We start from the raw sequence: 142,605 nt of genomic DNA on the forward strand, positions 1-142,605 counted from the left end.
CACAGGATGGAGGATGTATGTGGGATCTAAACAAATCATTTTTTTAATAAAATATGTAAGTTATCCACTGTGTTTTCCTGGAGAAAATAAGTTGATATTTTCCAGATGCAAGTCGCATTTGCCGGAGATAATGAATAAAATATTTTTTCCTCACAGTATTCCGTTGCTCTGTTTGACACGCATTTTAACCTGCATATATAGAAAGAGCCGGCATTTTCATAATGTCTAAATAACATATTCCTTGGCATTAAACCTAGCCCACACACTCTTAGCCTGTGGCGCTATCTGACCTGCCTTGTGTAACTGCTCAAACGATTCAACTGAGTATGAGCAACGACACATTTCAGATTTGACCTTCAGGTATTTCCTCAGGGCATGTGTTCAACTGACATCCGGAAAAACAAGGTTAATTAGTTAATTGTCAGTTATTTCAAATCTCACTGAAGAGAAATCAATGCTGCTCTTTAAGAAAACAAAAGTACAGCAGGTTTGAGTTAATAAATAATATAGAGTGATTCTGGAGCTCATGGTACCATGTAAACAACTACTTTTTAACACCTCTCTCTTCAGAGGTAAAGGGATTTGTAAAACCACTCTATTTTTCATCAGCACATGTCAGAAGCACCATCAATATTTATGATGGGAGAGATACACACAGTAGATGCTAGTACAGCTATCCTTTTGAAAGATCAAATAAAAGTGATATCTATATAGTAATGATGCGCCACACAGAAATAAATATATTATACATAATGAATATATATTTTCACACACACGGACATGTGCATGCACACGCTCAGAAACATACGCTCTTCATTTTAAACCTCAACATGGAAACATTTATTTAGTTAGTGATGATGATGATGATGATGATGATGATGATGATGATATGCAAATATTGAACAGTCTTCTCTCTCAATAGGTGATATCAAGATGCAAAAGACAAGAAGGTTCTGCCACGTTAAGCGTAATGTACCATCTTACGTACTTACACAGTGCTAGAGCAAACACAACAAAACCTCTCGACATTGTTTTCCTCCAAAAGTAGCAAACATGGTCTGTGTTTGCTTTGTCTGGCTTCTCTTCGCTTCATTCTCCCTCTGATCAATGGGCCTCAGATGGGAAAACATTGATTACCCACCAGTAAGAGAAAGAGTAAGAGCTATTGTGTCCAGCGTAAGAGTGTGGCAACAGTGAAATATACTGTTTTCAGACAGTGCCAAGAGAGCATGGAAGCCCGCAGTTGCTGTCAAAGCCAGAGAGGAATTACACCGTCGACTGTCACCATGGCATCTCCAGCTGATAGTTGTGATGGCAACAGAATGAAATGAATTGAATGAAAAAAAGATAACCATGGGAGTTTAAAGTCACCAACGGTTTTTAATCAGCTATCATCAGGGGGGTTTGTTTAATGTAAGACGAGCACAAGTACTGTCAGATCATTACGCCTTGCTCCTAACAAAGACATGCATGTATAAGCTTAGTGGAGGTAATGTCATATTGTATGTAAAGATTCAGTGTTTTAACCTTATTTTTATATGAAAAGTGCATGGAGAGTCATGCGGTCACAAGTTATGTGAGTTAGAACTGTATTCAGGATCCATTTTGAAAGAGGGTTTTTTTTTTTTTTTTCGTTCTTTTTGCATGTGTTTTTACATAAACCAGTCTACATGAACCAACATCTTCACTAAGATCAGGATTTTACTGGATAAACAATGTAACCATATTGCAGAACAAAGCAGTGGAGTTCGAAGGAACCACAAACTGGAGTGGGAGAAAGTGTAAACCACCAGTGACACCTACAGGTTTCAGTGCGATCCACACGTTCTCGAAGAAGAAAATTCTAGATCATGATGCAAGGAGTTTGCCTGCATGGTAATTGGTCAGGAAAATTAGTTTAATCCCACAGCAAAAGGTTCATTACTGCAGGGAAAAGACTGAAAAAAAGTGTTACTGCATCCATAATATGAATTTATTAAGCCAAATCTGTTCATCAGCATTCCTTCCGGAAACATTGGTCATAATCACACATAAACAGCTAAATCTAATTTTGTCTATGACTAAATCATTGCTGAATTCACTGATCTGTGCCAAGTGTACCATTTCATGCTAAATTGCAATGCTTTCCATAACTATTTCATTATTTAATTGTAGGTCTTCCGCATTTGGCACACAAACTGCATTAAAAAAAGATAATAAAAAGCTTTGCAAACCACATCAGTGTTCCTTTAATACCATTTTATGATACAAAGCATTCATGTACTAAAATGTAAAATGATTCTTGTCATTTTACAAAAAAATAAACAGCGGCCATTTACATATCCAATTGGCTGAACATGACAGTTACAAAAAGCTGATTTACTCATTCATTTGCACACTCACACACAGAACTAAAAAACAAAACAAAACAAATGTAATGTAAATGTACAACAGACAAGCTCTATTTCTAGCATAGTGAGTTACATTATAAATGCAGTAGTTTATGAGATAGTTCAGTCTAAAAGCAACACACCTGGCATTTGGTACATGAACTGGAGTGTAGTACAGGATTAGTTTTGAGGCCATGAAGGAGAGGCGCTAAAATTCAGTGTATTAGAAAATGCATGCATGTGTGAGGTCAGAACACACATGCACAAAACAAATTCAAATCTCTCTTGTAATCGTAATTCATAAATAGGGACTGATTAGAAAGAGGAATTTTTAACACAAGGAACTTTCAACAAGTAGTGAATAATTTTTTTCCCCTTGAATGTCTCAAATCCCCTTAAATTTCAATCAGCCCTTGAGAACCCCTCCCAACTAATCACTGAGCTTGTAATTATCAAAAAAGTGGAGTAGGACATGTTCTGAGACAAGAAACACTCTCCCAATGAACAGCACAGATAATATTATTTCAAATTATTGCTGAGTCAGCATCTGACTTGCAAGTGAAGTTAAGTTCATATATAAAGTGGATTCAACCCAAATTCAGTAAGCAGATCCTTGTACTCCTGATGAATGGTAGTGCTCTCATCTTCCCATTTCAGCCGAGCCTCTGCCAGATGGGACAGGAAACTGTCCAAACAGCTCTGAAAAAATTGGAAGATTCCAAAAGGACATTATGTAAATGGGACAGGTTTAGCAGCTGAATACACAGGACTCAGGTTTTACATATCTGTATGGATTAGTTTATAAGATATGAATCTTTTTTTTCTGTATCTGGTACAGGCTTTACAGAGGATAACAGTTATGAAACTTATACCAAATGAGATTATGGATAATAAAATGGACAGATAAAATCGAAATATATCATGATTTCATTATTATGTGAATACAGAACACTGCAAAATGAAACAAATTACTTGTCTGCTCATAAATTCGATATGTGAAGCATCTTTATGGTTTGAATGGGTATTCTGAAAAAAAGTTGTGGAGAACCAATTTCATCTTCAATCCAACTGAAACATGATCTGATACACTACCTGTTGGTATTTGGGTAATACAGGTTCTCATAAGGATTCTCCTCTCTGACTTATTTTATACTGATAAATATAGAAACCATTACAAGTAAGCACTGAATTACAAGTAAACACTCACATGAAAAATCTTTTCATACCCAATCTCCATATTATCCAGCCTGCTTTGCAAGTCTTTGATAATGGCATTTTTCCCCCTTTCCATCTGCTCATGCGTTTCTTTCTCCATTTTTAATTCATTCTGACAGTGCGCTGATCAAACACAAACACAGTTATGCAAACAGCCATTTGAGATCATACATTTTCTTTAAATATATCTAACACTGGTTGAACAGGAAGTTCTAAATGTGGTTATAATGTCAGTTATACCAAGCTCCTCCTGTAGCCTGCACACCTCAGTCTCCAAATGTTTCACTTTAGCCTCCATGGTAGTTTGCATGGTTTTATACTGACGACTGAGATCTGTCCACGAAAGACCAACGACAGAAGGAGACTGATATTACTGTGTAATGAGTTTTCTGTTATCATTCGTTGTGAGAAAATGTGAGATTAATATCAACAGAAATGCATGAGGCCACAATTTGTATGGATGGTATGGTTTTGATGACCCGTTACAACTGTGCCAACCTGCGGTAATATCCTTCATGTCTAATCTCTCCTGGCAGAGCTCTTGCTCCAAGTCTCTTATCCGGCATCTCAAATCATCTCTAAGAGTCTGGGCCCGGCGTGCGACATCCGTCCTCAGAGCTAGATAATCGATTGGATATTTCAGCGAAAAAAAATAAATGGGGAGGAAGAACATGTACGAGAAACTTTCTTTTAACGATTTGAACACAACATTATGTCACCAGAGGCAGACATGGGTAGTATAAGGGCAATAGAAATGAGCTGATGTATTCATTTGTAGGCTAGTGTAAGTGATGAGAGTGTCTCTCTTACCAAGATGCTCTTTCAGAGTGGCTACGTCTAGGACACATCGCCGGTATTTCTCCACTAAATCATCGCCTGTAACTTCACAGAGAAACATAAGTGATTTTTTCAGGATAGAGATTTCAAAACTGCAGAATATCCAACACTAAATCACAAAACTCTCAAACACGCGAGGTAGACCATACGAATCAGCTTTATATAACGGAAAAACTTCGAGCGCATTCTGATGTAGGAGACAGACCTCATGTGTTACACATGGTTAAGACTGGTGCCAGTTTGCACAAAATCTACACAAGAATATAAATACCGTCAAAGACGAACCTTGATCTGGCTGGCTCTTTTTGGGCTGTTTAACCTTTCCTTTCACTTTCTTTTTTGGTGGCATTTTATAGAGCGGTGTGCATCCCTTAAACGCCTCAGACAGAAAGTTCCCAGATATATCTTCATGGTACACTTTATAATGTTTGGAAACTCGGGACCTGAGTTGCGCGGTAACGGTCAATAGAAAGTATATGAACCTATCGCCTTGCGAAAAGCGCAGTATCACAGATTCAACTCAACTAGACTTGGTGATATTATTGGAGGTGCAAGTCAGAGGTGTGGCCAGCTGTTGCTTAGCATTGCTCTTTGTTTTGAGAATGGAGACACGGCTTTCAGTAATTCATTTGACAATGTTAAATTCACTTGACCTCTCGACTATGTAAAATATGAATTTTACATTGTGAAGAGATTGCATTTACAGGTCCTAACAGAGAATTTTTGTGTGCTAAACTAGGCCTAATTCTTCCTGTAACAGAACGTACTTTCACCTACTTTTCTGCATGTCCTCTTTGCATGAGGTGAATCGAAAACTATCAGTGTCTTTGTAGACCTATAAGTTTAAAAAATTAAATCTCCAAACTATTTGTTACTATTTGCAATCGGATTTGTTTCCGTAATATTCTGTCAAGTTCATACGTATGATTATACGTATGAACTTGACGTATTTGATTGTAATAATCCGTTTACTTATCCACAAGCAACAGCAACAACTAGACAGACTTTAAAAACTTTTTTAGGAGCACAAAGGCACCTGAATTTTTTTTTTTTGTCCGCATCCTCGTGGATCACCGAGAGGGCGTGGATAGGGGCGGGGGCCACTAGCGGTGGGTGGTGGTTCTGAGCAAGGGGTGAGGGCGAGGTTTAGAAGCGGAAGGGGATGAACAGGAAGAAAAGGGCCACGATAACGGGAGGGGGAGACAGAAGGCGGTGTTTATTTTCCTTAATTTATTTATTTATCTCATTTCCCCGTTGTCTATCTTTAACAAATCTTTTCATTTTATGCAGCGAGCGACATTTCGCGTTGCCTTACAAGCCTCACAAGCTGTTGTCCCTCTACCTCCTCATTGGCTTGTTAGCTAGCTTGCAAGCTTTTCCTTCTTGGCTCTCTTTCACAGCCTCACACTGAACTTCCCGTCACAGCGGAGCGTAGACGACGAGTGTGAGCTGTAGGAAAGCGGACTACCGTGCATGGCTCTGTCGTTGAAAAGGCAGATATTTCTGAACGAAGAAACTGTGAAACTCGGCATATATCAAACCATCAAGTCGATTTAAACGTTGTTTGCTTACTTGTCCCTTGTAGCCAATTGCTTGTGGTTCCGGCAAGTATTTGTGACAAGACGGTTTACTACTGGAACGGCGATTTAATGGGACGCTTGCCTCGATAGGGCTTCTCTTTCCCCCCGACGGACCCTCGCTCGAATTTGACTCGGGCGCTGTCCTCACCGGGGGGTTTTTAATCGAAGCATTGCTTTGACTGGGGGAGAAGGGAGGCCCCCAGCTCCGACAGTCGCTCTGGCCGACTATTGTAAAGCCGTAACATGGCAGGAAATTTGAAGAAAGGCGGGGGGCTCATTGGTATGATGAAGGACGCTTTCCAGCCCCACCATCACCTCCACCACTCCCATCATCAGCCTGGAGCCGTGGACAAGAAGACGGTGGAGAAATGCTGGAAACTTATGGACAAGGTCGGTAACTTTACCTTGCACAACAATCTTATGGCCACCCCTGGCTTAACTATCCACCGTATAGTAGAAAGCTGGCTAGCTCTATCTGCTAGCCTAGCCGGATGGCCTTCAGCATGAAAGGAGCATTGATGCAATACCCTATCCTATCTCTCGACCGGTGCAATTAAGTTAGCGGGATTTCTGTCGAGGAAGACAGTTAGTTTCCTAAAATGGGGGGACAATTTCTAGAGCAAACATTATCACTGCAGCCCCGAATAATTCTAGCTAACATTCCAACTTATTTTAAAGAAACGAAGTTCGTGTTGGCCTAAGCTAGTCAGCAAGTTAGCTACTTGTGCTTGCTGCTAAAATGCCTGTCGTGAGAAATGAAGACAGACTTTTTAGCTAGACCCACAGTCTTTAACATGTGCATAATACAGCACAATAAAATTCCATTTGTAGTTGAAGACACAACGCATCATTTATCTAAACTGTTACTGAGCCATTAAGAGACGTTGGACTTTAACTATGGCATTTAAACAGGTCCTGACAACGCAGGCGCGGATAGCTGGCTAGCTGGAGAGCTCATATAATTCTCTCCAGTCTTGATTGCACATATTCCAGTTTTCCCCGTTTTGCATGTGAGTTCAGGTTGTGTTGGAGGACTGGGTTAGGTAAAGGTAGCTGTACAATTTTCATATAACGTGCGCTCTGGATTAAGATTTAAATGTGAGCAGAGAGCTGTTCCACCTCTCTGCGAATTTGGATCTATGTCGAACATACCAGAAGAACATATCTTGAACCACTTAAAGCATCTGTTAATTCAGTGTAAAACTATATAGTGTAAATGTAGAACAACCTTTGAGAGCTCCTCTGCATATTGTCTTGGGAATAGTAGTAGAGCTCCCATCACGACCTTAACTATAACTGCAATGCAGTTCAGTTATTTGGCCTGTGGAACAAAGATTATCTATCAGAATATGAAAGTTATTAACAGGATTTCATAGGATATCAGGGTTTTTTTTATGAGTGTCACATCTGTTGTCTGAAGTAAAGCCCGAGAACTTCATGGAAAAAAGATGCGGTTAGATACTAGCCTCACATTTCCTGTGTGATTAACACTGATACATGTAGAAAGAAAACAAGACAACTTGTGATTTTGGTTGGTCAGTAAGTTGTTTTTTTGTTTTGTTTTTTTTAAACTCTATAATAGCAGATCCAGAAGCTTATGCCTTATCAGCGATTTGGTCGATTCTTTCTTGCAAACTTTGCCCCCCAGAGAGAAGTACATCTTTTTCTGTAAACCAGAGAACTTCTTTATTTTCAAGAAAAGCAGAAGTGTCCCCTTTTTTTGTTCAAATGTGTCCCTCTCATGGTTGCTCATTTGCTTGACGAATTAAAAGGGCTTTTTGTCTGTGTGCCAAATAAGTTACTTATGAGATTTTCAACTGGATTTTTTCCCCCTCGCAATTTAGAGTGGAAGAGAAACTCACAAAGTTCACTCTGTGTTACCAAACCATCCAATGAGAGAAAGAATCTTTTATAGACCTCTGTAAACTGTAATTAGTTAGCAGATTGTTTCGGCGAAGCATTTTCTTTCAATTTGACTTGGAAGCCCAGTTAAATAAACAGGGAAGACTATGGGAACTCATCAGTGAATACATTCATCTTCTCTCTTTTTATAGAAATACACACCATTGGTTTATCTCAACCCCTTTCTTCCTTTTCAGTTTGTGCATCTTTGTTCTAACGACCAGTAAATTGCGAAGGGCTGTAAATTTCCAAACATTTAACTGAACTGCTGTTATTAGATATTTTATTCTAAACATCCATGTAGTAAAAGTTGTTCTCTATGTCTAGAACACTCTATTTATACACTTAAGTTAGATGGCCTACATTATTGGTTGGGCAGAATACACTTTACCTTATGCGTTCATTGTAAAATATTTTGACTAAGTCTTGATGCATTACAGTAGGTGTAGTTAACGGTGAATAGGTACTTCTACAAATATTAATTTTTCCAGCATGCACTTTCATCTATGACCAGAATATACTGTATCTTAACCTTAATGTCTATGAATCCAGTCAGTAATTTCTCTGCCCTGGTTTTGGTCGTCTATTTGTGTAAAGGACTCTTTTGTTTCAGTTGCGCTTTGGAAGACCACAGAGATTGATATCAGTAATCAACTGTGTTGATTACACTCCTTTCTCTGTGCGAACTGTCGTAACATTTCTTGTTTGGAAGCTTGTTAATTATTACACACTGTTTTCCTCATAAGACTTAGTCATTGTCAGTAAGTCACTTTCATTTCCCTCATGCTCTTTGCATAAATTCTACATGTACATACATCAGTTCATGTGAATCATCCAGGGCCATTTAATATGTGACAGTAGAAAAGTGGACATCAGCAGATTCCCTAAAAAAAAAAAAAAAAAGCGAAGAGGCTATCATTATATCATAAAATGGTTTTAGCTACGCTGATCCAGAGCACTGGGAGATTGAGCCGAGGGGGTCAGGGCTTAACTCCGAGGGTTCTGAGGGGAGTGGTTTTGGCTCTGTCCCCATCTCTAGTCTTGATGTTGGAGAGGGAAGAGCAAGGGCGTGCAGAGCGTGGCTGAGCAAAGGAACAATCCTCTCTGCCTTTCTGTTTGCCTCAATTTAGACCCGGAAGGCCTGGCCAAATTGTGTTTTTGTATTTGTGTGTGTGTGTGTGTGTGTGTGCGTGTGTGTGTGTGTGTTTGAGTGAGCAAGCATGAGTGAGCAAAACATTTGTATTTAGGTTTACATGTGTGTGTTTGGGTGAGCAAGCATGAGTTTGTATTTAGGTTTACGTATTTGTGTGTATGCGTGTGTGTGTGTGTGTGTGTGAGTGAGAGACTGCGTGGAGCTGTATGTGTGCTCACTGATAATTCCAGGGTGTCCCATACCAGCAGTCTTATCTCCAGGCTGACAGCGGTGTCACGGTCTCACGGCTGAAGGCACAGATTGGGTGGAGGTGTATGAGGAGGAAACCGTGCATGGGTTTACTCTGGCCCAGCTATGATGTCACCAGGACTCTCCTCCTCCTCCTCCTCCTCCCTAATCACAGCTGGTTTCAGACTGCACAAGCAGCGTGTACCGCCGCCGTCACTTTCTCTCAGTGTTCACGGCAGATAAGAGCAGCCACAAGCCCACTAAGCAGCTGCAAACAGCACCAGTTTCCCGTTCTGGGGTCACGTCTTGCAGCGTAGCACTTTTGCATATTGCTCAGTATGTGACATTCGAGCAGAGATCTGCTTCCTCCAATGTCCCACCCCCCATCTCCCTCGTCTTAATCAATAGTTCAGGAGCCAAACGTGAACGCATTCAGTTAAACGGAAAGAATCCCCTTTTAACCCGTTAGGTCATGTTAGCATTTTGGAATTTGTATTAGGGTATTTATAATATTTCAGTACTAATATATGCAGCCAGTATCTGTGTGATACTTTACAGCCTCCTACTGAAAATGAAAAAGAGAGAGAGAGAAGAAATGATGGCACGTAAAGGGGTCGTATGATGCTACAGCTCTCATTTCAAGACGCTGCGCACAAGGGAGATAACAGGAAGTGATGTGTTTTCACTTTGTCTAGCATTTAGTTTTCTGGTACACAAACAAAAGAAATTTCAAAATCGAAGAAAAACCTCTGTATCACCCTACATTGCTTTGTTCTCAAACATCTGTACAAGAAGAAACAGGCTTCTGGAGGGGAGTGTAGAAAATAGGATTGAGTAGTGGTGAACAATGACCCATCCACAGTAGTAGTAGTTTTTATATTCACTCTACTCTGAATGGCATTAGAACAATAAACGCACTGTCATTAATATGGTGTTGGGTGTGTAGTCTAGCACGTGTCCTCCTCTCTTCTGGAATGCTGTTTCACCTTCATTTCTTGAGTTTTGTCAGAGTGAGATTTATGCATACAAGAACTAAAATAAGGAAGTGAAGTCTTAGCTAATCGTGCAGTTGTACTTAGTTCTATAGCCTGCTATTTTTCTCGCCTGTATATTTTGCTCGGAAGAACGACTGCGGTGTCTCTGTGGCTATTAGAGACTTCAAGAATGAAGGGGGTTGAAGTGCTATCTTAACAGATTGATTTAATTGACTGTGGAATTCCTCTTCCCCTGAAGAGCTGGGTTTAATTAAAATGAAGTTGTTTGAAGCAATGAGTCTCTGGAGCTTATGAGCCTCTTCTGTTGACTGACCAACAGGAAATCTATGGACAGGGATATGGTATTTGGTTGTGATCCCTTGTTCAGTGCCTTAAAATAGACTCAGAGATGTTCTGAGTCATGATCTCAACTCAGTTCCCTCTCTTCTAAAGTCTGTCCCTCAGCTGAAGCCCCCCCATGCTAATCAGAGCCATCTTGCTACGTGTAGCTCTAAACAGAGGATTTAGGAGAGCAAAGTTTAATACTCTCTCTGTGATTCATTTACTGCAATATTTAATGTACCATGTCAAGTTTGTGACTTAAAGATCTTCTTCTACTTCACCTTTAATCTGAATGTTGCTACTGTAATTTTTTTTTTTTTTTAAAAAATGATGCGTCGCTTGTGTGTGTCATCCGCAGTTGTTGAGACTTGCCAGTCTAACCTGTGGCTGTCCCCGTCTGATTTTTATGCAGGTGGTGCGGTTATGCCAGAACCCAAAGCTGGCGCTGAAGAACAGTCCGCCGTATATCCTGGACCTGTTACCAGACACCTATCAGCACCTCCGCACTATCCTGTCCCGCTACGAGGGCAAGATGGAGACGCTGGGCGAGAACGAGTACTTCCGCGTCTTCATGGAGAACCTGACAAAGAAGACAAAGCAAACCATCAGCCTCTTCAAGGAGGGCAAGGAGCGGATGTATGAGGAGAACTCCCAGCCCAGGTAAGCCGAGCCATGCGTTACTCCTTTACCCCTCCCCGTTACTCCTGCTCCCTCAGCCGTAGTCACAGTCACCACACAAGATCAAATTCATAATAACCCAAGGTGGGTCCGGAAGTCCAAAGGATTTACCCAACCTCTGGTCAGCTTTTATGGGTACGTGTTCGGTTTTAGTTTAGACACACAGAGAGCAGATGGTCATCAAAGATGTCTTCACAGAAAAAAAAGAAACCCTACATTTTCCAAGGCAAGTTCTTTTTTTTTTTTTTATTCCCAGGGAGAAAAGAAAAACGTTTGACCTGTGGTGCTGTCTTTTGACAGACTCAAGTTTAGAAATGTATTAAAGCCCTTGCCTGCCTCTCCACACCCTACTTTAAATGCTCTCACCAATGTGTGAATAGTTAAAAATGCCAATGGTTTTAGCACTTGTGGTCCTCTGTGGCAAGAAATGTCCTGAGGATGCGTCTGCACGTTAGCCTGTTGACTTAGAGCTGGCTTTGGTGAAACAGCTTGCTAGCTTGAGTGTGTGGGCGTTAAAAGCAGAAGTTCTGTTCTGCATTGAAACTGTGTGTTTGCTCAGCTTTTAAATAATGAGGACGTTTTCTGAAAATGTTTCAGAGTATTTGCAAAAAAAAAATATATATATATCTTTTTCACCATATTACTTGCGTCACATGATCAGGCATGGTGTGTGCTACTAAAGTTCAAACTGGGGAGATAGAGAGAGAGAACACGATTGATTTGAAAGATGCAAATATCTTCAACCCTGTTATTCTTCCAGCCTGTGCTGATTTTGCTGCTTTATGAGATTATATCAGAGCTGTCTGCATTACATTTCCACATAGCAACACTGTGCTGCTTGTGTTAGTGGACACAGAGCAGTGCTCAATGCAAATAGAGATAATCAGTTAGAGGAAGTGGTCTAACAGTGACAGGAGCTGCCATGTTTTTTTGTGTGTGTGTGTGTGTGTGGAGGGGAGAGGAGGGGGGGGGGCATTCCAAGTTAAGAAGTCTAAAGTGTGAATTTCCATTCTCTAATGGGCTTTCTTAGGCCACAGTGCGTGTCTCTTGTGGTAGCTAATTGCTTCATCATGACAGTGAAGAGCTGCTGTAGAAACATGTGAAAGAGAACTCCCTTGTCATACCTTTTTTTTTTTTTTTTTTATTCTTTTTCTTTTTTTTTGTCAGACTTGAATTCAATTTAGGTCACCAGGACCATTACAAAACTATTTTAGACATCTCTCTGGAGCATGCTGTCATTTCATGTTCATTATGAAGCTCATCTCATTCAGCGTTTGAACACAGAGGCGTGTTGGCATTTCCCATGTCAAATTAGTGTTGCCCTGGTACATTTAATTTTAATTGTCTATCAAATTTTAATTGACTTACAAAAAGACTAACAACAATGTCAACCCTATGCATATGGGTATATGGGTGCTTTTAGGATAATCAGTGCTACTTTAGAGTCAATACTGTATGAAGATTTCTATCATAACTTTCTTCATTCATCTTTACTGAACCTTGAGCATTATCACAGTTATCAACAGTATCAGTAACATTATCTCTAGTTTGTGTCGACCCATTAATGCCGTTGGCTGGGTGTTTCTGTATGTGTTGGCATCATCATAATCAAAGCCCTTCTGAAGCTTTCTATTGTGTGGCATATCTGTCAGTGAGTTGTGAGAGAGAAGCTGAGGGGGCGAAGTGTTTCTTGCTGGTGAGACCAACCTAATGATTAACACTGACACACCAGTCACACTACAACACCACCGCACAGACAGTCTTCTTCCTGTCAGCGTGCGCACTTCCTGTTCCTGTTTCTCACAGACCAGCCAGTGAGTGTTACTTCTACAGCGTGGCCCTAAAAGATCACGCCGGGATAGCGGGTCACCAAAGGCCGCCCCAAATCCTGTTTTAGAGTCGTCATTTCATGCACAAACCAGGCCACTGGTATCCATTAAATGAACGTTGCTGTCACCCTCTTGCTTTTAACCCCTTTGGTTTAGCCTAGCCAAAGGGTGTCGTTTCGACGAGCGATGATACAGTGGGAAGAAGAGGCTTCTGTTTAATGGCTTCTCTTAAGTTTGTTTGCTATACTGTCCATCATGTAATATGTCTGTCAGTGTATTCTACAGTGTTATCCCCCACCATTAGAATCTAATCTTTACAGTCACCTCTAGTGCCAAATGTATGGGCTAAGCATTTAGTATTAGACATATATACGAAGCTTTAAGTACTAGATGTATAAACTAAACATTTGGTGCTAGACATGTACACTAAACATGTAGTTCTAGACCTGCCTAAAAAATGGTGGCAGACTTCTCTAGGACCTTCCTCGCGGTACTAAGGAGCCCACAGATTCTGTGAGGCATTGTTTGAGCAGAGACGCTCAAGAGACAAGAGTGACAGCTTTTGTCTTGCCATCTCCAGCTGTCTCTCTTTCACTTAGTTTCTCACTTCGTTTATGAAAACTGGTAAAGGCACACTGAGTGCAACTGCCTTCAGGTCTTAGTCAAATTTTAAAGGAAGGTTGTCCAAACTGGCTGAACTATCCACGTACAGTCAGTGTTTTGTATGCCTGCTTATTTCCTGTCATTCTCAAAGTGGTCTTTTTTGTTTAGTCTGCTAGCCATCAGTCATCTGATAACGAACCGACACCTTTTAGAAGCCTTGTTGGGAATGTTAAACAGCATCCTTTTTTGGGCAATTAATACAAACCTAACTTAAACTCATAAATATTCAGTAGCTTCAACTGTTATTACTGTTTTGCAATGTAAATTGGGTTTAGTGTTTTATGGGTACGGTCCTGCCTCTATAGCGTGATTTCTTTTCTTTCTTTTTTTTTTTTATACATCCTCATTTTATACACCCACACCTCCCCGTGAGTGTATGAAAAGGGCCGTTGTGCAGGTTGCTAATTTTGGATCCCAAACCTCTCGCCCATTCCTGACTTCCTATTCCTTGTAAATGTACTAGTGTTGTCGGTCACTAACAATTGTCTCTCTCAGGAGTGGTTCTGTTAAGTTTGCCTATCTTCTCTCATTATCTCTTGTGGGAACGGCCCACTTGCATCGATCATTTATAGCAATAGGAAAATACTCGTTTGATAAATACGTCAGCACGTGTATGGTAGGTTTTCTCTCTTCCGAGATACTTAACAGTTGTGTGGCTTAACTGCCTCTTTGTTCCATTTTTGTTTCTGGTTAAGAACGTTCGCCTCCTCCTTCACTCAAGGTTCTAGCATCATTGTCTCAAATGGGTTTGTTTTGTTGTGGTCAAAGGGCCTTCTTTTTTTTCTTTTTTGCATCCGTAGATTTGACATCCTGCAGCGTGCTACGTTCTGTGAATTCACAGCTGTGAATTCACAGAAAAAGGAGTTTCACCCTCATCACAGATAACATTGGGGGCTTAGGCTTATTTTGATGTGACTTGCTCTCACAGTCGAAAACTGGCAAGCTTTAGTCATTCGAAAATCGACTCGTTTTCTAAAACATCACAGCTTCACGCTTAGCGGGTTGTGACAGGATAAAGAAGCTGAACTCAAATGGCCAGAGCTCATGTTAGCTGGTAAAAATTTTGAGACATTCTTGGTATATACACTCATTAACAAATGATGCTACTCCGCCATTAATTCTGGTTGCCCCCTCCCCACCCCGAAGCACTAATAATACCAGAGGAGGCAAAAGAGTTTTGTGTTCTGTTTGCTCAAATCAAATCTTTGAAATTCCTTAAAGGCATGGAGCAAAAACGGAGAGCAGTAACAGAAAGCTATTATGGCTTTTTCTCTTTTCGGACTAATGAAGATCAGTGATATGAGTAACTTGTGCAGTGGCTCTGTTTTCTGTCAGTCATCTCAAAGTGAACCAACCGGTTGAATTGCAATAGATGCTTGGTATGCCATATCCTTTTTTTTTTTTCTATTTTGCCCTGCATCTGACCTTCGGTGAAATGCATTTCCGTACCGCCAAATCGGGTTAAAGTCCGCGAATGTGAAGCAGTTTCGCCTTGAGGTGACCTTAAATTACCTGCTTAGATTGGTTTAGTAATCTTTAAGTAACACACTTCATTGTTCTCTGTCTTTCATTCACTGTTTTGGTTGAAAGCTCACTTGTTGGTGGAGGAATGTGCCAAAAAAAGGCATGTACCGGCTCTTATTCTGCACCGCTGAATGATTTTGTCACACAGGCACGGCAACTATTGGGTTTGACTTCTCTGCAATTTGTGGAAAGTGGAAATTTGGGCCTTTTACCCACAATGCCACATGCTGTGAATGTCAGACTTTGGGCCTTTGGGCTTGGAACTGCAGTTAGCACTGAAGACGCTTCCATCTTAGACCATGTTTCACCACCATGTGTGTCACCTCAGGGTTATGACCCTACTCAACCATACACAGCAAGCATCATATGTATTAATGTCCTGTCAAAAACATTTACAAAGTTCTCAAGTTAACAAGCTTCTCACTTGGACCAATGAGCCTTAGTTTAAGTAGAAAATTGTGTTATAACATCTCTTGTTTGACTCTTGTGATGTTGAGTTTGGCTTCATGGTGCGAGTGGAATTATGCATCTGAAGAAATCCTGTGTAAAAAAAAAAAATAAATAAAAATTAATCCACATATGGGACTGAAATTCCCATGAGTTAAACAAACAAGGTGGCCTGGCATTTCAGAAATTTAAATGTTATATAAAAAGAACTGTGTGGGTTTGCGATTTGCCTGTGTGCGCATACACGCGCGCGTGTCTCTGTTCAAGCGCGGGTGTGCGCGCTCGCGTATGTGGGTGGGTGTGCATTAGCCAGGGTATGCATGTCTGCTGTCACTGCTGTTTCCTGACAGAGATCCGGTGCATAGCCAGTTCCGGAGAGTTAAATTTATAAAACGATGACTACATTGAAAAGGAAACTCAGAATTTTCTCGCTCACAGTCTGGGGGTCCATTGTCGCAGGTCGTGCTGGTATAACTATGACTTTCTACGACACGTCAGCAGTGCCTCTAACATTTTAGCAAGACACTCTCCCTATAGCCTAGATATAGTCCCTTTGACTCTGTCCTCCTCACGCTCACGTCCTCACACTGTTATGAATGGACAGCCATTTAGGGAAGACCTCTAGAGGGAAGTGTGAAAAGACTGTTCCGATCTGTCCGGTTGTGCAACAAGCAAAATGCACACAATTGACAAATTGTTTCCTAGCCTGTGAAAATGTGTGTGTATGTATATTTATATGTATGTATGTTGCGTAGTGATTTAAGAAGTGGCCTGGTTTGCACATTTTCCGGAGTCATACTGACATATGTTGAGCGTGCGATTATCTACCGCGGGCACATGGTCACGGCTTTCACTTTCTCTCGTTTGGCCCTGCCGTTTTATCATGGAAAACAGGAAACAGGAAGGGAGCAGCCAGCTGCATGTCAAAGGTCAGGCCAGAAGAGGAGAGAAGCTGACAAAAAAGCTCAGTATCTGGGGAGGGTTTGCCCTGTTTCTGTGGCAACAGCTAGCCGAGGCCGGTGAGTCTGGGGACTTGAGAAAGCGAGAGAGAGGCGGGACAGATGAAAATTGTTATTAATAGATGAAAGCGTGAAGACACACCACACGCCCCACTTGCCCAGTCTGCAGGAATTTGAAAGTTATCACCAACTCTTTTGTCCAGCTGAAACAGGGGGAAAAAAAAATCTTTTGTCTAATACTGAGGTGTTTCTAGACTCCTAATGCTAGGTTCTTAATGATAATGCAGTGGTCTTTGTTTTAGCCAGTTTACTGTGTGGCAGATTCCAGTAATTGCTAAAAGAAAAGGGCCTAACAGTCAGACTGTGTAGAAGGACAGGATGGGGCGGGGGGGGGGTTCAGGCAGTGAAAAGGGGTCTCTTTCAGTTTGCCCTGCAGCTGGTCGTCCTCTCTGTGCAAAACTATCCTCCCGTTGAGGCTGAGATGAAGCTGTAAGCTCCCTCACACACATTCTCACCCCGCAGACCAGAGCACTCTCCAAACACAGAGCGCTGGCTAACATGCCGGGCCTTCAGGCTCTGGGCCCTGTTACTGCATCTGTGCCTTGCTTTGTTTGGATGGCCATTCCTAGCCTCTGTCTCTCTCTCTCTGTCTCTCTCTCTCTGTCTCTCTGTCTCTCTCTCTCTGTCTCTCTCTCTGTCTCTCTCTCTGTCTCTGTGTGTGTTTAAATCTGCATAAATACACAGAGCATTGCATTTGCTAAGGGTCCATTTCCTGCATCCCCCTGGCACTGCAGATGCAGCAGACTTGGAGCCGTGCCTGCGCAAGGGACAGAGCCTCTTTGTGACAGCCAGGCCCCATCTTAGCAGACACACGCACACACACACACACACGCTCCCTCACTCAGAGGGTGAGCGTAAAAAAGCGTATGGAACATGATCATTGGCGTGTCGTCACTCTGTCACATTCTAACGTCTGCTACTTGCGCGGGACAGACCCTGGTTACAGCCGCAGTTGATTGGAAGCACAGCACAGCACAGCACAGCTGCGCTCCACAGAGGGCATATTGCCACCTTTTCCTGAGCAGAGCACTCACAAACAACAAATGTGAGCGGAGCAAAACGAGCTCCTTAGCCTCCACTCCCTTCGCCGTCGGAAATAATACCGCTCCACCCCTGGCCCCAAATGTCACACTTCAACCAAAGTTCCAACGTTAATATTGATCCTCCGACACCGGCAGGTTCTACGCGCCCGGTGAATGTAGAGTGAAAGTGCATATTTGGAGATGGATTAGTGGTTTCTAGGAAAGGCGCGGGGTGATAGGAAGATGAGAAGACGATGGAATGCTCCCAGAGTAGAGAATCGCAGATGGCTCGCTTTAAGAGTTGTCTACCAATTCCCTTCACAGAGAAAGCCAATGGCTTGCAAAAGCAGCAGTTGGAAAAATAACTTGATATTTAGATATTTAGGCCGTTGAGTGTAATTTCGCCTTTTTTTTTTTTTTTTTGGAAACTGTAATCTGACTTAATCTCTCAATCTAAAAGCTGCACTTTTATGTATTCCTCGCGTGGGTCTCCGTTGCTCTCTCTCTCTCTCTCTCAGCCGCTCACTGTAACTCTCTCTCACTCTCTCTCTCTCTCTCTCTCTGAAGAAGAGTGTGGTAAGAGGCAGCTGCAGCGCTGTCACACTCTTGCACTCTCTTGTGCATGTCAATTCTCTTGCTCAGAGATCTTGCACAATCCCCCACTGTGCTGCTCTGTAAATCATGGCTTTCTTCGCCCTTCCTCCCCCCGCCGCGCTCGCTTGCCTTCTCTCCCTGCTCATGTGCCCAGGGCCAGTGGAATCAGAAAAATGCACCAGGCGCGCTAAAGCCCTCACCTCCCACCCCTGCTCTCACAGGCTCGGCCTGCTTTCTCCCGATGGGCCCCCTAACCACCACCCCCCCACCCCCCTTACCCTGAGTGTCCTTTACCATAGCCGTGATACCAGCTATATCTGCAATGTCCGCTCACCCCTGATCGAGAGAATTTAACACGGACTAGGCTGTGTGTTCACACACACGCAGTAGTATTGCATTCTAGATCAAGTCTCTTTGGCTGAATACTAAATACATCTGACGCAGTTTCTAGGAATAGGGCTTCAAAATGTATTTGTTTATTGTCATTGGTTTAATGCCTAAACATTGCTTCAGAAAGAAGAAAAAATTGTTCTTTTTGTTTTCAGGATCTGAAGATAATAGTATGGTTCTATATTTATCTGATTGTTCTCTCCCTTCTCTCTCTCTCTTTTTTTTTTTCTCTAGACGTAACCTGACCAAACTATCACTGATATTCAGTCACATGTTGGCAGAGCTCAAAGCCATTTTTCCCAATGGCTTGTTTCAAGGGGATAACTTCAGGATTACTAAGGCAGACGCTGCCGAGTTCTGGAGAAGATCATTCGGAGACAAGTGAGTTTCACAACACCTTCAGCAGGAGCCGCTTTGAAACATTCAGTTTGGCAAGGAAAATCATTCACAGTTTACATACACAGTTTAGGTTTAATAGAAGTTTTAAGTTAAAAACAGATTAATACTGTTTCTGTGGCTCATTCTCTAAGCTTCGTCTAACAACACGTCACATTCACATGTGTTGTATCCTTCCACCTCCCCTCATGTGCTCAGGACTATAGTTCCCTGGAAGGTGTTCCGGCAGGCACTGCATGAATTCCATCCAATCAGCTCTGGCCTGGAAGCCATGGCGCTCAAGTCCACCATCGACCTCACCTGCAACGACTACATCTCCGTGTTTGAGTTCGACATCTTCACCAGGCTCTTCCAGGTGCGGCGTGTGACGCTGTAGCCACTTCTGCCTCACACACACAGACCGTATTGTCTTATCAACAGTGTTTGGGAAGGTCTGACAATGGCTATTGTTGAGTGCATGTCTGCACGTGTGCTGTGGGTTGTGTGTGACCCCAGTATCTCTCTTCTGCTAGTTATGTTTAAACACATCCGTGTCCCTGACTCTGGGCTACGCTGAATGGCCTCTTACTGTCTGGTAGTAGTTGGCAGTGGTTATGCATTGCAGCGTGAAGAGAAATTCTCTTAGTCAAGAGACTGAAGTGAAGTCAAGTTCATTTTTTTTTTTTTGTGTGTGTGTGTGTGTAACGGCTCTGAACCTGTGAACTGTGCAGAAAATAGAAATCAGGAAGAGGTTTCTCTGTATTATCTATCTTTTTTTTTATCACACTTGTACGTCCTCTGCAGCATGCAGACAACCTAAAGAAAAAACACCATACTGATAAAGCAGTTTAGATCATTACCTTACAGAATACATCCATATCCATTTAAAACAGTTTATTCACTGGTTGAGTTCCCTGCTGCGAACTATAATCTACCATAACTAACAGACAATGAGACAGGTACTGAGTCATCTCTATGGCTCCTCTACACTGTTGCCAAGCGATTTTGCTGTCAGTCATACGAGTCCATTAGGTGATGCTGCAGTATCCTCTATTGTTCCCTCTCAATGGGTGGCACCTTTCCACTATTCTTCCATTGCTTTTAATGTATCAGAGTGAATGTTTAAAGATGAACATTTGGCAGCACAGGTTCCTGTCTAAGTAATTGCCTCATTACACTGAGTGCTCTAATGCAGACATCACAAGCAGAGCATTCATGTTCTTACACTCAGAGCAACAGTAGGTAGAATACTTGTCTTTTTTTGTTGTTGTTGTTGTTCCCCGTTTTTCCCTCTCTGTTTTGCTAATTTTCCACTTCCTTTAAATTTGCTTCACGGAGCTCGTGGCTGGGGCCAGCACGTGCAGAAGGGGTGAATTATCAGAGTTAAAAAAAAATAAAGTAGCGTGGTGTTATTCATGATATTTATTCTGTGTTCTGTGCTCTGGTCCAAGCCCAAGTCCTGCTCGCTTTTCGAACGGGAAACGATAAAATGGAGCCTCTTGATAAACAATGTGACCGTTAGTGTGAGGTCCCATGTTGTGAAGTAAACAGCGTGTGTGTGTGTGTGTGTTTGTGGCTGGCGTGGAGTTGTGCTGGACCAGAGTTGTGCTACACAGAACAGCACACACACTCTCTCTATCTCTCCCTCTCTCTCCTTCTCTCTCTCTCTCTCTCTTGTTTTCTTGCACTCTTCTCTCTCTGGCCTCTAAATCAGCCAGAAATAGACAGTGTGTTTACAGAGAGCCTGGGTGCTCTTTTGATGAGGCTCAATACAGCAAGGTCGTGCTGCTCATCTGCATTTGAATGACCCTGCGACGGAGAAGGAGACAGAGAGAGAGAGAGAGAAGGAGAAGGAGAAGTTTGGCCGCTTTTCTGCATAGCTTACACTTTTTCATGATATTGACATGTTCCCCAAAGACCAGAGGAGACCACCCCTCACGTTTTCAACTTCAGCAAAACAGACGATTCCAGACATGTTGCACTGATCATTGGTGTCATTTTCGTTGGCATTTAAAAACAGTCCACAGAGATTATGACAAATCTGGTGTGAGAACACGCAGCCCGTGAGGCTGGGGAGGTCCCTCGGCAGTGTGTCTAGTGGCCTGTGTCTGCTGGTGTGTCTTCACACGATTGGTGTCACACTAAAGTTACCTTAGCTGAGCAAGCAAGGACTCGGCTTCACTTTGTTTGAGCAGAACTCTTGTCATTTGTATGCTGTGCACATAATATGCATGGCAGAACACCATACAGGTTATGTAGACATTTAGTCATGTGTATTTATCTGGCAGAAGGTTTCTAGGGTGACTGTACCTGTTAGCCTATTTGTGTTTATTTACCTGTAGGTTACAATGCACTTAGCTGTCAAACAGCTTGTTGAAGTGAAGTGAACTCCGTGCTGCAATGACCATTCTCAGCGAAGAAAAGGTAGTTGTTGTAAGGCACAACTTTTCAAAATGGAGCATGACGACAGAAAGACCCACCCAAAGTGAGAGTAACGTAGTTTTTAAATAGGGTGGAGGAACCCAGAGACTTTCCGGATCTCATGCTCAGAGAGTTTAGCAGAGCCATCTCAGTTCTACACAGTGTAGGCACAGTGTAGGTGTAGGCTTTTATTTAACTACTTTCTACTTTCTGAAAAAAAAAAAGAAAAAAAAAGAAAAAGGGGAACAAAGTACAAACTATATTCTCAGAACTGTGTACAAAAGCAGCGGCACAAGAGGAAGTGCTGAATATCATCATGTGGATGTGACATGTTGACACAACGCAAAGCACATAGAATCCAACAAAAAAAAAAAGTATGTATGTGTGTGTGTGTGTGTATATATATGTGTGTATATATATGTGTGTATATATGTGTGTGTGTGTGTGTGTGTGTGTATATATATATATATATATATATATATATATGTATGTATCTCTGTATGTATGTATGGATATGTGTGTGTGTGTGCACGCACACGTGTATATAGGCTATACATATATGTGTGTGTGTGTATCTATATCTATATATAAATCTATATATGTGTTTCTGTGTGTGTATGTTTGTATGTGTCTCTTGTTTTATTTGCTGCTTTTCTGAACTTGTCTTTCTGGTATGTGAGTATCAGTGAAGCTAGTAGTCGATATGAGACATAGTGAAGACAGAGCTGACATGCCCTGGCTATTCAGTGTTGTTTCATGCGTGAATGAAAGATCTGACTTGAGATGAAACCCTCTCCACCACCTGTGCACTTTATCTGCCGTCACATCTGGTGCATTCTCACACAGGCAGACTTACACATATGTAGTGCTTTTCTTCTTATTGTTACGGGTGGCGGGGTAGGAGTGTCTGTCTGTGTGTGTCTGCGTTTTGGGGGAGGATGGCAGGATGCTTTTCTTTTTTTTTTTTCATTAACTTAACACTGAACATCCTTTTTGTTATGTATCTTTGCTTGCCCTGTCTCTCACCTGTGGCTCGACATTTGGGTTAGATGCAGAATGCCTTCGGTTGCCTAATGAGTATGTTCCAGTTGTCAGCTTCTGTTAGGCCACGTGTGTGTAATCACACAAGCCATCAGTGTCTGCTAGGTCAGCTTGGCTGCGGCTCAGAGTGACTCACGCTGTCTGTGGTGACACAAACGGGCCACAGGGACAGGTATGATATAGCTATCAGAGATCCAGCCAGGAGAAATCAGCAGCACCACAGGCAGATTATATTTCAATTTGTCTCATATGCATGGCTTGCTCATTTAACATTCAGATAATGCAAAGTACTGACTTGTGCACTCTCTCTCTCTCTCTCTCTCTCTCTCTCTTTTCCTCCCACCTCTGCGTTCTTGCATGTGTACATGTTTTTTATTTTTTTTTTTTCCATTTGTTACACAGCCATGGTCCTCGTTGCTGCGGAACTGGAACAGTTTGGCGGTGACTCACCCCGGCTACATGGCCTTCCTCACCTACGACGAGGTCAAGGCACGACTGCAGAAGTTTATCCATAAACCTGGCAGGTAACTCCATCCACACAACCACCCACGATCTCGCACAATTACTGCTCGACACACTCCTCAGGCTTTTGGCTTTGCTCCAGCTGCCTTCCCACACACACACACACACACACACACACACACACACACACACCCCGTTCTGAGGTTTACTGTCTTCCACCGTTATCCAAATCTCCATTTGTGAGCCTGCTCTCATATGCCGCGAGCACACTAACAATCTCAGAAGTGCACAGGAAGAATCCACTGTCACTCGGGGGCTCCGTGCTCCCAGTGGATCACAGAACGGAATGGTACCCCTCATCAATAGACGTATTGTCGCCACGCGATGATGTCACGGCCATTTTCACCGCAAAGAATAGCGGGCACGAGACAATTCATAATGGCTGTAAACACCATCACAAGTTTTGTTAATGGGATCCGCACTAGGCCAGCATATGCTTGGTTTTTTTTTAATATCATTGTTTACTTATGGGCATTTAATGACCGCGAATGAAATGTTGACTCGAGAATGAAATGATTGTGAATGGTCATGCGTCTGTCAGGGCAGCTGACGTAGCGTAGTGAAAAGCCTGGCCTGATGGTAATGGTGTTGTTTCGTACTCTTTGATACAGCTACATCTTCAGACTCAGTTGCACACGACTAGGCCAGTGGGCCATTGGCTACGTCACCGCCGACGGGAACATCCTGCAGACCATTCCTCACAACAAACCTCTCTTCCAGGCCCTTATCGACGGATTTCGGGAAGGATTGTGAGTGCAGGGGGCCGTCATCCATTAATAATGCTCTTTTCATGTGTCATCAGAAGTATATTTTAGTATTATGTAACCGTGGCCTGGCCAGCCTTTCTCAAATATCCCCTTGTCTGTATGTTTGTCTTGATGGAGTTGTTAAGATATTTTTGATTTTCATTAGCGAGAAACTCCCAGTGGAAGTCACTGGAAGCTACTCACCCAATTAAATTTGATTCATTTTTTTTTTTTTTTTTTTTGTAGGTATGTGTGCTCTGGTTCTTGGTTTTTGAGCTCTGATTTGGCTTTCTTTTCCCTTTTCATAGTTTCAGAGAAGGGTAGCGTTGAGTGAATATCAGATGTGTTAAAGTACTTAAAATTAAAGTAACGCCAAATGAAACATAAAGCAATGCCAAGTTAAAATGAGCGTGTGAGCGTAACCTTTTTTTGGGCTGTAAAGAAAAAAAAATGCAGAAGAGCTGTCAGGTTGTTTTTTTTCATCAAGGCTCAGCTTTACAGAAGCCTCTCTGTTCTCCCCAGTTACCTGTTTCCTGACGGCCGCACGCAGAACCCAGACCTCACGGGCCTTTGTGAGCCCTCTCCACAAGACCATATCAAAGTTACACAGGCCAGTCTCTCTCTCTTTCTCTCTCTCTTTCTCTTTGGCATGCTTTGACAGTCAGAGTCTTGGTAAGGCATCTTTCTCAATTATTGACTCTCTCTTTCTCTCTCTTTCCCCCTACAGGAGCAATATGAACTGTACTGTGAGATGGGCTCCACCTTCCAGCTGTGTAAGATCTGCGCTGAGAATGACAAAGACGTGAAGATTGAGCCGTGCGGCCACCTCATGTGTACTTCTTGCCTTACGGCCTGGCAGGTAGGACCAGGGCCAGCGGGGACATTAGCTGTCAACCACCTGCTTCTGATTTATGTTATGGTGCGTCTGACCTTGAGTCCAACCTTTTGTCACTCTTGCTCATTCAATATCTCGCTCTTCTCTCTCCTTCCCCCTTCTCCACTCTCTACGCCACGCAGGAGTCTGAAGGCCAAGGCTGCCCATTCTGCCGCTGTGAGATTAAGGGCACAGAGCCCATAGTGGTAGATCCCTTTGACCCCAAGGACAACAGCGGGGGCTCGTCCGGGGGCTGCAGAGGAACGATGGGGGCGGAGGGAGCCCCGTCGCCCAGTTACGACGATGACGACGACGATCGCCTGGAAGACCCCCACCTCATGATGAGCAATCTGGCCGGAGCCAAAGTAAGTGCTGGGGGGGGGGAAGCCTCGTCCTGCGGCCGTATCCTCTCCCCCCCTACCTCCAGCCTCAGGGGATCACCTTCATCTGTCACAGTGGCAAAGTTCAAACAGCTTGTCAGGCAGCCTTTCTCTCTACATGAGTGAGAAGCACTGGATGCCTCCGCTGCTCCATCTCTCTCTCTCTCTCTCTCTCTGATTTTGTGAGACATGTTGCTTTTGGCTTTCATCTCTTCCTTTCAAAGTCAGGATTTGTTTTTTGTTTTTTTTTGTCTTGACGTGTTTGATGATTGGGTCTCTTGAATTGAACTTAGTTTTTCATGTTTGTTTTTTCACTCATCAAAAGTCACAGCTGTCTTGATATTCTGTGTGGGTTTTGTGTAGCATGTGACAGTGGAGGTACATATCATTGGTTTTGTACTGAGTGTGGTTATATGACTTCCTGCAGGTGGAGAGGCCTCCTTCTCCTATGTCCATGCCTCCTCAATCATCCCTGCCTCCTGTACCTCCTCGCCTTGACCTCCTTCAGCACAGAGCACCCAACCCTCCAGGGGCATCCAGCCCAGGAGCTACATCCAAGGTGAACCCTATCTCAGTAAACATGGGCGTGATATTCTGCTCGACTAGTGTCTGCAGTAGGCCTCAACATATTGTCCAAAATTCTGAAGTCTGGCTTTTAGTTTCATCTAGTTGCATCAAGTTTAGTCAGAAATGGTTATGGAATTTCTAATGTCTGTCTGCAGTACCTTTAGTAGAGTCGAGCTAGGGGCAGATTATAATCTCCAATCTCAGATTATAATCTACAGGTTCGGGCGGGGGATGATTGTGGATTCTGACTTTGTCGTGCCTTACCTGTCCTCAGGCTCCCTCTCATCATAAGGACAAGCCCTTGCCGCTCCCCCCAGCCCTGAGGGATCTCCCACCCCCACCACCTCCAGACCGCCCCCACTCCGCGGGCCCCGATGGCCGCCTGCAGAGACGGCCCCTGCCCAGCACTCCAGGAGAGCCGCCGCGGGACAAACCGCCCCCGGCCCCGCCCAACCGCGGCATGGTCGACTGGAACCCTCGGCCCGTGCCTAAAGCGCCCTCCCAGTCGCCGGGCACGGGCGACCAGCGGGGCGTACGAGAGCTGTCCAACCGCCACTCCTTACCCCTCGCTCTGCCCTCTTCACTTGACGCCCGGGCAGACGGTCCAAGGAACAACAGCACACTCAGCCTGGACCATCAGGCGGTGAGAGTCACTCCTCTTAACTATAATCTCTTAACTCTGTCTCTCCCGTAGGGAAAAGAGCCTCTCCTGCCTTAAGACAGGAGCGACACTGTCATTGAATGCCTTTTTTCTCTTTCAGAGTTTTGGAGCGTCTGCCTCTGTTGGGTCAGAGTACGACAACCCTAAAGTGAAGCCCTCTGCCTCAGCTAACGCCATATATTCTCTGGCGGTCAGGTATGTGAATCAGGCCTCCATTAACACACACACACACTCGTAGCTTCCCTGCTCTAGAGAGATAACGAGACTGTGTGTGTGTGTGTGTGTGTGTGTGTGTGTGTGGGGGGGGGGTGTATTTGGTGGCAGGCCTCTCCCTGCGGTGAAGCAGCTGACAGGAGAAGATGGCTGTGAATCTGATGAAGAGTCTGAATACATGACCCCGTCATCTCGGCCTGTTCTGACTGCCACCGGCTCCGTTCACGGGGAAACCGTGCCTAGACCTCCCCAGCCTGTCCCTCTCGGCTCCAGGTAAAAACAGCAGCTAGTTATTTTCAATCATAGATCTTGTTAAACTACACATTTGAAAAATCACTTGCCGCTTCAATATACATTAAAGCTGACACCAAACAGGCCATGTCTGAGATATATATTTACTATAATTATTATACTATATGTACTATAATTATATTTTTATACATCCAAAGATACATACACATATGTACACACATGTTAAAAGGTTTTTCGTGTCTGTGCTTTGTAAATGTAACTACACTGAAGCAACTTGAATGTAAATGTTAAAAGGTAAATGCAAATACTAATGCTAGGGCGATGTTGGTACATGCAAACCTCTCCATCAGGAGTGTCTCAGCACTTTGCCTGAAATCACCCTAGATACGTAATAAATTTTCAGAACATCCAAACACTAATTAAAAAGGAAAAAAAAAAAAACCTGACGAGAGCCTGTTTCCTGCTGTTTCCTGTGTTATGCAGGCCGATTCTGAGTGATGTGGAGTCAGAGGGTACTCAGATGTATGAGGCCATGTACAACATTCAGGCTCAAGCTCTCTCTCCCTCACTATCTCACCATGCCAGAGACTCAGGTAACGGAGTTCTTTTTCACCGCACGGTCTGCTTTCGCACCGCGTCACACCTTATTAAACCTTATTAAAGTGACCTTAAAACACCACCCATGACGTCCTACCACCTCAGTCTCACACCACCCATGTCATCAGATCACTTTGCTCTCATTAAACACTAATCACATGCTTGAGTCACGGTTACATAGGACACAGATATGGTTTGTGCTTGTCGCCACATCTGCATTTTCTCTCTCCAGATTATTCGGAGCTGCCTCCGCTGGCGAGCACTAACGGACCGCGGGATCCTGCGTCGGAGGAAGAAGAGAACGGCTACGATTTCCCCAAACCGCCGCTGCCCGTGGCACCTGCGCGGCGCACGCTCTCAGACATAGGCACCCCCTCCGCCACCTTCAGCCGCATCTCTCTGGACAGTGACCTGGGAGCAGCAGCCTGTGAGTACTGACACGTGCCTCTCGTTCTGCTGGCCGTCCTGCTAGCTATTCAAAACAATGCCCATAACTTAACTCTAATGATCTAACATATGTCCGAAAGTTTAAAATTCTACTTAATACCAGACTTCTGCACTCTTCGCTCAACCTGACTGCACTGAACTTTGCGATACGGGCATTTCATTGTATTCCCGCATTGTAAAACTGATAAGCACAGACGCGGTTCGGTCGAACCGAATTGTTGAACAAAGAACGTTGTCAGGGCAGGAAAACAACTCTGCTCTCCCCTCTGAATTGTTTTCCCAGCTTTCACTCCTGACTGTGAAGCCCCCGAGCGCCCCCCCAAGCCCCTGCCTCGTCGCATTAACTCGGAACGCCGGCCCAGCCCCGTGCCTCCGGCGGCGGCCACGACCTCAGCCAGCGCGGTGATCAACCCTCACATCACCAGCGAGATCGAGCTCCTGATGAGTCAAGGTTACTCGTACCAGGACATCCAGAAAGCTCTGATGATTGCACAGAACAATATCGAGATGGCCAAGAACATCCTCCGCGAGTTTGTGTCCATTCCCTCCACGGCTCACATCCTAACATAACGGCCCGTCTGCCCACCCACCCCTGTCTACCCCCCAAACCCCAAACCCCTCCCCGCCCCCCGCACACCCGCACGCTCTCCCGGCCGCGAGCCGGCGACACGACCGTGTTTCGTAGGGGTTCCTGAGGAGACTGCGTCCTCGTTCTCTCATCTGCCTCTAGCTCTGGAGCGAAGGAGGAGGCGGAGAGACTGTCTGTTCGTCCTTCCTCCTGTGAGCAGCAGAGCCCCCCTGACAGGCAGGCACCGACAGGCGTACTATTTTGCCAGAAGCATCGCTGACCTTGACATTGGTCTCACGGCATAGCATGTCCCCTGAGGCTTTTACAATGAAACTTAAGAAAAAAAAAAACAAAACAAAACAAAAACAAACATGTATGTGTGTTTATATGATAATTTAATATATAAAAGCGATATATTAAATATAGTTAATATATACACATGTATATTGGAGAGCGAGTCCACATTGGGAGTTGTGTGTGCTTGGCTCTAGCCAAGAGGAGTCACTGAACTTAGGGTGGAGGTGAGTTGGGGTGGGGTGGGAGTGTGGGGATAAGAGGAGTGTTTTTTCTTTTTTTTCTTTCTATCTTTTTCTGGCACCACACAGAGTTTGAGTGGCCCTGGTTTGGATACGGGCCTCACCGTAAGGATGGGATAAGGGACAGACTCTGAGTTCATGGCTTCCTGAACAACCACAGTCTGGTGTTCTCACATTCACAAGGAAATTAGTTTTGAAGGACTGCCGCTGAGCGTTCGCTGATGTCAAAATGGCCTTTAAATAGTGTCGCTTTAGTACCTTTTCTTTTTTCCTTTCTTCTACTTCTTCCTTTTTTTTTTTCTTTTTTTTTTTTTGGAGTTGATGTCTTTATGACTTTTTGTTTTCTTTCCCTGTGGAGTAGCATGGCATATGAAGCTCAGGCCCAGCAGTGGAGTCTGCCTTTGGAGAGTCCCAAAGCTGAGGTGCCGATCCACATCTCAGACTCATCCGCTCCAAATTAGCATTCAGATTAAGCTCAGTGATAAATACCACCGAGTGTGTTTTTTTTTTTTTTTTTTTTCGTTTTTAATTCAGTGGCTTAGTGTAATAATTGGCAGTTTAATCTCAGCACACGATGACTGCTAAGAGCTTGAGCGAAGATTGGGGCGGGGGGGGGGGGATCTCCCTTGTTTCTTCACCCGACATTGACTCTCATCACGCGTGTCATCTGTAGCATTACTAAACACTTTTTATTTTTCCTCATTTCGCCCCCAAAACGTTGTGGATCTGAAGAACACAGGCTGTGTGAGGTTGTGTCAGGCAGACACAGTGCCTGTGCGACCGTTGAGCTTCTCTGTCAGTCCCGCGATGGATTTGAGCGTTGCATGTTTCTTTAAAACGAGAGTGGGCTCTTAACACCTCACGCCACTGTCTGATCTGAACCAGGTTTAGACCAGAGGGCTCTGCCCCCCACCTCCTATCCCCATCTCTCTCTCTCTCTCGCTCTCTCTCTCTCTCTCGCTCTCACTCTCTCTCTTTTCTAATCTTCATCTTCTACAGCCGAATGTGTCATTAATATAGTGTTGTGTGACAGACTGTTTTTGTAACTGTAATGCTTTTTGTTTTTCTGAACTTAAGTATTCTCTAACAGGTGTAAAGTGCTCGGGGGGGAGGGGGTATATTGAGATGTGATTGGTTGGTGAGAAGGAAGTATTTTACTGGTGAAGGCCCTTGTTGTGGCCATGTTTTTGCCTCTCTGTATTAAATCTGGACTGAATATGCTCAGATCTTTTTGGGGGGGAGGGAGGGGGGGGGGGCGCTTTGACATTGTGTCTGAAGCTTGTTCATCCAAGTGAAAAACATGTCATTGATCACTTTAATATATTGTTATTATTGTTATTGTTGTTTTTTTTATTATTGTAATTAATTCAGAAGTGCTTTACTGCTGCTACTATTGTTAGTGCTAAACAATTAAGCCTTAAATGTAAATTTGTGAATATTGTGTTTAATCTGTTTTAAAGTGACAGTATCTATTGTTGTTGTTGTTTTTTTTTTTTTTTTAGTTGGTATTAATGTAGCATACTTGAAAGCATGAAGCAGCTTGCACAGATACGAACCAAGCTGACTTTACGAATTTTGGAATCGTGCGTGTTTTGGACAACCTTGGAGTTAAAAGAAAAAAAAAAATCCAACGTCTAGCATGGTACTGTCAGAACGTTGTGTGAAATTGAAGTACATCAGGTTGACATTAGGACGACGACAATGGCATTGAACTTGCATTCAGTGGCAGTTGTTTGGATGGCCTTATCGGTGTTTAACTCCCGAAATGTGTCCCAGTTTAACCCCTGAAAGTTGCCATCCTTCAGCGTAAACGTTGACTGACCCCATGGTTTAGTCTTCTACACACACCCAGGTGTGCATATGTATATAGAAGTATTGAAGGCAGTCGTCATAAGCCAGACCGGGGTTGAATTAGAGGAATGTTTGTGCCGTGGTCATTGCCTTTAGAATCTTCCCTGGTCTTCATCTGCACTCAGGAATATCTACCCATTCAAACCTGTGAGACCTTCCTCCTGTCTTTGTTTCTCTTGGCTTTTCTTTCACAGTTCCACACAGACTGTTTTGAGCGAGGTGTGAAATCACGAACCAGTGCGTACATCCTCAGTTTCATGTCAAGTCCTGATCACCATAAGTACAGTTTGTCCAGAGACGTCCCATCCTTATTGAGATATAGCCTAATTATAATGAGATAAGTCAAGTGGCTTTCTGTGTATTTGTGTGTTGGTGTGTATGTTTGCATGTGTGTGTCTGTGTGTGTGTGTGCGCGTGCGCGTGTTTGTGGCTAGGTGTGAGTGTGTCTGTATGTGAGCTTTGTTTTGTTTTTACACTCCAGGTACTGCCATTGTGAAAAAGCCTTGAGGTACATTACGTTAACCCTTCAGTGTGAAGGACTGGTCAACACAGAGCAGTTGAAGTTATTTAGAACTGCTCTGAATTACCTTTTGGTTTTCTAACTCCTAATTTATACCATTGTGACTGACCTGTTTTGTGAGCATTTTGGCTCTATTTTTCCTCTCCAATTTGCCTAGGATGTTTTGTTGAATATTTTGACTGCACCATGTGAAGTTAGGATGGTTTGGCTTCAGATTGGAACTGTTTGTCTTTTCATTTTCATTACTGTTCTAGTTCTTGTCAATGTTGTATATCTAGTGGACATTAATATATGTGCACTATATTTCGCACAGTATACCAATTTGTGCTATGATACTGTCACTTTAAAATCAAGTGTATAAGGTTACTTATACACACATTTTATATATATATATATATATATATATATATATATATATATATATATATATATATATATATATATATATAGAATAGAATATGTGGAAATGGCAAATGTTTTATTTCATTATTTGCATTCCTGTATATGTCAGAAATTATTTTTTTTTCAAGTTTTTTTTTTTTTGTTGTTTGTTTGTTTGTTTACCGATGTGAATAATACTGTGAGCAGTGCCATATGTTTTAGAAGTGTAGCTTATTTTGTCCTCCCCAGAATAAGGCCTTGTTCCTGTCAAGAGTGAATGATATTCTCCCTTAGCCTCCTCCCCTATACTGTCTCAAACAGACCCCTGTTTAAACATACGCTGCCCCAAATTTCGCCAGTGACGTTCAGTCCTATTGCAGTCGATTGGAATGTTTTTATTTTCGCCACAAGAGGGAGCTTTTGCCATCAAAATTTGCATCTGTGTCTGCCATCTCTCTCTCTCAAATTTTTTTTTTTTTTTTTTTTTTTATTATTCATATCAGGTCTGAAGTATGCACATCGCTATACTGTTAATTAAATGATTAGAAAAAAAACAACACAATGTTCTCAGTCTCTGTGTAAAGGTACTTGTTTGTCAGTTTGATTCAAAACGTGGTCCACAGGCCGGTACAGTAGTGCTCCCAAATGCTATTTGATTCTCTCTTTCTCTCTGACAACAACGCGTTGTCCTGTCTCACTTTGTAGTCTTCATTCAAACTGGTAAAGGTTCAAAAGCTATTAACAGATACCAGGACGTTACCAGAGCGTAGCATTAGAATAGTGTATGTATCGTTACTCCATGTATGCATGTAATGTCTAGTCTAACAAATGTAACGGATTATCCGTGAATGTTTCTCATTGCTCTTCAATAGTAGCCTTAATCGGGTACAAACATGGCTTTGTGCAGGTTGGAAACGGAGGCTGTATAGCCTATGAGATTTTGCATAGCAAGTGCATCCTTGCCCTGCCAGTGTGGCAACACTGAGATTCTCAATGCTTTTGCCTTACTGCTTCTCTCAAATCACACCCCCCCCATCCAGGCTGTCCACCAGTGCCATGGTCCTCTCCTGCACTTTCTCATGTGCATTGTCATTTTCACACTTAGAGTAGCGTGTGTGTGTGTGTGTGTGTGTACTATTTTTGAAAGTCTTTCAGTAAAACCTCTCTGTGAAACCCATTAGATACAGGTCTCCACTGACTTATTGTTCATTGACCACCACATTAGTTATCTGTTTTATTACACGATGCACTAGTCTATTACTATTATTATCATTATCATCATCATTATTATTATTATTATTATTATTACTATTACTACTACTACTATGATTATTACTTTAAATAGTATTATGTAGGGTGAAGCCAAAGAAAAGGGAATTTGGATCTGAGGAAAGCCCCATTAGGTTTATCTCTGGAGAGAGCTTGGACATCTGGACAGGAAGCCCAGCTTTGAAATGATTGCTTTTGTAACTAAACTACTGTAACATTAACCAGTCTCACACACCACCAGTAGAATTAACAGTGCAGGGGTTTCACAGAGCAGGTCCGGTAATGCTTTTTTATCACCATCCAACAGTTTGTTAAAAACTGGAAATTGACACGTAGTATGGAGTGGGGAGGGGCATATTTGTGTGCTTTGTTGTTATATATTTGTTTGCATTTGTCAGGAAAAAAAAAACTAATGTTATTTATTAATTGCTGATGTTCTCCAACCTATGCCCCCTCTTTTGCCCCCCTACCCTCACCCCTTTTCATGAAATGATTTTAATTTTGGCGTTTATACATGTTATTAAAGCCATTTTCAATAAATGTACAATAATTTGTTGAACTTTCATTTCTTTGCAGAAGTTGCATCTTTGTTTTTGCATGAGAGCATGAGACAGTCTCTCACTGTCACGTGTGTCAATCCATGAACAATGAAACAATGCCATATTCCCTGTCTGAAAGTAAGTCCCATAGGGATTGGCAGGAGTGCTTTGAATTCTATTTCTTTAACAAATCTTAATTTTTACCTGCCATGAAGGCATCTTTTATAGACTGAACATATTTCATATTATCAGATACTCATGTACAGGAGAAAATATCTTAATCTCTGAGCTCTGTCATTTTGTGTGTGTGTGTTTTTTTTTTTCTTTTTGTATTTGAAGACTAAAGTGTCTATAACTGAATTTGAGCATTTTTAAATGTGGGTTTTTTTTTGGGGGGGGGGGGACGTTTGGATGAGGGGGCAATGAAAAAAACTGAAAATTTGGCAAGTAATTTTTTTATTCAGCTTCAAAAAAAGCATCAGAAACAATTTTTTTTTTAAACAAACTAAAAGTCAGTTGTGAGGAACAGTGATAAGTAAATAAAGCATTAAAGAAACCTGAAGAGAACCAACAAAACACATAAATGCATAGCCCACTATTTGAAATAATACACAGTAAATGTTAACATGAATGCAGTTTTGCTTTTCATTGTGTGCAATATCTGTGCATATGGGAGGAGCTTGTCATATTGGTGAATGTGATTGGCTGAGCAGGCTGAATGGAGTAAAGTTGCGTCAACAGCACCGAAACCTTCATCTCATTCTTCATTGGGACTCTTAAAACTTTTTTTAATAGCTGTAACATATTTAATCAAATGTTAATTAAAGAAAGAATACAATCCTTTTACTTAATGTCTTTGGATACAATCAAAAGTCCTGGGAGTGAATCCGCTTTTGAAGTGGAAGCGTCTTCGTGCCAAGTATCTGACACTATGAGAAGTTAACTCACATGTTCTTTGGTTTAAAAAAAACCACAACACAAAAGTATACAAAAAGATGATACTTTCTCTTTCAGAGTAGCCTAGTTTCTATGAAAAGGTTAAAAACTGTCAAAAGGAAAAGACTATCATATGTTTCTTTTCATGAACTCTGGCAATTTAAAACGTGCTTTTCCAGCTTTTGTGTGTCATAAAACACACTGAATGGTTTAATTCCTGGTATCTTTTTTTTGTTCATTGTATGATTGGAGGAAGACTGGCTTTCTTGAGGACTCCCTAAAACCCATAGCCAAAAAAAAAAAAAAAAAGATCAAAACCCTAAAAGCTAGAGACTAAGGTTGAATTACATATTCATGTTTACGTACAGTGCAAGAAACAGACAGCAGGTCATAAAATCCTAGGTGAAAAAACAACTTTTGCTTCAGTGTCAGATGACCACCCAATCAGGACCTTAAATAGAGTAAAGTTTTCTTCAGACAAAGCACTGGCACTCATTCATTCACGTCTACAAATCATCATTACTATTCTCTCAGCAGACCTAAGACCTTAGAACAAACATGACTTAGTTTTTACTCTGGATAATGTCGAGTAATTAAACTTGAAAATAAAATTACATCTTTACAAGAAAAAAAAAAACCTCCAACAGTTTTGATTAACCAGTGGAAGTAAACAGTAGAAGCCCTCCTCAGCCCTGGGTAGAGGGGAAAATTAGGTGTTTGCCTGTACTTGTTTCTGAGGAGTTGTGACAGAGGTTGTACGAGGCTAACTCGTGTGTTTCAGTGGTTCAGTGCACAAACTATGACAAAGCACAGGTGAGAACAGTTTTATACACAACAGCTATAGCAGTAGACCTATCATTCAGGCATTTGTCAAATGCCCTTCAACAGAAGGCTCTCCTCAAACATAATCTTGGTGAGTCATCAAAAAAAAGAACACTTCAAAATTCAAACACAAGAACATTTCAATTGTTTTATCCAAGGTATTTAAATATCCTAATATATACACTATATATATAATATACATAAAATAAAGACCCAAAGTAGGTTGTTCTTCATGAAGCTTGGTGCCAGACATAGCATTTGGGTTATAGTAACATACTAAAATAAAATAAAAATTTCTTCCAAAAATCTAGTCCTTCAATAGGATCTTTGGATAAATAAGATTGTAGCCTGGCTGAAGGTGAAGGGGAAAGAGGGGGTGTAATATGATAGTCCTGGGTAGTAGTAGCTAAAAGCCCCCCCCCCAACCACCACCACCACCCCCCTTTTGGAGGGTCCCATCCTGAGTGAGTGTGGCAGGACAGAGACTGTAGCAGACGCTCTGCATCTGTCTCCTGTCCATTTTCCATATACCCACAGCTCTCATGTTTCACTCCAGAGGACAAACACACACACACACACACACAAAGAGCAAAGGGGAAAAAAAGATGAATATCCACAATCTAGTTCATTATGATTAAAATTGTTCAAATCATTTAAGAATTTTTTTCATTTTTATTTATTTATTTTTTTTCTTTCTAATTGATTGACATCTCTGTTCACTGGCTATTTTGAAATGATTTTAGGAATCACCTGGTCATTGGAGAGCTTTTTATCGCCGTTGATTCCCTGTAAAAGCACTGTTTCCTCTGACTTGTCAGTCTTCATCTCCCCAACCATGTCATCCTTACCCGGCTTTACCTTAGTGCTGAAAAACAAAAGCGACAACAACACATTCTTACCAGCATCATGACTGACCATGTCATCCTTACCCGGCTTTTCTTAGTGCTGAAAACAGCAACAACAACAACAACAACACATTCTTATCACCATCATGATTGTCGTGCACTCAAAACAAAACAAAGCAAAAAAGTATTCAAGTGAAAAAAAAACAAAAAAAAAAAAACACCAACGACTGGTTAAATTTTCCTAAATACCAGTTATGTTGTTTTGTTTATCTTAACATTAATTTGAATGCTTACTATGTTAATAAGATTATAATAGTTTCAGACAACAGTGCTTTGTTTCATATATATATATACACATATACACTGTATATCTGTGTATATATTTGTGTGATTTTTGATTCCCAACAGAGAACATACACCCAGACACGTACAGGTCTTGCTTCCCAGATCGTCCACACGAAATTTTGCCCGTCTTGTAGAGGAAGTAGAGAACACTGCCCAGAACAGCCAGCAGTAGAATACATATGATAATGACTGCAATGATCACTCCACTGCCCCCTAGTGATAGATAAGGACAAGCATCGCCACAAATTACAACTTGAGATAAACCACAGCAAGTATTAAAAAATAAAAAAAAAATTTAAAAGGCTTAAAGAAGCATAGCGAGAATCTTTTTTTTCAAGATTTTCCAGATCACTACAGATTGATTTAAGCATTCCATGGGATAGGCATATGTTTGCAATGCATTGACAGACACGCCTGCCAATAACATTACAACTGCATTCAGTGCAGAAAATGTTCTGTGTTGTGCAGGAAAGATTATGGTTCAAAAGGAAATGGAACAGTCTGTAAGCTCTGAAACAGGCAGCAAACCCGTGTTTCACTACATAAATCAGACGGATCATTGCATGTGTAAGGGAGATCCTGCATTTCTCTATCCCCCCCTGGGGGTGGCGCTGCTGTTACAGAGGACAGAGTAGAGCAAAGAGAGAAGCTGCTGTGCATAAGAAACCATTCATTTAATGGACTGTACAGGAAAAGGTTTAAATATATCCATTCAGACGGGAAACACTTGAAACAAATTAAACGAAAAATCAAATAGCACAAGCAACCATTTAATTACTGCGATTGCGGATACAAAACGACTAATGGCTCAATTTTCATAAATTCCAATTAAGTTGTTCCATGTTAATCTGAACGCTAATTTGAATGCTAACTATATTTATCTGAGTACTAATTTGAATGCACTCTGTGCACAGAATGTTTTACATATGTAACACAACAGTGGCTTACACCTCATGAATACAAAATGAAATGTTTACGTGCTGAAAAAAGTGAAAAAGCAAAGGTGGGCAGGAACAGAGAAGGGAGAGAAACGAGATGATGCAGTGATGGTGGGCATGCTAGTGTCGGATTCCAACGTCTGCTCAAGGCAGAGGAGATTCAGGAAGTACAAACCTCTCTTGCCCTTCTGTTTGGGGGAAGAAGGAGATCCTGCCGCTGAGACAACAAACCACATTGACACAGTTACCCAGGCGAACTGGCCTTCTCAGTGAGAGAACTACAAAGCTGTTATATTCTACACGACCTGTAAAACATTACGTTCTTCACAAAATTCTAAGCTTTTGCCAGCATCTATCAGAGGGAAAAAAAAACCCTCCTCAATAGAAAGAGACCAGAAAAAATACGAGGAATCGTTTCCTGGACCTGCAGCGTCTGGTCAATCTCATTTCACTGGTGCAAAGCTGCAGCAAACAGCAAATAAACCCAAGCTCTCATAGTTTGATGCAGGAATCTGTAAACTTATGGAAAACTATGGAAAAACGGTTTCAGCACAATCTACCTTATGCTGTTTGAAACCAACTCCTCTCTGTGCAAACATATGTTTTTTGAAGTGTAGCCCCTGACAATGGATCATTGAAAAGAAAATATGACTTAAGATGGAGTTAAGTTACATATGCCTGTATATGACAAAACATTTTTGCTGCAGTGAACGGTATACACGGTCAATTCTGTGCCAACCCTTACCACTTAAATTTGAAATCTGACAATCAAAATATGTTGAAAGAAAATGTACCTTTTGTCCATGTGGAAGTTGAAGTTGTTACAGGTGTTGTTATCTGAGCTGCAAAATGAAAAGAAAAAAAAGCCCTTTAATTTTACTCAAACTTTATTAAGTACAGGTTATCAACAACTGAATAGTGATTCAGTATCAAATATACAACAAAGTACAGAATGCACTATCCCTGAGCAGAAAAACAGGAGAAAGAAATTGAGAACCTATGTGCCAAATGAAGAGCAATACACAGGATTCTAGGGCCTGGAGTGTTAAGGGCCAAATTTACCTATACACATGACAATGCAGAACATATATTCTTGATGGATAACAAGGAACTGCAACAAACAGACTAGAACAGAGTTTCTCATTCAAGATGATATGCTGATGGCTAAAACACAGCCAGTATGAGGGGCATGAATGTAAAGTGAGGTCAGAGGGTGGAAAACTCACTGGCTGAAACACTGTAGGACATGGAAATGGTGCCATATGAATTGAAGGCAATGCAGGAAACATTGACGTCTGAGATGGCTTTTACTGTCACCACACTGTAAACGTTCGTTTCTGTCAATGTCTCTGACACCGCCTGGAAACTCTATAGAACACACACATACATATAAACAAAAAAAATATAGTGCACTTCAAGACAGCTCCTTGACAGCTATCACATCAAAACCAGTCAGCGTTCAGAGAACACAAAGAACCGGTCTTCAGTCTGAGGGACAATTGTTTATCATCCTGGTTACACCATGTCCTGAGCCCTTCTCTTCATCTTTTCACAACAAGAAAAACACTTATTAAATTTATTTAGGATGAACTATGCAGGCAGACACATATTACAATACATGTCAGAACTACTGAATCCTTCACTGTGTGCATTCAAGTTTAATGTATCCAATGTATCAATTTTGCCTGCATTGCTTAACCAATGAAAAAGTCCAAAAAAAATTTCTAACAATAAATATTTACCGACCCATTATTGGTTGTGTCACTGGTCATCTAACTACTTCTGCCCTTGTTTTACTCAATCAGATCCTATGAACATGGTTCATTAGGCGGTGTATCGCTGGCGTACCTCTGGGTTTGAGAAGGTCCAGTTGATGAATGGGACAGGGAAGCCTCTAGCATAGCAACTGAGGTTCACTGACCTCTCAGCATTGTCCTCTGAAATCACCATCACTGGCTGGACCATATCTGGACTCCCTGAGGTTTCAATGACATTTACATATATGAAGAGATTAGCGAGATTCCAGAACCAACGAACACACTCTGTAGTTTTCGGAATATCCAAAAAGACACATGGACTCACCATGCACATCTATTTGTATAGAGTCCTGTTCCTGTAGCTCAGGCAGAGAGGGCACTGTCACTTTACACACGTACGTGCCAGCCATTTCATAGGTGCCATTTTCCATCAACAGTTTATCCCCCTCCCCTATTTGTTTCCCATCCTACCCAGGGAAAGAAACAGATAAAACATAGTGAAGACACTGAACTTTTCGGCTATCTCAGGACTTCCCTTGTTTTGGAAATCCAAGTTCGTTCATGCTAATGTTGAAAGATGAATCATTGATTAACTCCTCTTATGTTCCAGTAGCTTAATGTATCTCCATTTTCTGAAGAACCTTGATTTATGTTCATTTGTTACTAGGTATCTGTGAGAGTACCAGCAGAGCTCACCTTACTCCACACAGTACGAGTAGGCAACGTGGAAAATGCTGTGCAGATCAGTTCTAAGTCTTCTCCCAGAAGCAGGACCGAGGAGTGATCGTCAGATATTCTTCTGACCTCAGCAGGTTGAAGAACTAAGGAGAAAAAAAAGAGGTTGTAGTCCAAGTGTAGTAGTCAGCAATAACTGCTGTCGCTGTGTGCTGTCTATACTCACAGTTCACGACAAGTTCCATGGAATCTTCAAATTCTTCATATGTGTCCACGTCCAGAGACTTGCACTGGTACGTGCCATTATTTAACTGGGTTACATTAGCCAGGATCAGCATATCCAGTTCTGCCTCTATGTCCTCCTGCAGCAAAAGGTGAGATCTTTTTTTTTCCAATTTTCTCCTTTACTCATGATTTGTGTTGGATTGCTTTTTTAGTGTAAGGGGCATAGACTGCGACCGGTGGTGTTGAGTTTCTTACTCCTTTAAATGTGAAAGTAAATGGCGGCTGAGGGTTTCCATCCCCCCGGCAGCGGAGTGTGACATTGTCCCCTTCTTTGACAAGGCCCTTGGGATACTCCTTCTCCAACGTCACCTTTGTGGACGCGTCTGCAACGATTGGATTGAACAGATAAAATGTGCACAAAAATCTAGCCCTAGTTTTAAGATGTTTCATATACATTCAGGACTTGAAAACACAAACGGAAACCAAAAAAAAAAAAAGAAAAAAGAAAAGCAAGAGGCATTTTTCCAGAATGGAGAGGAAAAGCTAGTTTATTGTGGTCTACATTGCATTTTCAATTAATATTATTGTAGTAGAATTAAAATGATAACTGACTACTGATTGATCATTTCTTATGATACTGCTGTAAGCTCAGATGTTGCTGGCTACAGTCGAATAGACAGTTCAAGCACAATGCAGAAAGTAAGAGGCGTGCTTGTCATCAGAAAGTAATGCAATTGTAAGACACAGAACTTTTCTATAGCTTCAGCATTTAGTAAAAAAAAAGAAAAAAGAAGAAGAATTGACCAAGAAAACGCTTTTTATATTGCTTTACCAGCTAAGGAATGTTATACTGTCATTGGGCCTCAAGAACATAAACGTTAAAGTGGCGATTCTCCTCAGAACAAACCCATACAGCAAAAATGTCATTTTCAAGCCCTTTTGATACTACGTGTTGAAGATGAACAAAAGAAATCCATGAAAAGAAACCCATGCATTCTTTATGTAGGTGAAATGAAGCGTGTCTAGGATAGCAATTCAGATTGGTCTCTGTGTCCTTGGTCAAATCATGTCACAAAAGAATACATTTGTTTTAAGATTCACAATGGACTCACAGTGGACTGTAATATTGATGCGGTCAGACTCAGTCATCTTCAGTCCCGCAGGGACAAAGTAGCTGACCTCACAGTAGAATTTGGAATCCTTGTATTCCTTAATCACTCTGAGATGCAGATCACTCTCTACAGAGATCAGGCCACTGGGGTGTATAGTTTCTCTTTCCATAACTTTCACATCTAAGATCGAAACAGAGACAAAAAGATTTAATGTCCTCATTTCATCTAGTAATATTAAATATGAGTCACATTTCATCTGCTGCTATGAGTCACTGACTATTGGGGATGTTTACGCTTGACTTTAACTGGATTCTAGCGCTTCCAAAGAATTCTGGATTCTAAAAAGAAATTCTAGGGCATCGCTATGACATTGCTGCACATAACACACATATTTTTTGGGTGGAGCAGGAACAGGAACAGGAATATTTAGAGAACCAGTGCTTATCCCCATACTCACTCTCATCTTCTTGTTGAAGTGGAGTCCTGTCCCTGTACCATGTGATGTTAGGATGAGGATAGCCATTATTCACTTTGCAGGTTGCAATCTGGAGCACAGGAAAAGATACAATAAGACATGAAGCTCACTGCAACTCTCAAATAGGACTGGACTTCCATTTTGGGATGGTCTACCTTCGAATGGCCAAGATTGCTGACAGGGATTCCACCATACACTGGCTCAATGCTGGGAACCTCAGGTGACTCTAAAAAAGAAAGAAAGACAGACAGACAGACAGACAGACAGACAGACAGAAAGAAAGAAAGAAAGAAAGAAAGAAAGAAAGAAAGAAAGAAAGAAAGAAAGAAAGAAAGGATACTGTTATCAGAAGTTACTAAAAAAAGATGTCCAGAAAGATAAAACCAGTACAGTTCATAAACAAAAAGAAACACCCTTATAAGTCTTTGGCTTTCTTTCTCTCCTCTCAGACTTACTGAACACCAAGAGTCGAGTGTGTCCCTCTGCACTCCCCAAATCTGAGGCCTTAATAGAGCAGTAGAACGTCCTCTCGTCACTCAGCTGTACCTCAGGTATGGACAAAATTGATGTTCCCTTCTTACCCACCAGATGGTGAGTGACATTGATTCGTCCATGGAAGCTAGTGTCCGGTTCCACAGTCTCCGTGTGGTCATCACCATAAAAGATCTGCTTTTTGTTCCCAGTGTGCTTCTGCATGAAGTTAGAACAAAGGAGGCATGGATGTGTCAGAAGTGCATGTTTAAGATAAACTGAGGAGTACTATTGTAAAAAATACTCACCACAAACCACTGGACAACCACATCATTGGATTTCTGACTTAGTGTGTACATGCACGGGATGTCGACCATGTCACCTTGGTACACCTCCACCCTGTCTTCCATGCTCACTTCCACCTTCGCCCATGCTGCATTTTGCAACACACATACACACACACACACACACACACACACACACACACACACACAAAGACAGAAAGAGAAAGAGAAAGAGAGTCATAATCACTCTCCTTCACACAGGACCATAAGGACATTTTCAAAACGTCATTTACACTTTTACTATGACAGTGGCGCACAAGTGCATTAGCACAGTTCCTCACTCAGGCCACACACACGGGCCTGGTGTCAGAATGCCTGATATGGTGGGAGCTGAGGAGAAGCGTACGGTTAGACAGGGAGAGAGAGAGAGAAAGAGAGAGAGAGAAAGAGAGAGAGAGAGAGAGAGAGAGAGAGGGTGCTATGAGAGGAATTCTGAAAGCCCACCCATGTCCACATTTATGTGCTGCATTCCAGTGTTGTCACCCCTCAGGACCATGAAAGGCTCAATTTATAGACAGAATAGTGCCCCTGTGTTTGCTCATCCAAAAAAAGTGCTCTTTTTTCCTTAAAGCATTGTATAGTGGTTTTCTTGTGTTGTGGAAAGACCCTACTCTGATAGAATGCTATATCAAATATATCTATTCAGCGTAGTAGTATGCGGGTTTCAGTTGAAGAATTACACTTGAAGATTCTTGGGAAAATATTAAACAGATTAGCTCATTCTCCTCTCACACTGAGAGAAAATGAGAGAGAGAGAGAGAGAGAGAGTATGCCATGAAAGCACTTCTACATCGGTTTGCATAACAGCTCTTGGGTATCCAGTACCTTTCAAGTTTACTGTCAACAATAACAACGCACTCCCCACCAATCCATGTGCTTCTGCTGGACTTACATACAGCTAATTGACTATGAAGGATGCTTCCCCATTACAGAAATCCAATTTGTTTTTCCCAACAAAGGCATTTCCTGTGCATTAGTGATGTCAGCCTTGTGTTGCTGACTCACTTTGAAGAGGCAATCATTGCCAAAGAGCATAACAACAATGGGATCACTGCAGACTGTATACTTACTGTATACAGGACGGTCTATAGGATGCCAGTGTTCTATGGATTTTAAGCCTTTATGTTTAGAGAAGAGCCTTGAAGGCATTACGACATGTACTTTAAAAAATACAAAAAAAATACAGTTCTGTAATTCTTTGATGTGTTATAGTGCTGTGGCTGTACCATGCCAGAGGATACATAAGGCACAGAAAAAAAATGGACAGCATGCTCCCAGGGGTCCTCACAGTAGACAGTCATGTCTAGTAATAGTGAGGGTAGTGAGCAGTCTAACTAAAGCCTGTATTAGAAGTAGCCAGTAAGTATCACTGGTCCTTTTGATAGCTGAGGCCTAAAATATTACAGATGCCATTTGTTAGTGCCAAAATGCTCCACTGCACTGACCCAACTGCAAGACCCTGCAACTGCAAGTGTCCTGCAGCCCAAAACACTCTTCACACTGACGGAATTGTTTCTAAAAGCCCAAGAGAAACTGTGTGAGGTTTAAGACACTGAACATGAGAATGAGAGAGAGAGAGAGAGAGAGAGAGCGAGAGAGAGAGCGAGAGAGAGGGAAGGAGGCTTAATTAGAAACAGCTGGTAATGTGGATGTGACGACTTGCCGGGTGGTTGGAGTATGTGGTCATTAGTGAGTCCCAACATGGTTGCCAAGGGAGCAGTATAAAGCTGAGGTTTGGTGAATGCGTTATTTCAGGCTGCTAGTCACCAAGGAGCTGATGTGGTGTTTACCACTTCACCATTATATCCCCACAGAAAGCCTCTACAGTAATCTGGCTCACTAAATGTCAACACGTTAACTGATTGGAGAATTATAACTGTACAGAAAAAAACAGGGGGTAAATATGTTAATGTCTCCTTCGTGATCACTGGTTTTCATCTCACAACTTAAAGGGGAAGAGAAGATTTTGAAGATGTTGAAAAACGTTGAAATTAGCAAGTCGGTGTAAACACTGGTTGAGTTTGTGTATACACTGGTTGATCAAAAAGCACACTAAAGATGGGGGTAAAAAAAAAAAAAAAAAAGAGGTCGGGTATATTTAAACCATTACCTTAGTGACAGAATTAGGCCATGCGAAAAGCTGCCAACATGTCTGAACTCCTCCCATGCTGAACGTCATAATGAGCTGTAATTACTATTTAAGACTTGCATATACACTCCAAGAAGTCAGACAGCTGCCTCTAGATATCTAAATGTGTTGAAAAGCGCAATGACAGGGCTGTACACACTCAGCTGGCATGATTACTGTAAAACCAAGGATCTGTCGATGGTTTAAATCATGACTGGAGGTGTCAACAAGTGTAAACAAAGTCTGTTGATGTTTTTTTTTCTTTTCTTAGATCCAGCATTATTGTGGAAAGCACCAAAGCAGGTTGTGTTTAATGAGCCAGACTAACAGTTACAATCCAAAAGTTTCTTTAGTCCTTTGAAAAGGATTTGAGTATACACTTTCACCCACTTTTTGAGTGTCTTCAAAGAAGACTTTGATCTACGAACGAGAAGACACAACAAATGTCTCCTGACTTCATGGCAAAAGCTACCAGACTGCTTTCTACACCTCCAGCTGAGCCCAATTCAAGTAGCAGCTGCTTTGTATCTTCTATAACTCCACAAAGGTAAGTTTACAAGAGAAGACAGAGAGACAACCCCTGGAAAGGTAGTTGAGATATGACTCCACGTTCTTAAGCAGTGGAATGTGTTTTGACTGAGACGATGGAGGACACTTTGCACCCACTGTTCAACCTGCTTCCCACTGATAACGACACTACAGCAGCTGTCAAGAGGTCACAGGTGCAAGCGTTTCCTCCTGACAAGGGGGCCTCTCAAAGGCCTCCATTCTCCATGTTCCTTTGTTCCCTACCTTTCATTCAGTCCAGCTTTCCTGATGTTCAGAGTGGAGTCTACTGGCCCTCCTTGTGATGCCTTTGTTAAAAACGGCATGTTTGCTCATTTTGTAAAACCTCACATTTCACGAAACAAACTGAATGTTAAGCAATGGGTTCGTCTCATTCCAAAAACTGCTGAGAACCTTGTTTCTGTGAAGAACTGTGAAGGAATGTACACTTTGGTTAACCTGCAGTGAGGTGTTTATAACAGATAGTCTGTGCTGTCTGGGTCCTCTAAACTCATTAACTGAACCTCATTAGTCTAGACTCTGAAGGGTGAGTCCCTCATCCTGCACATGCTGGGCTTTGGACTGGGAAACGGCATACATTCCCTCTAGGCCAATGTCAGCAGGAGTAAAGGACAGCCCTGTTCCAAAAAAATGCAGCCTGCCCCCCCCCCCCCATATCTCTCCCCTAAAGGCTCATTAACTTGACCTCAAGACTTGACTCCTTCAATAAGCAGATTACATGGCTCTACAAATGCTCCAGCGCTAGGACAAGCAGCAGTTCTGTGTGTAACATCCTTAGAGGGACACACAAACATCCATTGTCAATGAGAACGACACCTGTTTTCGTGACTGTCCATTGTTCTGACCTACTAAGTCTAAAAATACAGCTGCAGATGCACTGCTTTTTGTGTCTTTGTTCTTTAGCACCAGTGGTAGAGTCCATTTCCATTTCATTCAATATGAGATTCAACTCTGCTATACTGTACAGAGACACCGTGACAGCACCACAGGATGAATAAGGAGCAGACTTTTCTTTAAGCAAACTGCCTGAAAATAGCTGAGAAAAATAAGACTCCTTTACAATCACATAGCACTCTCATACAATCACACAAGATGTTTATTTAATCCTCTACCTTCTTTTTTTTTTTTTTTTTTTTTAATTGGTCACCACTCTCCAACAGATCCATAGTTTTCATCCATTCCAATCAGCCTGTTTAGATTCTTCATCCACGGGAGCTGACTCATGTTTTAAAACAAAATACACTATATAACGCATCTTTGCCATCAGCAGATACATTATACCATATTTTGTCGAAACAATATTAATTAGGTGCAGCAAAAGATATAAAAGGAGCAGATGTAAACAAACAATTAATCTCAACTTGAGACTATTCTTGCACAGAGTAGCCATACACTGTTGCCCAAGATAAAGCTTTGCCGACGTGTCTTACTCTGTCACATCTAAGAATAACACCACTCTATCAAGTGTGTCTGACATTAATATGAAAAGGTTATGTGCAGAGGCAGATATGTTGCATGCAATGTCAGAAGTACAATGTATGAATCCCAAACCCCCTTACTTGCAAGCTATTTATAACAGCAATCATCAGAGCAGTGCAACAGAGCAGAACAGAGTTAACTTACAGCCTGTTTTTCTAACAGCACATAATGCTGACTGTTGGATATGAGAAAAACTGCTGTCAGAGTAAATGATAGATGTAGCAAATTAGGCAAGCATTTGACAATTACAGCCAAATAATAAAGTTGAAAAGAATTCAATAAAGTTGAAAAAGAGTCAGCTCCTACATAATCCACTGGCCTGTACCATGGAGTCTGGAGTGCACAAATGAAAACTATGGGGGTTTCTGGCCACCTCTGATGCTTTTAAGGTGCGGAACAGTCAACATATTGTATCACTCCAAATGAAAGATGCAGACCATGACCCCATGAGAAGCGCAATATGAAAGTCTAGTTCAGAAACACCAAGGTCAAAGACACAGGAACACAGTTTGTGTTTTCTGTTGAACTGGCATAATTTCAGATCAGATCAAATCCCCTCAAATTAATGAACAGTGGTAAAGGAACAGTGGTGGTTTTCTAAACACCCTGTCGATGCCGTGACCTCTGCACAGGCTCCTGTTGTGGCTGAATGTTATCGTGGCTGTGTGTCAAGTGTTAGCAATGGAGTGTTTGGGATTCAGGCCATGTTCAACGACGGAGAATACTGACTACCGGGCTTCCACGGAGGATGCCAGCCAGCCAGAATAATCTGTAGTGGTATGCTCTCTCTCCGTCAGACTGATCAGCGAGAAAGATTTATGGGCAGGAACAGTGAGAAAATACAGTATGGAGATGTAGGTCACACATAGAGGACCATACATTAGATTAACCGATTGGCAAGCCTACAGTCAGCATTGTGTGTGTGTGTGTGTGTGTGTGTATGTTTGTTTGTGACCAGCTATGCTGCTGTTTAATTGTTGTGTTATCATACAGCTTTTCAGTTTATTAAGCTATCTCTGACCTCAGTGATGGGAGTTTAAAAAGGGGATCTGTGTTTTACAGCATGTGAAAGAAGTCGAGGACCAAAAGGATGGAACACTCAGTTCACTGTACCCTCTATTTTGTTTGGGCCCCTTTTGATAAAAATACATTTCCTTGTAAGCAATTTTCTGACAGTATATGGGATGTGTCAAGCATCTAGCATTCAGATTAACGAACACAAACCATTAAAGTTAAGAAGAAAAGTCACAAAACTGTGACAAAATGGCTAAGAATCTCATGAGTACACTTCAAAAGTGCTCTCTGAGGGTTTCTGCCCCTTCATTTCCCCTGAATGCCTTTCCCACGTTGTTAAAAAAAAAAAAAAACAACTCCCCAGGACACTAACATCAGGAAAAGCAAAAATAACACAGCAGTTAGTAGTATGGGAAAGGCCAGCAAAGACAGCTCTTGTTTTCATGCTGCACTGATTGTGATGTCAGAGCTGCTCTCATGTCTCTGCCCTTAGAAGTATGGGATGCAAGATGCTTATTTCTCATTGGCAGGAAAGTCAATGCTCTAAAGATATCCCCTCCTCTGGAAGCTAGTGCCCCCATGCCAACGTGACAAAACATTCAAGAGCGGCCCCGCTCCTTTTTTGGTGCACTAGCAACCAGTGTGATTCAGCACTGTGTATCTAAGTGTTTGAGTATGCATGAGGAACTGCAGTATGTCTGTGGAATATAATGACATATTAGGATAGCTTCTGAGAGCTTTGGAAATCTAGGAATGGAAAGAATAAAGATTTTTGGAAGACAGAATTTTTATCCACCTCACTGGCATGCTCTGAAAAAAAATTGAAATCACCTGGAACTGCAGTTCAGTATAACCTTATGAGGGCACAACTGAACGAACTCAGCTCCCTTGAGAGAACACTTGGAAACTATTCTGATCTTTCACCCCTTAACAAACTATGTGTTGATCAAACAACATAACCAGTAACAATATCGACTTCATCTAAGAAAAATGAAAAAAAAAAAAAATCTTGAGAGATCCATTAATATCCAAGAAAGCTTATGCATTAAAAAGTACCTTGTAAGCTACTATCTATATTTACAAAACTGCACCTTGATCTTGCTCATAAATATAATCACAACTGATTTATAAGATGAATGAGTGCATTGGCTAATTTAAGCGTGTGTATTACCTTAACCACATATATTGTGTGGGTTCTCCAGCGGAGACACTTACTTCACAACTGAAGGTAAATACAGTGCCACACTGTGTCCTATCATCTAAAACCAGGGCTCCATTCGTCTCAGATGTCCTGCCAAGTAGCTCTCAGCAGTTCAGTGTTCTGTCAGCATGTTAAAGCCTCTGCTGCTTTCTGGCATAACTTCAGATGATGTCTACAAAATAAAAGAACTAATTCTCCAACGACGTCTCACACAGTCTGTAAGGGCCACAGCAGAGACATGTTTTTATGAACTGACATAAGATTTGCCTTCAGAAATTTCATACAGAGGACAATTGTACCAAAAGAGTAATTTGTCTGCTCTGTTTGAACCTTAACAGTCCATATCATACTTCAGGACATTCCAACAGTGTATCTTTAATTTCAGGCCTCAAGATCTAACCAACCATATCCTGATCATGCTCACTCCATGATGTTCCTTTCTCACACACAGCACACACACACACACACACACACATACTCATCCGTCCTCGTCACCCTCTGGCTCTTTGCTGATACGTCTGGCTGTGCTGAAGCCATTTAGGAAAATCTCTGAGGAACACATTAGCATAAAAGGTTCCTAATATTCCTGAGATCAGCATAGGCTGGTGTTTCAGAAAACAGCATCAATTATTAAGATGCACATAACGATGGCTAGAGAGAAAAGTCTCTACTCTTGTCAAAGAACTAAGAGACACTCCACCCACTGCCCCATTATTTCACTAACATCATCAGCTCCCCAAGGAACTGTCTATCTCCCGCTCAGTTCCTAAAAGCTGCTGGCTTTGAAGGTTTGTGAGAGACTTGTGTCTTGCCCTCTGAAGTTCTTAAGGAACGGAAATGGACTCCATAGAACTCAAGGAATAATTCCCAAAAGTGTGACCAGCACTTTTTTTCAGTGATTCAGACTTCCAGAACCAATAAACATTCTGTACTTGATCAAACCGTGGATGAAAGAAACTGAACAATGTTCAGAAAAGATACTGTACCCCTCTGTGCCCTTAGGCTTGATGCAAATGTTGGATGATATTCTGTCATAAAAGACCACCTCTAAGTTTGTTCATAATCTGAGACACATAAACTCTGATGAATGATGTTCTTTTATTTTGATTCCAAATTAATACAGCTGCTGAACAATACTTCTGGAAAAGACTTTCTGCAAAGTGCTTGAGAGGCAACATCTCCCCTGGAGAGGTATAGAGATAAAATACAAAGGAAAAAGTACACTGTGCTAATGATGCAAAAAGTTGTTCTCAGAGTCAGTAACATTCAGCTATTTAATTTGTTCATTTTACTCTTCAGTCACAAGTTTGCATTTTTTTTAAATATGTACAAATAAATTCAATGAGAGATCATTTGAGTGCCAACTATGGTGCCTACATTCAGATGGAATTTTTACATTCCTGTAAAAAAGGTCTGTAGATAGCTTAGTCGCTGAGTGTTTATACAGCCATTCTTAGGCATCTGCAAGTGTATTCAATGCCTGTCATGACTGCATAGCAGGGTTTCCGATGAAGAGGCAGAGGAGACCCGCTGCGGTAGTGTCAGAAGAGAATTTGGAAAAGGGGGACATAGAGTCAGAGCGAGAAATCTCTGAGGAATGCTTGGCATCCTGACCTGATGTGATAGCTGGGATAAGATGACCATTATCGAGGAGTCTACAAATCCACAAGCATAAGGCTGGTCGACAATTCAAGCCCTTGTCCCCAGACACCATCGGTCTGTCAAGGTCTATCCATTTCTCTTGACAGAGAGATAGGCAATACTGGGCTTCCAGAAATTAGCCACGCTGTGGGTGAGAGAGCAGAGGATGTGGAGGAGAGGGTCTCAAACTGACGGCGACAAAACCCTTTCTCAGGTCATTAATCCTGCCTAGAGTGAACAGACAAGGGTCTCTGTGAAAGTGTGACCTGAGAGCAAAAGTCTAAGAGGTTAAGAACGATATAAATCATGCCTTGATGCTCAGCAACAACTGAAATGCCCTCAAGCTATAAAATCTGCAAGTGGCCTGTGTCATTTAAAAGTTATTTTACATTACGTATAGGATCCAGATGTTCTGTCAGTGAAGTATGAAGTGCAAATACCTATGAGCCTCTTGACATGATGAAACCACAATTTAAAGTGTAGCTAAACAATTTTGCTGTCCTCTGTTGTGGTTAAATAGAGACAGACAACTTTCATTTAGTTTTAGGAAATAGTCACATCACAACTAAAACTACCATGTAAGTTGTCAATAACATAATTTATACTCTGGACTCCAAATGGCACTGCACTACTCCCTGTCATTTTTATTCATTTCTGTAAGGCATTTCATGTCAACCACTAGATTTTATTGCAGAGACTAGGTGACATGGATAGGTCACAAAATCCTCTTGGCTGAATGTATTGAGCAGCTCCAGACTAGTTTCTATCAACTAAAGGGGTACCACAAGGTTGAATTCTTGGTTCACTGTAGTTCATTGTTGTGTCAGGTTTCTGTAATAGTATTGTTGTTGCAAATATACACTGATGATGATACCATTATCTCATTATATCCTATAGAAGAGTTTTGAGTGCAACTAAGGCTCTGTCCCTTTCAAAAACACAATTTGATATTGTGTACCAAAAACTCACTTATTATGAATCGGCTATAAATCCACAGAAAACAAAGCAGAACTACTGTTGCACTCTAGATCAAAGAACCAGTCTCCCAATTTCTCACACTTAAGAGCATTACCAGGTTAAAGAGAGGAGGTGACATATTTAGATATCTTTAAGGTTTTCACCTGATCAAAATCTTTCTTTTAACCTTGATACTGAAAAAAGGAACAATTCTACCTAAAATGGGTTTTAATCTCAGCAAAAAAAAAAGTGTCTGCAGGCTTTTTAGATTGTGCTGATATCCTACATACAAGCACTCCTTAGCTAGTTGTAAAGACATCCTGTGCAATTCAACATATTACCATGTGCTTTGTCACAATTGTCAAAACACTTACAGACCACAGTGCCTTGTATCCTAGCAGAATAACAGTGATAAAGTGATTCCTGGATAGTTTCCATCATATCTGTGTTTTCTCACTCATGTCACAGTATGTATACATATAGATATATTTTTAATTTTCCTCAGATTTTTCAGAATTCCTGTGACTCCAACTCTAACAAATAGCACTGAAAGACATATTATAGACTTTAGAGAGTCTATCTTTTGCTATAACTTTGGGGAGACTCCCTAAAATCTATAAGCTGTAATTACATGGGGACTTGCTATAAATTAGATGGCATAAAACATCTCTCTCTCACTACAGCCAGCGAGAGATGAGAATACATTAAGGTGTGAGGTCTTCAATGAGGTTCTGCAAGGTGTTCAGTTTTAGTAATGCATTCACAACTTAAAGTGATATCTGGAATGTCTGGCACAGAGAGAGAGAGAGAAATAGAGCCAACAGATTAAAGTCACCTCACTCTTATAAACCCACAGCACATCCATACCAGAGCATTACAATCACTGCTTTGATGTGAGAACAGGAGCTCATGAGTAAACAGAAAAAAGGGCATTTTTTTACATTCACAGAGGCACAAAATGGCCTTCTATTTCTGTGAATCTGGTCATGAGCTCACAACTTAGATATGGTTTCCAGACAACACAAATCATGTGATGTGTGAGCAAACTGTCCATAAGCAATTATAAGCACAACATCGCTTTCTTTTTCCTAAAAGACAAAATTATGCTCTCCAATTAAAAAAAAAGCATGTTTTCCACTGTGTTCCTCATTTAATTAATGGGTATTTTGATATGCACAAAACAGATATTTAATATGTGAGGTTTAATTTTGTGAAATGAATTTGTTTCATTACATCAAAACAAAGTCAGTCAAGTAATTCAGTTTGTTGCTGTTGTTGTTCTTGTTTTTGTTGTTGCTCTTGTTGCTGTTTTTCTTGTTTTGCTTTTGTTCTTGTTTTGTTTTGCAGCGTGATATTAATAAGGCTCATTTATGTCAGTTTAATTATGAAAAAAAAATAAGATAATCCAACATCAATAGAATGACAGTGGTACACACGGTATCATAAATTCCTTTCCCCACAGAATAATTTGCTGTGTGTCTAGTGAATTTGATACTATTCTTAAATGCCAATCAACAGAGGAGGAGACCACATGTAATGAAACATGTACTTATTACTGTGTCAGGTTTCAGTGGGAAATGTTGTTTGAGCAGCTGGTGTGGAACCTCAGAGAGTATGTCAACCCAAACTCCTACCTATAAGTCTCAGCCTGGTTTCAGGAGAAATGTATTATACACTTACACCACGAGGGACCACGAATAATCCTCCCTATAATGAGACTGCTGGACCAGGGTCCTTGAATGCCTCCTAAGGCATTGTGTATGGTGAAATTCAAACCTAATAAAATCTGGCTCCAGCAATTACCACATTATAATGTTATTACAGCATGAGACAGCAAAGACGAGATGACATAACCAACCGTTATATTTAGCGGTATATTTGGCACCAACAGTGGGAGGACTGTGCTCATAAATTCACAACTCTTACCACTGTCAAAGAGAGCACTTGTTTGTTGATGACTGTCATCTTTGCAGTGTTCAAACTCAAACATTTATGCAGTCACAACGGTGATTGTGTGCAGTCTTGAAATGCTACGGTTTGACTTGACTACTGTTTCCTGCTATGCTGTCGAGCAATGCACAAATCAAAATTTCACACTTTAAGAGTGTAATGCCTGTCTAAAATATCGGTTTTGCTTAACTTCCAGAGACACATCAATTTGACATAATGATAGTTACTGTAGATGCAGAGTATCATCCTCCATGATTAAAAAGAAAAGAGTTATCAGTGCAAACAGCACTTTAAGTGCATGCCCAAACATTGAGCTCTTCTATACAATGTCCTGCTGAACCCTTTCAAGGGCCAGACCACCTATCTTACTTACTTATGTGGTACACATTGATGCTACAATACAGCTGCTCCTGATCTACAATGGAAAGTTAAAATAATGATACAATGCAGTACCCACAGCCTCCAAAAGTTTCAGATAGTTCTAAAACACAGGGACGTATTGCCAACGATGGTTTTTCAGCTGGTACCTTAAAAATAGAGACAACTGATAAAATGAAGAGCACCTTTACAACTCACGGTTCCCTAAAAGTTTAGTGTGTCCCTGAAACTTCAGGTTGTATAAATATGCTATTGTACAGTCTGTAAGGTAAAACAGAGTGAGAGGATCACAGTCTGGCACTGCGACAACGAACAGGAAACACTTCTTTTAAAAGCTCCGACTCCCCTCTGGGCTTTTCTAGAACAAGAGCGGCATTCAGCCTCACATTAGCTCCCTCAGAAATGGGCCCTCTAACTAAGTCCTGCTTTACTGCAGAGGAATAGTTCTTCTTTTTTCTCACCATCTGACTCTTACCCAACATCCCAGCACACCTCAGTCTAAAGAGTTAAGTAAATATGATGGAGGAGAAAGCTACCCTCGCCACCCGAGCTGGGATGGCTCCCAGCAGTAAATGTTGTTCTCGTCAAGACTGGGCATCTGTACCCAACACAGTGATCCCTGGTGCCATGTTGGCTTGGACAGCTCACAAGGACACCTCACATCTTTCACAGAATCTTAAACTCATCTGTTAATCCAAATGCTCCTATGTAATTCACTGAGATTTTTGTTGTTGTTGTCTTATTATTCATGCATTATGTGTGTGTGTGTGTGTGTGTGTGTGTTTGTGTATTCATGTGCTGCCAAAAAGAAATAAGGCTCATTTAGGCAAATTTGTGATGGTGATACAAGCATTACTTCAGCGTAAAAAAAATGTAGAATATTCATGCAATTTCATCAATATTTGTCCAGAGGAAGCCAACATGCTCACAAACACACAGTCATTTCCCAGTAACACATAACAACCCTCTATCATGTCCTTATATAGTTGTAGAGAAACATCTTTAACAGTTCAGGGCTGATTTGAAGTTGAAAAGAATGTTAATTTTTTTACAGCTGGTTAAACTAAAAAAAAACTACAAGTATTTCTAATAAAAGGAAACTTTGGTTATATGCAAAAACAAAAAACCAGCAATTTGTTTCCACTGTGGCCTAGAAATAGGTAACTAGACAGCACTGAAGTATTGTAAATGCATAATTTTACTTAGCTTTCCAGTGATGATTTTAGTCAGTAGACTGCCCGAACTCAGAAGCTGACCTTCTAACCCATATATACACTACAGATTCAAGTCTGAATATGTCTCAAAAGGCAGTTTTCAAGGATGCAGAATTTAAGAGAATCATTGTAAAAGACATCTTCCTTACACTGCTTACAGTACAATCTATTTCCAAAGGCATTTCAGCTTATGAAACATAAGGCAACGTAACTGAGCGCTTTCATCCCAAATGCCTCATACTTGCACACTGAGAAACACAAACAAGTCCATAACATTCTGTTCGTATCAACCAAATTCTATTATTCACTTTGTTAAACCAGTTGAGGGCATTGAAGGGGAAACTTAAACTTTGCAAAAAACATAATCATTTCCTTGACCAAATCAAAGGATTAATCTACTTCAGATTTGTCTTACAAACAGATCTGGTACTGGAATGGAAGAGAAAAGCTTTGGACGTAGAAAGCGAAACAACATGGATGAGTGGGCAGTAGCTGAGACATGGCTAGAGAAAAGAAGAGCAGAGACGAAAGGGTCTACTTGTTGATGAGGAGATTTCTGAAACCTGAACTGTGCCTAGGCCTTCTGTGATTAGTTAGAAGCCAGGTGTGTGCAGCTGTCTGGCCGATCTGCTCTGAAGAGGGAATATGGGTACGGTAAAAAAAAGAGAGAGCGAGAGAGAGAGAAATTGGTGTGGAGTTACCAAACCAGTTGTGAGTGATGTCTAATAGCTGGAGATCCAAAGGAGCAGATGATGGTAAAGAATTTATAAAACACCCACCAAGGTGATAGACCTTAAGTCAGTCAGCAGTACATCTGCCAACTTCCAACAGTCAACATCTCTAACAGACTGTGCGTCATAAGTGTCACAGATGGGCCATCGCTAATGGAACATCAGTCTAAGCCTAAGGAAAGGATGTATCAACGGTAACAAATCAAGTCTAAACGCTTTCCAAATTTTCATGATTTCAGTAAAAACAACAGAGCGTGCCTGGAACATGCACAAACGTGAAAGGATCTGCACCATTTGTCTGATCCAAAAAAAAAAAAAGAACAAAGAAAAGAAAAAAAAAAAAAGAACTCAGGTCCCTGGCAATTCTCTTCTTAAGAGTCCAACCCAATACTTTCACAGTTTTTTTTTTTTCATAGCACAGTACTGATTTACTGACTGCACTTAAGGATGTTAGCTCGGCTAAAATAGCTCTGCACGCTGTACTTACTATAGCTGTAACCCACTGGCATCCTTCCACTGCCATTTCACTGAGTATCTATTGTTAAGCATGTGCAGTGATGAACTCCCCAGATGTGAGCAAATATCCAGGTCTTGTTCTCAAATCTATCAGTATAGAACTGCAGGAGTAAGAAAGCCTGTCTGCAGAGAATTCATTCACATTGCCAATGTATTCAACAACTTCCCTGTGACACCAACCATTAAAGTTAACAGCACAGGGAATGGACTTTTTTTTCATGACTGGACACATTTGGGAGGCACCTTCCCTTCTCCTTGAAACAATTAAATACCAAAAAGAGCCACACTCTGCAACATAGCTCTAATACCCTACATGCCACAAGTCAAGTCAGGTACAGACGTAAACTCTGCCAAAAAACTATAATAGTGTTTAAAAAGGTCTAACTACCTTTTCAAAACTTAAAACACATTTTTAAAAGGCAGTAAGGCTTTTCATGCGTTACCTTTCCTTGGTCTGAGCTGAAGATTAATGAACCTGACTTCAGTCACGAAGTATTTTATATGGCATGGCCAAGCTTATAAACACTCTCTGACAGGGAATAGATATTCTTCAGGATACAAAAGCCTGACAAAATATGCCCTCACTTTCTCTGCTAACTGAACCAAATCTACCTCAGAGGAGCTCTCACTCTTATTCTTTATCCAGTTCCAGTTCTGGCAAACCCTAGAATGAGAATTTAAGCAAAGCTTAATATGTCTGTAGCCCCAGCTTTCATCAGTTTGTTTGTGTGTTGAGTAAATAAAAAGAAAGGTCAGGTCCAATCTCATAGTATGCCTGGGAAACAGAACTGAGTACTTAAATGTACTGATAGTTGATTTTCTGCAGTGTTATATTGACAGTAGAGTTTCTTCAATGGATATTTTGAGGAATATTATAGTGGACAATGGGATATGGCCTATTATATACTAATGGTTCCTGTATCCTGTTAGAGATACACTGAGTTGAAAATGAAAAGATACCACAAAATCCCTACAGGCTCCAGGTCTGGTAACAAACATGAAGCCAACATAGCAATTATTTAATCAGAAAATACCATTCTAGGGCTTTCTTCCCACTCACACTGAACAGAGGTCTGGCTCCTGTCAGCCCTGTCCTAACAACAGTGTGTTATCCAGGCATATATTTATACAGCCCCAATAGAAGTGGTATCAAAATAAAAGGACGGTTTCTTTATCCCTGTCATGCAGACACGAAAAGAGGCCAAATTATAGGGGGAGGGGTTGCAATGTATGGGAAGTCTGCCCGGAAACAAAAGGCCAGGTCATTGGGAGCATGTTTGGTACAGGACAGAAAGGTATACAGGAAAAATCAGTAGAGAGCCAAGCACGAACATTGCACTGTAATGGGAGGTCAGCTGCTATCCATCACTCAAACTAATTCAGTTCACTGGCCCCTCAGTGCATCTCATACAGAAGGCACGGTGTGGACAAACAGTATGCCTAAAGTGTGACTGGTAGACTGGAAAAGAACATGCATTTAACTCTTCCCCTTTCGAGAATGTCCACCCTACTTCCCGGGCTTCTGAGTTCATTACTATTCAATTTGGGCTGTTATATTTGTTGGGCTCTTTTTATTAGAAAGATAGTGTAGAAACATCCCATACCCACCGCGAAGGCTAATCCCTGAAAGACATACACCAAAACTTGGAATGCAACTATAACGTGTTATTATTAATGCACACCATTCCATACATTGACATTTTGCCCCTTAAAGAGCTCACATATAACTTTATTGTTTAAAAAACTGTCATTCTGAACACTTAACGTTTGACACTAAGGACGTACAACACCAAATCAGCGAGTGGGAGTAATCAGACTTTCTGTATATAGGGGACCACATGTAAAATTTTCTGTAGCGAGATGACATTCAATAACATTCATGAAATGGGGAGGCCAGGCCTACTGATATAGGCAAGCTGGAAACTAATGTCTGCGTAGGCTTCAATCTAAACACTGCGAGAGAACTTAACATAAACAGGATGACGAATGCAAACTGTTCATCTAAATGTAACTGCTCGCCTTCATATGAAGATCATCTAGCTTCAGGTTTTTTACAGCATACAATCTCAAATGTGCTTGGAGGCCCGATATGTGACATTCCAGATCCTTTTTACCCTGCCAGAGCAAAGAATTTTAAGACCTCTGTTTCAAGTGCAGCACTGCTGATACATTGCCCAGATCCTCACTTCATTATCTCTGGCTCGCAAGATTAGACACAAAGCCTTTTATTGTTACAACTCAGGACTTTGCAAGACTCCACTGTGATGGGACACGGGAGGCGTAACATTTTGGGGTTGAGGGACAGCCATTTAACCCCTAATTGGACAGTGTCAGGGAAAGCACATTTTCTTTTTATCAAAGAAACTGCTGGAATCTTTTCTAACATTGCTCCTTTGAAGATCCAGAGAAGGAGGGGAAACAATTCCTTGCGTTCTCTAACATAATGACAGGTCCAGTCAGACAAGCTGTGTTCTGTACTCAGAATGGACCACAGAGTGGGCAGTGGTGAGAACATGCAGCACTCATTCACATGAGCTTTCTTGTTCAGTATCAGGAGAAGTACGAATCCCTATAAGGTCGGTCGATGGTAAATAAAAAATTCTGCAGTTTAAGCAGCACCATTACAGTAGAGTAGAGCAAAGATTTACATAGTGCACTCACTTGCACTCACCTCCTATATCTCTCACACTGAGACTTCAAGATGATAAACAAAACCAAAAGGCACATACTACACAAATTTCTTTAGACAAATCAATAAATTCAGTTAAACAGGCTACGATCAAATTCATATTCTAAGCAGTTCGACAAAGGTCTAGGCTATTCAGTCCTTGAGTGTTTTATTATAAAAGATTGAAAGACTTTTACAAAGACTGAACACCACACACAGCCAGATCACCTAAAAGGTGGCAACTGTAAAAAAAAAAAAAAAAAACACACACACACAAGTTATGAGATGTTCTGGTATAGATACATGGTAGTTCTGAAATGTGTTTTCAGTTAAGGAGAGCAAAGGTATCACACAGCTGTCGGTAATAACGCAGGGACTCCCGGTCAGTCTGTCACAGGAATCATTCAGGCTCTTTGAATGATTTCCAAATGCAGAAATAATCAGAGTTAGCTTGCACATCTTTCAAAGGGGCTTTCACTCAGGAAAAGATACATAGGATACACATGAAAGCATTCTTAAGAAAAGAAAAAAAAAAGATCTTTGCACCAACCCTCCTCAAAGACTTCCATATTGAGTATAATGATACAGAGAAATATTATCCTCTTTTGTTGCTTTCCAACAATAAATAACAGCCAACAGATCAAACGCTGATAAAAATTCATTTATGTTCAGCAAGGCTGTGTATCTGCCTCACTAAATCCTCAACTACATTACAGCAGGTATTCCATTATCATAAAGCAAGCTTCCCTAACAAACGGGGGGGGGGGGGGGGGGGGGGGGGGGGGGTTACTAGGAGGAAGATAAGAATCATTACAGGGAGCCAGAGAGGAAAGGGACCACTTGAGGAACCAAGCCTAACAGATGTTGAGAAAGTAAGGACAGGGAACAAAGTCCGTTAAAGACAGGAGATGAGGACAATGAGGAAAAGCTGTCTGGAGGGGGGTCAGCAGGGTGGACAAAGAATAGCCACGGATGCTGAGGGTTATATTGTTAAGTAAAATGAGACAAAAGAAAATGGGGTTAAAAGGAAACCGTGCCACCTTGACCACATCTGTCTAAACAAACACGATATGACAAACACTTCAAAATAACCTTCGGAATGAGCGGCGAAAAAAAATGTGTTTATGAAGAAACTGAGAAAACACACCCAGCCCATCCTCGACTTGAGACTCCTGCTATGCGGATGTGTTGTTGTCTGTGACCATCTCGTAAAACCCATGCAGAAAATGAAAATAAACAAATAAATGAACTCACTTGAAATCAGTTTATTACGGTAATGATCTGAGTTTAAATAATAAACAGACACTTGCGTATTCTGTTTAAACATTTACTTGTTTTTCTTTCTTCCTTTCTTTTCGGATCCTTGGTAAATTCTCTTACATAAAAGTCTGTGTGGTTTATGAAAGCAGACATAGTGCACTCATAACCAAGCGATCATTTAGCTCCAGTCTCGTGGTCTGTGTGGTTGAAAGCACAGATATGCCACTGTTTCCTCAGTACCAGAAAAACACATCTACCACTATTAAAGTGTGTGTGCAGTAATTATGAGTACAGCAAATTCTTACATCCCCCTATACATTTTTTTTATAAGAATGTGTCATTTTTATGACAAATATCACATTCTAGTGTTGTACTCCTGTCCTGATCCTTCAGTAAATATAATGTAACTGGTATATTGACCACAGAACCTTAGTTAGTTCGTTCGTTTAGAAATCGTGGTCTCCACAACTTTGAGCAGATGTTATATTAGGGTTAGATGCTAAGACTTTATACGGACTTGTTATAACATCAGTCATTTTTGTTACATCAGAATTTCAGCCCCTGGTTCCTTCTTTTACGGCATCACACGTTTTGACCATTTAAAAAGGTGTTTACAAATTCATTTAATTTCGACAAATATTTAAATAGGACATCGTAGTACGTCTTCACTAAAACAATTTTTTCAGATTGTTTAGCAGTATTTTTGATTCATCTCAAGTTGATTCATCAGCAAGCTGTTTTAACTTCATTTTTGAAGCTATCTTCAAATTCTCGTACTGCCTTGAGTTTATTGTTTTGTTTCCCCAGGTGCTTATAGTTAAGCATTCAACTTGTAATCATGTTGGTAATGCAGCTGGGTGCTTACAACAGAGGTACGAGGTGGGCTGCATACAATTCAGCCACAAGAATACATCCCTCTCTCACCGACTACCATGCAAACAGACGGTTAAGTCGCACCCTACACGAAAGCATCACATGCACTCTCTTATGTGAGAGATCAGTGAAGCCCATTCAGAACCATGATACAGTGTGTAAAGTCTGAAAACTTTTCTGTAAACACTGAAGTCAACATGCCGTGCATGCAGAAACGCGCATGATATTTTCCATGCAGTTTACCTTGCCAAGAAAGGATGTGAAACACCGCGAGCACGACCAGATTCTTTCGGAGTGTCATGACCACCAAATCTCTCTCCTTTCCGAGAGTGCAGCTGTCGCCAAGTGTGCGCTGAGAGCGAGAGCGATACACTAACCCCACGTCAAACCACGAGAAGCAGGCAGAGATTTGCATACAGCGCGCGTAAAAACCCATAGAGCGAGTAGGAGGGACAAGAAAGCCCAGTAACCAATGACGTGAGTGCAGGTACACACCTTTTCTGTGAGTCTTCATCACATTAAAATTTTGCAAATCTATCTAACAAGGGAAAGAAAATGTATTAATATCCGCTGATAGTCAAACTAGACCGTCTCAGCCGCTTAATCTTAAACACTTTTATTTTCATAGCCACAACTCATATACATGATTTAGAGGTATTCCTACAATAAGTTATAATTTCACTAAAAATAGATGACAGTTATGTGATGGAATTAAAGGTTTGGGTTCATCAGCACATATCGCAGGCTATCCAACAGCAGCTGCAGCGGGACTCCTCCCGGGGACTGCGACAGGTTCTGTTCTCAGATCAGTTATGCATAACTTTTAGTTTATATTGGAGGCAATAAATCAAGAGAGAGTAGGAATTATGCTGCGAACATAAATAATGCTACAATACAACCTGACATACTTGACCTGTACTTGTCATAGTATTCGCTCTATCGAAGCAACGTTGTTAGCTCTGTCTACCATATATGGGCACCGTTAGTGTTGTCATCCACCAGTGGATGAAAAACAGAATTGGCTAGAAGCAGTTGGTAACTGGATCATATATTATTGTGGGTAGTGCATGGACCTCAATGAGAAGCTAAGCATAGGGAATACAACTTTATTTGGATATACAGTAAGCATCCAACTGCCCAGGGAATGTAAGAGACCAAAATACATTTCCTACCAATGCAATCAATCTAAAATGATTTACCATCTCTCACTCCTGAATTGTCATTGTGCTTTCACAGTAGAAAGGCCCAAAGGAGTGAATCTGAACATTGGTCTGATACGTTCTGCGCATGGCTGTAGTGCATAGCACTATATTGGTCAAAACCATCATAATGTCTAGTTGACATCATTTCTCATGCAGGCTATATGCAATAGTCATGATAATATAGTCCCACAACCACAAAACATGTGAACATATTACAGTTTGTTTGTTTTGGGGTTTTGTATGTCGGTCATTTGTAGTAAGTCACCCCTCCCCCATATGACAGTGAAAGTTTCATCCATTCCTGTAATGTTCCCTGTATTATATACGTCGACAAAATCTTTAAACCAATAAAATTTTAATTGACTTTTTTTTTTTTTTTAAATTAAATTACTCCCTTGTTTCTAAGTGCAGGAAATTTATTGGAAATTCAGACAGGGCAGCTATAACACATGTCCCATCCACTCTTGATGTTTGTACAGCATAAGCAGAACACAGTCATGACAGGACGTCAACCGTATCTGATGAAAATGATTGGTTCTGAATAGCGTGTGTGCTGATGTTACAAAGAGCTATGACACTAGCCACTGTGTGTTTGCTCACCTGGAGGAGGAAATGCATGTGGCAGTGTACTGCTGAACAATAAAACATAAAAATCCACAGGGATAAATAGATCATGTGTGATATGTTAAAAACCTATTCTTACACTGTTTGTCAGCCTTTTTATTACTGATATTTCGATTATGATACAAATAACGTTGCGGTGTTTGTTGCTGCTCTGCGTGTGCTTTCAACATGACCAACAGTAAAATAGTAAACGTTTTAAATGTGCTAACTTCTACTGATCCCAGAGGTTAAAATGAGACTTTTAAAAAATATTTTTTAAAAACAAGCTTTATAGCACAGAGACTTTCAGAGACAGCCCTGGTTTTATGCAGTGACACCAAATGGGACAGATACTAAAATAGTGGTGGATAAGAGAATATCTTTCGAGGTTATCACTGTCTTTCCTCTTGATTCCAGCTGAAAAACATCTAGTTTCTGTTGGGGTGGTGACACAGGCTCTGACAGGAGCTGAGCTGGGCTAAGGAACAGGTCTTCCCATGCTTACGAACATACTTCAGCCTTTTCTCTTCATGTAGAGCCTTGACATCAGTCCATCAGTGGAAACTATAAATGAATTCTAGTACTCTACGCAAAGATATCAGATCTCTCGCAGCGTCCGTGACTTTGGGAATTTGTATATGAAAAGGAGACATGAAGAGGGGGAAAGGACAATGACAAAAAAAAAACCACACACACACATTTTTCTCTATGAGTTTGTTTCCCAGGGACAGCAGAGGCATAGAGTGGACCTTACAGACAAAGAGACAGAAACAAGGAGCAGGAGAAAAATGAGTTTTCACAGGCAAGGAGAAAAACAGGAACTAAAACATACTTCCTAAATTGGAATGGCTTCAAGCTAGCAGTTTCCTCAGCGTTTGACTCTCTGATATGGTTCAGTTTTCAAGAAAATAGTCAGATAGTTTAGTTTGTTCCAGTCGCTATGACTGTAATCATTTGGATCAACAAGTATAACCTTTTAAGCCACATTACAAATTCTTTTCTGGAATTCCAGTTTTTGCATTGACTGCACTACAACACCCAGGAAATTATCACATGAACCCATACACAAAGAAACACACACACACACAAGCACACAGAAACTCACACACACACACACACACACTTGCACTCCTTGCAGGGAGCATGAAAAATACAACTGAAAAATAAAAAAAGGAAGAAACCACATCAACAGGTCTGTTTTGTTTGTATGTTTATACCAGTGTTTCATATTATCTTGTTTTTCACCATGTATAAAGGCAAGAGAGAGTAGGAAACATCTGAAAAACAACTGAAGCCGCAAAGAGCCGGAAAGACAGTTGCTGAGGAGCTTGTGAGTTCAATAAGACCATTTTTAGTTGCCAGAAAATGACCAACAAACCAAATGTCCTTTGCTTTACATGTTAATTGAAGAGCTGAGATACCATTTAACAATAACCCAGACAGACAACAAGGGATAATTTTGGATTAAATTGATGATAAAGCCAAAGAGACAATTCTCCCTAATGACAGAGGGTTTGGACACTCCCAAACCAAATGGTGGGTGTACAGAACACATCAAGCAGCTGGGGCTCACCGTGTTTATCATTCGCATCATTTTAAAGAATTTACAGTGTATTCAGTATAGCCTAATTATGAAATTAAATTTAGGCCAAAGCATGTTCCAGTTAATAGACATAACAGAAATAACTAGAGCTTTGCTCCACACCCTATTAGTGAACATGGTCTATATGATGATTTAAGTCAAGAGGGAATATAAATATAGAGGTTAAGCCTTTTGTACTGAATTAGAAATTATTCCTGTAAAACAGAAAATAATTCTCGATGGAAATCAAGGCTAGTGTTCAGCTCAGTACCAGGACATCTCAGACAATGGTTTTTATTAAATATTGCTTTGGTTTAATGGCGGAGAGGACAGATGAAAGCTTAAGGTGGAGTAAGCATGAAACTGATCCCTCAGTGTTTAGGAGAGTTGGGACGTGTTCGACATGCTTTACATATGCACACACTCTGGTTGTGTATTGTGTATCCACATCCACAGGAGCCAGAGACATGCAAGCGCTGACTGACAGCTCTGAGCATCTGTTCGTAACAATTCCTCTGATCTGCCATAATTAACACTGGACTGGAAAATTCTGCCCTTTCCCAATCCCTCAGGCAAGACATACCGTAAAACAATTGTGTGTTTCCAGGCATGAAAATGAAAAAAAAAAATCTGATATGATATCAAATTCTGACAAAACGACTTTATTTTCCATAATAATTTTTATTTTACATAATCTCCCATGCTGTTGTGATCCTTTGTGTTGTTTTTTTCTCTGGTTCACATGTGAAAAGCAGTTTATCCTCCTTTTGTTCCCCTTCAATTCTTTTATTATCCTTCTTTTATCTCTGTGGTGATTACCAGATGTTTAAAACATCTACATGTTTCTTAGTAATAATATATGCACCTCGCCACGCTATGGTAATAAACGTACGTTTACGCCAGCTACTATGTAGAACTCTATCAATAATCTCCCAGAGTTATCAACTTTGATTGGATCACTGTCACACCCCACAGACCTTGATCAGGCAACTGAATCTTTAGAGTCAACATTCCGCAACACCTTAGATAATGTGGCCCCACTTAAAAGGAAAATAATCAGAGAGAAAAAACTAGCTCCCTGGTATAATGAGCACACATGCACCTTAGAACTCACCACTCGAAAATTAGAAAGTAAATGGCACCAAACTAAATTGGTAGTATTCCAGTTAGCATGGAAGGAGAGCCTCCTGAGCTATAGAAAAGCTCTTAGTGCCGCTAGATCAATGTATCTTTCCACCCTAATAGAAGACAACAAAAATAATCCTAGATTTTTATTTAATATTGTATCAAAACAAACTGGGAATAAGAGCACCTCGGAAACAGGCACACCGTCAATATACAGTGGCGACGCCTTCATGAATTTTTTCAATAGCAAAATTGAAAATATCAGGCAAGCAATTCAGACTATAAATTTAAAACCAGATAATTTGAAAACTAACACTGTAGATAACAATATAACTATATCAGATCAGCGATTAGAATGTTTTACTCCCCTTCAAGTGACCGAATTAACCTCACTAATTTCTTCATCAAAATCACCAACTTGTGTATTAGATCCCTTACCTACACGTTTCCTCAAGCACATACTACCAGTAATCATCGAACCTCTTCTAAAAATAATCAATTCCTCCTTTAGCACTGGCTACGTACCTAAATCTTTTAAACTAGCAGTTATCAAACCCCTAATTAAAAAACCTGACCTTTGTTCATGCTCCAAGTTGCTTGCAATTGTAACTGCCCACTGGGTCGGCACCTATTGCACACCTGTCTGGCCAAGGAGGGGTCTCCTCTCTCTGTGGTCCTTCTCAAGATTTCTCCCATTTTCCCATTTCCTTTTTGGGTTTTTGGGGAGTTTTTCCCCCGCCATGAGGATTAAGTCAGGGGGTGCCGTCCTGTTTTGATTTTGACTGTTGTGGCCTGTAAAGCCCTTTGAGACTGTAAACAGTGATACTGGGCTCTAAATAAACTTGAAACTTGAAACACACCCCTCACAAAGAAACATGATTTACACTGATATGAACAAAAAACCATCTTCAATCATCCGTACTTTCCTGTGCAACCTACCTCCTCAGCCGTCAGGGATAATGACTGATGTACGATGACCACACTTGTTTGTTATCTTGTGACTTTTAATGGTGGAAAGACCCCTTACTTGCGTTCTAAGGACAGCCTTGAGGAAGGAAATAGGAAAGAAGTCATTTTTTCCATTAGAGAGCTAGGAGCATGTTGTTTTGGAGTTGTCTGCATTCAATGAGAGGGGGCCATTGTCCGTCCTACGCGAGGGAGGCAGCTCAGAGTGCCTGTTTTGTAGTGAGGGGGCTTTAGTTCGGCTAGACAAGGACATTCAGGGTCCCATTTGGACAAAAAAAACCTCCTCACAAAAACACACACATTGTACCAAAGACACAGAGACATCAAAACTCTGCAGGAGGCAGTTTCTATGGCAACGAATGAATTTATCAATAATATGAACTTCTCTGACGTGTTAAGGTGTGGCTGAATGTGCACTGAGACAATTAATAGAACTGTTAGCGAAATGTGAGGCTGATTACACAACTCTTAAAAGCACAAAATGTTAGATATTATGCAGATGTGATTAACATAATATTATAAAGGACTAACAGTTTAGTCTTGACAGCCAAAAACGTGACATTTTTGTCTCCATTTTGCATCCAATAATTGAGAATAATCAAGGAGTGTGAGAATTCAAACTAATCTTCAACCAGCTGCATTCTGTCTCTATGGGGCATGGGCCAGGAGTGAATTATGCTGACACAGGAAGACCACCAAGAGCCACGCAGAGAAAGATGCCGTTGGGAAGGGAAACTTTCACAGACCAAGAATATCAGCCCAAGGGACTGGCCAATTCAACATATCAATATTTTCTCTTTCTCTCGCTCTCTTTCCATTCCTCCCTTTTTTAAGCTCACATATGTTGGACTTGGCTGGAGTTCACGGGTCGCTGTGGTATGTGAGGTCGCAGCTTGGGTTGTGACCAGACTGCACACCAGTGGTTTCTTCTGTCGAGAGATTGTGTTTTCCCATAGAAGCTTCTGGATCACTGATTAACCCCCTCCAAACTGCTCTATCACCACCGCATCTCTCAGTGTGTGAATATTAATAGCACTCTCCAGATTGCTTTGGCCAGCTTCCAATGTCAACATAAGTTCAGCTGGATGCTTCAGTAAGAAGGCTTAAATGCAACCACAGCAACACAGCATTTAAATTAATAGCTCGTTACAATAATCCCAAAAATCAAACACAGCTCAAATGGAAATAAAGAGGGCCAAGAGAATGAATGAAAAAAGAAAAACACAACAACACAAATACTAGATTGGCTTGATACACAAGACATTTTCAAAAATAAATAAGATAATTAAATTATTCACAGAGCCACAAACATATAGCACTCACTGTGAGAGTTTATCAGTCTCCAAAATATTGTAGTAGTTATAGATAAATCTGTTTACACATTTCTGTTGTTCAGAAACAGTAAATGACACTGTCATTAAAAATATTAAAACACAGAGCAAACATTACCACTCATCCATTCCTGTACATCCATTCTTTTTCTTCTCCGATGAGGTCATACAGCAGCATTTCTGGAGCAGTACAGAGGCCCTGTACCTCATGACATGGAAATGACCTGCAAGTCAGACTTAAAAACATTAGGCCTAGGTGGTGTTCTCCTGAAGAAGGAATCACGTCAGCAGGTTTGCGTGTTTTGTGGTGGAATCCATTCTCAGAGGCCAATCTGAGGACGGGGTTCAGTGTAGTTAGTTTATACTCCCATGAGACTCTTAACAGAATGTTTTCAAGTTGATTTAAGGTTGAGATTAAAAGATTGCGAAAGCCTGTTGTCACCAACTATTGTTCAACATGAAAACAATCTCATCAGAAGAAGAGTGTGTGTGTGTGTGTGTGTGTGTGTGTGTGTGTGTGAGAGGGGGGAGAGAGAGAAAAAGAGAGACAGAGAGAGTAGAGGGGGGGGGGCAAAATGTATTATTATATTAATAATTAAAGTAATAGATTTCAAAAAAATCTTTAAAAAATAACAATTTCCATGAAGGGCATAAAAGCAAACAAAAATTGCATAAATTCATAAATAGATGGTTAAATGGCCTTTAACCATCTAAATGCCCCAGGACAATACACTAAGAGCATCCCTCATCCAGACAATGTGTATATCAGAATTCACAAAGCTTTGATTTCCTCTGAGGATCTGAATGTTTTTTCAGATGAGAAGCCATAGGTTCAGCTATAATAACAGTCATAGTTACTGTCAACTTTTTCTTGCAAATGCGTAAGTTTCCTCATATATGACAATGGAAAATAAACTTGTGATTAACACGATGTCTAAACAGATTGTTTATCAGGGCCGTTTCTATGATCATAGCTTAGTATCATCCAAGAAAAACATATCCCCAGAACAATCAGATCTTTTCTCCTCATCATGAAAGCTCCCCAGTGTTCTAAATTCTGTTAGCATTGTAAGCCTTGAGTAGACAATGTGGTTTCAAGTTTCAAGTTTCAATCTTAAAAATGGTAAATGTCACAGCCCTGTTAGTACCATTAAGAAACCCAGTGTCTCAGCGTCAGTTATAGAAATCTTGCTTTCCTACGGACACATAATCCATCTTAAGCCTAAGGGTCTTAAGGTTAAAAATGTATACTTAAAACTTCCAACTGGCCACAAATAACAGCAGCCTGCATAAAAACGAAGGACGGAAGTGAACTGACAATTTTTTTATTTATGTGGAAACTTTCAGTCCTCATCCTCTTTTTATGGACTGTCATTGCATGTACTTTTGAAGTTGACGTTATCATAGATTATCCACAAATTAGATTTCCAAGATGTTTACAGGGCCATAAAGTTTGCCAATGAGTGAAACAGAAAGGACATAAGAGGTTTACACAAGACGTTAGTTGTTATCCAGTTGTTGCAAGACACTCGCTATTCATTAATTGGCTATTTCTTGAGAAAGGAGAGGATTGCGAAAGAACAGAAGATCCAGTTGTCTGCTAACCACAGATAAGTGATTCTAACCAAACTTCCTCCTTAGTGTAGTTATCAGAGCGCTTGCTGGAGAGTTTCTAAAGATGACTATGTCCCAAAGAAACATAAATGTGTTTCACGTTTCAGCTTGAGGTCAGAACTTAAGCAGCTCATCCAGACACGCGACTGAATACAGCTCTTTGAATCCTGTATTTCCGGTTGTTTTAAAGACTTTCTGGTGATGCATTTACTTTGAAGTGCTTGCATAGCCTGGATTAAGTTGTCCGAACCTACAGTGCAATTTTGGGGACTGTTTACCACACACAAAGAGAATTTGAACAGATGAAACTTTCTACTGTGTAACTTCAAATTGAGGAAACACGCATACACAATGTTTACATACAGCAGGCCTCACAGACATGCACAGACACACACACACACACACACACACACATCCACAGACAGAGAGAGGATGCTGGTGCTGCTGTGTGGAGGATACTGTGGAAGAATGGGAGTCTGAACCAGTGCACAGGGTGGGAACCAAGTCCCTAAATAAAACTCAGAGGCTGAGTGGACGGCAGTCTGAGTGTGCCATCAGCCCTTTTCACTTCCTCTTTCCTGGTCAGGGAGAGGCTGCTGTTAGCCTGGCCAAACAGGGTTGGAGAGGCCACAAGTGCTGACTCACCCAGTATAGACCACTGAACTTCTTTTCTTCTTCTTCTTCTTCTCTTCATCATCTTCTCCTCGTCCTGATAAACTCAGGCAGACACACACTCATGCACAAACGTGTAACCTGTAAGACCAGAGTATTGTTGATATCATTATGGTAGACATGGCCAATCTGCTGCACCGGTGTGAAGGAAGAGCACACGGTGGTAGCAACGCAGTAACTCAGGTCTCTACACATTAAGAGGAATGCTCCTGGTTTGAATCCCAGGATATTAGCTTAATACCAGAGGGTCACAAGTCCTAATGTCTCTACTCTTCCTTTGATGCCACTGGGTCCGTCAATAAGGGATCTGTCCTCACAATAAATTGTGTGCTAATATGTTTTTAATATTTTTATATAATATGTTATTGTGAAACCTTACAAATGTATCTGCAATCAGTTGCAGTCTTAAAAAGGAGGGTTTTTTTTTAATGTGAACAGTTAAATAAATTAATAAGGGCATTGGTGTGTTTTGAAAGACAGAAAATAAATGGGGAACTCTCAAATTCTCACTTAAATCTAAAACTTTTGAGGACGGTCAGGGTGCGCATCCATTGACACCCAGTAGCACAGAGGGCTATATAAACATAATCATCAGGATCCTTTTTAAGGCCATTAGCAAATATATAGTAGCTTTTTCGCAGTGTCACACTAGGCCTATCCCACGCAGCGTCGTGGACACTATCCAAACCAGGGACTTCAAGGTCTCTCCAAACTTTGTTTCTAAACAAACTCCAGTCTTTGTTTATAAACAAACTTCAACAGTCCTCTGTAAATGACTCCCTCGATGCAATGGTGCAGTTTCACAGAACATGAAACTTTGTGAAAAACATTTCTGCGGCGCCAACACGTCCATCAGATAACAGCCATTCATATTCCATAGCCTCCTTCTCATTTTGAAGAAATCGGATCAAACTCTCTGATTACTTCTCCTTTGGCGCAAAGTCACTTTGTTGGCCGCAGTAGTAGCGGAAATAGTAGTGAGAGGTGCCCTCTTTACACTCTTTGTTACTCTAGAAGCTGACATTTTTAAACAGCCAACAAGTCACACTTAGTCGAACGCACAACACAAACGAAGAGAATGCCCATTCCCGGTCAAACAAATTTACAACAATCAGGACTGGTCAACACGTGTCATGACATGCCCGAACAGCACACCAACCTTTCATTGACCATTTCCACATCTGTCACCTACAATTACACCTTTTTGTCATGCAGTATCAGCTCAACGGTTTCTGTGACACACACACCGAAAGTCACAAATCATAACTCTAAACCACGACACATGCCCGGCAATCAGCATGTGAAGGATACATCGTAAATGGTCACAAATCCTAAGTCATAAATGTAAACCATGATACATGCCCATTAATCAGTACGACAAGGACATGTCGTAAGTCTAGATGACAAACACCTGTCCATCAACCAACTAATCAGTCAAACTGACCTGTCAGTCAAGCCTACATGGCAGTCATAAACCACAGGGGTCATAAATCATTTTGATTAACAGTGTGACAGAAAGTGTGGGATATATAGCTACTACTTGTGCTATTCTCAAAGGCTCTCGTAACTGTATCGCTGGTGCGATTGAATTGTATGAACACAAGATAGCGTTTGTATAAACCAAAAAAATATGCTCTTGGAGTGATTTTGAATTCCTCTTCTTCCATTTTTATTTATTCATAAATTTTTGTCAGGTGCTACCTCTCAGCTGCGCTTAGATACATTTCAGGCCGTCTGTTGGTCTCGTCCATAATGTTTTCAGGATTTTCTTCTGAGTTACTCCTGCCTCCACTGTTTACTCTCCTCATGTGTATTAGTCTACCTACATTTATGTAACGCGCCTTTCCTTCTCCAGCACCCAGCACTCACCTGTGTGTGTGTGTGTGTGTGTGTGTGTGTGTGTGTGAGTGAAGCACCCATAAGACATCATCTTCTCATCCACCCCTTCCTCTTTCTTCTTTTTTGTTTTTATTTATTTTCCTCCTCACCTTTGTTTAATCCCAATCCTCCTCTCTCCCTTCCTTTCAACAAAAGCTGTGGTTAAAATATGAATAAAGATGGGCTTTTCGAATCTACTCTAAATTGGCCAGTTTGATCTATCTTTTGATACTGGTCAACAAAACTGCGATGAGACAGTTTGTATCAGATTAACAACTTTAAATCCTTTTAGAAAGGATCTAAAAATGGTTGCAAAGCGTAAATCGCAAACTTTGAGATGTCTGAAAGCAACGAGATTTAAAGTCTACGTTTAACTGCAGTGATTAAATGAAGTTTGTTGTAATCGGCGAAGTCAAAATTGGGAAATAAGGGCATTGTAATAAGTAATAATATTAGTTTTCTCATAACTAATTGTCCACAGTGGGTTTTGTAATAAGTAATAATATTAGCTCTCATAACTAATTGTCCACAGTGGGTTTGTGCGCATCACCTCAGTCTGTGCAATGCACAAGGGCAGCGCTGCTTTGACTCACTTCAATACATCGTTACTGAGGCGCACCAACATGGCGGAGGCGTCAGTGTTATAAACAAACTCTGCCAACTGACAATCGATTTACGGTGTTTGTTTGGATGAGTTTACTAACGCCAAGACGCCGTGGATTTTGAGCAAACACTGCTGACTCAGGAGCTTTTTTTCCTGCAACGATATCCGTTTTAAATCAGTTTGATTGTACTTAGTCCTGCTAGCATGACAACAACTAGCATGCTCAACTATCTCTGGAACGTTTTTGAATGTAAACATCCGCCGACTCTACTACGTGCATGTACGAGAAGTGAAAGCTATGTTTGTTACTCGCCATGTAGAGTCCTTTCAAATATTTTACTCCAAGTATTAAAACTCTGATTTGGCTGCCATGTTATCTTAGAGTGAACGAGCTCAATGTGATTGCTTTTTCTGCTGAAAGTTCGATATTTGAGCAAGGCCAGTTACCTATGCCATCTAAGTATGCTATATGGCAAGTTAGCTGGCTTGCTCATCTTGGCGTAGCAGCCAAACTAATCTAAAGGGACTCTAGTTTTCTAGCGACACATGATTCAAGTTAATACAATAATTGGAATTAGGAGCAGTTGTATACTAAATTGCAAGTGCTTAACCGGAAAACGGAGCTTGTAAGCCAACGCGCTACGTATTCGCTAAGCGTTTCTTAGCATGGGTCTAGTGAGCTTTGTGTTTTGCTCAGTAGGAAAATGCATTGAAATCATCTTCTTCTTACTGGATTTAAATTTTGTGATTGTGAACTCATTGGTACGTTTACTGGTGGCATTAATCTCCTTTGTGAACAGTCTACCCATGCTACTTACAAGTTCAGTGCTTGAGTGTTGGAATCTCACACTGTTTTGTGTGCTTACTATGATTGATGGGGTGTCGTTAGTGACCCACAACATGATAGGTGGTTGGATGCAGTTGCTAGGAGGTGTGCTGGAGAGCTTTAAAATGATGGGATACCTGTCTTCACATTTACTGCTGCGCACGAGGGAGCTTCTTCATCGGGGACTGCTAACGGGACACAGTTTGCTTCGACAAGCATGGGAGGGCTGTGGAATTGTGCTCAGCCTCTTACTTTACTTTGTCAACACCATCGTTAACCTGCTTCTTATTGGTACACAGAATCTCTATGCCGTGGTGGTTAGCATGGTGGAGGCTGTATCTTGCCCCGTGCAAAAGGCCTTGGAACTGACCCTTACTGTCCTAACATTCCTCTACAGCAGTCTGGTGGGCACCTCCATCCTGCTTTGGACGCCATGCAGACTCGCCATGGAGTTCCTGAGCTCTCTTGGCCATATTTTCATCAGTGTCTTCTTGCTCAACTCGTATGGCCTGTTGCTTACCATAGGTATCATTGTAAGTGCTACAGTTTACCTGAACCCTGCCTTACCCAGACGTGGAGCTCAGCACCTACTCAATTCAGTCAACGCCGTCCCCGCCTTGCAGCGGTTGCAGAGGATTCTACACCGTCTGTGTCAGCTGGAAATGAACGTTTGGCAGCGGTTAGCCAGGCCCGGCAGTCGCATCGGCTTGTGGACCATCTCGGCGTCAAGAAATGCTGCTAGAGGAGGAGCTGGGGACACCAGACACCTGGAGGGAAACGAAGTCCACGGGGCTCCTCAGAACGATGAGGCCGAAGGGGGACAAACCGGGGGGGACGACCCGCGGCCGGCAGACAATCAACGGGACGTGGCCTTGCCCAGCTCCAGCACGCATAGGCCGCTGCAGAAAGTGCCTTCGGAAGGGGACTGCAAACGACCCCCTGCCGACAGTTTACTGACTTTGCTGCAGGAGCAAGAGGAGAGGAAGAAATGCGTCATCTGTCAGGACAGCACCAAGACGGTCGTGCTTCTGCCCTGTCGCCATCTGTGCTTGTGCCGAGAATGCACGGACATTCTGATGCGCCAGCCCATATATCAGCACAACTGCCCGCTCTGCCGTCACATGATTCTCCAGACTATGGATGTGTATCTCTGAGGAGGGAGGGCGTGGCTTGGAGAGGGAGCATATGCTTCTGATTAGTATTAGTCACATCGTGAAACTCAGGTTAATGAATCAAGACTGTTGTCTGAGTTGAGGTTGTTAAGACCATAAAGAGGCCCTAGATCTTTTTTTTTTTTTTTTTTGCCTTTTTCATCCATTCCAAATGACTTAAGCTTTGGTCACCCTCTTTTTGTTAATGAATGTAACCTTTCCCTGTTTCCTAGGGTCCAGAACTCTACCTAGACCTGCAACTATGACACAAAGCCCTCGAGTGTTTTTATATTCACAAAGCTATTTTCACGAGTTTTCTTTGTGTTGTTGCTACACTAAAATTTTGTTCCTCGTCATGGAAATGAATGTAAAACATAATAACTTGAATCCAGTGTTGAAGTATTAAGTTGTAATCACAACGAATAATCATTCCCTTGCAATCTGAGGTACATTAACGTAATAGTATAAGTGCAGATTGTGGTTTGGGTGCGTTTTATACCATCCTGATTCTGAGCCTTGTAAAGTCAAAGTTTCTAATTTGCTAGGCCTGGATTGAATAGGCTGCCTGTATTCTGACTCTGTGAACCACTTTTGATTTTGGAAACTTTTGTTGTACCATTTTATTGATTGCACAGTTTTGTTTGCAATGGAGAAATCAATGCGTGTTTCTGGTCAGTTATATATATATTTTTTTTCCATTTTGCTCATTTAGGTAACAGTCACAGTACATCAGACTTTTGGCAACATATCCTGTAAAGAGCCATCAACTGATTTGTCGTTTTGATATATCGGAAACCTAATCTGACTTTCCGCTCTTTTGATCAAAAACCAAGGCTCAGCATCCTGTGTTTATGTACGTTTCTTTGCACCCAAACGGCATTGATCTGTGCTGTGTGAAACCCAAAGCTGAGATTCTCCCGCTGGCTCGGTAATTGAATTGAGCTGTGAGCTGGTTACACCTGGGAGGGAGCGGCTGAGTAAAGAGCAGATGCAAGCTGAAACCCAGGTGACACACTGGGAAAAGCTTTTAGCTCTATGGTGTAGATGCTCTGGGAAGTGCCTCTTAACTGCTTGCATCCTGTTTCCTGTCAACTTGGATCACTAGTTTCCTCGGTTTGTTCTTTTAAAATACAACTCACAGTTAAACACTGTTTTTTTTTTTTTTTTGTGTAGTGCTTTACTGGTCATGATCTGTATTCATTAAACATACACAGCCCTGTTAATTATCAGAATTTCTCTTAACACGCTCAATCCTGTATGCCAAGGACAGAAATTAGATTTGTTTGAGCTGCAGTATGTATTATTGATCATCCTCATTCAAAGCACATTGCACTGGCAAATCTTGTTTGGACATCACTGTGCAGCGATTCGGAAGTGTTCATATAAAACAGCTTGTATTTACTCTTAATCGCAGCTGTATTTACTCTTATTCGCAGCTCATCATAACCTGTGTCATTGTTTGGGGAGCATTATTCAGCAGACGATTTGAGAAACACTGTCGTTACAGGTCGATGTCCCTCATCGGCTAACATTTGGTTTTTCACTGCGATAAAAGACACAAAAAGGGAAAATTCCTTTGGTTTCTATCCTCGGCCATTTAGCAATAACATCTGCAAACAGCACTATCTTTGGAAATAAATGTTCTTTGAATAAATACATTCCGTTCTTTTTCCCGGGGAAAAAAAAATCACATTTAGCATCTAGTCAAAGCTGTTCCCGGTCCCACAGGCATAGCAAGTCTGTATTTGGTGGTGAGGATTGTTTAGCATCAGTTTGGGAAGTCTTCCATTATAAGAGGCTCTGATTAGATATTGGACAAAAGTGTTGTCACTTTTTCTTTTTTTTTGTGTTTGGCATGGTGAGGGTTGTTGTTGTTGTTGTTGTTTTGTAAACATGCAGCATTTCCATGCAAATGAATCTTTTGTTCTCCATGCCATTAAAGTGTTTTATGTAAGCACTAATCATTGTAAAAACAGAGAGAAATACTGAAAACTAAACCGAAAATTAAAGTACAAACCCGTGAATGTTCTTTACGTCAAAGATGTTCTGACGTGGCCATACTGGTAGATGGGGGTGACTATAGATTTGGTTCAAGTTGTATTGCTAAGAGACCTGCTTAAATGAGCACTATTTTTCTGCGTGTGCTTTTCTCTTAGAGCATACAGTGCCCTTTGCGCAGGTGGAGATGCTTGAATAGATTTACTGTGTCTACAGTTTTCTTTCAGTGGTTCATACGCCTTAATAAAAGTTCTTCCATTGTTAAACTGTTAAAACTTCCATTGTTCCATTGTTAAAGTCCACCATTCACACTTATGGAATTATGCTTACTTAGCATCACTGTGGTGTGGCCCCTCCTCCTCTCCTTAAGACTAAAGGAGTTCCCCTTTTGAAAGTTTATATTAAAATCACTTATATTTTTGACAACAGACATGAATATCTGACAGAAAAGAATGATATTTTAACTTTGTGTCTTTACGCTGGCACGATTTAATCTGTTATTCCATTTTTTGTAACCATAGAAGAGTACTTGTACCCAGTGCACAGAATGCCACCCTGGGACCTGAAAGTTCATTGGCGATTTGATGGGATGTTACATTTCTGTACTGTCCATAACTAATCTTTGTTCTAGGTCACTGAATACTTTGACCAAATTTGGAAGTCATTATAGCTTCTACATCAGAAATTCCATTTAGGGTGACCTGTGACGTTTTTTCTTCCCAAATGGCCCCCACCATTCCCAAATATTTTTCTGATTACTCATGAATGGATTCTTTTAGCGTACGGAAGTAACGTGAATATGAGGAACAATCCATTCCACTCGTAACATCCTGCTCAGTGGGGAGAGCAAGCCAGCGCAGGACAGCTGAGGATACAGGAGAAAGGAACTGAACAGAGGACTCACAATGGGAGTCACTTCTTCCTTCAGAAACTGATTCATCCACAGCCTTCTCTTCTTCTCGTACCTAAGTCCATTCTAGATATTGTCTCCTTGAATAACACTTTTCCGCAAAACGCCCGTCGGGCGATGCTAACTGTGCGAATCAATGCACAATGTCTGTGTTTCACTCTGGTCAGTCATAGCTTAATTCTGTCATTTTGATTTTACCTCACGTTTCCTTGGGGTTTTTTTTTTTTTTTTGGTTCATTTTAGGGGCATGTGTTCCATGGTACTTGCTGTAGTCTGTCAAAGTCGAAGAATGAATGTGCTGAAATGAACACTGGTTGTGACTGCACTTATAATATAAACTGTGCTTTTTAAAAAAAATAACATGACGTGTGTGAGTTTGTTGTCTGAACAGTGTGACAGAAAAAGCCCTTTCAGCACTCTGGACAGCTCCTGAGTCAGGTGTTGCACCTCCAATTAATGCAATTTTGAACTGAGTTTCAAAAATACAGTTATTAAGCCAAATTACCTAATTAAATACACCACAGGTATATGCTTTAATGACAGTGTGAACAGTTCTACTCAGAGACAGAAATTAGAGAGAGGATTACAAACTAAATGTGAATACTCGTGTTAAATCTCAGTAATTAACAGGTTAATTAACATTTCATTTGGATCATTCGCTGCAAACCTTTAAATGCCTAAAGCTACATTCTATGCCCCGTGGATATACATACAGAGTGAAATTTCACAAAATCTCTTGAGATTGTAGTGCATTATCAGGTCATATCTAGCTCTGACTGCATAATGTAATTCTGTTGCATAATAGTGCTGAACATGAGGATGCCTCAGATGGTTATTATAGTCATGGGTAAATGGGAAAAGGTTTAGTTCGCTCAAGATGACCTCTCTCACTGCCTGTTAACCCTACTTGGCTTTTCTCTACAGAGCTGGGAAATACCTAGTATTCCCTTGAGGACCAGATGTCTTTTTCTCTAGCGAAGCATCTTCATGATGAGTCCATCTCATCATTTACCTTCTTACATTTGCCTTTTTATTTTTTTTAGAAACTTAGTCTCTGATGTAATTAGTACATAATGGGATTATGTTTAAATCGGAATATTTTATAAGATAGGAAACAATGGTTGTGAGTGACACAACATGCAGGACTTCCTGTAATTCCCAGTCTGTTTGCAGTACAATGGGGGGCTTTATGGAAAATGTCCTTTAGCGCAATGTCCTCAAAGAGATTCTTTGTGTCTCTTACAGACATCACATGACTCTGCGCTCATGGTATCACCTAACTGTGCTGGTTTTTATCACTCCAAATCCACAGCAAGACAAATCTAATTGAAAAGAAAATTTTAGACATGGGAATGTTGATTTTATTTCTGAAGGCTATTGAACTTCATCTGGTTTGACAGCAAATGTAATTCAAAATGTCATTAATGAATTATGTTGCTTATAACTGTTTGCAAAGAGGATGTGACTGCCTCTTATGCAGTTTCACAGAAGTCCACTTGACCCAGTGATTCACAGTCAATGCTTTTCTGTGTGTTGTGTGTATAAAGTAGCATCGAACATCCAAAATCCCCAAGAGGCCACTGTGGCTTGGCAGTGTTTGTGCGACAGAGACATATCACACACACACTGAGACAAACGCTGCTCTTCAAGATAACAGCGGAGAAATCACACAGAGCCGGTCATTATGTCAGTGCCAAGGCATAAAAATAATACTAACCACACTAGTTTTGATATAACAAAAAAAAAAATGTAAAAACCTAGAGGCAGTCTAAATAATCTCTGTCACAGAGCAATGACAAAGCACTGTACAATACAAGCGGTTATTGGTTAAAATGAATGAGAGAGAGCAGAAGCCTTATCGGGGAGTGGTGTCATATGTTCCCTCTCCATGGAAATGTAGCAGGGCTTTGGAAAATGAGTGGGCTGAATGTAGAGCAGCTTGCTACTCCGCTCACTGTCACTGACAAGTCAGAAGGACAGAGATCCAACTAGGGTCAAGGGTTCGTTTATTTCACATATCGAACATGTCTATGTCCCGTTCCCCCCAGCCCCCTGGCCACGGGGGGAATCTTCAGCGCATGAGCTTGAGTTTATCTTTCTAGTAAGCACTGCAAAATTCCTGTCTCCATACCAAAGGGAATACAAGAAAAGCATGTATGCTACTGACACCCACTCATGGATCATAACTGTCCCTCAACAAATATTAGTTCAGCTCTTCCTCTGGATAACACTCCCTGAGAGAAAGAACATCATGTCATGGGTTTTATGGTTTGTTTTATTGTGAGTGACGTACTGTATCTTCGGTCGACGTGAGACTGTGAAACAATTGAACATGCACAAATAATTGCACAGACTTCGCAATAAAACTGGAACCTGGAGAGTAATCTTTGATTTTGTTACTGTTATTGTCTATCATTAAATTGAGAATTACTGAATTTTTAAGTAGATTTGGATCATAAACTGTATTCTGTAAGGAAAATTGTTCGTTGTGTAATTAGAATTTCTCAGATCTACAGGCTTCCCTCTCAATGTGCTGTTTTCGGAGACTCTTGGGAACAGATGTTTCACCAGCGCTAGTCAGAGGGAGCTGCAGGATGCGCAAAGCGTCTCCTCATCTGATCTGATGAAATAACGCCCCCTTTTGGTGGGTTTTATTAACCCAACCTTTTTAGCAGTCTTTTTACCTTGAACACGCAATTGTTACATTCAGCGTTCAGAGCACAAAAACATTATTTCACTGGAGTATATTTTTTGCTTCTTTTTTTTTTTTTTGACATAGTTCAAAATATGTAACTATTCACAAAATGACAGGTAATGTCTTAAATGAAAATCTCTTAAATAACTCACTCCAATACCCCCTCTGTGCTGTTCACTTTAATTTATACAGCAGTAGAACAATTAACCAAAGCATTTATGAAAAATCCGAGATGCATCAGTCAGTTATATCCATCAGATCAACGTTTACTCATTCATAATTTAAAAATTCATAAAGAACTGGGATTTTCCTGACTAGTTACACGCAGCATTAAATATCTGACTCCAGCTCTCGTAGATCCTCTCAAGAGGACTAATATTTTGCAGGCTCCGACCGTGCAGGAACGAGGGGGGTGCTCCTCATTCCTCTCGTCTTTTTGAGCTTTTGAGTGTCGAGAAGTCAGTCCTTTGCCACCAGCTTTGGGAAAATTTGGACGATTTGCTTTGCCTTAAATCAAACATATTCAGCAGACAGAAAATCTGCATTCCAGGTGCCTTGGCTGCGCATGGTAAACACTTATGTTACAACTTGGAGTGTGTAAATGCAGATGTTTGGTGAAATCATTAAGTTTAAGAGGACCCACAAGTCTGGAAAAAATGACACAACTATGACACTGTAGTGTAATAAAAATAGTGGTTAATACAGGGTATCATATTTCATGTCTGTGTAACCATACTACTATAATGTTTGACATTATCAGCTTTAAGAAGCTTCAGATGACATAAAATGAATTCCTGTTCTCACAATGCCTTCAGCTTTGTCCTTACTGAAGTGTGGTAAGGACAAAAGAAAAAAAACAGAACAAAACAGTGGAATTACTTTTTCTGACAGCATAACTGAAGAATGTAGAAAATGTCTGCTCCTAAATTACCAGCTACTTTTTTCCAAATGAGAACCATGATTTTAGAAGATGTTCTAACACTTATTTTGAAGTTTCACATGTGAAACTTGTCTGAATCATTGCATGTGATGACTTTGGATTAATGGATTTTTTTGGTATTACCGAACCTGTTGATGACTGCTCAACCAAAAAAACTATCTAAAAAAAACAAAACAAAAAACAAAACTACTGAAATGACCAAATGCTGTAGGCCAAATACTGATCAAAATACTGATCGTTGTCTGTTCTCAAGAAAATAGAGAGGCAATAAACAGCCGAAAAGCACAGCTGAAAATATAACCATGTAAGAGTGAATATATATCAACTCTCCATTTTTAGTTGACCTGTACTGTGTTTATATGTGCATTAAGACTCTGGGAAAAACATAAACTCTCAAGATGCAAAGACAGCTGAGTTTTTCCAGTCTGAGTAAACCAGAAACCCAGTGAAGGTGCTGTCTGTCTTCGTGCTGGCATAGAATCCAGTGTACTCTCCCAGTGCCATCTGCACCCAGACCTGATCGCCCGGGATCAGATGAAGAAGAGTTCCCCCGGACAGTGAAGCAGGCTTGGACCAGTTCCCAAAAAACTGGAAGTAGGAGGCCACGGTGTGTCCGTTCTTCATCAGGTCGAACTGGAGGCTGGCCCTGTAAACTGTGGCATGGACGGCAAAGTAATAAACCCCTGGTACCCTGCAGGTAAAGCGACCAGTCTCCGGATTATAATCTCCCTGCTCATTTAGCAACACCTTGTCAAAATACACCGCGTTCCCCGCTGCCACGGGGGTGGTGCGTACTTCCGACAGCTTGGCGCTGAAGGCAGATTTAGGGGCCACAGCGCATTCTCCTGGGGAGCCCCTCTCTCCCTTCTCCCCCGGGTCTCCCCGATCCCCCCTTAAGCCTCTCTCACCTGACTGACCTGCGAGACACGGCCGATAAAAAAAAAAACAAAAAAAAAAAACGTCAAGTCATTGTTTCCGTGTTATTTTATGGAGAACGGTCGACGAATAAAGCTTAGACGTTTTGAATGATGAGTTGGTCATACCTGGCTCTCCTCTGTCCCCTCTCTCTCCTTTCTCCCCGGGTGGGGCATCGCGCCCATCTCTTCCGTCCCGTCCCGGCTGGCCTGGGCTGCCATTCAACCCCGGTGAACCCGGAATACCCGGGCTGCCCGCACACAGACTGGGAATCTTATTATCCTCCAGAGGATTGGAAAAGTTTGCCAGAAGAACAAGTAGGAGAAACAGGAGTAATGTCTGGAGTGGTGTCATGTCTACGGGGAAGGGGAGAGATACAGTGAGATTTGATTTAAGAGACATAAACAAAGTTCTCCATGCATGTGGTTTCTTGATTGTGTAGCTGTCGTTTCATGCGGTAGGTCTGTGGATAAATCTATGAATAACACAGTGGTATGCTCTCGGCAGATAATGTAAATAGCATCACACTGCACGTTACATAATCTCCTCTCTTAGTCATTAGCGGGAGGATGCCAGAGGAAATTCAATAATGGATCATAATGAATGAATTACGGGTTTAACTAGAAAAGTGATCTGCTGAAAAGCATATAAAAACGGAAAGTATGTTTTCATAGAACAGCACTCATTTTCACAAAAAAAAAAAAAAAATCACTCAATTAATTAAAGGAATAAAAGGAAATTGTGAAAGAAAAAAAAGGCAATTTATACAATGATTAATGGAACATATGAACTACGTTTTTGTTTGGCCATAAATAATCATAGCCAGGTTTAAAATATAGAGGGACAGATAAATAAATGTTAAATAAAAGTGAGATTGCATATTAAACGGTAATAATTTTTCATTAGTAGGTGGAGAATGTACTGAGGGTGTGGTTAGTGCCTTCAGTGCTCCCTCAGGCCAAGCATTTCCCAGACTTTATGTCTGACAGTAAATCAGTGGGCTTCTGTGAAGTTCTCCTGCCTTTCAAACAGCTGTTTTGTGTAAAAGTTTAGAAACTGCTGATGAATCACATTGAGAAATCCTAAGCAAAGAGAGAGAGAGAAAAAAAAAACCAAAACAGGCCACCCAAAACAAAACAGAGAACTGCAGCAGACACGTTCTGTTCACGCTAAAATCCTTTATTTCATTTTTGCTCGAAACCACAAGCTGACCATCATGTTATCAGCAGGACCAAACATCTCTGTGTTTCTTTGACTGTTGGGTCAATAGAGGCAGCACCGCCCATCTCTCTGTGTTGGGACTCTAAGGAAACAGCTGCCAAAGGACAATGTGTCTGCAAAGCAAATACCGTTACTCCTGCGTAGAGTCTGCTGCAAGACTGAGGCAGCCAGTAAACATCCACACTTACTTTCTCAAAAACAGTACTGTAGATCAGTGCTATAGATTATCTCTCCACTGATCAGTGCTCTGCTATGAGGCCTACGCAAGAAAACATCTGTAAACTGACCTCTTTCTGTTTTTCTCTCTCTATCATGACCTGTTATCTTTCTGCTGAAACACTATCAGAAAATGTCTGTTCCTTGCAATGTCTTCTTAACCGTCGAATAAATCAACTCTACTTTCTGAAAAGTCTCTGAGTCAGAACCATTGATGACATGTCTGTGGAGTTAAAATGATCTTTTTTTTCCCCATTAGTTTCCAGTGTTACCAACTGTCAACAGTATGTAACATTTCACTCCATAGGAAAATCATATTTGTCATGCTGCATTGCTTTCAGGTATGTTGTTATAGTGTTTCTTTTTAATCAAGCCTAGTAAAAGCACAGTAAAGTCATTGTTTGATGAGCCCACAAAGCAATTTAAGACCACAGTGATATTAGTCTAAACATTGTCATGAGGTTTTAAATAAAACTTACTATTTGGATGTCAAAAGCTTCACAACAGTCTCCAAGGAAGGAAAAGCAGGGAAAACAGTCAAACTTCTCTTTTCTTGTCCAGAGAGTCTGGGAAAAAGTGAAAGCTCTCCGTCTCGAAAGGAAACAGCAGAGAAAGCCAATTAGAAAGAGAGGGAGGGTGTAAGACGGGCTAGAGAGAGAGAGAGAGAGAAAACGCTTGTGGAGAAGGGAGGGAGGAGATGTGGAATGTCTGAAGGTTGTCCAAGAAAAAGAATGAGAGGTAGATGAACTTTATTAGGATAAACACTATCCAGTTTTTGCAGAGTGAATGGATTTTAGAGCGATTAGTAATCAGCACATAAACAGTGTCCGGAAAACATATCAGCAAAGAGTTGAGCTGATGCTTACTAGACACGGTAGGCTTTAAATTGAACCAGAGTAGAACCAAACAGTCATGAAGGAAAGTGTCACCAGACTCATTTTGCACACACGAGACAGTTCACCAAACTCTCAGAGTAACTTCCAGGTATGGATAAAACCCTATTGAACTTTGACTATGCAAAGCAACATGGTAAAGGAACATGGGTCTTAATCTTTTTTTTTACAATACCTAAGCAGAGCCTGCAATTTAACATAGGCTTTCATGTTCCAAATCAGCAGTTAATGTTCATAGAGAGATGGCTTGGCAGTGTGAGGGAACTGGATAGCTGATTTCTCTCCAAGAGAGAAAAAAAGACTGAATGAATTGTTCTAGATGTATGTAACAAACACTCTCCTTTTGTGTTTCATTGAGGCCTAGGACTGGGCAAATTCCAACCCATCAAATATTCAAAGAATCTCACTGAAACCAGTGTAAACAAATAATCTCTTCAATTCATTTTTTTTATGGCTTAAGCTGTGTCTAGGGATTCCTCTAAACTCAATCATCTACAATTCGAAGCCCCTTTGGTTTATACTGAACTTGCCACATCATTAAATTCACGGGAGCCGTTTCAGAAATTCCTTCTGCGAACAGATTTAATTGGCCCGCGAGGAGAGAGAAGTGTGTCAAAGCAGATTGGTTTTGTAATCCCTAACGATAATCAGAGCCAACAGCATGTCAGATGCCTAACGAACGGCTGGAGGACGGACTGGTAAGGTTATGGGTTACACTTTCAAAACCTTCATGGTCAGAACTGGTTACGCTTCGTTATTTTGCTTTACTTTGAACATTTTTATTGGGCGGCTCTTGCCTGGTGGGAGTTTCATGAGCTCCATAAAAACAAGTTCCTTGTCTTTTAATCTTTATCACGGGGGGGGAAACCCTTTGAGCCAAGTGGCCCACTGCGGCGAGGCCAGTGGGAACCTGTGTTCTCTGAAAGTTCACCGTCACTGGAAAAAGCTTTCATTATCCTATTAGCACGTTGTGAAGACCTGTGGTAAACTGTCCACTTAAAAACCATCAGCTCATCGTTCATGGTAAGCATTTGTTCAATAAGTGTTGTGACACTTAGTTATTTTCAATCCATGCGGTTGAAAAATATCAATCAAAAGACGCATTAATTTATGTGCAAGACTAAAATTTTCAGGTAGTACTTATTAATAAACAAGGATACCGATTTCTAGGAGCAGGTGTGGTAAGGACAGCAGACTGTGCTTGAAAGAAATGATGTTTGAAACAGAGAAATCAATGAGTGCAGTAAAAGGACCACACGATTATATGAAGAGTAAACGAGACATGTTTATTATTTAAACTATCACTTAAATAAAAAAGTGCATAGAAAATAAACATGATTAGAAATTTTTCTTTTTACAATTATGTACAGTTTTTTTTTTCCTCATAATACATTCATCCATAAGTAGTTTGTGGTTTTTCTTTTGTAGTTCAAAGGTCGTTCCTTCATTTCGGTGTGTTGTAAGTGAACACTGATGAAACAATTTTGGGGGGGGAGGGGGGGGGGATAAACATGACTGTCAGTACTGTCATCAACATGTTTCATGGTCTCACTGAGAAAGTGAAAACTGATCACAAGAAAAAAAAAAAAAAAAGGCATTATGCACAGCTAGAGAAAAGAAGCGGACGACCAGTCCTTTCCCCCAGCATCTTTAAGCTTTCTCTGAGGCGCTAATCCTATCTCCCTCTGACAACACAGATCAACACAGAGGGAAATGTTTGTTACAAAGACAGACAGGCACACTTCTGTCTACGCTCAGGTAGGCTCTGCAACCCGTTCACCTGCATGCATGTTTATGAATGTTTTAAGAGTCGAACAAACGAAATAAATAAAAGGGTTACCATTATCATTACCATGAGTACAACTAAGATTTAAATGACAGAGGGTGGGACATATGATTGGGTAAAAGAAAGCACAGAGTAGGATTTTTTTTTGTGTATGTGTGTTTTGCTTTGTTCCCTGGTATCCACAAACTCAACAGAATCATACCAAATCTACATCCCTGTTAAAAATGTACAAAGAATGAAATAAAAACTCACTACAGCAAGAAAAAACACAGGAAACAAAATGGTGAACTTCAAGAAGTTTACAACCACATTTTACATTTACATGTTTATATAAATACCATTCCTTTCCAAATGAAAAATAAAAACAAACAAACAAACAAACAAAAAAAAAAACAACAAAAAAAGAGAAAGAAAACAAAACTGCAATGTTCCATTTGAAGGAACATACACAGGCACAGGAAAACTGGTACTTGTCAATATTCAAAAAATGATGCACGTTTGTTTTGCCTTAACTGAAACTGAAACACAAAAACCATTATAGATTACACCGAACATTGCTATTAACCATTATAAAGCTGCTGTTTGCTACTGTAACTAAGTTTGTCTGTCCATTCCGTATTGTGTAGATACTGAAGTACAAGTTTACTATTTATATGTATGTTCAGATATATATTTATGTATGTGCACATTTATACTGTTGAGCATAATTACATGAAAAGGTGCAGTACCACTGGTGTGGTGTGGAAGAGTGATGTCCTGGGGTAAGCGGAGTTGTTCAACCATTTAAGCAATGACCGTGCACTTCTAAGTTTCACCGGTTTATGATGCACTGAAAACGTTGTATTGAAGTGGATTTGTAAAGGAAAGTCAACAAAGCCCTTAGGATTAGTAATTGTATTACTAACGCTTCTACCGTTTGAACTGATTTCTGTATTAACCTTTATGTGACCTTTCAGAGACTGCTCTTTCTGTGCATTCTGCTCCTATGGAAACGAAGCAAAGAACTGCCCTGCATCTTCCTAGCCTTTTATGATGTAATATTTAAAAAAAAACAAAAGGAAAAAACAAAACAAAAAAAAAAAATGTAGTTGATAAAATAACCAGAGATTGTAAAATACATTCAACAAAGACCATGTTGCACTATTCAACCGGACCCTGTGCCAAAACCCAGAGGAAAAGTCAGAGAGATAGGAGACTGGGAACTGGCCCAGATGAACTGTATCCCTGAATAGATGGCAAGTCCCAGGCTGTGAGGAAACACGTTCTCTTACTGGCCTCCAGCAAAAAAGGCTCCTCACGCTGCTATCTGACATACAGGCAGCAGACTGCACAGATCATTAAAGCTGGGGCAACTCCAAGAAAACAAACAAAGACTTCAACAAAAGCAGCCACATCTTCAAAAAAAAAACAAACCAAAAAAACAAAAAACACGCACACTGCCAAAGAAAAATCTCTTCTTTTATATCATCAGTGCCTTTGTTACAGGTGAAGTGCTACCAATGATTGATTTCACTGAACAGCCTGGTTAGGGTCAGGGTTCGAGGGAATCTGCAACAGTCTCGAAAAGATATCACAATTAACACAACGAGGCAACGAGACAATTTCAACAGAATCAAAAACAATAGAGGAACTGGCCTAGTGGCTCGATTCTAGAATGAGGAGCCAGAGTTGCACACAGCAGCATTTTAGTGAGCTTTGTTCATAAAGAGGTATGTACAGAAACCCAGGCCTTTCTATGGTACCTATCCACTCTTGACTTTATATCCCTTATTACAGCAAACAAAGGAAAATCCGTGTAGAGACTATCACAAAATAAAACTTTCCTTGATCAAGCCATATAAAGGAAAAAAAAACAAATACAGCAGACCCAGAATCAAGTGGATGGTCAGTTCCGTTAACCAAAATAACGTTTTGGCTAAGTTAACAACTGCTTTGGAAAACACGAAGAAAAAGACCTTGTTGGTTTACGGTTAGGTAAGTTACTCGTCAAAAAAGCAGGACAGTTACGATGTTCACTGAGAGAACTAAGATTATAGGGTCGTTCTGGAATTTTCTTGCCTGTATTTTTTTTTTTTTGTCAGAAATAAAAGATCTCTTGATGTTTTGATACTCGATTTGTCTGTTGTTCACGTGGAGCTAAACCACCCCAACCCCCCCTCTCACAGCTGACCGTGTTCCGCAGCACTTCTGTGTCACGCTACATGAAAACCAATCGCCAATTTCATGATAGCCGTTTCAGCCATCGACAAACATGGAAAAAAAAAAAAAATCTAAAATTTGTGAAAAGAAGGCACCACACTTCTGTTGAAAAGGACCGTAAATAGGCATTACGGTCCATGGGACGTCCGGGAGAGCAATTTTTTTTTTTTTTTTTTCCAAAACGTATTTGTCTGTTAAATAAATGTTGCCTTTTGGTTCCCAGGGGGGAAGCTGATTATGTTTTTTTTTTTTTTTCTTCTATGGAGGAGGACCAGCAAAATATTGAGAAAAGAAGAAATTGAATAAATGAGCACATTACATGCTTTGCCTGAATAGCCAGCTGGAGCCTCTATGCAGTGCCAAGGCAACATGTGTTGAACAGGGAAGAAAACTGATGTTCAGTGCAAAAAGGAGGAAGGAGTCCAGGGCCCCTCTGCCCTACCTTTTCTCCAGATATAGTGCTTAAGCAAAAGTTTCATATATGGGCTAGCCTCCGTGGCAAATTCCTTGGATTACACTGATATCTAAGAAAATATTCTGCTATAATAAAAATACATACTGACTTAAAACTTTGGGACCTGCCAGCTGAGTATATGTTTGAGAGAATAATTTCGTGCATCTTTTTAGGCGTTTTCTCTGCACAAGAAAAGATGCCCTTTCGCTCCAGAAATGGGACAGAGACTGGGATATTAAAGGCCTTTAAGGGAAGGAGCGGGATGTTCCTCTCCATGCTATTAAGGCTGGCACAAGGACATACCAGTTTTTATTTCCACAGGTCCCCGCTTAGGACTCCAAGTGCTTTAATAGCGCTCAATAGCCAAATACTGTCGTTTGAAATGTCAATGCTCCGCTAGGATTGGCAATGAGAGCTACTGGTGGACTGCACTCTGAAGGAACACTAATCGCTTAGGTCTTTGGAATAAAAAGAAACACTGGGCCTACCAAAAAAAAAAAAAAAAAAAGAAAAAGAAAAAAAAAAAATTAAAAAATCAACTAAAAAAGTCATTAAAGAGGCAGCACTAGAAAAATGTCTGACCAAGCATTAGTGTTGTAAACCTCTATTTCCTACAAAAATGTTGGTAAAATAAATACAATGTCTTATTAAAAATATAAATACCATCATTAAGTGCTATTCACTAGTGAGTGCTTTTTTTAGAATTTGTTTAGAAAAATATACATATTATTTACATACTAAAGAAAAGAATGATATTTTCCTGTCTACGGCAAAAAGAGACAGAAAAAGGGATAAAGGTTTAAAATGACTCGATACAAAAAGATGTGTGAATGGCTCTTATTTGCTGATGGTAATTGAAAGGCGTACTAGAAGAAAAACACTCTCCCCCAACAACGAGACACTATGACTTCATCAGGTCATAATACACGGTTGCCTTCTCTCAAGTCAAATTATCAGCTCTCCACAAACACAGAACATGGAACATGCACGTAACGTTTCTTATTAAAACAACTGAGTCTCTCTCTTATTGTTAGTCTATGTTCCTATATAAAATGAATGATCAAAAGGTTATTAAAGAAGTAACCCCCGTCCCCTAAAAAAATAAAACAAAACGTCCTCGTTCCTTGGCTGTCAGTCCACCAGGATCTCTGTCCAGCCAGCCCTCATTATGGTCACTGCCCCTTCTCTGGGCTGATCCTATGTCTCTGACACAGTGTAAGTACACTCTTGGTTACCGTTACCAATGATAAAATGAAAAATGAAAAAAAAAAAAAAAAAAACATCTACAAACTTCCTTTAGATGGTCTAACTCTAAGACCACTGCTCCCTCTAGTGTTTCCTCTCTGTATACGTCTTGGGTCTTGCATGTCAGTTCAAATATGTATACTATTTACAGTGTCATTTTAAATACACAGAGACAGCCCTAACAGAGCTAGAAGAACTATGGCCGCTCTGAAGGCTTAACATGTACATTCAGATTTGGGAGATGTGTCTGCACAGGTCAGGTTTAAGAAAAAAAAGTAACAATGGATCAGTTGCAATATGTCTTTCACAAAATAAAGACAATTAAATCCTTTCCTTCCAAAATTGCACTTTGGTGTAGAATGGAACAAATGTGGCAATTCTTGTTTAGGGTTTATCTGTCACATTCTCTAAGTAAGGGCAGGCCAGACTCAAACATTATCCATACAAAATTGTTCACATTATTTTGAAAAATAAGGTAGAAGGGGTGATTTATAAATTCTTAATGTATGGGGGGGGGGGGGGGGGGGGGGGGGCATTAATTCAAAAGAACTCAAATTACATATGCTGTTAAAAAATGTCTGTGAAGGCCATCTTTTCCCTCAACATTACAAAATTCTTTAACTGTCCTGCAGCTGAGACCTGATTTATAAATAATCAGAACAACTGAGGAGGCACAATACTGTCTTGCTCTCTGGGAAATTCGAGTCTACTTGGACAACTGACTCTTTTTAAAAGCTTTTATGTTTAATCCTTTAGATAAGACCCCCCCGTGTTGGGAAAGGGGGTTTCGGCAAAATAAACCAGACAGTTAGTTGAGAAACTTGCGACATTTTTTGGCCCCACAGTTGCAAGGAAGCTTATTGCCTGGTTCCTCAATGGGGAACTTGTAATCATAGGTGAGCTCTTCGCCCCTGTATATCTTGCGCAAGGCGAAGATGACTATGTGCTTCTGACCGTCAATGTTGATCACGCGGGAATAGCAGTTGGGCTCACAGGAGTGGTTGATGAAGCGAGCTGCATTGCCGTGCATGGTGGCATCCACCACTTGGTAATCATCAATGCGAAACATGTAACAACCACTTCCCTGTGGAAAGCCAAAAATATATTCATCAGGGTCTGCACTCTTACGTAGAAACAGCTCTAATTATACTTCTACTCAGGTCCACTAATCTTCACGTTACCTTAAAAATTAGGGTTAGAAGTAATTAATGAAATCTAGAACTATGGGTCTTAAAGCCATAAAAAGTCATACATATCATTGTTTTAAAGACCTTTAATTAAGCGTGCTTACTGACAGACTAGTACGCATAGCTCTGCTTTTGATTCAAGTAGTACAACATGCTGTACGACATACAAAATCTAATCTTCAGTGTACTAACCTTGCCATCATAGTACTTTTCCCGTTTATCAGTAAGGACCGAGCGAATGACGTTGCCGGCGTACTCGATAACCATCTCTCCAGCATCAATATTCCGCTTACAGAACAGACCTCGGCCGTGTATGGCCGACCTGTCAAAGGTAAAAGAGCGTGGTGGTTTCAAACAGTACAGATTAGGCATACTACAACAGTACAGATTAGGCATACTACAACAGTACAGATTAGGCATACTACAACAGTACAGATTAGGCATACTACGACTTCCAATGTGAGATTTAAAACACGAGTCTCCACTGCTTCTTACCTGTAGACCCCGACAGCTTCCCGGGATGTTTTCTTCAAGTGTCTAAACCTCATCGGCATAGGCAAGTCCATGCTGGTGGCACGCCTGCCAACGCAAAGAAAGCAATGCCTGAAAACCACTGTACAGAGGTACAAAGCAAAAGAAGCAAGGAGGCTGCCGAGGTGACTCACCGAGCTGATTTGAGCTGCACCTCCTCCTCCTCATCATCCTGGGGATTGTATTCAGGTGGCTGGCGGTGCTTGGATGCCAGGAAGTTAAACATGTCGAACACCGACCTCCTGAAGCACGAAAGGGTGAGAGAAAGACATGGTCAGGAATAAACCGGAACCTTAACCTGAGTGATAACACAACACACAGACCTGCTGATAACTCTCATGTCACCATACTACTGATCATCCCCACTGCAGAAATTAATATTTTTCTAAAGACTCGGGCATGGTTAAAGCCAAATAAAATTGACTTTTCTTAGATACCCATTTTGACTTGCAGTAGTATATCACGTATATTTAAAGAAATTAGATTTTTACTGATGTTATTCTTCTATTAAATCACTAAGAACATCCAGACTTTGCTGCATACCTGTGATGCTGTTCAGCACGAGCAGAGCCATGGGGGTTGAGGGGTGGCTCATTAGGCTCCTCTGGTTTATGGAAACGAAAGCGATAGTTTCGGCAGTGCCTGGCTCCATACAACTGCTCCAGCAGAAAGACCACAGCATCATGGAGAACACCCAACATCTTTAACCCATTCACTCCTGGGTTAGGGCCACCACAGAGATAGAGAAGACACAACACAACTTCAATGAGGAGGTGCACAAAGTAATATGTATATATATATATATATATATATATATATATATATATATATATATGTGTGTGTGTGTGTGTGTGTGTGTGTGTGTGTGTACATATATATATATACATATACATACATACATACATACACACACACACACACACACACACACATATATATATGCAAATGTATATGTATATAAAAAGTGGTGACATGGAAATCTCCTTACCGTCAAAAGAGAGCTCTTTGAGTCTAGCATTGGACCGTGCCTCTTGGACTTTATCTGTGAGGGACTTCCAGGCCTCTGAGTGTGGGCAGACACATATCAAAGATGAATACGAAACACTCCATAACACACACCTACCCCTGCTTGAATGGTGGAGGTTTTATGCTAACGGCTGATATTTTCCAACTGGGCAGATTAACCAAAACTGATTTCATGATATGGTAAAGACATAAAAGCCCTTGACAAGGCTGCATATTTAACATAGTGAGAATAATTATTATGCTAGATAAAGTGTGTGGGCAAAAATTCCCACATGTAGTACAATGAACCTCATTTAGTGCTGCTAAACCAACTGTGCACTTTCCAGCCGAGATAAATTAACCCAACGTTGTCCACAACACCATTAAAAAGGAGTGGGAGTCTATATGCTGCTCTGTACACATACTGCAGCTTGACATCGTCGACAGGTTAAGTATGATTTGCCTTAGTTTAGCCATCTTTTTGTATAGGCACTGTTGATTTCAGAATTCAATACTTTTTGTCAGTTCTGACAGATCCTGTATAACTGCTCAATATATCTGTCATCTGTAATCTTCAAAGATTTTGATCATACTCTATGCAATGGCTAGAACTAGAGGTCAAATCTACATTTATGGCATTGCATTTAAGATGTTATAAATAGAAGGAACTTTGGTGGGTGGGTCGGTGTTTTGCCAGTTTAGTTCAGATCTTAAATGGTGACATATGCAGTAGTCCAAAGTAATTTAAATACAAAATTAATGTGTATGAACACTTAGGTTCATACCCACCTTCAATACTTTCACAGCGGACCTGAAAACCATCGTCACTAGAGATTTCAAATATAAGGCCTTTCTTGGGCTTGTAGTCCAGCGAGGAGTCTCTTTTATTGTTTTCCTTGTCAGGTGTGGCCACCAGCAGAGCATTAGGTCCTTTCCCATCACTCTGACCCTGTTGTCCTGCAACAAATATTATAAAAACAATTAGATTAACTTAACAGTTCAGAAATGTTTTCATGACAATGAACATACATACACACACAAAACAAAAGGCAAAGAGCTTTTGTAATGTTATAAATATGACTAGTTTTAATACTAACCAGTAGTCTTGGTCTTCTCACCATGGGGGTCTACGGATTTGTGTGCAAGAGAAGAGGCTTCAGCTGCCCTGGCGGCAGAATCACTGCAAAGCGACATAAGAAGATTTCATAAATAAGTACATCCAAGACAAAAAGGAGACTTGGAGGACACACGGAGCTGCACACTGCACATGGAGACATTGAGCTGTGTACTGCACGAATACACTACCTCTTATTAGAACCTTTCTCATTCAGGTTTCCTGTATCCATTGGTTCAGGTGAATCTGCCTCTCTGCTCCTGAATTAGAACAATATGTTTGTTCGACATCAAACATATTTACTTTATGAAGCCTTTTTTTTTTTTAGACAATGCAAAAATCCCCTCCAGCCATCCCATTACTCTTACCTTGCTGTTGAAGGTGGCTGGCCAGAGGAACTGCTGATGCTTTGCTTTGCAAAAGGAGTATCTTGCTGGAGACCCTTATGCTTCTTTCCACTCATCTTATCTGGACTGGACCGCGTTCTCTTAGCTTTCTGCTTCCCTGTGACTGCAGAGACTGCTACAGTAGTAGTTGATTTGAGTGCTTGTTGCTGGTTTGAGGGTCGGGATATAGGCGTGGTCCGAGAGCTTTGAGTAAAGACTCCAACCACATGTCCTTTGCTGAGGTCTTGAGTAACAGGATTAGGTGCAAGCGGCACTACACCTGCTGTATTTGCACTGGAATCTGGGGTCTGCATTTTGTCTGCACAGACTCTATTGCCTGGGTGCTGCAAATGGATGGTACTCTCTTGATCTCCCTGCTGGTTAACAGACATGCTCATTGTTTGATTTGGTGGAAGAACACATATGCTACTAGCAACTGAAGTCTGAGTTGGACTGCTAAGCTGTGACATCATTGGACCTCCTGAATGAAGAACCATTTGCTGTTCTGGAATCCCCAGGTTATGTGGGCTAGCTTTGAAGAGAAGGTTACTTATGGGTCCAGTGATCTCAGTAGAGCCAATGAGTCCAGGAGTGCTCAGAGACACAGAACCTGTACCCAAAATGTTTCCAGGGCCACTAGGAGGTACAGATACAACATTCAATACAGACTGGTTGGGGTTCAACCTGGGCATAGTGCATGGCAACACATGAGTTGGCGAATCATGTCCCAGGATACCAGGTTGAGTGGTGGTTGAAATTGGCATCCCTTGGGGCAGAAGGGTGGGTTCAAAGTACATCACTCCTGATTTTGGTCGTTTTATGATGTTGGGAATTTTTCGTTGAGATGCAGTGGCTGCTGTGGCTATGGTTCCCAGCTCAACCAGTCCAGACTGAGTGGGAATTCCAGCAGCAATCTGGGGTGAGGACAGGTTTATGAATGTCATGTTGGTTCCAACTTCAGAGGGTGCTAATGTGGGCTGGCTCCTTGATCGAGCCAACTTCTTGCTTTTGCGTGGCTGAAGACGGGAAATTGGGCGCTTTTTGCCGTGCCCAGTGTTGAGCACAGGTGGGGTAGGAGAAATGGATGCAGCACTAGATGCCATTGCAACACTGGGTGCCAATTCGTGTTGCTGTCCAGCTTCAGATACTACAATCTGGGGGTCATGAGAAGGGAGCCCTATCAGGAGGCCTGAGGTGGTGCTTGGAATGACTGGTTGGAAACCTGTTTGAGTGGTGCTGGTGAAAGCATGGATTTGTGGATGAGGCATAGAGACCAACCCTTTACCACTTGCAGGAAAAATGGGCTGAGAAGTGGGAATTCCTGCATTTAGACCAGCTATCACTGGGGAACCTGTATTCATAACACCTGTGGCACTACCAGGTGCAATCTGGATCTTTTGAGTTACTCCATTAGGGAGCGTCTGCAAAACATAGAGTGGCTGCAGATTATGATTGAGTACTATTAGTTTCTCAGGGCCAGGTTTCAGATGAGAGGTTGTGGTCTGAACAGCAGTGCTGACAACTGGTGAAGGGCCTGTGCTAACTGCAGCAACAGGTACATATTTCGTACCCTGAAGAGACAAGTTTGGTGAATTCGGTACGCCTGGTGTGCCAGATGTCCTAGCAATGTCCTGACTCCCAGCTTCCACCACCTGGGTAATACCAGGGCTTGCAATATGATCACCATCAATGCCACTAGGAATGTACTGCTCAGGTGTCATGTGACCTTCTGTTACCTGTGAATCTCCATCGTGCGGACTTCCACTGGACACAGTGCCACCACCTGTCTGCTTGTCTCCCCCTTTCTCAACACCTGACTCATCAGTGGCTAGGGCTAACATGGCGCGATCTGACGTCTCTGACATGAGTGAGCCATGATTTTGGTTGTTCACAGTTGGGCTGCGAGTTGTGAGCACAGACAGATCGGAAGGCAACTCCAGGGGGAGGCCATAGGGCTCCTCCACAGTAATTGAAGAGCTCACACCACTCTCCACAGGTTCCGTGCTAGACAATGGCTGTGGGAAATCTTCAAAGAGTATGTCCTTCCTCCGGTTTACAATAACACCATATCCTTCATCCAGTGAAAGCAGTTCAGAGGATGGTGCCTCTGGCTGCTGCCCTAAAGCTTGCATTGAAGGTGTGTTGAGAACAAACTCCATTATTTCAGATGGTAATATGTTGCCACAGTCATCACTGTTATTGTTGTCAGAATCAGACTTGAGGAGATCTGGAGTGAGCGACAACTGTGCTTCAAGGGGGTCCTGTCCTTGTGACTTCACAGATCCCAATGGGACACAGTTATCTTTCTTGCGGCCATCACGACTGTTGCCGCTGCCACTTCCACTACCTCCTCCACTGCTACTTTCAGCTTCCTTCCCTGAGTCAATGGCCATTTTCTCAACTCTACTCTCCCGGCCTTTCCTTTTTGAAGAGCTTTTGTGTGTAGATGTAGTTGCTGTTGTTGTGCTGCTGGTGTTCACGCTGGCATCACTTTCTGAGCCATCATCAACTCCATCCAGTTGGCCGATTTGCTGGCGCTCCAAATTCTTTGCCGCAGCTGTGGACTCGTCCACTTCAGCATCATTCTCTTCTTCTTCACTAAGGAATCGGTGGATCTGGGAACTTCTACCAAGGCACTGATCAATACTTTCAATAGGAGGAAGTCCAGAGCTAGGGTTGATGATGGTTCGTGTGAAATTGTAGTAATAGGAGTCCTTATGAGAACGCATGCCACCTTCCTCATCGTCTCCACTGTCTCCCGATGAGGATGTGCTCATATCATCAGCTCCGTCAACTTGTCCTTCGGCTGAGCGCTTACTGCTTCCAGACCGCTTTTTAAAAGAACCATCTCCAGTGTTGTAGAAGGGGATGTCTTCTTCACCATATGAACGCACACCATAGAGAGGTGTAAGACCAAAGAACATATTAGAGCGAGCCCGAGCACTTCGTCTAGGGTATCGTCTTTTTGCTGAAACTGAACCATCGCTATCTTCCTCATGGTGCTTGTCCACTCCTTCATCCTCTAGATTGTGATCTTCTCCATCATCTTCAGCACAGTGATGGTCCATGAGATGTTCTTCACAATCATCTGGGTGGTGGTGGCTATCAGACTCAGAGCTCTCAGAACTTGCAGAGGGTGAAAAAATCATTGCACAAGATGACCTCTGCTGGGCACCCTGGCTAGTGAGAGAGATGGAAGTTGATGTGTTTGTGCCAGAGCATGTGCTGGGAGTTTTGGTCCCATTTGGATCAGTCTTTTGAGACATTACAGACAACTTCTCAACATCCTTCTTTTCCCTTGGAACAGGCTCCTTATTTGTTCTGGTCTGGATCGTTGAACGCTTTAAACCCTTCTCTGAGCCTGTTTTTGACCGGGATCCCTCCACCGCACAGCTGTACTTCTTCTCTGTGCTATACTTTTCCCTGGACTTAAGCGATTTCTCTCCTCCCAAACCATCAAGTTTATTAGCTTCATTTGTACCAGAGGCTTTGTTGTTACTATTGACTGCTGTATTTTTGCTATTTTGTGAGGGCTGAACTTGCCCCAGCTTGGTGACATCACTACCCTTTGAGTTGCTGTTGAGGACAGGAGTCTTGCTGTTTTGTGGAGCCTTTTCTCTATCCTTTACAATATCCCTGCTCACAGTTGTTTTCACTTTGGAGTGTTTTTCTTTGGTGCTGGACAATCCATGGCTGATGGTCACTGCCGGACTTGCTTGGGACCCACCCTTTATTACGTCCTCTTCACCTGCCGTTGCTCCAGATGACCAACGGGGCTTCAGAGCTGCAGCGGTAGGGGGCCCAGAGTGGTAGTCATGGGACTTTCTTCCTCCACTTTTGTGCAGAAGCTGGGGTGAACCAGTTTTGCCTGTATCCTTAGGCCCGGGTACTGATGTTGAGTTTCCCTCCTTAATTGGATTAACTTTGTCTTTTGGGAGGGTAGCCAAGGGATGGCTAGACAATACAGCAGCTCCAGCTGATAGATCTGTGTCCTTCATGGTCTGTTTACCCTTGTCTGTCTTGGAGCTGCAGCTGCTCTTCTGATGCCCAGTAAGGACTGCAGTCCCTACGGGTGGTGACACCTGGCTTACTCCAGCCAAAACTGCTGTGGAGGCTGATTTTAGGTTTTCTCCCTCTGACTGTTTTCCAATGACCTCTCTAGTACCATCCACTTTCTCAGAAAATCCATAACTGAGTCTACGTTGGGCTCCAGGAGTTGTAGAGCTTGTTTCTCGACTCAAAGCTCTCATTCCAGTTGGTGGCCTACCTTTCTCAGCATCCCTTACTCCACAGTCTCGAGAGGCTGACAAGGAGGAGGACAATGGCAAAGCACCAGCCTGGCTTGACATACCACTTCCCTGTGGAGCGGAGGAAACTCTCTGTTGAGACAGCACAGGGGAGAGAGAGGAAGTGCTGTGTCGACGGTATCCAATGCTCTTCAGGCTGGAGCTTAGCAGAGGATCTCCCACAGTCACAATCTCATGAGATGAACTGGAGAAATCACCTGGTGATTTAAAAAAAATGTACAAAATTATAAATCAAGCATCCTGCTAAAAGAATGACAACCACGTGATAAATTATTCAAAATATGAAGATAAAACTGAACATAGGGAAATCTAAAACTCATTTTCTCAGCCACTTTAAAGATACCTGGAGAAGGAAGTGGCCTGGATGAAGGAGAGCGATGACAAGGGGGATAGCTGGGATGTCTGTTACGTGAGTAGACCTTTGGTTTTGCCATGACAGGAGTTGACTGATTAACAGTGGGCTTTGAGTCCACTGGAGTAGGTGACATGTCCATTTCTGAAAGTTCAAAGTGAGTAAATCAATGAAGTAACTCAGCAGTTTGCCATATGAAGCCAATATATTCATTAAATCATAAGTCCTCAGGGAGTATGCTGAGATGTTGCATGCCCTACCTGAAATTGGGGGTGGGCTATGAGCAATGGTACGGTTTTCCTCCTGAGCCACTGTGCTGTTTGTGAGGGGTTCTGACACCGGGGGCCGACACACCAGGATTCTGCAGGTGTACACACAACGCTTACGAGCATCTAGAGTACTCCAGTAAACTCTTGAGCACCTAGGAGAAAATAAGGCAACATGTCTTAAGTGTTTCTGCCATTCCTGGTAATACACAAGTACTCCTAGGTCTGTTTACTTCATCGCTCTTCAACCTACTTACTGGTATCCAACAGGAAACAGTTTCCGCTCACAATCTGAGAGTTCACTTAGCATGCCAAGGCAGTCAATGGTCATGGAACCTATTAAAACAAAACATATAGTTATCATCACCATCTGAAAGTCTAACCTATGCATAAAGAATGAGAAAGTATGTACACAGACATCACTGTCAGTGTGCCAAAGAAGTCACATTCCAACCTATCATCATGTGAACATTGTCTGGCTCAAGCCCATTCAGAAATTTCCTTCTGAGACTGATTCCCTCGAAGTCCACCAGGATTCGTCGGGCTACCTCAAATCCAGATTCTGAAACTACCTATATGACATAAATTGGGTTCATCATTGTTATAGGAAAAACAGAATCCTAAAATGTTCTATGGAAATGTGAATCCTGTCAGATTCACTAAAGGATTAGAAAAAAAAACAAAAGGAAAACACTCTTCTTTACCTCGCCCTTTATCAAGTCTCTGTGGCGCTGACAATATACCTTCTTGTCCTCTAAAAAGACACAGTGTCGTTGACGTGCACACATGAAATGGTAATTACTTGTGCAGGAAGATAAACAGCAACCCACTGTAGCTCCAGGTCTCTGACAATTTTCACATCGCTGTGGAAAAAAAACAAAAAAAAAAAACAATAAAGGGTCTTTCAGTCTTTTTTTTTTCTTAGGCAAACTTACACATAACTGTACATGGTACTATGATTTGAACAAATATTCTGTGGCATTTCACTTCATGGGTAAAGAAACAAACACAGAAGCAGATGGAGAGGTGCTCAAACTATCAAGAACACCATACCAACTGTTTGCCTCGAATCACTGCCATGTGGACATTTTTCAGAGAGCCATCATCATCTTCAAACACTTCAGCAGACCACAGTGCACAGTTCACATGGGTCCACTCATTTTGACCGATGTACAGGAGCCTACCGCCCTCCTAAAAAACAAAAAAACAAAAAAAAAAAAAACACTTAAGAAACTTGTGATGTCTTTAATATTTTTGTTATATTCCTGTTAAATATTTCTATTGTTCTATGCAAAACCTCCAAGAAAAAAAGGACAAAAAACAAAAACAGAAAAGTCCCTTTCATTAAAGTAATCCTATCCCTGCAGCGTGCTTAGTCACTTACATTTGTGTTCTCATCTCCATAGTTCAGACAAAGCACACACTGTCTGTTATCACTCACACCAGGTGGAGGGAGGAGCTCAGGACTGTCCTCTCTGCTGTGGTCTGAACAAAACCAATACATATACATAAAATTTCCAAAGCTACAACAGAAAAGACTAGTAGTTTCACCAGTCCAAGAAGTTGAAACTCTGTGACAAGGTTGAAATATTTAAGTGTTGAAATGTTTAAGTGTTAAGGCCTTAAATGATTGGACTCACCGGGTATATTGAGGCGAGGAGGTGGTGGAGGAGGGGTTGTTGGGGTTTCAGGTTCCCCGGGAGCTTTTGGCCGAGGTGCAGGGATTATTTTTTTCATTACCAATGGCTGTTCAGCACGTGCTATTTGCTCTCTCTCTTGCCACTGGGCATAGTTGTGATCCAGGGATGGGGGCAGCACAGCATTGGGAAGCAATCCACTACTGAAGCGTCACAGAGAAAACACTGTTCATTACCACAACACTCACACACTCTAAAATGTGTTTTATGTGCAATAAACTAATGAAAGCAACAGCTTCAAAATAAATGGACCGATTTGTTTTTCTGAGTTTTTGCCCAACCAGTTAAAAGAAACAGCATTCACACTTATGTTATTCATCTGTCAATATTTGAAACAGGCACCATGTATGACATGCCACCTTGGATTTAAGTCACTGTCATTTTTCTGACTCCTCACTTTCATTCTTACAAGCACAAATGCATCTTTATGCTACACACCCTGACAGGTTAAAGAAACAGAACTTTCCAAGGCTGAATAAATCACAAAAAAAACCCACACAGTACTACTTGGCACAGCACTGAATAATTCATATTAACAAATGAAGTCAACCAACAGGCTAACCACAGGTTTTGTCAAAGTTCCTATGTGCAATGTGACACTGCAGGTTGCCCTCAAACAATGAAACTAGACCATACAGACTGCATTCCCTACGGAGGGCTGATATTTCTGCTCTCAAGGAGAGCAAAGAATAGACAGATGCCCTGCTAACAAAATCTTTTAGTTCCACAAAATGTCATTGTCATTCACTAAAATAGCTAAACGTCAGTTTTTGTAGTAGTTCAGCTGTTATATTATTCAAACTTATGTGCATTTCTTAACTTGATTCCTTTGTTTGTGTCTTACAACATACATCTCATCAGATGCAAAGTGACACCTCTGGCTATATCTGTCCTTAGTGTAAGTCTTAAAAACATAATAAATTACTCAGGTCAAGCTAACACAATGCCATACAAAATATACTGAGTATTTCATTGGAAAAATAAATAAATAAATAAGTAAACAGGCCTCTGGGCCAAAATTCCCAAGGTCGCTTTCATTGCAAGATTCATACTGTATCAAAATACTATATGCACATTTTATTTAGGGCTTTAACTGTGCCTTCATATGCCATCAGTCAAACTCACTTGGAGGAGACCTTCTGTGTTTCCCAGAATCTGGACTCCTTCACCTTGAACCATGGAAAAACCCGCTGCATTTGCTGCAGAGGAGACAAGTAAAGTGTTAATAACGCTCGAGATGGTGGTCTACGTGGAGTTCCGCTACAAACAGTGTGAGCCCCTTCAAACTACACTCACCCGGATAAAGAAGGACTTGACCATACTGTTGGCTTTCTTGTTCTCTGGCTGGCCTCCATCTGAATTGATGGCTGTCTGGATGATTTTCGCTATATCATCACTGAACTCCAGCTGAAAAAGATACAGTAAATATTACAGTAAGTGAGTCATGTAATCATTGCTCTCTGCTATGATGCATATAAGAAATTCTCTGTGAGTGAAACTGAGCATGACATTCAATTACAAATTCTAAGTGATTGAGACAGCTACATATATATATATACACACACACACACACATATATATATATATATATATATATATATATATATATATACATACACACACACACACACATATACACACACACACACACACACATACATACATACACACGAATACAAATACAAATACAAATACGAATACGAAATACTTTATTAATCCCGAGGGAAATTCAAGTGTCGCAACAACACCGTCAGCACACACCAAACACAACATAGAATAAAAAGTAGAATATAATAAGATATATAGGAAATAGGAATAAAATTAAAAACAGATCAAATAAAATAAAGGTAAAATAAGATAAAACAAAGGTTGTTTCTGTACATAGTGCAGTAATTGGTAATGTAGTAATAGCCGTAAGGTGAGAAAACTGAGGTAGATAGAAGTTATTGCCAAAGTGCAGGAGTTATATACATAGTATATAATGAATATGCCACAATATAGAGCAGTAGTAGTAAGATATAGCTATATATATATATATATATATATATATATATATATATATATATATATAGCTACACAGCTATGTATATGTATATATTTGTGTGTGTGTGTATATATATATACACACAAAAAACCCCACTCACCACAGATTTGTAACGACCTGAATCCATCTTCTTTTCCACAGATTCAAAATCTAGTGGAGAGTCAGCTGGCGGTGAAACCTCTGTAAGCACAGGGGGATCAGGTCCCTCTGGGGACCGACGGGAAGGAAGGCTCTCCTCTGTCTCCGGGTTCAGCTCAGGTGGCTTCATCACTGCCTAAAAAAATGATAGGAAAGCAATGCTCCCAGTCACCAGGGAAACACAAGAGGTCACAACAAAGCCTTTTAATATAAATACTTCCTGGGGGCTTACTTGTCTGTAGCGCAATAGGTGTGTAGAAGTGTGGGAGTTCAGCAGTGTGGTGAGAACTTGGCGCAGAGAACTCTGAACCTCCTTCTCTAGAGCAGTCCTCCATTCAGCTGGCTGGCTCTCAGTGCAGTTGATGCAGGTGTAGGCCACACTCTCAGGCAGATTGGACAAGAGCTCATACATCTCGTCTGAAACCAAAGAAATGATGCTTACACCATTCTTTCTTTTTTTTTTCCCCCTAAGCATATTAACATGCAACAAAGAGGTGAGCATGAATGGAGTTTTCTGAGTCTTAAAACTGAGATCATTTACCCTGAGCATGTGTGTAAGTAGGAGAGGACAGAGTGGAGAGTGAAGGACAGGAAATGCAAACCCACTCACCAGTGAGACTCTCGCATTTGGCGTGGACCCATCGGTCGCACTTCCCACACTGCATCATTTTACTGTCATAATCATCATCATCATAGCACTTATCACAGACAGGGCAGAAATTGCCTGCAAACAGAAGCCATGCGCATTTTAGACACACCTAACACAACTCTCTCTCTGTCTCTGAAACACCCCTAAACCCACAGACGGGATTAACACCGACCTTTAGCAAAGAGTTTGGCACAGTCGTGACACATGGAGAAATCATGGGACCACTGGGCATCCCAAGTCTTTCCTGGTTTGGTGGCTCCACAGCTTTTACAGCGGACACACTTGGTGCAAATCTAACGCAAAAACAAACAAACAAACAAAAAAAGAAAAAACAAAGACATGTTTAAGAAATGAGGAAAAGTACTTCAAAGGCAATACTGGAATGATGTTGCAGATGCTGTATTTGTGTGAATACCCAGACTCTTTTCTTCTTAGTGGGTCTTGTAGGGTGGTTGGGTCCCAGGCACTCAGGGTGATAGCTGTTTCGGCACTTGTCACACTCCAGCAACTGCTGCAAGGTGGGAGGGTGGTGATGGGGCAATGGAGAGACAATGATTCAATTTCATGGGCATGAATAGCTCCATTTCTAAAATGAAAACCAAAACTGAAGCAGCTAATAACACTCAAGTATTTGATGTGGGGCTTAAAGCTTTTAATATACACATTAAAATCCTTCAGTGGAAGTTCTAATTCAGCACCAGGAGTTACTCAACCACTGGAATAAGACTAAAGAGGGTGTTCAGAGAGTAATACCATGTAAGGGCTACTCATGGAAATGTTTTCCCCCCTGTGCATACCACATGAGGGAACTCATCAGGATATTGCTAAAAAAAATAGAACTACAAAATAAGGGATGGGGGAAATGAGACATATCAGATTACAGCTGACTCATACTTCAATAATGTTTTTTCCATTCAGCTATTACAATTCAGGGTTCATTCTATGCCAAAATTATTCATCCAAGATTTTTTTTTTCCTAAAAGCAAAACAAATTGAATCAAAGGCATGCAACAACACCATAAATCACTGAATACTATTACACTGTACCATTGCAGAATGTGTCTTTAGTGTCTAATTTTTACTCTGCAGTGTGAGTACGCATGGATGATCTTTCATTACATAGGGCTTGCATTTATTTCACCTGTTTTCTTCAAAATTGAGAGAAAAGCGCAATCAAGTTTGCATAAATCAGTGTTGCAAGTTGATGACATTAGGGGAACATACCAAAAACAATCAAATCTTGTATGTTTATCTTCCACAATAGCAGATAAGGAATGACAGAGGAACGAAATCACTATTTTTGGTCAATATTAAACTCATTTGAACTATTTTCTCCTGGGCTCTTTACAAAAAAAACAAAAAAAATGTTATTTCTTGGACTTGATGTTTGACAACCCATTACTTTTTCCCTGTTGATGAAAGGCATTTAGCATTGTTGAGCACTTAGCGCTACAAGGGTTCAAGCGGTGTTTGATTTCAAACACCTATGAAATATCAAAATAAATGAACAGCATGTCTGAAATGCACGTATTTACTAGAGCCTGACCAATAAATCGGCGAGTCGATATTATTGGCCGCTTTGAGGTAATTGAAGATAAATCGGCATCAGCGTGTGTAACGGCCAATATATGACGCTTAAAAAAGAAACGAAGAGACGGAAGATAGATCCTTCAAACACGTTATGACATTCATGCAAGCCATGCCTGGTTTTGCTGCAGTAACATGAAAGCTAGTACAGTCAGTCAAACATAAAAATTACCTTTAACATTACGGTAGTTGAATGGTGTAGGCTAAGCTGTTGACAAACTTGATTGTAGGTTTATTTATGAAACAGTGTGGCAGTTCTAGCATGTAAAGAAACAACGGTCTTATTTCTCCCTCGTCACTTCTCAAAATTCTCTGGCAACATCACTTACAGCAGCTTATAATGCTGTGCATTGCTAAATTAGGTTACCCACAAAGCTAGCTAATGCCTTGTTTATCAGTGGAAGACTGCTAACGTTAATGAGCAGTTAAACTATAGCGTCTAACTTATTCTGCCTAAATGAAGCAATGGTAAAGATATCCGCAACTTGCATGTCTGTAGTTACAGTCGGTGCATTGGGAATGATCAAACCAGAGGGGACACAAACAAACATGAGCTGAACAAGCATCTAACATGGCTTGGAAGCCGAACAAAGTTATCTATCTTTTCTTTCAAACGTGTAGAGTGAAATCCCAAAGTCCTTGTTGCTGACAGGCATGTAGCACTAGAGGCATTCAACAGCAGCATTTACTCTACGTCACTGTAACAGTTTACTGCATTATTTAACACAACTAATATATTTTGTTGCATTTTTGTTCAAGGTACTATTTATGAAAACAAAACAAGTTCATTTTTCAACTGAATTATGTCATGTTATCTTGATAAGGACTTTTAAATAACTACACACAACAAATGCTAAGGAAAATCTTTGTTCATGTTATGTGTTTCTGGGGGAAAAAAAAGAATATTGGCTGATACATCATTATCGGATTTTTAAATCCTCAAATGTCGAAATTGGTATTGGTCTGAAAAATTCGATATTGGTCGGGCTCTAGTATTTACAACTAGATGTGCACATAATAGCCATCTATATCCAGTCCTCTGAAGGTGCCAAAGGTGAATATTGTGTGTCACAAATTTTTACTTTAGTTTTCTGGTGCTGGCGGCCACAGGCATGGCAGAAGCGGCATCTGCGGCAGCACCAGTTTTCCCACTCTTCCTCCAAGGGGCGCTCTGTCTCCCCCAAGCAAAAGAGATGAAAGGGCTCACAGCACACCTGGCAAAACACAAACTGTGGAAAAGACAGGGTGTTACCTCCATGTGTTCACAGTTAACAGCTGTTCCACATTCCACGATAAGGAGAGTTCACCCTTTTCCCACTACAAATCGCGTAAAATGTCAACACTTCCAGAAATAATGAGTCAGATCACCAATGCTCTCTAATAAGAGATTGTGCTTCAATCACTGATAAGCCTAAGTGAAGATTTATGGCGCACGCAGTCAGGGAATGAGGCTCACCTCCACATTGCCACTGCTGGCACAAAGAAAGCACACAACCCGTGGGGTGATTGGCACAGAGGTGAGGATGCTGAGCCCACCCATTTCCCACACATTCTCAATGTCATAGTCTTGCTTGAAATCCACTCTGATTCGATGCACTCCGTCGCAGGGCGCTTTCTGCTTGGCATTGCCCCCAGTCGAGGGAGTGCTCAGGAAGTTTAAAGTACTGCTGTCAGGTTTTGTGGCCATCTGCTTCTCCTGTAAACAAGACCAAATTAGCACAGAGGTGACAGACACAAACAAAGTACTCAGTACCAACAGTAAGGCTGCATTTATTCGACCGAACCTTCTCTTTTGTTCTAGGCTTGGATGTTGGGACACGAGTGGTCTGTTTCTTCATTTGTTTAGCTTCGGATACTTTGGGGGGGAGAATAAAAACAAAAAAAAAAAATCAATTAAGTCACGAAAGGGCACAAGCATGTAAAAAAAAAACAAAACAAAAAAACCCCATGTCACTTAGGTAATCAAAATCACCGACCTGTGTCTGGGGTGGATGTGACTTGACTCTGTTGTTGGGGCTTCTTCTTAGGCTCAGTGGATGGGGACTTAGGAGGTGCCTCCTTTTTTGTTGCCATTTGGCTCTGCTGTTGTGTGGGCTCTTGGGACAGTGCTGGTGATGAGGGGGTGGTGTGAGGTGAGCTGGATGGAGGGTTGGACTGTTGCTGTTTGCGCTCCTTCCTGGAGGCAGCACTTAAAGGAGCAGAATGCTGATGGGATTCCTCAGCCACAGTTGAGCTGGGAGGTTGAAGAGGCTCCTTAGAGGGATGGCTGTGGGGTGAGGGAGACGACTGGTGGTGCAGTTTTTGTTTCTCCTCGCCCTGCTTAGGGGGAGGAGTTTCACTCTTTTTGCGGGAAGGCTCATCCTTCGTAGATGAAGGGGCTGGTTTGGGGCTCGCCTCAGACCCCAGAGATTTAACCGAATGATGGACCTCCTTTTTTTCTGACATCTTATTCTTCTTCTTATCCTTTTTACCTAAGACAGATGACATTATTATTACGTTTGTAAAACAACAAAGAATTAACAGATTGGGGTTTCATATTTTGTTAACACTAACCTTTTACTTGTTTCTGGAGAAACATCTTTGAGGGCATCCACTGCAGGTTTTGACACTTCCTCACCCTATGACAATGATCACACAGTTTTTTGACTGACATAAATCTGAGTACATTTGTTTAATGATCTTCAACAGTGTTTCACAGGTTAAACCAATTAAAAACAACCAAGTTCAAGCTTAAGAATCGTGCATTCTCTCACTTGCAGCACTGTTTCTTAATGTTGCGACCTCCAAATTTGGGCTTATCCAGGCAGTTGGTGCAAACCCCACAGTCCTCTGGGACCTGGCAGCCAGGACACTGCCCACAGCGCCGTGAGCGCCTGCCCTTCCTAGGCGGGGCCTCTTGGATGGTTTTGTGCCTTGTCACTGGCTTGATGGGAGGGGTGGATGGCTCTGCCTCCTCAGACCCTGCCACTGAAGATTTATCTGTGAAAAAGCATTTAAAGTACATAGTTAAAAAAAACCCAACAACAACAACAAAAAACCTATGCAACCAAAAGGAGTCAACCACATCAACAAATCAAGTCAGACAGATTTTCTAACCATCATTCCCCATGGAAGACAGGATCTTTTCTCTTTCCTCCCATGGCAAGGCACTAAGGGTGGGCATGTCGTCTGGGAACACAGCGCGGTTGCGGCCCAGTGCCACAGCAGCACGACGACACACATGTTTGATGCGTGGACCACGGACTGATGTCTCTGAAGAATCACTCTCCTGACCCTGTAACAGTGTGATCAAATTAAAAACGACACAAAGAATCTCAATTCATTAAAAATAACAACAACAAACAACAACAACAAAATTGGAAAACAACTGCTAGCAGATTCAAAACTGTAAGAAAACTGCTGTTAGCAAGTTTGACTTTTTTTTTTTTACTGTTTATCTTTGTAATTCAGTTTCCATTTAACTAAACCTCTGAAAGAGAATGGATGAATTCCCCTTTAAGAAAACGTTACTCTGGACTTTCCCCAGACATAAAACCTTTTCTGGGGAAATACCATGGGTTATGTGATTTTAGAAAAAGCCTCTTAGAAATAGATCAATACAAAGAAACACCACACAGAAGAGTATAGGAAACACTGACCTGAACTTTAGGCTGGTCCACCGATTTCATTGACTTGCTCTTCTCAATCTTATAAAGTTGAGCTTTAGCCTTTTTAAGTAGTCCTGCTACCCTCCTGTCTGTAACTGGCTGTTTCTCAGCATGGGCCAATACAAAACCAAGTGATGTGGCGGTGGGAGATTTTCCTGTCTGTCCAGGCTGGATGGGAGTACTTGACCTCTCCTTGTCCTTCTCACCTCCCTCAGTTTCCCCCTTTTCTGACGGCCTTCCTTTCTTGGACAGACGACCCTTGGATAAAGGGAGTGTGCTAATTGGTTGGACTGCATTTGAGTCTACTGGAGAGCCCTCTGCCCCAGAGTCAACAGAAACAGATTTCTTTCTTCCTGGCGTCTTTTTCTGGGCGAGAGATTCCTCAATGTCTCTCCCATCCACAGCAAAGAGACTGGAAGTAGAATTAGTTGGTGTTTCTGAAGTAAGGCCCTTTCCTCTTCTTTCCCAGTCTTTCCTTCCATCCCTTTTATTTTCCTTCTCGCGCTCCCTGCTTTTGTCCGTTTCTCGTTCTTTCTCCTTAGCCATACTGTCTCTTGAAGCTGAGACACCCTGCTCTTTGACTGACTTCCCAGAGCCTCCACTTGGAGTTTGGGGACTGGAAGTAAAAAGAGGGAAGAGCGGTGAGGAAGAAGATGAAGCAGAGCTCCCACCCACACTGAGGCCCCCAGCTGTTCTTCGGCTATCTGGAGCTCCATGAGTTGTGAGACCCATGGAGCCTTGTGAGAAGGTGCTGAAAGGGGCTTGAGTTAAGGCACTTGCAGCTAGCGGACTGACAGCTACTCCAGGCAACGGGCTAGCATTACTGGTTGCGCTTGTGGATGAAGAGCTTGCCAATATGGAGAGCTCAGCAGGGCCTTTTCCTGTTTGGACCCCCGACTGACTGCTTCTTCTGGTCATGGAGTGTGAAGGTGACCTGGGCTGCCCATGAGCAAGCCCAAATGCCCTCTTCCTTCTGCGACGCAATGTCCTGCTTGGAGCTGAAGAAGCCTGGAGAGGAGACAGTGAACCTGGGCTGCTTCCTGATGATGATGGGAGAGTGACTGACTCAAAGATCCGGGAGTGGGCTGCACTGGGAGTGAAGCGGGGGGCACGCAGCAGGGGACTGCGCTTCTGGAGTGATGGCTCAAAGCGAGATGAGGGATGCTGGTGGTGATGGTGATGCAGGGGGGAAAAGAGCCTTGTACCTGCCCCAGATCCCCCACCCGGTGCAGGGAAACCTCCTGGTGCAACACCCCCAGCTCCTGGACCAGGAGATATTAGTCCCACATCTTCAGGTGTGAGTGGCGGAGGCCGGAAGTTGTCAAAGATGGGCTTGCGAATAAGGCCCTCCTTAGCATACTTTGCTGAGGAAAAGCACTGTTGCTCAGTGCGTGATAAAGATGTCCAGCGGAATGTGGGTTCACGTAGAATGGAGCGGTGTTTGTCACGATGACTGGCGAGCACTGGGGGTGTGGGAAGAAAGGGGTGGGGCATGATCCATGGAGAGTGGGAGTGGTGCTCACTAATGGAAGATGTGTTTGATGAAGCTGACTGGGGAGGCTGAGGAGGTGTGAGAAGAGGGGGAGGTGGAGGTGAAGAGGATGAGGAGGCCGTCGAAGAGGCCTGCTGTGATCCTGCTTGTGTCGAGGAAGAAATCAGTACACCTGTTGCTGGGCTTATGATGGCCTTTTTCCTCCCGCTCATCAGACTGCCCTTCCCACGAGCCACCAAACCCCCTCTCCTAAGACCCTGACCTCTGCACCCCCGTCGACTTTGCTCCATCATCACCATGTGCTCTGGTTCTGGCTCGGATGGTGGTGATGGTGGGTGTGAGACATTGTGTACACTGGCCTCCTGCTCTCCCTGAGAGGATGGGGAATGGTCAGGCTCCTCTGAGAGGGCCTGGGTAGCCTCTGAAGCCTGCGAGTCACAAGAGGAGTCATCCAGACTGGGGCTGCTAGAACGGGATGACTCCCCAGAGGAGAGCTGGGAAGAGCGTTGAGATACAGCACTGGAGCCGCAGGAAGCAGCACTGCTACTAAAGCGACCATTGCTGGTGCTATTGTTGCAGCTGCTATTATTGAGGAGACTGGCTGCAACAGCAGTTACACTGGCAGTTGGGGCAGGGGGAGGGGGTGGGGGTAGGGTGTCAATAGCAGGTCCAGAACCGGGCGGGGCAGCAGCTCCAGTTGTGACAGGAGCTGTAGAAGCAAGCGTAGGTGAAGGGGATGTGGTAGGCTGGGGTGCAGCAGCAGAGGCAGCGGTGTCTAACCGCGCTATTTTCATATGCGGGGGCGGAGTGCCGAAACTGGCCTCATCCTCAATGAAACGCTTTGGAGTCTTGATGATCCGCAAGGAGACAGTGCTCACGACAGGCATAATGAACTGCCGAATGTTCTTCAACTGCGTTCTCCTCCTTCTCCTTATGCCACCTTCCATACCTGCAGCTCCCTGGGCACCTATAGCAACAGCTTCTTTCTCTAGCAGTTTCTTTTTCTGTGCCCCTTTTTTAGCACGCTGCAAAAGCTGCTTTGCTATTGTAGCGTCAGTGCGCTTGGAGGGAGGGACGATACGAACAGGCTTGATGTGACGGGGGCTCTGCCGTAATCCCAGCGGCCTTCCAAGCCTGGAAGGGGAACCTGGGTGAATGGCTGTTGGGGAACCATGGGGATCTGGGCTAGTGCGTTCATCAGCAGGATGTGAGGCCCTGAGCTTGAGGTGCTGAGGAGTGTGAGGGTCCAAATCTCGCTCCCGCCGAACCCTGAAGGTCTTTTGTTTGGCAGTCCCAACTTCCGTGGAGGACAACTCTGGAACTGAGGAGGCAGCAGCCTGAGCAGCAGCAGCTGCGGCTTTGAGGCGCTCAGCAGAAGGCGGCCTGCCACGCCTCCGTCTTGGCACAACAGGGACCGGAACACCCTTTTTCACAATAGCCTTGAGCCTTGACTTCAGGGGGTTCAGCTTAACTTCCCGGAGCCGTTTCAATTTGGTCACCTTGGAGTCACGGCCCGGTTTGGTGAGCTTGGTCTCCAACTCCTGCTGCTGTACAGATCCAAGAGCGGTTCGCTTGGTGGCTTTTCTCTCCCTGTCATCTTCTGCCATATCCTTTCTATGTACCGGAGTTGAGCCATGCTCCTGTGCAGCATCCTTGGTGTCGTCTTGCAGTGCATGGCTGCTCTGCTGCCAGATCCTCTGACTGCTAGATGCCGGAGGACGACCTCTCCTTCTCTCCCCTGAGCCAGGTGGCCTTCCTGGTGGCCGTCTCACCTTTTCTGTGGGAGGAGCAGGACCTTCGGGTTTACCTCGAACAGACAGAACAGACAGAGGGGCGGAGTCGACACCTGTAGCCACTCTCTGTGAAGTCAAAGCCCTTGGGGGGCGGCCTCTGGGCTTCTTCTCCTGAGTAGGAGTAACTGATACAAAGGCAAAGTGTTTGTACACATCAGTGCATGCACTGGCAAATTATTTTTTGCATCCAAATGACAAAAACAATGATATCTCAGCAGACATGTATTGTCAACAATTTGTAGTTAAATTTTTTTCCAAAGATGCTACATACATTTATAAAGCAGAGCTGAATCTTCTCAAGTATTGATCAGGTGGATCAGTTGGTTTTCACGTCATGAAAAAAAAAAAACACACTGGCATGAAAGATTTCCTTACCTGTCAAGGTCCTTCCTGGACTATGTATTCTTCTGTTTTCACTGGCTGTACCAAAACCACTAAATACTTCTTCCTGTAAAACCCAAGATGCCCAAGTAAGTATATTATGAAACACTGTTATATTTATTAGATAGCCTATTCAAAGGTTTGCTCTGAAGTAACAAGTTCTGAGAGATGCAACGTGTGATGCATTACCACCTCCTGTGAGTCATCACATAACTGAGAGCACTCAAACAGAGAACTGTAAGATCATTACTTAAAGTTGGCCTTGCTTTCGCTGACTCAATCAGTTTCCTTCATTCTGTTTATCTGACACATAACTTTTGGTGTTTGAAGTTTGAAAACAGTCATAACGTTAGACTTTCTTGATCTGAATTCATCCAACAGATCATCCACAAGCATGCTCTGCAAAGCCAGACGACTTGGCTTCCGGTAATTGCTAACAGTCGAGTCATTCAGGAAAAGAAAAGAAAACCACTAAGAAAAGAAAAAAAAAAGTTCAGTAAGAAAAAGAAAAGGTAAGGCCTGAAAGACACAAAATGAGAACCATCAATGCTCTGTGTCAAAAGTTTTTACAAAGTGTGTAGTCCAGTCACGGGACCTTTCAAGGCGCATATGCAATCCACACCTTCAAATGAAATTTCTGGCTTCGAGATATAATTCTGTGCAGAGTGACATGTTGAGACACAGAATTAGACTAGGTCTGGTTAAAGACATCAAACAGAAATGATGATCTCAGAAATAAGATTGTACAGTGTGATTAGACTAAAAGATAGTCTAACACATTGAGCTAATTACATTATCATTATCCAGTTTCAAAATACAATTCAGTTTTTGTGTGTTCTTGATTTTTTTTTTTTTTTTTTTTAATTTTAGGAGTGATGAGATCTTGAATTGTGTTGGCCTTTCCTCATAAGTTGCACAACAGAATCTTCAGCAGCAGCTGTTGCTAAGCTGCATGACATCAATGGTGATGTCATTTTCAGGACACCTGCTGTGGGAAGTAGATCTCATAAAGGTGAAGTGATGTGTCGACTCTATCTCTCAAACTTTAGCAAGTGCTGGATGCAACTGCTCAGTGCCTGGAAATCATAAAGCTTTATTTTAGGTGCTTATTCCACATGACAAAAGAGATAATGAATACAAATTGCTAAAGCGAGTAATTTTCTGCCTAGTTTATCTCATCTATTTATATCACAACACTTTAGGTACGCCATAATTCCAACTCCATTCAGAAGGCCAACTTGAAATCAATTACAAATACTGCGCTTACCAAACACTTACGAAACTACAGACACACAGCATAGTCTACAAAACAGCTCAGACTACCACATGCTTCTCAGACATGTCTGTAGTGTTACACTCCACACAATAAAACTGCAGCTGGAACAGTCTCCTCGGATAAAATCATTACAGCTCTCGTTACTTCAAACAGGGTAAATAAACTAAAGAGATGCTTTCTGCACGTCTAATTCTACTTATGTGGGAGTAAATGAGAAAATGCTTTGACTGTGATCAGAGGTGTAACTGACATATGAAGACAGACAATGACTAGCGCCATTCGCTTTAGTGGACATTACTGAATATTACTTATCACTGGCTGAGAGACCTACTTGTTCCTTACTGAATGAGGCAGGTTTATCCCCACAAAGGCAAAGAGAGAACATGTGATACATAGGGGAAAACAAATTAGGCTAATTTTAGTGGGTTTCAGTGATACACTGCTGAGAGTAAGGATAAGTCAGTAAATTGACCTTGGAGAAGAAATGGTATATATTTACATGTAGCATTTCATATCTATTTGGACACCATAGTCTGACACTTGTGAAATGTTTTACAAACCTGGTTATAAATAAACTAGTGTTTTTTCCATAATTCAGGACTGTCACTGCTCTTAAAATGCCAGCAAGCTGGTGGATGAAATAATGTACCTTAAAACAGTCTAATTCTTCCTAACACTTTTACCATCTGCCTTCAGCCAAAAAGTGCCTTGCATATTCATGGGTGTGTACACCTCGTCCATGGGATCATTTCCGTATGAGACTATGGAAAGGACTGTGGAAGACAGCCCAGAGACTGTGTTAATGTCTGTGTAAAAAAAACTGTGTGGGCCTGTTGCTTGCCTATTGTGGCTCGCAGTCAATTAACAGGTTTTGCTTGCCGAAAGCTTGTTGTTACTTGCCAATGGCTATCCTACAAATGTTAACGCTGAACCCTTTGGAGAGATCCATATGCTTGCACCCAAATATCAGCACCAGCCTACAAGATGATGATTAATGCCTTCATGTTCCTCTAGCAGCCCCTTTGTGTTGATTCTCAAGCCTTAGGGGGGCGTTTCATTTCATAATCTTTATTTATAGCAGCATGTGGGGCTTCAGTTAAAGTCCCTTTGGCCCAGTTTGTACAGCAGCTGCTGTCTGAGAGACCACAGGCAAAACTTCAAAACTATTCCCTGACTTGAACAATTAAACCAGCTTTGAAAGCATAGCAGTCTGACTGAAATGATACAGTGACAATTCCAATTGGATTACACCACATTACAAACATTAAAATGAATGAGGCATTGAAAGAAGCATTCACTGAGATCAATTACAACCATTTGATTTCATTTCTGTTTTCTCATTTCCAGTAACAAGGACTTTCAGCATGTCCAGAACTAGATGGGATTCTGTAGTAATGTCCTCAACACTTCAAGAGATGTAAGCATTTGCAGAGATGAAACAGCATTTCACTGCAGCCTCTCCGTACACTCAGAGGTGTTGGTAGCACAGCACAGTGGGTGGAGCAGAACAAGCAGCTCAGAATCACTGTGACAACATGAGTAGTTCTCAATGACAGTACAACTCTGCCTCAGGCACTCCTGCTCTCCCTCTCTCTCTCTCTCTCTCTCACACACACACACACACACACACACACACACACACACACACACACACACTTCTTCTCCTGTGCATGAGATGCACTGCAAGATGTAAACAACATCCAAAGACATGGCGGAGGGAGGAAGGAAGGAAGAGAGACAGAGAGAGAAAGAGAGAGAGGCTGTAGAGAGAGCAACCATCTTGACCACGCAGCAGCAGCAGCAGCAGTAGCACCAGTGCAGTTTCAGTAAGATGAACAGGGTTTGTGGACCACAAAGCACACATGAAAGCTTTATCTCAAACAACCCACCCACACATCACAAGTTCCTGACTCGCTGTGCAGCCACGCAGCCAAAGCTGCTCTATCAACGCCCACAGTTGAGACTGGGAAGGGGAGGGGGGGGGCATGGACTCACACTGATCCCATCCTTGAGAAAGTGACACTAAAGCACAGCCAACACGCAGGCACCTGGTCTGAGCGCAAGGAGGAGGAGGGATGGTGTGTGGCAAATGGGTGAGTGTGAAAAAACAACAAAGACTGGTCAGAACGCGGAAATAAAAACAAATCCTTTTAGTAGCAGCATTGAGAAAACATGTGGAGCAAAAGTCCATATGTTTTAGAGGATTTGATGCACCGCCCTACGCTGCAGTCGTGCACATAAATTTTTTCTCTTTTCCTTCTTTTCTACCTGTATATATACCAAATCTGTGTTGTGTGGACCAAGAGATTACGAACACTGCAGCCTGTGTTTTAGAAGTGAGGAAAATAGATCAGATCACCAAATGTGCTGAAAGGACCACAGAAAGTATTCGGGGTGGGAAGCAAAAACAAAGTCCTTTCACAAAACTGTTTTCTTAGCATTTGACTCTACTAATGAACAGCACGTAGTCAAGTTGTCAATTTGTTGTTTATCTGTGGTCACAAGACGTCCTGCCCTGAGCAGATGGTGTCAAACCCAGGAAAGGTGCTCAATATGGCATCTTCGGCTGGCTCAACGAGGACTAGGTCTATGTTGGAAAGCAGAACACAAACTGGCAAGCGTCCCTCGCCAGAATAGGACATAATTGCACTCCTGTGTGTGGTCACTGATTCTCAACACATACATATGCCTATAATCACTGTAACCCCACTTATCCACATGAAATGATGCAACTGATGATTATCTCCAAGCCCCAGGCTTTTAAATAGGGAGACCATTAGTGAACATACAGACTCTGGGAGACCTTGCAATCAGATGTTCTGATGACTGTTGCAATTTCATGGATTTAAATTTGATACCTTCTAAAAAAAAAAAAAACCCCACACACACACAAAAAAAACACTAAAACAAATCCATTCTAAGCTCAACGTTCTTCTGTTTGACTGTATCTCGCTGCTTCTGCACTCTTTTCCGTGAACATGCTTGCTAAGAATCCTTTAATTACCAGATGTCCAATTAATCGAAATTCTAAAAAAAGGGGGAAAAAAATTAATTATAACAGTTAACAACATATATATTTTTCCAGGAAACCTGTGGTTACAGATAAAGATATGTAGGACAAGCTCTTATTTTACACACACTCTATAAAAGGCCTTTTTCATAAAGTGGGGATTCACAGGAGTTTTGAACTTACTATTATCTCAGCATCTAAAACACTTGAAAGACAGAAGGAAAAATTTCCCCACATATTATGCGCATGTAATTCTGTTGTTCCTCACATTCACCCACATATAAAACACCTCAGCACGGAGTGCAAAGACCGCTTCTGTTTCCTATGACTCGGAACAACAAGGCTAGCAGGGCGATGTGGCTTTAAGATACAGGCGTCATAAAAACAAAGACGCGCCTCCTGCAAGGTGTAATGAGGGACATAAAATGTGGGAGAGCGGCTACGCACACACACAATTGCTACTTTTGCCTCAGCTCCAAAAGCAGAAGTGAAACCCCTCTGCCCGCCTACAAAAGTAGAATAAAGCCATGGATGGGAGGGCCTGTGACTAATTCCCCTCCCAGTGCTGTCCCTAGGGGAGGAGGGCTTGCTCTTCACCCTTTGATATCCACGTCTGTGCTCTTTCAGTCGCTTGCACTTCTCGAAAGCTGAAATAAAAGCAGACACAAAGCTTCCTGCTATGATCCACATGCTGTCTGGGAGACATGGGCTTCTCCAGATAAATAGGCCAAACACCTGCTGGACCTCTTCCCTCCACAGAGGCTATACCATTCATAAGAAACCAGTGGAGCAAAGCATTCATTTGCTGTATCCTTTCAGTACCACATTTTGTATGAAGCCTTGACATTGATCCACACTCCAGTTTTGGAACTAGGGCTTAATTTTGCAGACAAACTGTTTCTCAGCAAAGGACATCATAAACAGTTTTCTGACAAGTGAACATTTCTAAAAGTTCATAATTATCCGCACAGTACACTTTGAAATTAAAAATATATATATATACAATTTTGCCTCCCGCTTTGTTCTCACATAGGATATGACATATTGCCTTTTTTTTTTTTTTTAATCTTTTTAACCTGCATCTGACATTTTGTTTATGTACTTCAGACCATCCAATCAACTTCAATAAAGCAGTCAAAAAAGGCAACCAGACTTTCCACTAGAAGCAGGCATTCTATTGAGACCCAGTGGCCCTGCCTTGAATTTGGGTCTAACGGGAAGGAGGGGCAGCGTGTCCTTCTGTTTACTGTGCACGCTGGCCTCAGGCTGCTCTATGAGCTCAGCAGGCTGTGATGAGCCAGAACAATCCTGCCCAGGCGCAACATCCCCTTTGAATGAAATCACAATGCTGTGTCCGCAACTTCCGTGGGCTGCAAGTTCCACTGGGATTTTGGCCGTCTGTCTGCCTCACATGGCACTTGTACATCGCAAATAATATATTTTTATGTTTTTATTTTCTCAGAGCGCCCTCTGAGATGAAGAGGGTACATTGTGTATGATTCACATCCCGACAATCCCAATATTAAAAAAATACTTATTCGATGTGCTTTTTAACATTAATCTTACATTACAGTTCATTTACTGAACAGATTTTAATCGCGAACCGCGAGGTTCTTCGTAAAAATAAACCAGCACGCAAAATTATCATTTGTATAATCAGATCTAACATCTCTGATATCTTTTTAAACATGGCCATTTTCAAAACCTCGTGTGTTTAACGAAATACGCTTAAGAATATATACATTTCCATGCCCATTTCTGTAGCGAAAACAATGAGACGCAGCACCACTCTACTCGCGCTGCCCCGTGCTCGTGTTTATCATGAAGAAGGAAGATGGTAGGTTGTAACAGTAACACACCCCCACATCGCAACGTCCGTCAAAAGGCGCGCTGTTATTAGCCATAGCTGCCTGAGTCTGATAAAATAGAATACTTCTGATCACGACAAATATAAATGTCACAACCAAGCACAGACTATGTGGTTATATGCATGTAAAACTGAGTGCAATCAACATTTTGCGATTTATTTTATACAATTCATGTTGGTGGCTACTACGCAATACGTGCAAGAAAAAAAAACATGTCCACCTCCCATTTTTCTTGTGCATCAGCAATAGCTAATAGACGTTAGCCAGCCAGCTAACTAGCTTACTGCTGAGAGTGGCGTACTACGAGACGAAAAACAGGCGTACAGTAGAGTGTGCGCTACTGTAGTTTTAGTGGTCTCAAACGATCAAATACAAATACAAGCAAGAAATGGACACAAGTCCCACGTAGCAACAGAAAATAACTGCAATCATGCGACGTAGCTAATAAGCCCGAGTTCGAGGCATTTAGAGGGCAAAACTAGAGCTCAAAGTATGGCATACCAAGAAGCTTTCGTGATACTTCAACACAACAGACTAATGATAACTCTGTCAACAAGTTATTCTTTGTGTTGATCGTCTAACAGCAACTCGTAAACAAATCAACTTCACAACAAACCAGAAATACATTGTGATGACTAGCTGGCTCACCAAGCCATAACTACACCAACTAAGATGTAAGTTAGCTGTGATTTTCACAACAAATCCACATAAGTTGATCAACTTTGGTTGAACATAAACTAATATACACTTCCGCCACTTTTTCATTAAACGACGACACTATACACGGCTCCTTTAATTTTAACCTGAAACAGCTTTCTAAACGCGCTACGTTTTTTCTGTTTGACGGGACAGTACGAAACTCAGTGTGTGGAAAATTCATTAATGCTTTCCCTAAAAATCTAATTTGGCGAAACGCTGTTAGTGTAATCCAGAGAGTTAACACTACTTCACTAATCCAAATTACAAAAATAAATTAACCTGAACAATAAAGAATGCACTGCTTCACTGGAAAACAATCCTCGCTAGCAAGACAGCTCTCTAAGGCAGTTAACAGTAAAAATTAGCTACGATAGCTGTAGTAAAAACTAGCAGGCTACTTGCTGGCTCCTTGTCTTTGCAAGCAAACACTAAAGATGCTTTAACCAGGTAAATCACGACCGTTCGCCAAGGGGCCAAATATCTTAGCTCCGAGAACTTGCTAGTTACAACTTCTGTAGCCCTTTATATTCGTATTTTAGAATAGCAGGCTAACTTGCTAACCAACGAGACACCCCCTCTATCCTGTCAAAACATTGTAGATACCGTTAGCAGGCTAGCAATGTGCACTCCTGGCTAGTATGAAGTAAGGAGCAATTATTCCCTTCTCAAGAGCTCTCCACAACAAAATTAGGTCCAACTCACTTAATTGGTATCTATTAATTCATGATTAGTTAATTAGCTAGCTCGACAGAATGCCAAGACTCACAAGCTCATTGAGTAGAAAAACAGCACATGGATGGAGGCATGTTGCTGTTTGGTTGTGAGATACAGGACTGAGGTAGAGGACTAACAGTACCAAGTAAGTTACTAGCTAATGCAACAAATTAGGGCTTTGTGGCAAGCGCGACTTTTTTCCATCAACTTAAGTTCAATGCGTGCTTCACAAGGGAAAGCCAAAAACAGACGAACTCGCAGGCTGATGTCTCGCTTACCTCCCCGCTGCTTGAACCACTCGACTCCCCCAAAACATCCCGAAATTTCTGCAGGTTGCTATCGATAGCTGCGGAGACTTGCAATGCAGCATCAAAACCGGGTCCGAGAACATTTGTGTTCTGATAAGCACCCGTGGTACTTCGGAGGGAAGCAGTGACCCGAATTCGGCCCGCTCGCCTCCCGGTGCCCGAGTTGCTGCTCCCTCCGGGCCGAGCAGGGAACCGCCACCGACAGCTGTGCGCCATTTTACACTCTGCCTGCCTGCCCTAGGATCAGGGAGCTCAGTGGGCGTAGCCCGAAACAAGCAATAGCAATAAACTGCCACTAAGCTTTAGTGGAAAATACTTCGTATTCATGTTTTGGGGCTGCAGTGATGTGGACCCCGACTATGCATTTTACAAGATCGCAAGCTTGAGCAGAGTATGCTCAATTATGTGTTACGCAGGTTCCTGGGCAATGCCCGGGAACATCATACCAAAACTCAGCCCAGTGTCTTAGTTGAACACAGGAACGTTGGTTTGATAAAGAAGAACGAGGAATGACGAAGTTCATACATTTTCTCGGCAGAGAGGCTACTGTACCGTTTAAAAAAACTTTCTCCATAGTTGTCCAAAATCCGCAACATATTATCGTAAAAAATCTATAGTTAAATGTATGAAGTTTAGGCATATGGAATTTGCTACGTCTAGACTGATTTTTTCTTTCACAATACACAAGTTACGCAAAGTAAATAAATTTCTAATACAGGAATTATTCAAAATGTATTTTCTATCACACTGCAACATGTGCGAGCTGGCATCACGAAAGGTAATGACTGTAAAGTTGTACATTCATTGTCCAGTTCCAAGGATTGTCACAATCAGCCAACTGTCCCTGCTACTGACAGGATACTTTCAGTTTGAGTGTCCCTGAATGGTAGTTACAGTATATCACAATTATCTATGGTTATTTTCTTGTCCTTTCCTTTAGTTTTCCAGTGGTTTCTCTGTTTAAGATTTCCTCTCTTTTTTAAATAGTGCAATGAAACGACTACTGAATCTCACAGAACATAAAAAAACACATATTTCTGTTTTGATAGACCACTTAGATATTAAACATATATAAAACATATTAAACGTGGAAATCTTTGCCTCATGTCAGTGTTTAGGGCAAGGGACAAAGGGAAAAATAGATTGAATCTGTGAAGACTTCCATCATTTGAATTCTCTGTGTCAAGGGCTGAGAGAGAGAGAAACAGAGAGATTAGTTTGTGACAGAGCATTCAAACACAGCTTAAGATGGGGAAACTGATTTAGGCAAAGAAAAAAAAAATCAGGTTGCGTCTTGCTTTTAATTTTATACATATGGATTATCCTATTCAGCTGCCATTAACAGGCAAGGTATAATAATAAATATGGTTTAAAAAAGGTAAATGTGTTGTAGTCCAATACTACACATCATCATAAATCTGTCATGCTCTCATTTGATACAATCAATCCTTGAATATCGCATCTTTCAATCTCTATAGCTGAAATAAAAGGCTGACACAATACTGACATCAGACATCCCAAGATATAATCATAACTTTACAGTAAATTATTATAAACAGCTGAATGAGAGAGATACTGTCTAAATATGTGTGCATGTGCATGTGTGTTTGTGCCACACCCACTTATGCATGTGGTTTATCAGATGCAAAGGTTAACTTTAAAATAATGGCCCCTTCTATTGCAGTTGTCTTCTTTCATTTATTTATTAGAATTACAATGGACATGTTTATACTTGTTTAGTACTTGTGTTCAATGCTCTTGTTTAATATATTTCTGCCAAACTCCAAAACATGGCCAGATGTGGCAGAACGTAACAAAACTATAACTCTCCACTTTTGCGGTTTAAGTACCTTTTTCAATGTCATCCTTGCCAACTCAAACTTAGATATCCCTACAATTCAGAACAATGGACAAAAATAGGATTTTTTTTTCCTTACAGATTCATGATTATGATGAACAAAATCATGAACTGATATTCACAGGCTGATGATCAACTTGAACATGCCTCTGATTCATCATGCTAGACACATGGACTGAGTTAAACATAGATGCAATGGATGTAAAGCAACATTTGACAGATCTTTCCAACATTTAAGTACAGACCCACAGTTGTCACACAAAGATGCATAAAGTTATATGATGCCGTTTGATGCCTAAATCAATGAAATATCACATTAAAAATGATTTACGTTTAAAAATGTTTATGAATCCTCTTGAAACAATAAGTATCCACTCAAAATGTAACTTTTAACAAATATGTCGCAATAACTTGACACTCATCCATGCCATGATTATAAAATGAAACAAAGGGCTCATGGATATAGGCACAGATTTCTTTATGAAAACATCTCTCCTCCCTGCAATTAAGAGTGGGGCTGCCCACATTTGAATGGGCAATATATAGATTACACGAATATTTTTCTCCTATAAGACAATAGAGAATACTGAGTTTAAACAATGGAAACTTATATATGGTCTGTGCATGTGTGGTGCATACAGATGTGCTGTACATATGTTTTTTACATAGCTGGAGGTAGAGGACAAATGCATTGGAAATATCTTTGATATCTTTTAATCTACATTTTAATTTGGATGAGAATTGAAATATAGTGTCTCAACATACTAAACCCTCAATGACCACTCAGATTACTCTGCAATTTGGCAAGACTAAATGTAATAAAAATCACTACAGTTATTTCATAGCTATTGCAGCAGTCGAAATGTTGAATACGTCCAAGGAGGAGACTGCACTGTCACTGTTGACAGAAAGCATTCAGGCAGATGAAGGTGAGAAGAGGTCAGCAGAATGGTGAACATCTCACATTCCCGAATCTGTTTCTTTCTTCTTTTTTTTTTCCTCAACTGATCTTCAGGAGACATACAAAACCACTTCGGTAGGCCCATACTCTTCCATTACTGCTTGAGTGCATCGAGAAAGGTAAGACAGGCAGATAGAGTCAGTGAAGTCTGTGGGCAGAGGATGCCTGGGGTTAGCGAGAGAGTGTGAGCGCAAGGAGCTAACCACTGGGTCCCATCTGCAGATGTCCTTGCTTATGTTCTGCAAGCCACTGTAGGATCTGCTGCTTGAGCTCCTCGTTGGGCCTAATCTGGTCCATGGTGAGCGGACTGCGGTTGAAAGGGTCTGTCTGGTCACTGTGGAAAGATGAGATGAACACTGGTGTTTGTCCAGGGAAATTATCTTCGAACAAGTCAACAAACAGTCAGAAACTCAGGAGCTATGTCATAGTTAGAGGCAGTACTTACCTGAGTAAGTGACGTGCTATTGTGGAACGATCCACGGTGACATTTGAAGAAGGCAGCAGCACAGGATCAAGCATAAGTGTTGACATGATTGGATCCAAGAACTCGTCTGGGGCGTCTGAGTAGGTCTCCTCCTCCTGCTGATGTCTGTCCGCTAGAGACTGAGTTGGAAAAAAAAAAAAAAAAACCCAACAGAAAAATATCCATTATGGATGAGTCATGAGATAGAAAATTTGTATGTCTCACTCGAAGCCATAGTCAGTGGGAGGAATTACTTTGATTTTATCTGCGAGGAGACTGAAGGCTACAATCATATCACCAGGTTTGTTAATTTTCTTGAGGACTCGAACCGTCTGACAGAAAAGGGTGGGGGAGTACGACCGGCCGTCTTTTGGAACAGTGGCACAGAAATTTTCTTCATCTCTGTAGTAAAGGATGATTGAGAAAACGTCATAAAATTTGAAATCTTTTTTTTTTTTTTTTACTTTTAATTTGGTGCAATGGTAAATATGAAAGGTGCATATGAACATAAAAAAAACCTACCCAAGGTTAAGGTAAATGGTGCAGATGTCTGACACCAGCTGCTGGGGTTTGAAGTCAAACTCACTGAAATCTTTTACTTTCAGGGCACCCATCTTGGGTCCAACCAGGTGCTGCAAGAAGTAGTTAAGCATAGAGATGATTCTCTCTGCCAGGAAGGGATGAACAAAAATCCCCTTGATCTCTGAAACAAAAGGAACATTGAGATGGTTTTGAGTCACGGCCATATTTTTCACCACATTTGATAAATACACCACATTTACATCTGAACTATCAACACACCTTAAAAACACCTTAGGCTTTTTCTAACCAAACAAAACAAGGACACTGGAAGCTAGCATAATCTGTGTGCCTAGCGAGCGTCTCACCGGACGTGAGGAAAGCCAAGGTGCCGATGGTCTCATTTGACATGATGTTGTGGAAGCGACCAAGCTGGCCAAACATCTGCAGACTAGACTCTTTCTCTCTGCGGGCGTCAGGGGCAAGGCCATCCCACTCCCCACGATCCCTCTCCAGCTGCAGCAGCTTGATTTTGCTGAGGTACTAGAATGAACAAATTCATCAGACTATTCACCAGAACTGACTCACATAACCACACACTTATAAATACACACAGTGATCTGGAAAACAGCATTTTTTTCAGATGTGTGGTAGGTATGTACCAACACATGGACCAAATAAATCATGCAGAGTAATCAAAAAGGGAGAGGAATGTAAGATTGAACACAAGCCACCGTGATTCTACCTGTATAGCCTCATCGAGTAAGAAGACTGCATCGTTCATAAGTAGGTTCAGAAACCTCAGGAAGAGAGGGGGATTCATGGCCTCCAGGTTTTCAGATGCATAATCAGCCAGACGCTGAAATAACACAGGGCCCTCTGATTTAGAATCTCAGGTTTCATGAGTAAAAGCAACAAATGACCACATTAAACTGATTGTTGACGAAATATAGCACGATAAAACAGCGTTTGTCAACCACGCTTTGAAATGAATGTTTGGGAATAATATTTGTTAAATCTCATGCCTTGATGCTTTCCCTGTAGTTCTCCTTTCCCCACATATACTTCAGTATTGGGTACATAGGTCGTCTGTAGTTAAACTTCTGCTCAAACTGGTGAGGATCGCCTTGACGGAAATACAATGGGAAAGCTTATACAAACAGTCTATCCGACACTCGCAATATATTAAGTACTTCTACATTCACTCGTTTGTTTGTTGTCCGAATGAAATCTGATAGCTGAAAACGCACATTTCTCAATGCAAATAAGAATCTGCATAAAGCCACAAACACATTAGTTTGAGACTCACCTGTGAACTCAATGTCCACAAACACAGTGATAAGAGCTTCGGCCAAATGAGGTGCATGGCGGTAAGAACAGAAGACTCTCTGGCGCTGAAACATGATGGGTTGTGGAGTGCCAGGTGACACAGCCTCCATGTGGGGCATCACAGCTTCCAGAACCTCTGCCAGCTTTGCTCGCAAATGAGGATTCTTCATCCTGTGAGTGACACGTAGACAACGTTAGGCTGTTTCCTGATCACACAACAAAGCATGAGAACATTAACCTTGAAGGCAGTGGAGGCCATAGGTCATGGTGTCCCTTACCTTTCAACATTTCCCATGAACATAGTAATGAAGTTTAAGACTTGTTCTAAGCTCTCAGCTGAGGTCTCCAGCACCTCATCAGCAAAGCGCCGAAGGAATATGAAGAAATCGCCCATATTGTCAGCAAAGAACTCTGTAACACAAAATAACAGTTATTTCACAATCAAGCTAAGGCGAAAACTCTGCTGGATACAGGTTTCTGGATACCCCTACAACACAGAATAGGGATGTTAAAACAAACAACAACAACAAAAAATCAAGAATGAAAGACAACACCAGGAGGCCAGACACATAAAATTGCTGTGTTAGCTCAGACAGCAGTGGGGAATTGTACATAATGAAGGCTAGTACCTGGAACACAACACAACATGCTATTGTGCAGTGGAGGCAGAGGGAATGAGAGCTGAACGTGCTCAGGGCCTTGGTTTCCCAGGCCGAGCTGGACGAGCAGAGCAGCACAGGACGCCTGGAGATTGAGGCAGTTCTGTAGCATGGCTGGCTGAGTGGCAGCGGCTTTGGTGGACAGGTAGACAGTCATTAGACGCTCAAACTGTTCACGCAGCTGCTCCGCTGCCGGACCACCACTGAGCTGAGCCTCCCTCCATGTCCCCTGGAGCCGGTGAAGAGACTGGTTCATCTTAACCATCTGATCGTGCAGCCTGGAGAGAACAGTAGCATTGGACAATGGCGGAACAAGGAACTTCAGGTTAATCTCAACCAGAACAAAGACTCTGCTTCCCAGCATCATTGTTCCGAGGGAAATGGAAGCACAGTGCATCAAATATTTGCTTAAGCAAACTATGGCGTATAGGGCAAATACCTGAATGGAAGCCAAACAGTGTGCAAGAGATGAATATGAAAGCTAAAGACAATAAAAAGCCTATTGGAAACAAGCCTGTCCAAAACCTACCTATGAAAGCCCAGGTGAAGCGTAAGCTGGGTTAAGATGAGGTTTTCAGTAAGGAGACCATACGACTGGGCAAATTCAAGTGTTTGCTGAGGAGGAACAGGTATCAGACACGTCTCCTTGTCGAGACCTAATGGGGAGAAAAAAAAAAAAAATCACATCACAGATCTTTCACATCACAGATCTTTCTACCCTTCTGCACTGACTGAATTGGAAAACAACTGCTTACTGACACTGGTCAGTTAATGGGCTTAGGTCACAGTACCTCTGGCATGCACGTTCCTGTTACGTCTCTCCTCTTCGCTCAGCTCCTTCAGGGCACAGTAAGTAGGGTTAAAGGTCAGCAGTTTGGGGGAACGAGGGCGACAGAAGGGCTGGCACAGCTTCAGCAGCGCGGCGCCCAGGTTGAGGAAGAAGGCATCCGAGGCATACATTTGGAAAAAGATCTCAGGCATCTGATTGGCCCAGATCTTGGCCCTCCCGGTGTTAGCCTGCAGGCAGCTGCCGAGCCAGGAGAGCAGAAGGTGACGCGTCTCGTTAGACTGCTGGAGCAGGTTCTTCAGGATCTGATACAGCTTTTCGTGAAACTGACCCATGAACTAAACCGCAGAGGTCACAAAGAAAAAAAAGCAACGGTCATGTTTTAAGGTATCACCTTCTTCTTTGAGCTGAGCACTGAACTGAAGGCATTTTAATATAGTGTAGCAATGAAAAAAGAAAGTGGAAAAAAAAAAAATGAATGTTGTGATCAATATGTAAAAATCTCACTGGCTTGTACCGCATACTCACCTGGTGTATGTTAGACTCTTGAATCTTCATTTCCTGTGGACTGGATCGTGAGGGATTGAGGAAAAATCCATGACTTTCCACAACCCCAGGGGTTTTCAGTAAACAAGAAATATTCAACACTGTACCCAGAAGGGTCTTCTGGTACTGCAGTCCATTGCTGGGATCTTTGGGCTGGATGTACTCGACCAAGACCTAAGATAAGAGAATTAACAGCTAATTATAATGTAGACCATTCAGACTTGACTGACCAGGAACTAAATTTTGGATACTGATAAAGTAATATAAAAATACTAACAAAATATCTATGAGCAAAATCAGACTCCTCACCCTAGCGATGTCTTTTTGACGGCTGAAGTAGATGAGAATTTCTAGGTATGAGTAGAGCAGGGGCTGGCAGAGGTCTAAGTCTTTCACTCGACCGTGGAAAATGTCAAACACTGGCACCATCACCTCTCCAAAAGTCCGGACCTCCTGGTCAGCTAAAAGGCCAGCAATAACCTCCTCAACAAACTCTACCACCTCCTCCAGTCCTGCTTAGCAGTCAGAAAAAAAGAGAAAAAAGAAAATTTGATTGAACACACAGCACCCAGAAATTTCTTTTCATTTATGCAGTCAATGAATGTCTTTAGGTCAGTTTCAACAGTCTAAACTTAAACAGATCTACAGCAAGACTCTGCAGCTGGGAAAATCCAATGAACATTAAAATCGAAGCTGCTACAACTGTTGCAGTAAAATAATGTTTACTCACGAGCTCCACTAACTCCTTCCAGCAGCAGGTCCAGCAGCTGTTCATAGACGTTCTGGCTGATGTAAATCTCTGGGGTGAGCAGGACTGTGCGAGCGTTGGACACAGTCAAGTTCTTACAGCGCACAGCGTATGACAAGAGTTTCTCTGGCACTTTAGTCACCTGTGGTGTCCAGAAGTAACTTTTAGTGTAAAGGAATCAATCTAACAAATGTAGCATAGATTAAAAGCGGCCTCCAGCTAAACGAATCAAGAAAAGAAGTATCGAGGGACGAACATAATTGCAAAGTGTACAGCTGGAAACACATTTGAGGCGTGGAGCGGTTTACCTCTTCCTTAGCTCTCTGGTAGCAGGAATAGAGGTACGGTATAGCGCACTTCTCGCCTGCATCACGGTCTGCTGAGAGGTTAACTCCACTACAGGAGGTCATGTAAATAAGGTGATTCCCTGGCTCCAGCAGAAGGAGCCTATTGAAAAGAGCCTGGGAAGAACACAGAGAGTCTGTTCCCACTCTGATTTATAAAAGTTGATTTTGATGGGATATGTTTCACTCAGCAAATTGAGAGAAAGCTCTCAAGGACTGATCATGTTCTACCTGCTCAATTGTGTCCATATCAAGCCAATCTTGGCCATCAAGATCAGCTGCCATTTCTTCAAGATAGACACAACGTGGGGGGATGCCATTACCTCCTCTTAAACTGGGATCACCTGTGAGAATAAAGAGCCCCACTTAAAACTATACAGAGGACATAAAAGTGTGTTGGGTCATAATCTTCCACTAACTTAAAGTAGTAATGGTTACATTCTGACTGAGCACACATAAAAATAATGACTTAATGCAGCACAATGCAGATGGTAAATGGTGAAGGTGAACAGGATTATCAGAGACCTGCACAATAAATGTAATGGGCTAAGGAACAAAACCTCTCTACAGAGGGTGATATCACCTCTCTTACTGCTGGGAAGTAATGCTCTCAGATAATCAACTTACATGAGCTCAGCATGGAGAGTTAAGAGAAATGACATCACACTGGTTACAGTATGTGACTAGTCATGTGACATCAGTGCACGAGCTGGAAAGAGTGACCTGTTTGTTAATGCGGTAAAGAGGTCCCTTTGGCACTCACTGTTGTCTAATGTGATGAGGAAGATTCTCTGGATCATGTGATTAACATTGAGCTGCTCGCACAGCTCCTGCCGTGAGCGGAACGAGCGGCTGATCTCAGCCACTGAGTCATCATTGTCATCAATGCTGTCAGACACTGAATTTTCGGATTCTGACTGACTTTCCCCTGAGTCTTCCGCTGCGGCGTATGAAATGTAGAAAGCAAAATCAGCATGATTATTGACCTGTCACATTTAGATGCTTATAATGCCTTACAAATGTGCACGGTTACACATATCAGTGACTCACATGGTGGTTCAGTATGTTGCTGTTGCTTTTGACCTGATGCAAACTGCTTGGCATCAGCTAGGGAACTGAAGAGGGCAGCAAAGGGGTTTCGCGCGATGTTCTGATTATTATTGCCCTGGTCTGTCATTTCACTGGAGCATGTACTCCATCCACAAGGGTGCTGAACACCAGCCTACACAAACAAGAATGTCTTGGGAAAGAAAAACGATCCTTTACCCACAAACCAGCAACATAAAAATCAGTCCATGTAGCTGAACATATTGGTGCAAACTATCGAACTGGTAAATTACAAATTATGCTGAAGAATAAGCTATGGTATTCACGGTGCGGCATATCCTTAAATCAATAATGCAGGTGTGCTCTTCGCTAATAATATAAAATGACGTGTCATAACGTTAGCTAGTTGTAGTTTTACCTTTCGAGTTCTAGGCATTTACTGAAGTAGCAAGATATGTGTAACATTTGACAGCTCGTTTGTTTACACATTGTTACGCTTAGCTGTTGCAATATTGTGTCAGATTCATATGGGTCCCAGCTGTCAAGTGCACTTCTAAGATAACGTCAGCTAACTAGCTAGCTAGGATGCTAGTAACCTGCAGCGAGGTGTTGCACAGAACAAGTTGACGGGTGAAACTAGCGGCGGCTTACTTCAAACCAAGCAAAAGTCAACCACAGCGGTTGATACCACTGATAAAATGAAAACTTTATCGACTCAGTTGATTGTCATACCTGGTTTCTGATGTTAAGGTATGTTGCCGCTTGCTAAATTAGCGATATCTGACAGTCCTCAATGTTGCAGTTCCTGAATAAACACAAATGCGTAAAACGTCATCAATAGAGGACGAAAACTACAGCCGTTTGCTGGTACGTTCACAATGTGCGACAAGGGCGCACAAATGCAACAAATGGCGAGCCGGAGGTGTTTGTACAAAAAAGTGTCAAGTGACAGCAGTTGACCATTCATGTTGTAAATGCCTAACATTTTGTAAAGGTCTTTCAGTTAGTTTTGTCTACGTGTCTTTAAAGCGAGAACGTTGTTATGCCGCCATCATTTCGTCCTCCTATGCCATGGTCCAAGAAGTTCCTATGCTTTTTATGCTTCACCGTCCTGGAATTTCCAGGGCATTTATGGGGCTGGTTCAATCGGTATCTAATCCTTTAACCCCAGCAGCACAACTCAGTCATACATCGGCTCTGCGGTTTAGATACGCTATGACAATTACAGAAGTCCAGAACAGTTGCTGATCTGCTATAAATTTTTAACTAATTTCCCCATACGATTATGAGCAATACGATCGATTTGGTGATGGATTTGTAATTATAAAGAGTCTGAACATCATAAGTTTACGTAAAATTGTTTATAGCTTTATTTGGGTAAGGCAGTATTTACATTGCTAATAACAAATCTCAGCAGCATTTGATAAAATAATTGTGAGGAAATCAGTTTCTCAGGCATGAGAACTGTTCAGTCGTTAAAGTGCAATTGTGATTCTGTACCAGAACAGTCTTTATCATATTCACCCTGGATTAAACTGAGAGACAGGTGTCAGCAGTTCGTTCTGAAAGTATAGTATATCAGTGTGAGGCTGTAGAGGGAATTAATTTAATCTTTCAAAATACTGCACACACACAATTGAATTAAATTCAGTATAGCTTCTGCTTTTGTGCCTCTATTGTTGTTGTGATAAGGGCCATATGCAGCTTCATCAATGTACTTTTTTAATGACACACTATTACAGAACAGAAAAATCCAAACTCACAGGACCTAATTACAGGATTTTCCTTTTTCCATTAGCTTTTGAGGTCTTGCAACCAAAGAGTGATTTTGAATGTGAATTGTGCATGCCAGTCGTGTATCATTAAATAACACGGCAGATATTTCCAGTAATACTGTCATGTGGAGCGCTATGAAGGATTACATGGGTCCTTTCACACAAAGTCATCTTGTGTTGAGTCTGGAACCTGAAAAAAATTGAATCCACATTGATATTGAGTATTTTACATAATTTATTTCACCAATATTGGACAAATATCAACAAGCACTGTAATATATTAGTAATATATTAAAACAATTAATGTGTCTCCTCACCTCTGTGCTATGGAGGATGAGGCCAGGACTGATGGTTTGACCACTCTCTTTAAGTTTTTTATATCCTGACTGTTCCACCACCAGCAACCGCAGAGAAGTCCTACCATTCTTTATCATCTTCACCACATCCTCAAACATCTCATCTTCCACATTCTGCCCATTTACTTCAACTACCACGTCACCCTCCAACAACCCTCCTCGTTCTCCTGAGCTCCCAGGCTCCACCTAGAGGAAAGAAAGAGAATGTCACATATCACTGGGATGGTTCAGTCACAACACAAATAAGTGATGACAAAAAAATTCTACTACAAAGTCATGTATCCTGTCATTCTAGACATGAAATTCAACAGTCATCGTGTATGTAATTGGTGGTTCAAGCTCTAGTTGAAAAGTTTGATATTTTGATTGTTGTAGCTCTGCGTACGCAGTTAATTGTAGACGTCAGCATAACTGTTCACCGCTTTTATTGTAGTATAGGAGTACATACAGGCATGAAACTCTACCTTGCCAATGAAGGCTCCAGGTTCATTTTCAACAAAACATAGTTTAAAGCCATATTCCGAGCCCTCTCTCTCAAGAACGCACAGTCGGGGGCAGGGACTGCAGGCACTCCCATCTTTGTGGGGTAGTGTACCAAGATGTTGGGAAGTCCTTGCCTCTCTTTTATGAATGTGATCCTCATAGAACATCATAGGAGAAATACCCAACTGCAACAGGATATAACAATGAACACTTACAGAAATTTACGATCATGCTCTTTAAGACACAATGTCCTTTACATAGTACTATATAATGAGACATAATATTCTACAGAGGTACTGTGTCCAGCTCTCTATGTCTGTGCCAATGACAATGGCACACTATTTGTTGAAATCTTTAGCCACTGAGGTGTTTTGTTAAAGAAGCTAAAGACTTCATGAATCTGTGTTGCATCTGCTATTTATGTATGTGTGTACCTGTGTGTAATACTCTCTGCCAGTGAGGGATATCGTGGTTAGTGTGACCTGCTGACCACTTTTCCTCACTCTGCTGACAATATACTCATGTTCAGTAGTCTCCACCAGCTCTGTATTGACAGCTAGCAGCAGGTCTCCATCCTCCATGCCGGCGCCTTCTGCTGGACTGCCCGGGTCCACTTCACGCAGTATGTGAGCTGCTCAACACACAACAGGGCTCTGGTTTGTAACCGGTAAACATGTGAATTGTTTCAAGGTCAAATATGCTCAGTTCACATCCTACCAGATGTTTGCATCTTTGCATAGGTACACATGTATTGATATGGTTAGGAAAAAGGATGGAGTGAAAGCTATAGCTAAAGTTAGTCATAAATTATGAGACCTTTGATACAGAACAGCTATGTCCTTACAACTGTGGTAGCGAAAATCTGATAGGAAACAAAAAATGACAGAGCATGTGTGGTGAATGGCAAGCAGGTTGGGTCACTGCGAGTTAATTAGCCTTAGGTTCTGATAAGGGTGTGTATTAGACCTGGCAAATAAGCATAAGCAAGTTTTCCTATTTAAAAGTCACGAGAGCTGTCATGACAAATTGCGCTAATGTCCTGGCTGATGTCCAGGTCCTGGTGTAAAAACATATTTACAAAACCGAAAACAAGACAGCACAATAAAATTCAATTTTGAATGTGCAATAGGAAAAACACTTTGCACAAAAGGCAAAGAAGTATAAATTGTTGCCATTTGCATTAATGAACAACATGCACTTTTTGCAATGTTAGTCAAACAGGTACTTTGAACTGGACACTGCCTTTCCATTAGTTATCCAAAAAATTCCTCTCCAACATTTTGACCTTTGACTTCATGCAATGGATGGCTCCTTAATATACAACAGACAGCTCCCAAATGGCTATGTGCTTGCTTTATTTCTTGCCTGTCTTGGAAGTCTCTTTGGATAAAAGCATCTGCTAAATGAATAAATGTAAATCTAAATGTTAAGAACAGTTCTCCATGGGTGGTGACATGGGTGTCCGTTTGACTTGACACTACTCCACCAGTGGACCAGTGGTCAGGTCCCTTTCAACTTCAGAGACTCCTCAGTTGCACTAGCAGAGGTGGGAAATGAGTTTTACTCCTGTTTGTTGCACTTAACTGCACCATGGCTAAGCTGAAAATTGCAAATACATCACCCATGTTATATCAACCAGCAGGGATGCCTTTTCTGCTATTGGTTTAGAGCTCACAGACGTCGCCCAGGGCATGTTCAGTTGTAATTAATTATGTTAAACATTTTGTCAAGCAAAAATCTCCCAGAGAATGCTGAATTCATTTTCAAGAGTTTCTATAAAATCCATATTTTGAATTTTGGAATATCATCTCAAAGTGTGTTGAGCTTGTTCCACTATTTTAAGTTCATGACACATAGATATAAAGCAACATCTTGCGCAAACATTTTTAGAGAAATAACAAGCTGAGTGATATGACTTGACATTTCTGTCTCACCAATGCGGCCCGATGAAAGTTTTTCTTGTCGCAACAGGAAACCATAGCCCTGTGGTCCTTGGACGAGATGCATTGTTTTGGGCCTGTGAGGCAAATTATGACTGCTTGCCATGCAAGGCAAGATGGGTAATTTACGACTGATGTAGCTCTGCTCACTTTCACGGTCAATCACCAAGACAGTCACATGTTCACACTTCTTTACCTGAGGGCCAATCAGAAAGGACCAGTCAAGTTCAAAGAAAAGTAGCAAAAAAGACTGAGAGGGCCTATTGCATGCAAGGTATACGAAGAGGACAAACCATTTTTGCAAGTGCTGAATGTGTGAGCGTGGAGACCCTGACACCATTGATCCAGATCAGTCTGTCTCCAAGCCGAACACCTGCCTTCTCAGCTGGACTCTCTGGTACAGGGTTGACACAGTATTTCCCCTTTTCACCTTTAAAGACATTTTGCCAAAAATGGTTATATCACTGTAAGAAAAACAAAATCCATTAGCTTTAATATTTAGCTCACGAGATGTCTTTTTTGGTCATGCTTCACTCTCTGTAATGTTTTCCAAACATTTTTCAAAACATATTACTATATCTTAGTACAGGGTCTTTTTTCTATTATTATTATTATTTTCGCATTTTTTTCTTCTGGCTGTAGTCATATAATTCCCACAACTACAAATTAAAATAAGAAGAAATACCTTCAATGGGGATTATGCGGATGCCTAGTCCAATATCAGCCTCTTTGATGATGTGGCATAGCCTTGGCCTGGCACAGGTTTCTCCACGGTGAGCCCTGGACAGTGCCAAGAGGTCCTGGCCGTTGGATACTGCCAGCTCATACTCCTGTGCCGTGAGTACCAGCAAACACAGCTGCAGCCCAGATGTCTGGATCCTCAGTACGACCTGTCACACAGAACAGCGCTTATACAACCTGAAAAGATTATGATCAAGTGTAATACTTGCAAAATCATAAAAATGATTTGTCACAGTGTTACAACAACTATTGAGACCACTCTTTTTGTCCGCTACAAAGGATTTCAATTATTACCATCAGATAGTTATAATTAAATATGAAATGTACCATAAATTTATTGACAGAACGAAAATAATGATTATACATGAGTATTATCATACTCTGCATAATAATACATAATACTAATACTTATACTACTACTACTAATAATAATAATTTTGTTGTTATTGTTGTTACTGCTACTACTACTTTAGTGTTACAATTTGTATTCATATTTAAATGACTGAAAATTTAGATTTGATTGCTGAATAGGTTCAACTTTCATGTGAATGGAGGTTACACTTCTTAAGAAAATGCTTTTGTTCCCCCAAAAATCTTTTAGTGTTTCTCTTAATTTCATCTGCACTGGCTATCCTTACTGGCCATGAAGAGTAAGTGCTGGGAGGACAGGACAGGGTTTAAACATCGGCTGAAAGAGAACCATGAAATCCTTACTGCGGAGTGATCCTTATTGTCCACAAATTCCCCATTGACCTCCAAGATGTGGTCTCCATCTCTGAGCCCACTGCGGCAGGCTGTGCTCCACAGGTCCACGTGCTGTACCTTGTGACCGCGGAAGCCCTTGTCTTGGCACAGGTAGAAGCCAAAGCTTTGGCCTTCCTCTCGCTTCAGCAGGCAGAGCCGTGGACGTAATTCTGGCTCTGAGGGCATTTGAAGCCGTGGACATTTGAAAATCATCTGCACAGACTGTTTTTTATATCCACTCTAATTTTAAATGGTGGGCTGACTAATAATGTTAGCCATGCCTGATAGATTAAACAGTGATGGTTTTTTCTTATGGAGTATCAGCGTGTGTAGTTCGGCTTTTGAAACTTACCAGTGTCATCTGAGATGACCAAGGCTGGATTGTCAATCCCCTCTTTTGGGTTGAAAGTGAACTTCCTGAGAAAAGGGTTTTTTTTTTTTCCGTCACATTCTAAAAATATTCCTCTAGACAGAGTCAAGATTTAACTACAGCTGTAACTCTAGATAAGGTCACAAATACTGAACTAGTGATTAAGCGGTACTGTACAGCAGCAATAGCAATGTGGTGCTTCATTTACTTACTGTGTTACCTCCATAGCATCCTCAAGCCCTAAAATTACAAAAAAAAAAGAGAGATACCTAAAATAAATACAGACCACAATACCATGTAGGCAGTAATTTACTAGGATGTGTGCTTTGCTGTGGAGGGATATCTATTTAGAGATTCTTTCCTATGGATCGAACTTAATTGCCCCGCAACAAAGAAGGAGTAATCATTAACTCAGTCATTAACTCTCTGTTTTCTGAAGTGTCCATGGGGAAGCATTAGGTTGACCAGAAGGCTAAGTTAACTCATCCTTCTTTTAGAAAATCCACTTACACTCATGGATGCCAATGTAAAATCACATGCAAAGGCCTATTTGCAAGTTTTATTTGGAGACAGACTTTAATATTCCCCTCAAAACAAGGTGTATTTGAACATGCTTGTTAATGCATACATACGATCAAACCTCTAGGCAGACTCTGGTCTATGAGGATTGTCAGGGCCTGTATAGCAGATGCCTGGGTCATGATCCTAAAGCTACTAGTGGATTTTCTACTGCTGTTAACACAGGCCTTTCCTCCAGATAACCTCGAGTTCTTTTGTTACAATAGGATGAAACCTTGAAAATACACTGACTTTTGCTGTGTCTGTAATGTAAATGTTTCTTGAGGACATTGACCACTTTTCAAAAAGTATTTTTTTCTTACGCTGATACAGAAGAAATGGCAAAAACAAACAGAAAAGATTGCAGAACTTTATATTTGTTGTACCGGGCTGCTAGGCAATTACAGCTGGACGAGATCCTTACTACTTTCTCCATGGAGCCTACACGACATATATTCTCATCCAATGTTAAAACAAACATTTAACGTAGGTCACGGCTAGTTAAAATGTCCATCTCCAAAGCACCCAAAACAAGGTCAATATACATACCATGTCTAATACTGCAAGTTTACTTGGCCTATTGTCGTAAGGCAACAATCATGAGCAATCATTAACCTCCCTTGCTTCACATGGAAAAAAAAAAATCAGAGTATAAAAAAACATGTCGGCATGACAGGAATAGCAGGACCATCTGAGAACGATTGGAGAAATAGTGGACAGAACGTGTTGCCGATCGTAAGTTACCTGAGGGGTATCTCATGGCGCCGCTGGCCGCTGTCTCTGTGAGTCAGGGTCGAAGACAGAGTGAGGGTGCAAGGTGCACGTCCAAGTGAAGCATTAAGAGTGTTTTGTTAGTGTTGTAACTGCTTCAGTCTAGAGCTCCTCCTTTCTCTACCATAATAATGAACCATGTTTAATGTTTAATCTGATGCTTATGGAGCAATAACACAATCACACGCAGATATAACCAGACCCAAAGGCAAGATTAAATATAGGCCATAAAGAATACTTATGATTTTGGGAGGGGATTATGTTCAAGCGAAAACAATAAAAGAACTTAGTCTGCTGGATACAAACAAACAAAAAAAACAAAAACTCGGCCTCAGAATGAAGCCATTGATGAAACACTGAGAACTGATTAAATGTCACACATACTTTTTTATCAAGGATAACAGCAACAAGAAAGAGGTATTGGGAAACAGCAATGTTTATTACTTTTTGCTTTTGAGAACTGCAATATGACATGCCAGATTAAAGCATGTTTGTTAAGGCACAAATGACAATGCAGTTAGTTAAGTCACAACAACACTTTTTCAAAACTCTTTTGAAATCTTGGATAGCCATCATTATCCTAAGTCCATCTGTAAAATCAAAGTGTATTGACCAGTGGGGCTGTGGAGTCAGAGTCAGTGGAGCTGGAAGCAAATGTGGAGTTGGAAGCAAAATTGGGATACTGGAGTCGGTGGTACCATAAATTGAGGAGTCGGAGTCGAAGGTTTTGCGTACCGACTTCACAGCCCTGTTGACCAGTGCAATCACTGAGCAGGCAAAATACTTTATATCTGCGTGGAATACTGTTCAATTTTCAAGTTTCAAATCCATTCAGATTTTTTTTTTATCCCTCTGAAGGAGTTTTGCAACCGTAGGATATTAATGAGACCTATAGAGGCAATAATATAGTGCTATAACAGATCTCTAGTTCCACAGTTAAAATGAATTAATTTAACGACATCTTTATATTCAAACTGTATTTTTCCCCATTATACCCTCTGAAATGTAAACCTAACTCAAACCTGCTATGTTCTGCGAACACTCAAAATGTCACGATAACAATACTTTGAGAAAACCTGATCAGCATCCAAAGAACACTGAAAAAGGCTGAACTTAATTCATGGGTATAAGAAACATGTGGAAGACTAGATTTATGAGGTGTTTAGGACACAGAATCCCTTTGATGGTGACACACAGTTCATGTGTCTATACGCTATTGGGTTAGTTTGAACCTGCCCCAGAGCCCGTTGCGGTGCTCTTCTCCAGCATGCGCAGTGTCTGCCTCACTCCGCTCTCCACCCTCCGAAAGTGCAGCTTCTTCCAGAAACTCTGCTGTTGATTTCGGCCCCACTCCAGATCCTTAAGGAAAACCACGAGCTGCTCGCGCACTCTCTCCCGATCCCACGACAACGAGTTCTTCTGGATAATGCTCAGGATGGGGTGCCAGTCTTCCGACAGGTCGGAGCCCTCTGTCACCGAGGCCAGCACCTTCACCCGCCTGCCCCCCTGCCCTGTTGGCACCCCACGCACGTACAGAGACTGCTTTCCAACCTCACTGAGCTGGTTCAGGTACAGACTGAGGAAGCATCACAAAATCACAGTGGTACTAGGTCACAAATGACACGTAAGGCATGGGAAAATACTAGGCAAAAACAAACTCAAGGATGTTACAGAACAATAACTTGTTGAGGGCCATGTTATTCAGATGACATATGTACTGCTTTGCTAAAAGTGCCAGGCAGAAATTTAAGACATAGTCATACATTCCCATGTCAGTGTGTATTTAGTTGATGATTTGCATCATGTATTTGGTTGATACTTAGATAATGATTTGCATAAACGTAGAATGTTACTTACTGTACTGTGTGAATGCTTGGGTGCTCCCGGCAGGCATCCACCAATGTGAGTGCAGCAGTGTCGCCTATGTTATTGTAGGCCATGTTCAGCTCCAGCAGCTGGGCGTGCTGGTGCAGTCGCTCTGCAAAATCAAATGCAGCGGTGTCCCCAAGGCTTGTGTGCATCAGGGACAGACTCTGTAGCGACTGGTTTCCCGCAAGAGCATCCAGCAGATGGCTGGCTCCGGCGTCCAGCAGGGAATTATCACACAGCCTGTAGAGTAACGAGCATAGACTGGCTCAGACTTCAGACATAAAGAGTCCAAAATGACCACTAAAAGCACCTGCAAATTCTCTCTAGCATCTAAAAATATAACTTCATTACCAAAACAGAATGTGAAAACATTTATGTTTATATACATGATGATGATAATGAATACCCATGAAAAAAATCTATTCAGTTGAGGACATGCATTGGAAAAAGAACAAATTTTGCTTATTTCCTCAGTGTGCTCATTTGCTAATACACTACCTACCTTACAGTCTAAACAGAGAACAGGCAAAAGGGAGAAGGACTGATAAAAAAAAGTTGTTGTCTTACTGTAACGATTTAATTGTACACTTGGATTCAAGTAGCAGGTCTCGCAGTATTATGCAGGACTCAGGACCAAGTCTGTTAAACTGAAGACTGAAGACCACAAAAAAAAGACACATACATGCCTATCAAAAACACACACATGCAAGCATTTCATTACTTTGTCAACTACAGAGACAGAAACTTCATAACTGAGGAGGTGAATATGTTGGAAGGAATTTATGACATTAATCCACGACCATGTAGAAGTATGGAGCTGTTAAAACCTTGAGACATAACCAAAGGTAAAACATTAGTTATCTGGTCATAGCATCTTGGTAAAATAAGAGAGGACTCTCACATCCAGCATGACTTACCCTCAAACAACACTCAAACTACAGCACACAACAGTCATTTGCATACACTCTAAGACAAATAAATACTTACCCTCATTAATATAAAATATAGCAGACCAAATGCCTAATTTGTGTTTTAGTTAATGATTTAATGCTTCCAAGACTAAATGAAATCTCCAAAACTATGACTGCGAAGAAGACACACAAAAAGAAGAGTGCAAGCAAACCTTTGGGCTTATTCATAAAATCTGAAAAAAATGCTCAACATGCTACTGATTTTATGAATAGGCCTTGATAACCTATGCTCAAGACCTTCAGAAAATTCAATATTTTTCTCTGTATGACAGTACTGATGCTCACTTGAGACTCTGAGTGTGGCGGAATGCTGGCCAAAGCATTTTCAGCAGTTCTTGGGTCAGGTGACAAGAGGAGAGGTTAAGCTCATCCAATAAGAAGCTGGAGGCTGTGCAGTCCAGCACAGAACTAAGCACAAAGCACTTGAGTGGTGTCATTCGCACTGTGGAGAGGTTGATGGTCTTAATGGACTGCAGCACTTCAGCTGTGAGCCTTGGGTTCTGAAACTCATAAAGCAGAACCAGCAGGTCCATCAGCTCTTCAGGTGGCTGCTGTTTTCGGCTCTCTTTCACCAGGTGCTTTTTAAGAGCTCGGGTGATCTGAGCCACAGTTGTGCTCTTGATATTACAGCCCAGCTGGTCGAGCAGCCTTCTGTTGCCATAGTGAAGAAGTCCCCCCATAAAGATTGGATAGAGCTCAAACGCTCGGCCATCCAGCTGCTCCTCTGGTTCAGGTCCGTGTACTCCCAGCAAGGTTTGCTCAACCTGGTCTAAAACATCCTCGTTGAAGCTGTCCTCTGAACGGAACATTTCTACTGCCATGGTGCGAGCAATGCGTCCTTTGCTGTGGCTACTGACACGCTCGTACAGTCTGGGGAACAACTTCAACAAGTTGAAAAGTGCAAAGATCCTGAGAGGTATGAACTTGGAAAGAATGCCGATCAGGCTTGTTAAGTCTTCACCAGCTTGTCCAATTGCTGAAGACACTTGCTTGGTCAGCTTTTCCAAAGCAGTCTTGTTTTCACCAAGTACAACATACAGGGCAGCAAGATACTCCTGCATGGCAGGGACAGCAAAGACGTAGCGTCTGTTGTCTGACTTAGAAAGCAATTTATTGTGTTCAACACAGGGTACCAGGAAGAAGTCCAGAACGTCAGTGCGAAAAACCGCCAACTGCCGCAGCTCCTCATCCGTTTTGGTCTTTCCGCCCACCCACTGCTCCAGCTCATCCTCCATAAAAAACGTTCGTTTCTTGGTGACGCCATCGAATGCAAGTTTTCCCACTGTCCGGACCACGTACAGCATTAGAGAGCTGTGATGTTCCTGAGATGTTGCAGCTCCACCTGAGGCAAGCACCTCCCCTCCAAAATTAAGCCTCAAGAAGCTGGTGTAGATACCAGTGAGGGTGCGAATGGGTGCCCGTGTATCGGTGAAATGTAGAAAGTGAAGAGTGGCACAGGTGAGCCAGCAGTAAGATGGCAGGAAACAAGCTGCTGCTAACTGGCTCTCACGCTGTAAGTTGAGGTAAAGTAGGTCTATGAGTGACTCAGCTTCCTTGCTTGGCTTCTCTCCATTCTGTAACAGCAGTCTGCTGGTAAAATAGGCTCTCTGAAGTTCTGGATCGTTGAAGCCACAGATTTGTGCGTAACGGTTCACGTACTTCTTGGGAATCAGGTCCAGGGCAGAAAGCCGGGTTGTAACCAAAATGCTGACCTAAACAACACGGTAAATAAATTAATGCTATATTATGCTAAACACTTAGGGTATTTCTAGTGCAGTCCAACCTGTGTACTGTGTAAATACTGCATGAGAGAATGAAACCAATGAGTATGAGACTAAATACATCTGAATGAAAATGAACCTAAGAAATGTCGTTTCGGTTTATGCATGTTTACAAGATGGCATATTATTAATAACTGGGAGAAATACAGACAAAAGTCAACCATGATATGTTTGGAGAGAAGAACCGAGCCTTGTACCTCAGGTAGGAGGTATTTCCTTAGAAGATTAACAACAATAGCCCCAGTTGGAAGAACCTCATTTGGATCACTGCACAGCTCAGTGGAGCTGATGCGAAAATCCAGCTGCATCTTCTCCATGCCATTGAAGATGAAGAGCACATCCCTGGCCTGAATTCCCTCCCCACTGAGAAGAGGCGTTTTCCGTAGATGCATGTACTTCCTCCCCACAAGGTCTCGCAGAGAAATGGACTTAGACAACTGAGAAAGGTCCTCACAGGAGA

The 142,605-nt window shown here is 41.6% G+C and overlaps 9 protein-coding genes across 10 annotated transcripts in view; 2 read left to right on the forward strand and 7 right to left on the reverse strand.

Annotated features, from left to right (window-relative positions):
- Positions 1–2,939: 2,939 nt before the first annotated feature.
- On the reverse strand, positions 2,940–4,770 carry drc12 (dynein regulatory complex subunit 12 homolog). Its single transcript, XM_030778803.1, has 6 exons — positions 4,707–4,770; positions 4,395–4,460; positions 4,083–4,202; positions 3,825–3,917; positions 3,577–3,707; positions 2,940–3,068 (listed from the first exon to the last, which is right to left on the reverse strand). The coding sequence occupies exons 1-6, from the start codon at positions 4,768–4,770 to the stop codon at positions 2,940–2,942; spliced, it is 603 nt and encodes a 200-aa protein (XP_030634663.1).
- A 1,474-nt stretch (positions 4,771–6,244) lies between these two features.
- cbl (Cbl proto-oncogene, E3 ubiquitin protein ligase) lies at positions 6,245–28,480 on the forward strand. Its single transcript, XM_030777218.1, has 16 exons — positions 6,245–6,391; positions 11,013–11,260; positions 19,001–19,147; positions 19,361–19,517; positions 23,006–23,127; positions 23,737–23,874; positions 24,394–24,481; positions 24,599–24,730; positions 24,889–25,110; positions 25,553–25,684; positions 25,967–26,335; positions 26,454–26,548; positions 26,678–26,839; positions 27,302–27,411; positions 27,648–27,842; positions 28,146–28,480. The coding sequence occupies exons 1-16, from the start codon at positions 6,245–6,247 to the stop codon at positions 28,430–28,432; spliced, it is 2,751 nt and encodes a 916-aa protein (XP_030633078.1). The 3' UTR covers positions 28,433–28,480.
- Positions 28,481–35,570: 7,090 nt separating this feature from the next.
- On the reverse strand, positions 35,571–61,403 carry mcamb (melanoma cell adhesion molecule b). The gene is made up of 17 exons (XM_030777688.1): positions 61,292–61,403; positions 42,436–42,560; positions 42,112–42,346; positions 41,812–41,882; positions 41,639–41,726; positions 41,182–41,361; positions 40,325–40,452; positions 40,071–40,206; positions 39,866–39,990; positions 39,495–39,636; positions 39,261–39,388; positions 38,639–38,780; positions 38,207–38,254; positions 37,588–37,629; positions 36,561–36,687; positions 36,035–36,149; positions 35,571–35,834 (listed from the first exon to the last, which is right to left on the reverse strand). The coding sequence occupies exons 1-17, from the start codon at positions 61,347–61,349 to the stop codon at positions 35,832–35,834; spliced, it is 1,893 nt and encodes a 630-aa protein (XP_030633548.1). The 5' UTR covers positions 61,350–61,403; the 3' UTR covers positions 35,571–35,831.
- Positions 61,404–73,291: 11,888 nt separating this feature from the next.
- Positions 73,292–74,620, forward strand: rnf26 (ring finger protein 26). The gene has a single exon (XM_030778583.1). It carries the CDS (start codon positions 73,292–73,294, stop codon positions 74,603–74,605), a length of 1,314 nt encoding a protein of 437 aa, XP_030634443.1. The 3' UTR covers positions 74,606–74,620.
- A 5,819-nt stretch (positions 74,621–80,439) lies between these two features.
- Positions 80,440–84,037, reverse strand: c1qtnf5 (C1q and TNF related 5). Its single transcript, XM_030777161.1, has 3 exons — positions 83,977–84,037; positions 82,189–82,416; positions 80,440–82,062 (listed from the first exon to the last, which is right to left on the reverse strand). The coding sequence occupies exons 2-3, from the start codon at positions 82,412–82,414 to the stop codon at positions 81,539–81,541; spliced, it is 750 nt and encodes a 249-aa protein (XP_030633021.1). The 5' UTR covers positions 82,415–82,416; positions 83,977–84,037; the 3' UTR covers positions 80,440–81,538.
- Positions 84,038–90,882: 6,845 nt separating this feature from the next.
- On the reverse strand, positions 90,883–120,741 carry kmt2a (lysine (K)-specific methyltransferase 2A). The gene is made up of 35 exons (XM_030776355.1): positions 120,496–120,741; positions 112,645–112,717; positions 108,976–112,394; positions 108,434–108,611; positions 108,091–108,316; positions 107,891–107,955; positions 107,314–107,808; positions 107,122–107,192; positions 106,794–107,033; positions 106,420–106,566; positions 104,166–104,261; positions 103,923–104,043; positions 103,712–103,825; positions 103,334–103,518; positions 103,064–103,237; positions 102,216–102,326; positions 102,045–102,118; positions 100,863–101,062; positions 100,607–100,707; positions 100,276–100,413; positions 99,927–100,085; positions 99,677–99,794; positions 99,480–99,558; positions 99,217–99,377; positions 98,948–99,100; positions 94,280–98,801; positions 94,103–94,168; positions 93,895–93,977; positions 93,587–93,754; positions 92,781–92,855; positions 92,336–92,510; positions 91,927–92,034; positions 91,757–91,840; positions 91,454–91,583; positions 90,883–91,158 (listed from the first exon to the last, which is right to left on the reverse strand). Exons 1-35 carry the CDS (start codon positions 120,739–120,741, stop codon positions 90,883–90,885), a joined length of 12,831 nt encoding a protein of 4,276 aa, XP_030632215.1.
- A 1,508-nt stretch (positions 120,742–122,249) lies between these two features.
- On the reverse strand, positions 122,250–130,586 carry ube4a (ubiquitination factor E4A (UFD2 homolog, yeast)). 2 transcript variants are annotated; one of them, XM_030777375.1, is made up of 20 exons: positions 130,519–130,586; positions 129,790–129,979; positions 129,503–129,679; positions 128,971–129,083; positions 128,704–128,856; positions 128,378–128,537; positions 127,957–128,159; positions 127,630–127,821; positions 127,106–127,439; positions 126,844–126,970; positions 126,285–126,592; positions 125,934–126,066; positions 125,636–125,826; positions 125,352–125,452; positions 125,072–125,185; positions 124,695–124,869; positions 124,330–124,510; positions 124,062–124,209; positions 123,790–123,947; positions 122,250–123,678 (listed from the first exon to the last, which is right to left on the reverse strand). In XM_030777375.1, the coding sequence occupies exons 2-20, from the start codon at positions 129,914–129,916 to the stop codon at positions 123,543–123,545; spliced, it is 3,231 nt and encodes a 1,076-aa protein (XP_030633235.1). In that variant the 5' UTR covers positions 129,917–129,979; positions 130,519–130,586; the 3' UTR covers positions 122,250–123,542. The 2 variants fall into 2 exon arrangements, with proteins under 2 accessions (XP_030633235.1, XP_030633236.1); XM_030777376.1 differs by having other exon boundaries at positions 129,790–129,961; positions 130,519–130,576.
- A 1,132-nt stretch (positions 130,587–131,718) lies between these two features.
- nherf4a (NHERF family PDZ scaffold protein 4a) lies at positions 131,719–136,896 on the reverse strand. Its single transcript, XM_030778105.1, has 11 exons — positions 136,836–136,896; positions 136,408–136,435; positions 136,178–136,242; positions 135,796–136,001; positions 135,026–135,230; positions 134,634–134,770; positions 134,335–134,536; positions 132,835–133,031; positions 132,382–132,585; positions 131,879–132,103; positions 131,719–131,751 (listed from the first exon to the last, which is right to left on the reverse strand). Exons 1-11 carry the CDS (start codon positions 136,894–136,896, stop codon positions 131,719–131,721), a joined length of 1,563 nt encoding a protein of 520 aa, XP_030633965.1.
- A 1,849-nt stretch (positions 136,897–138,745) lies between these two features.
- The window catches only part of nlrx1 (NLR family member X1), a 5,160-nt gene continuing 1,300 nt past the window's right edge, over positions 138,746–142,605 (reverse strand). The window contains exons 5-9 of the mRNA XM_030778106.1: positions 142,343–142,605; positions 140,650–142,076; positions 139,961–140,047; positions 139,382–139,633; positions 138,746–139,100 (exon numbers count right to left, since the gene is read on the reverse strand). The exon at positions 142,343–142,605 is cut by the window's right edge and continues 360 nt beyond it. Of these exons, the coding sequence (XP_030633966.1) occupies positions 138,746–139,100; positions 139,382–139,633; positions 139,961–140,047; positions 140,650–142,076; positions 142,343–142,605 (2,384 nt within the window). The remainder of the gene's footprint in view (positions 139,101–139,381; positions 139,634–139,960; positions 140,048–140,649; positions 142,077–142,342) is intronic.

Source organism: Chanos chanos, chromosome 6 (genome assembly GCF_902362185.1).
Source record: "Chanos chanos chromosome 6, fChaCha1.1, whole genome shotgun sequence".
Taxonomy (NCBI): domain Eukaryota; kingdom Metazoa; phylum Chordata; class Actinopteri; order Gonorynchiformes; family Chanidae; genus Chanos; species Chanos chanos.

Coding starts and splice junctions, on each gene's coding strand:
- drc12 (XM_030778803.1), bottom strand. CDS start 4,770: ATGCCACCAAAAAAGAAAGTGAAAGGAAAGGTTAAACAGCCCAAAAAG. Junction 3,708..3,824: donor CAGGCTACAGGAGGAGCTTG/GTATAACTGACA, acceptor GTGTTTGATCAG/CGCACTGTCAGAATGAATTA. Junction 3,069..3,576: donor GGTATGAAAAGATTTTTCAT/GTGAGTGTTTAC, acceptor CAATTTTTTCAG/AGCTGTTTGGACAGTTTCCT.
- cbl (XM_030777218.1), top strand. CDS start 6,245: ATGGCAGGAAATTTGAAGAAAGGCGGGGGGCTCATTGGTATGATGAAG. Junction 11,261..19,000: donor GAGGAGAACTCCCAGCCCAG/GTAAGCCGAGCC, acceptor TTTTTTCTCTAG/ACGTAACCTGACCAAACTAT. Junction 23,128..23,736: donor TTTATCCATAAACCTGGCAG/GTAACTCCATCC, acceptor TCTTTGATACAG/CTACATCTTCAGACTCAGTT.
- mcamb (XM_030777688.1), bottom strand. CDS start 61,349: ATGACACTCCGAAAGAATCTGGTCGTGCTCGCGGTGTTTCACATCCTT. Junction 39,991..40,070: donor CATGGAACTTGTCGTGAACT/GTGAGTATAGAC, acceptor TTTTCTCCTTAG/TTCTTCAACCTGCTGAGGTC. Junction 39,637..39,865: donor CTCGTACTGTGTGGAGTAAG/GTGAGCTCTGCT, acceptor TTCCCTGGGTAG/GATGGGAAACAAATAGGGGA.
- rnf26 (XM_030778583.1), top strand. CDS start 73,292: ATGGGTCTAGTGAGCTTTGTGTTTTGCTCAGTAGGAAAATGCATTGAA.
- c1qtnf5 (XM_030777161.1), bottom strand. CDS start 82,414: ATGACACCACTCCAGACATTACTCCTGTTTCTCCTACTTGTTCTTCTG. Junction 82,063..82,188: donor AGGGGACAGAGGAGAGCCAG/GTATGACCAACT, acceptor CGTGTCTCGCAG/GTCAGTCAGGTGAGAGAGGC.
- kmt2a (XM_030776355.1), bottom strand. CDS start 120,741: ATGGCGCACAGCTGTCGGTGGCGGTTCCCTGCTCGGCCCGGAGGGAGC. Junction 104,262..106,419: donor GCCAGCACCAGAAAACTAAA/GTAAAAATTTGT, acceptor CCCACCTTGCAG/CAGTTGCTGGAGTGTGACAA. Junction 94,169..94,279: donor CAGCCACCTTCAACAGCAAG/GTAAGAGTAATG, acceptor CTAATTCAGGAG/CAGAGAGGCAGATTCACCTG.
- ube4a (XM_030777375.1), bottom strand. CDS start 129,916: ATGACAGACCAGGGCAATAATAATCAGAACATCGCGCGAAACCCCTTT. Junction 125,827..125,933: donor TTCATGGGAAATGTTGAAAG/GTAAGGGACACC, acceptor TGTCACTCACAG/GATGAAGAATCCTCATTTGC. Junction 124,511..124,694: donor CTTGGCTTTCCTCACGTCCG/GTGAGACGCTCG, acceptor CTTTTGTTTCAG/AGATCAAGGGGATTTTTGTT.
- nherf4a (XM_030778105.1), bottom strand. CDS start 136,896: ATGACCCAGGCATCTGCTATACAGGCCCTGACAATCCTCATAGACCAG. Junction 136,243..136,407: donor GATGCTATGGAGGTAACACA/GTAAGTAAATGA, acceptor CCCTTTTCTCAG/GAAGTTCACTTTCAACCCAA. Junction 133,032..134,334: donor ACTTTCATCGGGCCGCATTG/GTGAGACAGAAA, acceptor TGTGTTGAGCAG/CTCACATACTGCGTGAAGTG.